The sequence below is a fragment of the Toxorhynchites rutilus genome, chromosome 3, assembly GCF_029784135.1.
Source record: "Toxorhynchites rutilus septentrionalis strain SRP chromosome 3, ASM2978413v1, whole genome shotgun sequence".
NCBI classification, from domain to species: Eukaryota; Metazoa; Arthropoda; class Insecta; order Diptera; family Culicidae; genus Toxorhynchites; species Toxorhynchites rutilus.
The window spans coordinates 140,128,827-140,273,005 of NC_073746.1; the positions used below are offsets into that span (position 1 = coordinate 140,128,827).

A 144,179-nucleotide genomic window follows, 5' to 3' on the forward strand; every position below is an offset into this window, starting at 1 on the left:
AAGCTGAATGGGAGAGAGAACCCAGACCCCTTCGCTCACCGATAAGAGCCGGTCGCATCGATCCCAGCATCATTTCAGAACGCAGATCAACTCGTTGGCGTCATCTCAAGGTGCCATATCGGAAGGATTCTGTGATGTTTGGTGAGAATGCTGAAAATGAGAGACACAGACTCGGAGAGGGCGTGTTTGTGTTTGCAGCTGCCGAGCGGTGGATTATAATAACATGGAAAAACAGAATCACCGCCGACTCCTGCGAATCATTCGTCTTCCAACGTTGGAACCGTAAGCATCGTTTTTGTTCGGAGTTCGTGCTCTGCCGTGGCTGACCGGGATTGTGTTTTCTAATTTAGCGGATATTGCTGCAAGCCTTTCGAAATTCGATTGTATATTTTTCTACAGTGTTTTAGAAACAAATAAGTTTGGGGATAAATTCCGGGGATTGATGCTGAGCGAACATTTTGGCATGAACGACCCTGCCAATTGAGCAAGTAGCAGCAAAAAAACGATAGCGCTCCCGTCCCGTTCGGGATGCAGCGGACCCACCGTTCGAAAATGTACTTTATTTGATCGTGCTCTAGTGCCGATGCCGTGGACGGAAATCTGAATCACTAGTTTACCAAAGTTACTCTCCAAAACGGTCCGAAGGCGCGCGGTTAGTGGGCATTCTAATGCGTGTGTCGAGAAGATATTATTGTTTTGGCAATTTAGCGGCCAATTTGGGAAAATAGCGAAACAAATCGTAACGACTGGCCAGTATAGTGTGGAACGGATTGTGCCTCCAGAAAATGATCGGCCCGGTCCGTACGAATGTGATTTTCGTGGAAGAACGGAAATAAACCCACTCCAAGTTTTATATAAATCTAAGAGTTGAAGGTGGAGCTAATTCCAGCGTAAGAAAGAAGAGAATAAGTCCGAATACCAACTATAAATAAAGATCTACGATATACGAAACAATAATCGTGATTTCAGAAATAGTCAGTGTGTCGAAGTAAGAACTAATATTTTAGGCGCTGAGTGATCTTTTCATTCGTGATATTCATCTTGTATGAATCTTATGCGTAGTTTGTTCAAGTGAAAAAAAACCCCAGTTTTATAGAGAATCATCTATCTAGTTGGGTCAGATAAAACGACAAGGTGAGTTAATTTTGATATTTCCAAATTAATATTTGAAAATAACATATTTTACATCAACATTTCTTCCATTTTGGATAACTTTATGCGGTTTTGATTGATTTTTCAATCCATTTGCGCATCAATGAATCTTTTGAACGTGACTCTTTGTTTCACGTTCAACCTCAAGTGAGTTTGTCATAGTCAATATGAATTAGTCAATCGTTTTGAACGGTTTGGAGAATTGCTGGTTCATAATTCATTGTTCATCATTCATTATCCATAAACACATGTAAAAAAAGATGTAAAAGAAACATTGAAATTGTACATTGGATAGGATTGATGTCGTTACTCAAATCTCGATTAAAATTCCGAATGTTCAAACCCTTGAAAGAATATGAATTATTATTAGAAATACAACAAATTGAATTCATTCTGCTCAGTTGTCGCAATTACTGTTACTTTCAACTTAAAATTAATGATCGGATTTTTTTTAACCTTAATTTTTTCAATTTTTGGAAGTTTTTTTTTGCATTAAATTATAATGATGTGTACACGGTTATTAGTTTTTCGATTCGGAAAATTTAGTTCCTTATTTTGACTGCTGTCAAAATTAAATCCCATCCAAATTGTGAATTGTTTAGTTCCTCAATTATTAATTCTGTCATGGCCATGTATCGCGTTATACGATCAAAATTTATTTCATTTCGCTTAAAGCTTCTACATCACTTAATTTCGAGAATTAGTGATGTCGCTTCATAGTGCAAAATTCTGTAATTCTGATGATGAAATAAATACCTATTTTGGTGATTCCATAAGGAAACTTAACCATACAACCATGGATTTTTTTTGAAAACAAATACAAAATATAATTGCTAGTCAAAGCTTGTCAGAATACGGATAGCTAAATAAATGTAATCAAACTATGTTTTTGTATTTCAAATGTATTTGATTTATCTCTATCTCTTGTTATAATTATTTTCCAAACATTAAATATGATCGTTCGTTTCTTCGATATTTACGTCCATCTTTGGATAAAGGTGCTCGACTTGAAATAAATCACTGGAGGAATCAACTAGAGCGTTCTCCAGATTTTCTGTATACTTGGATCTTCGATTTTTGACGAATTAAATCTGCGTTTTCTCCTTCTCCTGAAACGAAAGCAGGTGTATCTTTTTCGTTTAATTTTTCTGAAATGAAAATTTATTACAAAAACAATGAGTACTTTTAAGATAAATTTATCTAGGATATTTACCATTTTTTCTTCTTTTACGTGTCGACACATTTACCGGCGATTCAGAGGGTTTGACCTGATCTCTAGAGGATTTCTTAGAATCCCGATATGTGGTAGGTTGTATTTCTTGTTCGTGAAAAGTTTCTTCCGCTGATTCCTCCATGCTTTCTGGAATAACCAGTCCCTCAAGGACTGGTGATTTTTCGCCAATAATATCGAAAACTAACATGTCGACATCATTGGTCCTAGTTTCCGGTCCGCCGCTAGCTCCGGTTTTTCTTGCATTGTCTCGTTTTTCCTAATGTTTTGTAGTTTTTTTTTTATCAAAGTGATCATTGAAATATTTTATACATACCATCGACATTTTTCGGACATTTGGCCACCATACGTCTCGAATATATAACGGATCTTTGCCGCCTGGTAGAACTCCAATTGATTTTGCATACTCTCCTATGCTCGACCACGCCTTGTTACGTGTCTCTTTTGTTTGTGAAGCAGAAAAAGACCCAAACAATATATCCTTTTGTTCGCAAATGATATCGAGAACACAGAGCTTCAGTTTTCTTTGATCTTCACGTTTTGTCACTTTTTTCGAGGACATTTTTCGGAAATACTAATAAATTCCGTTCAAAACAATGACACGATTCAAAGTACGTAGAGTAAGAAGGTAGTATCTTCCCTGCTTTGTTCAAGTAGCAAAAAATAGTAATAACCAAATCGAATCCGTATAAATTCGAACATTTATTAATTTTTTTAAATTGTAACACAAGAACTGTCTCAAAATATGTTTCGAAATGATGAAATAGCAATTTACATAATCATTTTGAAATTGAAAATAGTAAAATAATCACACCTGTATTATAAAAACAATGCAAAAACCGATAAACAAATGTGATTATATCGAAACAGTGTTGCTCCCGCAAATTGGTAATATGATGAAAGATTAAGTATGCTGACCCACACTGCTGATTTTTTTCACTTTTATTAAAGCATCCTTCAAGAGTCATCTTCGACATTTTGCTGAAGTAAACAAAAACTCTTCAGTGTGAAATCGATAAAATATCACATAAAACCTCACCTGCAGTGAAAATGCCGCACACTATCGTGTTTATCGTTGGCTCGACTTGCGATTTTGTCACTTTTTATGCTTTTTATAATTTTTTAAATCAATAAATATTGAAAAAACTTCTGAAACTTCGAATAAATTGAGGCTTTTTTATTACTAACTACTTTGTGTGTGTAACACATGGGCTCTCCGTGTGCAATTTCCCATACCTTCTATTCTACGTACTTTGGACACGATTCGACTTTGATAGATAAATGATGCGTTACTAATAAAATAATGATGCGTTACTAATAAAAAAAAGTACTAATATTATTAGTCCGATATAATATTATTATGCAACGCAAAATATTAGCACTTGTAGTTTATACACTTGTAACTTGTAACTTGTAACTAATATTATTAGGCTGATTATGCAACAGGGCCCAGGTCTCTGCAACTGTTAACAGTATACCCTGCCTGGCATCTATCGGAGTCTGCCCTGTAATAAACTCAAAATCTGTAGAAAAGGCCTGCTGTAATCTAAAGAAAACAACGAGTGCTGGACCCGACAATATCCCATCTGTAATTTTGAATATGTGTTCTAACAGCCTCTCGTTACCGCTGAGCATCTTGTTCAGCCGCTCCATCCTTAGTGGCACTTCCGAATGCATGGAAAAAATCATTCATCTTTCCCGTTTTCAAAAAAGGTTGCAGAAAAGATGTTACGAATTATAGAGGAATCGCATGCCTCTGTGCTATCTCCAAGTATTTCGAGGTTATTGAGTTAGACTTCATTGCTTGCAAGAAATATATCGCCGAGGAACAAGCTTCATGCCCAAACGATCAACTTCAACAAATCTTGTTTTGTATACCTCGTTCATAGCTCGTTCACTTGAAAGAAGACAGCAGATCGACGCAATATACACCGATTTCTCTGCTGCATTTGACAAAATCAACCATAACATCGCTCTAGCCAAGCTTCAGCGTCTCGGTTTCAACGGCTCTTTTCTTAGCTGGCTACGTTCTTATTTAACCGACCTTGTCATGTCAGTGAAGATCGGTGATACCATATCTACTCCATTTCATGTAACATTTGGTGTTCGGCAAGGGAGTCATCTCGGTCCATACATATTCCTTCTGTATCTTAACGACATCAATTTATGTTTGAAGTGCTTGAAACTTTCATACGCAGATGACTTCAAATTATTCCTTCCTGTGAATTCCACTGTAAACGCCGAGTTTCTTCAACAACAGTTGGATATTTTCGCCGAATGGTGTGTAAAAAACAGAATGACACTTAATCCATCAAAGTGTTCTGTGATATCGTTTTCCCGCAAGCGCTCTTCAATAATCTTCGATTATAAGCTGCATGGTGTAATGTTGGAACGTGTCAACACCATCAAAGACCTTGGCGTCATGTTGGACTCCAAGCTGACATTTCGTGCCCACATTTCCTACATCACGTCTAAAGCATCCAAATCGCTTGGCTTCATTTTCCGCGTTTCAAAGCAGTTTAAAGATGTGCATTGCATAAAGGCACTCTACTGTGTACGGTCAATTCTTAAGTACGCTTGTGTAGTATGGTCACCATACTACCAAAATAGCATTCAGCGAATTGAATCAATTCAACGGAAATTTGTCCGATTCGCCTTAGGCAAATTGCCGAGGAATGATCCTCACAATCTTCCCAGCTATGAGGACCGTTGTAGACTGATTGGGTTGGACTTATTACGTTCTCGAAGAGATGTTGCCAAGGTTCTATTTACGTCAGATTTGATTTCATCAAACATTGATTGTCCTGAGCTTCTTCGGTTAATAAATTTCAACATTAGCCGACGTTATTTGCGTACCAATAATTTCTTGTTCCTCCCATCATCACGCACTAATTACGGTTATAATGAACCCGTTTCTTTTATGTGTCGTGTGTTTAACCGATGTAGTTCCTGTTTCGATTGTCATCTTTCTCGTTCGTCCCTTAAAGCTCTGTACTCTGTAGTCCTCACATAGATTTAGTTTACAAATAAGTTAGTTTTAAGAGGTATTTGTAGATTAGTTGTAAGTTTCGATTATTAGGGCACTCATGTAAAGCCTGTTGACGTTTTGTGAATAAATGTAAATAACCACTTTCAAATTGTCCAAGCCATTCCATATAAAATCTATCCGATGGTGCAGAGTCACCATAAACTTCCACAAGCATCCGATGCGCTTTAGCTGCACTTTCCTTCCAATGGAAAGGGAACTCAAAACATCCCGCAAATGGTGCTTTTTTGTAACGAAACTCGATATTTTCAATGCAGTAAGTATTGAACTTGTTGTACAAAGTTCAAAGATTTGTTGGCAATATATGGATGATAGATGTCGATACTTCACGGTTCAGAAAAATCAGCTGTCGCCATCGACTATTTACAGTAACTTGAGCCATTTTGTGAAAAGGGCACGATTTAAGTAGCACACCCAATAATTAAGAAAATATTTTTTAGATGATTTTAACCCCTTCACCTACGACATCGAGTCGCATTCGTGGTGCACATGCATATAATAGGACGCTAGAATGCTCAGCAGAGTAGTGGAATTACTCGATGCGTAAGTCATCGAAATCGTAGGCTAAGGGGGTTAATCCCCATTTAGATAATTCAATAGTCGTTCCTATGAATTAACAAACCGGGTAGTAGAAGAAAAGGAAAACGCAGATCCCTTCGTGTCCGGCGTGGCGTTTGCGAACCACTTTCAATCTCGTGAATCGCTGATAAGAACGTTTTCGCTCCGGTCCAGACGCCGAGATTTCTAGTGCGACGACAGGCAGAAAAAAAACTTTAAAAGCCGGTACAGTATACTCATTTTTAGAGTTTTTACAACCGCCGAGCGAATCACCAGCTTTTTCCCCAACACACCGAGCACCGGTTTCGACTTTGACAACAATGTTTTCGGCTGTCTGCAGCGAATAGTTTTTGTGCGTCTAGTCTTAATCAAAACCGAAGATAGCGCCTAGACGCGTTTTTTTATGCTGACCCGTTAGAATGTCGGCGTGTTTGTTTTTTTTCTTTTGTTCCACGGAATACTACGATAAGAAAACTATCAGCGCGTTTCGCATTCGTCTATAAAATTGGTCGATGCGAATATTTTAGCGTAAGGATGGGCAAAGGTACGGGCAAAGCGGGTAAGGTGGCGACAAGTGAGATCGTTCATCTTTGCGGCCCGCAAAATCAGTATATTGAGGGGCGCTATTGCAGCACACAAATAAAAAAAAATATTAACAAAAATAAACAAACAACCGAACTCGTCCCCGGGAGGCGCAGCCAACCAATATCGCTTCTAGACGCTGCCAGCATCTACAGGGCACTCTTATTGAAGTGTTTACCATGTGCTGGTGCCTAACGCATCTGCTACAGCCGAGATTTGACACTACTGTGCATAGTTCTGGAGGAATGGTCATTTTCCTCAATGAGTTTGTTAGAGATAATTTGGAATGAGCCTTTGACATTATACGCAAAATACTGAATGATGAGTCTTAGCTCAAGTCCGACGTGAATTAGAAACCCTTTTGAAATCAAGAGTGTACATTATATTATTCTCTGTTATAGAGTTTTGGCACTTTTCCAAAACGTAGCTTTTTGTAACAGCACTAGTTTTGATAATTCGTTTCTGGCCCTATTTCAATATAGTAATCAAACAAAGATACGTTCCTGTTTTGGTCTTCTATTTAATCTGATTTTTCTGTATCTAATCAGTTCGTGTTCGGCATTGTTGTTAACATTTCCGAGGATCCTCGATTAAAAATTTGTACCGAACAGTATTAGCCAAAGTGTTAAGCGTCACTATAATATAGGAAAAAAATAACACGTGGGCATAAAAAGCGATTTTCAAAAATGTTCACAGTGATTGGTCCTCTAGCGGAACCCTTGGAAATATACAATGTGATATTATTAATGCTTCGTTTCGCGTTCTTGCAATTCATTGCATCGCGATTCATTTGCGACATCGTAGGTAGGGCAGGTGGGGGTATAACGAACGTGTTAAGAAAAGCTTCAATTATATATTCGAAATTAAAACAGACCGAAAAGTAGATTTTTTTTTACGTAGGACTACGTCTTACATTAAGGGTGCCAAATCAGAAAACAGGTCACGTTTTTATGAAATAAAGTTAACGTTAATAACTATTTTTGCTGCGAACGGATTTTAACGATTTGAATACTAATCGAATCAGAAATTTTCAAAGATTTGTTTGATATGTTATACATTACAAGCCCATAGTCTGTATAGGGTTTAAATTGATGAAAATTGGAAGCATTCTCATTGTGTGCTTTACCGAACAGAGCTGTCAATAACGGGTAACTTATGCAACCACTTGAACAGAAACAACGAAGGGGAATAGCGAAAAGAAAATATTTGCGAAGTAAACTCCACCCTTGCATAGTAACTAAACTGTCGCTAGCGTATAAGTATTGCATCTTCTCTGAGGAAAATTCACAGAATCTTTCTGTTCCCGAAACAACAAAGATCGCTCGTTTTATGTTTTATGTTTCTCCTCGAGCTGTGAACGCTAGCGAATATTTCACTTGAAGTGCATCTGGCATTGCAATTAACACAACCATCCGAGCCATGACAAAGCAGGCGAAAAAAGAGAAGAGTGCAAACGATTATAAGTCGCTTCTAGCCATTAGTGTTTGGCTTTGTGTGTGTTGCTTGTTTTCATTGCGCGAGGCTTAGAACTTGTTCATTTTCTGTACATGTATATAGCACACCTTCGATACTTTTAGTTGCCATTCGTATTGCCCTCGTGAACATCGGCTCTGTTCTGATGCAACAAGCTCCTGGCATTGTTGACGGTTTTGACCGAGAGTCGAGAAACGATTTTTCATGAACGGTAATTTTGATGTTGTTTCATTTTTATCGCTGCAACTGTGTGCATCTGTTAGATGCGTATTCGATGCTTGTTGAATGGCGATGCACGGAAGATGCCTCTCGTTAAATACTTAGTGCAATGCGTGCATTGATATAAAGAAACAAATTGCGACATATGACCAATTAGTATATTGTTCTCGCAATGGCAAGAAAGAATCGTGGCGTCTCGAAATGATTCTACAAAACCGCCATTAAACCTTTTTCAAGGTCCCCGGAACTTTTTACTAAAGAGTATCCGCAAATAATATCTGAAATGATAACCAACCAATTAAAAAAAAATTGCGTTGTCCTACGTCTTAAGCGGTCGTTTCTCGGATACAACTTCTCGATTTTTGAATTTTTTTCGATGCGGGTAATTTGGACATATAGTGGCGGGAATATGAACAGGTTTGTGATATACGAAGCGTAGAGGTTTATCGCTCGTGAGAGAAATAATTTTATTCAACCAAGGTCTGAACTCATCACAAATATCCGTTAATTCATGAAAAAATCGAATTAATCCATCTACACCCGAACTAGCGTTGCCACTCGTGTCTTAAAGCGTCAAATGAGCAAATAAAATCATCTGTATCAAAACCTTTGCAATGTTTGTATGTATGAGAGAAGATATCTCTTTCCTTTTAATTTTTCATTTCTTTTGGGATTGTATCAAAAAAAAGTCCATACGATTATCAACAGGGATCGAATTAAGGCCGGCTGAAATGCTAGGCTGTTTCACACTACCACGCTATCCATATAGCTATTGATGCTATTGTATAAATGCGTGGTTACATTACACCTCATTATATAATGAATTTGGAAAGTGTTTTCTAAGAGTAATCAGAAGAATATAAACTGAATATATATTTTTCTCGGTCTAGGCCGTGTATGTGACAAAGTACGAGTAAAGTTTTATTCCGAGCTTATTTTCAATGTGTATCTTGTTTCGCCATTGCCATATCATATATACAGGGTTGCCACATATACAGAATATTCTGTATTTTACAGATTTTTCGCCAAATTTCAGATACAGAATCCGTATATACAGAATTACAGATTTTCAGAAAAAATACAGACTTTACAGATTTTTTTTAAATTCAATTTTAAATATTGAATTTATTACAGCGCATTCATAGATACCGTCATCCGGGGGCAAATTGATCACCGAGGTGAATTGATGAAATGTATTACTGAAAACAAACATACATCTTCAGAGGTATTATGCAATTTATTTTCAAACTTTTTTTATCTGACATGTTCAATAATCATCTGAAGGTTCTTTTTGTTAATGGCTCTCAACGAAACACTTATTAAAGTGCATAAAAATTAATATTTTTCGGAATAGTATTTTTGTTACCATTTTTATCTATTTGAAAGAAACATATTTTCTACACATCCAAACAATATTTATAGACGCTATACATATTAATTCACTTGACTTACTTGATGAGTTGAATAAGTAAACAAATACTTGTAATTACTATTCAATCAAGTGAGAAAAAACTATTTTACAAAAAAAGCACCATGAATGACCAGAACCGAGTCCCATCATACGACATATCGAACGTCTTGGTTTGTCAAAACTAGCTCATTGGTGTCCATTTCAAGGGTTTTTGGCCACATTAGGATAATCCGAATGGTCTCCGGATGAGCTGCAGATCAGTGCTTTAATCGAGTTATGGAAAGGCATGGCCATACCTTTAGGTGGATTGAAACAGGGTTTTGTATCCTCAAACCCTTGAATTATCATTAAAATGACCGCAGGTGAAGAAATGATTGATTTCCTATACATTTTTGTGCATATGACACTAGAAATTCCGCTAAAAAATTTTCAAATCGACGCTTAAATATTTTTTCAACAAAATTTTCCATAACGTTTTGTAACCTTAGCTCCAGTACTGATTTAAAAAATAATTGGGAATAAATCTGACAAAATAATTCGGAAATATTCACATTGATTTATAAATAAAGAAAATTATAAAGATGAACGCAACGCAACGAGGTGGCATTCAGGAGGCGGTTGTTAGCGAAATCTTGAGCGATTTGAAGAGCTTAAACTATTTTTTTACCGCTAATCGTATATTGACTCATATAAACGATCCTATGACTAAACCGATTATGCTATTCCTAAAGTCTGTTCTACCGCTCATCAATAAAGTCAATTGCGCTTATTAATCAGAATTTGATCATGTTGGGTAACTTATGTTTTGCGAGCGACGTTCAACGATTCGCTGATGCTGACCTTGATGTGAAAGATTTTGAAGACTTTCTGAAGATGCCTGAGGATGTTTACGTTGGTATCGAGATGAAGAAACTGACCTTCAATTCGATTTGTTGTGACATCTATATCGATCTTCTGGTTCCCGGAATAAATCGCCACAGAAAACGACTGCAACAGAAACCACCGCTTATAAAATGTGTAGTAGGCTATAAATATTGTGGCGCGGTATTGTATTTCAAAACAAGAATTAACCGGGCAAACGTATCGCCCCAGGCAAACGTAACGCCCCGGGCAGACGTATACCGTCCGACGCTCGCTAGAGCTCGGTCGGACATTGCTAAAGGATCGTATCCTATGTTTCAAACTAACCGGGCAATCAGTGGATCCCAGGTTTGCGTGCGAGACACCGCCGCTTCCGACGGCGGGTCGGCGGTGGACTCGGATTGCGTCATCTTGGCGGCATGGGCCGCCTCGATTCCTTATCCTCGCCAAATGGGGACTTCGTCCCCATTACATTGTCCTCAGAATAAATTTCGAAAAACGAGAACAAGAGAATAAATTTATAATAGAAATGTGAGGCACATGATGTTTTTCCCGCGCCAAATATTTCTAGCCTACTACACTTTTTCTAAGCGGTTGTTTCTGTTGCAGTTGTTTACTGTGGCGATTTATTCCGGTCACCCGATCTTCTATATCGAACTGAAGATGAACTTGATTTGTTACGCCAATTTCCTCAATTCGTTGAAGCAGGTTATAGATAAGGCTTGGATAACGAATTCAGACTACTCAAGACGAATCTTGTGGGGCAAAAATTGAGTGACTCAGATATCACTTGGTCCCAGCTGTCGGATGTCAAAAGACGTGATAAGAATTGTATGTACCCATTCGCTGTGTCATTTTTAGAAATTAGCGTAGGCAATTGACATGCCGTCTTCTTTCCCTTCCGTATTGCTCTTTAAGACCAAGAGAACATTCAGAAATGAGCATGGGTTGTGGAATGTTCCGAAAATTAACAGGTTATTTTAACATGAAAAATATAAAGCATAAATGCCATGAAAATGCGAAAAGTATTGATAAGAAATAAAATAGTACTCACGTATTTACCACCACAGCGCAGTTTTTATCATGAATTTACTATTATTTCGTGGTAAAATTTATCCTGAGGTCAATGTAATAGGAACGAAGTCCTCGTTTAACGAGGACAAGAAACCGATGCGGCACCAAGCCGCTCAGGTCTTTTGTAAGACCCTTTTTAATAACATTCAACAGCGTGTGTTGAGCGAATATTTTCGCATTACAATGCCAACAAAACAAAGTCCGGAAATCTGTTGGCCCCCACAATTACAGACTCTATTTTGAAAGCGAAATGTATCTATGTATCGGTTCCAAAAGGAGCTGCAATGATGAAATTAACGAAAATGTGAAAACCAAGTTCAACAAAATCATGTATAAACATCATACAATTCAGAGGATTAAAAGAAAACCTTTTTATGATTTATTTTGTTACAGTGATACGACTCCAACAACCCATAAATAAGAAAAATAAATTCAAAATGAAAATAAACCTTAATTTTCATGTTTTCCCTTAATTTTCCAATACAGATTTTTTACACAGATATTTTTGCTAAAAATACAGATATGCAGATTTTTTCAAAAAAATTCACAGAATCAAATGTGGTAACCCTGCATATATATTGTACAAATGCTATTTGGGAGTTTTTGCTAATGCGATTTGGGAGTTTTTTTGGGAGTAGTACATTTCCTGTTATTTTTAGCCTCATTTAATGGAATAAATCGAGATGCAACATGTGCTAAAAATTATTTTTTGGTATAGAAATTATATCGGCTATTCAGCAGTATAAACGGACAGACCCTCAACGATTTCCAGTCAGCTTTTAGACAGTTCAACTTCGGCGATTTTATTTCCACTTATAGATGCAGTGCATTCCTTAGGAATAGAATAATCAAACTTTTCACATTCCATCTCGCTCCCACTGGCAGTTGTTCGTTTCATTTAATTATTTCAATAATTTAATTATTTCAATAATTAAAATTTTCCACTCACTTCTCTGTTAACTCACAAACCGAAATAAAACCAACAGCGAACTGAATTTTGATATTAAACCACTCAAAATGGTTAATATCGAAGCCGCTAAGTTTACATCCACACGCAGAATCATGTATGATTTTCGGTTTTTGTTTCCCCTTTCCACCTTGGATCAGTATTCATTGCCATAGGGTGGCTCAAATTTTATAGAAAAACATGTAGAAGGTGTTCTAATTAACGGAAATCTGAAATTCAGAATGCAACTATACAAATCAATCACCTGTCCATATTACCCCCACTGTCCGTATTACCCGCACTTCCCCTACAGTGTCGTCGTCTACAGGATTTTATGTATGAATGAGGTAAATGTAAACAAAGGATTTATTTTTCATGAATTCTATTGTAGTTTATAAGAGAAACGAATACGTTGTGATATTGTAGAACCTACTTAAAAAGAACCCTTGTTTTCTTTTTTTGATAAACAAAACAGAATCGAGCAATTGTACCCTCTCTCAAATTAGCATGCCCGAAGGCTGTTGTAAATTTTCAAACATTGCTGAAAAAACGCCAAAAAATCATTACTTTACATGATTTTTGCTCACAATTTTTCAATCCCTTGTAGAAAACTCAATTTTACATAGGATGTTCATTTGATACGAAGAATTTAGTTTTCATTGATAAATTTCATCCTGAAGATGTGTTCATTTTTCCCGCCGCAGAGAAAGCGTCATTTTAAAAAAGATGTTTCTAAGGATGCTAGTATTTTAAATATTTCAACATATTTTGATCCACAGAACATCATAATTTTGTTTAATACTTACGTAGTTTTACGCGGGTAATAAATTTTATTTAATGGTAAGCTTTGTGATTTGTTTATATTTGTTACACCTATAATGGCTGTCAAACTCAACTTCGATGTTCCGAATTGCATCGCATTCAGTATGTCATCGGCCTTCGCGTGCTCCTCCCTCGTCACCTGAACCTAGTGGCGTAGTGTAGGGCGGAGAGGGGGGGCGGTCCGCCCCGGGTGTCACTCTTAAGGGGTGACACCCACGACCATGATTAGTGTATTCTATTTTTCAAACAAAAAAATCTTCAAGATTTCATGTGAGTTTCATTTAGTGTTGCTAATTTTAGTTTGTTAAATTTTTACGAGTTTGGTGTAGAGTGTAGTATATTTAACTTCGCTTCATCCTTGCCAGAAACAACGAACATGCAATTTTGATATTGCCCAATGACTGAGTATAATCTATTTAGGACACACTGTTAGCAAATTCAGTGTGCAAGTTGTAGAGGAAAGTTTCCAATCAAAATATATCACTCCGAATTGTCTTTTCCTAAGGGAAATCCCAATCTATTATTCACCGAGTGTATAAGTATGAAACCGGTTTTTTTTAAGAAAACACATGTTTATTGTGAGGTGCTCCCATGGCCGAGTGGTTAGCGTCACACATAACATGCCGGAGGTTCGGGTTCGATTCCCGTTCTGGTCGGGAGAATTTATCGTAAAGGAAATTTTCTTCCGACTTACATTGTAGCCATGCGTACTCTAGAGCTTGCCACTCAGAATGCATTTAAGGCGTGTAGGCATAGAAATCTCAACTAAGTACTAATAAAAATGACACAAGTAATACTACGTTAAGACGGCGAAGTTCCTCTAGGAACGTTAGTGCCATTTAAGAAGTAAGAGAAGACATGTTTAATGTGTTAAAACGATTTTTTTTATCAATCTCTGTCAGTTTGTGGATACCACATGACAATAACTGTTACTTTTTAAAGGAAAATCATTCATCAAGCCATTTGTTCCAAATTCTCGTAAGAATTGAAGCGCTGCTCAGCCAAATCTGGTGAGTAAGTCCCATATGAAAGAACTTTCCTAATCAAATAACTCAACCGTTTCCTTGATCGGTTTTATGTGATGGAGCTTTATGATGCAACAAAATCACTTTGCGTTACCGTTTTTGGTTTCAAAGCACGATTCAAATGGATCATTTGTTGTCGGTGGCGTTCAGTATTATCAGTTTCGCTAGGTTTGAATGACTCATAGTAGATCAAATTTATATGTTCCCACCAGTGTTGCCACATGTACATATTTATCTGGAACGGTACAGATTTTTTCTTTGTTTTTGGTACAAATTCTGTACGGTACAGAGTACAGATTTTCGACAAAAAGTACAGATTGGTACAGATTTTTTCCATTTGTGAGAATTCTTACATATAAACAAAGCAACATTGAGGTACATGATGACTTTTAAGCCGCAGTATCGTTCGGTGCTGCTGATCATAGTCTACGGCACTGTAAAATCCCAGAAACTTCTCCAATTTGACTAGCATTAACGCCTAATGATAAAATTATTCCGTAAGGAAATCACAATTTCAGAAAACGAGCATTTGCAGGATTGGTGGACAAAAATTGGATGCCTAAAAAAAATTGATGGTTCGCTCGCCTTTTGGGCGCTTGCCTTGTTTGTAACGTTCTCCCTATGCCTCACTCCTCGGCAACTGTCGTGCGATTTTTTCTGTATATAATCAGAACGAAAGTAAGCTTTGAAATCGGCTCAGCAACGATACGATGATAGCAGGGTTGCCACATATACAGAATATTCTGTATTTTACATATTTTTTGCTAAATTTTAGATACAGAATCTGTATATACAGAATTACAGATTTTCAACAAAAATACAGAATTTACAGATTTTTTTGAAATTCAATTTCAAATATTAAAGTTATTACAGTGCATACATAGATACTGGGTGCGATATATTACGCATTAGGGATCATTGAAACATTGCCCATCGACCACTATTTTATTTTTTCAGACAGTCTCAGCTCAATAGAGGCAATCCGCTCAATGAAAGTTGATAAACGCTCATCTTATTTCCTAACAAGAATAAGACAACTACTGAGTGTTTTGGTCGAAAAATTATTCAAGATTACCTTAGCATGGGTTCCCTCTCATTGCTCGATTCGGGGAATGAGAAAGCGGACTCGCTAGCTAAGGTGGGCGCTTTAGAAGGCACACTTTTTGAAAGGTAAATTGCTTATAATGAATTTTTCCACATTCCTCGTCATTATACACTCGTAAGTTGGCAGCGCATGTGGAGTGGTGATGAGTTCGGTCGTTGGTTTCACACGATTATCCCTAAGGTCTCGACGAGTGCATGGTTCAAGGGATTGAATGTAGGTCGTGATTTCATTCGCGTGATATCTCGGCTTATGTCCAATCACTACAACCTAAACGCGCATCTCTATCGCATTGGGCTCGCAGCAAACAATCTTTGTGATTGTGGCGATGGCTACCACGACATCGAGCATGCTGTCTGGTCGTATATCCGGTTCCATGCTGCTCGCTCTCAGCTCTCTAGAGCACTGAGAGCACAAGGCAGACAATCGGATATCCCCGTCCGGGATATCTTAGGTAGCCGGGATCCTGATCTTCTGCTTCATCTATACCTGTTCCTCAGAAACGCCGATGTCAACGTTTAATGATGTTTCCTTCGTTGTGCCCCCGTTTCATATCCCTCCTATCCGATCGATAAACTTTTACTTAGTCGCGGCAATACATACACACACTCTTTACAGATGCACGGGCCAAAGGTTGTGCAGTCCACTGATCAATCAACAAGAGCCAAAGGTTGTACCGCTCATGACAACTCTACACGAGCTGATGATTGCGCCGGCTAGTGACCATTATATCCTGGATTCCTCGAGGCGAGAAAGACGCACCACGCTAGATATGGGGTACAGACTAGGGGGGCGTTGCTGATTAATGGTCAGCTGCATCCCAATAGGAAGTATCCCGTGTCGGGCACACGTACAGAGCATCGAAGACTGCAACATACCAATTATGAGAACACTTGTAATACTAACCTCGAGCCAACCGCGAGTAATCGGTTACATATTACTAACATAGTTGTAAGACAAAAATTGTCAAAATATTGTACTCCCGGCCCCGTCAGGCTAACGCCACATGTGCCTTGATAAAATATATATTTTGGGATAGATACCTTGATTTATAAAAAAGATTTATAAAACGCAACGAGATGGCTTTCGTTGGAGGCAGTTATTATGCGAAATCTTGAGCGATTTGAAGAACTTAAAGTATTTTTTTCGTTCCAAGTTATGTATGACCATAATCAATTTGCCAATCGTATATTGATTCATTTAAACTACCTTATGACTAAACCGATTATACTGTTCCTATTTTTTTTTCTACCACTCACCAATAATGTCAATCACTCCTTTCAATCAGAAAGCTCTCATTTTTGCGAACTTTATAATGAGAGAAGACTGCTATTATTGATCATGTTGGGTAACTTATGCTTGGAGAGCTACGTGCAACGATTCGTTAATGCTGACTTTGATGTGAAAGATTTAGAAGACTTTCTAAAGAAGCCTGAGGATGTTTGCGTTGGTATCGATGCAGAAGAAGGTGAAAAAGGATTGGATGCAGCTAGGAAGTTGATCTTTACATTGATTTGTCGTGACTTCTGTATTGAACTGGTGAAACATAATTTGATGCTACAATTTCCTCAATTCGTTCAAACAGGTAATAGAAAAGGCATGGGTTACGAATTTAGGCTACTCAAGTCGAATATAAATAATAATTCCATGGGCCAAAAATTGAGCGACTCGGATATAACTTGGCCCCAGCTTATGGATATCAAAAGGCGTGATGGGAAATTTTTGTATCCATTGCTAAGGTCATTTGTAAGAGATTTTTTGCGGCTCCCCAAAGCTTATGCCTTACAAATAAATGAACTGAAAAAAAAGACATTCATTAGCAAGTGTTGAGCGAATATTTTTGCTTTACAGTGCGAACAAAACAAAGTCCGCAAATCGGTTGGTTCTCACAATTATGGACTTTATTTTGAGAGCGAGGAACCATGTATCGGCTCAAGGAGGAGCGTCAAAGATGAAGTTGAAGGAAAATTTGAAGGCAAAGTACAACAAAACCATGTGAAAACATCGCACAATTTAGAGGCGAAAAACTTTCCTATGATTTATTTTGTTGTATTGACACGACTTTAACAGCCCATAAATAAGAAAAATAAGTTCAAAGTGAAAATAAACTTTTATTTTCGTTTTTTTCCTCTTACTTCCCGATACAGATTTTTTATACAGATTTTTTGGCTAAAAATACAGATGTACAGATTTTTTCAGAAATTTTTACAGATTTAAATGTGGCAACCCTGGTTGATAGCTATTTTGAGATTAAAGGATTTGGTCAAACATCGTGGTGGCAGCTCGAACATTTAAAAAAATGCAATCTAGATTCAAAAAAACTATGTATAAGCATCATCAAACACTCGAATGACTTGCAAATGTAAATGTAGTATTTGTAGTAAATAAATGAGTATATTTTTTAATGCTAATAAATTATTTTTCTCTCTACAACGAATATTCTCGATGGTACAGATCGAATACTGCAGAACAGAGTTATAAAAACTATAAAACGCCTACCTAATTTGTAACCCACATAGACGTTGCATACGGCAACCCATTTATCATTAAGTCATTTGTATAATTTGAGCATAATATTTGTAATTTATAAAATAAAACATGGGATCATTCAAAGCAATATAAACTTAATCCCATACACAGAAATACACTCACATTTGACAAGAAATCGAGATAGATTTTTCATCAATAGGCCTCGCACTGAATTAGCCATTAGAAATGTGTTTTACACCGGAATTACGAACTTCAATGCACTTCCATCAAATATCATAGAAGAAACAAATATTATAATATTCAAACAAAATTTGAGAGTGCATATTATCAACAACTAAATATAAGGATAATTTATATTTAGGTTAGGTTAAGATACTTGCATTACTTGTATTACAACTGAATTCACTCCATGAATAGCTGGTCACAGTTTTTGTTAACTTTTCAGCTTGTACATCAAATGAAGAAAAAAAAAGTACAGATGAGAAAGATTTTTGACCCCTCTGGTACAGATTTAAATGTGGCAACACTGGTTCCCACCAAACACAGATCATTGTCTTCCGTCTTTAAAGATTTGGCGATATTTAGGATTTCTTTGGATATAGCCAAGATCTTTGACACTTAGGATTCTCGAACAAAATCCACTTTTCATAGCCAGCCACAAAGAGATGGAGGAAAGGCTTCCTCCCGTAATTGGCCAGCAGCATTTCACATGTGATTTTTCAGTTTTCTCGCTGTTCTTCGTGAAGGAGGTATTCTAGTGTAGAATTTCGAATTCGAATTTCGGGCGTTGTTTCAAGCTACGTAAAAATAAAACAAAGAGTATTTCTACGATCCATTATATCATTATTTGTTCATCTATGTTTTAACAATAGAACAAAAACTAAAAGGAGAAAAAATATTCATAACTAGAATGGTTACAAGCTGATGAAATGAGGGGGTTCAAAAAAAAGTTGTCCCATGGCGTACACGATTCCAGCCCTTCTGGTTATCTGAAACAAAAAAACTCGAACAGATTCTGATTCTGTAAAGATGCCGATGTATTCATATAAATTTGACATGAATCGGTTCAGTAGAACTAGAAATATCGTACACCCAAGATACCCGCCCCCGGGTGTCACCCGGTCACACTACTTTTCCTGAACCAGTGAAATATGCGTTCTCAGAAGGAATAAACACATTATTGAAACTAAAATTATGAATAAAAATTATTTTTCCCAAATCAAGTTAGTACTGCAGGTCGAACTCGATTATATACAGACTCGATTATATGTGATTCGATTATAAATATACAGTTTGAAATAAAAAATATTTTGCTTTTATTTTTCAAATATGACTTATTTTAAAAAACATACCTTTCCACGTTAACTTGAAATTTAAGTGGCTTTTATATTCTATATAAAATATAAAAAACATAAAATTAATAATAACACATTAAAAATTACTAACTTTGAAGTTTTTCGCTTTTCATGTCATTTAAATCCACTGATTTAGATGTTTCACAACTATATCCTGTACTAAATTATCTCATCTTTTAAATTAAAACAACAGAATCGCCTTCTGTAGTGTGCTTTTTAATGTAAAACCATTTTGAGACAACAGAGTCCGAAACAAACAAAAAATTCTATAACTCTGTCGTTGTTGAAATTCGAACATATGTGTAGAAGGATTTTTTTTATCAAATATTATCTTCTAAAGATGTCATACAAAAATTGTGCTTAAAGATAATTTTATTTTGATGAGAATATCTGAAATTTTGTGAACAATTGGTTAAATTAGGGCCTGGACGTACTTCAAGTAATCAAATAACACAAAGAAAAGAATTTCATACAAATTTTACAAATTTAAAACTGCGAACCTTGTTTAAATTTTATCATAACTTTCAAAAAGTGAAAGCGTATCTTCGCAAGTATCGAGTATCGATCTTCGATGACAATTATCAGAACCGGTTTCAGATTTCTTCGTACTCGCAGTTTGCAATGTGGCACACACTAGAACTGGCCACTGTCATCAATTCCATAATTATCGTAAAACTGTCAACCTTTGACACTCAGGAACGATGAACCGGCAGAGAGCAGAGACAAATTGCCGAATACTTCAAGTGAAGTCATTCTGCATACAGCGGTCGTATGTTAATCGGATTCTCTACCCAAAGAACGTATCCACTCAATATTCAGTTGTAAATAGTTAAAGTTTAAATCCCATGTTTAGAGTGTCAATAAACCGACTCTGTGGGGCGATTCGACGAGTTCTTCTCGTCGCCGGTGTTTGAGTGTGTGTGTGTGTATGTGTGTGTGTGTGTGTGTGTGCCGGTCGCCTTTTCAAAGTAATATCTACGCCTATTCAAAATTGACAAATCGAGCCAACCAAGCTCAAAGCTCGGTTGCTCGAACAGTGGAAAAGGGAGGAGGAACCGGTACGACGAAAGAGTGGGAGACTGTTAACTTCACCACACAATATTTGTCTCGTGATCATTTTTATGAATGAATCGACGAGTGTTTACACTTTTTTTTTCAACAGTCCGGTGCAGAATGGCACTGTGAAAAAGCAAATCATCTCGTTCGGAAGGGTTGCGAATCTGGAAATTGTTTAACAAATCTAGTCGCATTTTTTCACTGTGTAATTGACCAATTGAGTTGGTGCAATCTCTGCAATACATTAACAAACATATATGAGTGAATGTTTTTTTTTTTGTTGTTGCCATTTTGTCCCCACCGACCGGTGGGATTCGACTGTGGTGATTATTTTTTTTCGGTGGGAGCACGCGCGCCATCGCATATGTACAGGAAATTAAGCTGTTAAAGGAGCTCAATCCTCTTGATTTCTGGCCAGAGTGTGTGCTTTTCCTCCAGCCAGATGACCGAGTGAGCGAGCGAAGACAGATAATCAAACTGCCTTATCCGGACCACGTGGAGGCGCATGGCAAGTCGTAAAAAGCATTACCTCATACTCTCCTAAAACACTTGGCTGCTAAGAAGAGAAACCTGTTTTTTCAACTTCGTGGTTTTGTCTTTTTTTTTCTCCGCTGTAATTGTTGCTTCAGTGGGTCTCTATCTGTACCACCACAAAATTTACGGTGCTCCAGTAAGAACAAGAAACATTCCAATTGCAATGGCAAACATTTATCAAGAACAAAACGAGCGCCGAATGCAAGCTGGCAAAATGGTAATGATAGCACAATTAAGATCGCATTTTCTGTTCAACATCGAGAATGGAATAGAAATGATTAATGGGCGTAGTTCCGGAATCCGAACTCGACCACAAAGCAAGCAAAACCCACAGACTGTGCTTATTTTCAGCTTCCGTTGGAATGCAAAATAAGGTTCATATTTGAAGCGGTATTTGTGTCCTGTCTGCTTGAATTCGTCCAGCAGCATATGATGACAACGAGCATTGTTTTTGGTGATTAGGTTTCCATTGGAACGATTTATGGATCTCGTGTCCGGTGTCCTAGTAGAACTCTTCTGAACCGCTGTGCAAAATTTGTCCAGCTTGTGTTTGTTTGTAACTATCGGCTTGGTTGTAGATGATCAAATGTTGCATACTCCCACTTGGATCTGGCCAGGGAATAAGAAGAAACAGCAAACCGAGAGTTGCTTAAATTTAATTGAACTTTGTTACTGAATATGGCCGATGGCGGACATTGCGGTGGCCACTGAACGAGGTCGGCATAGTGGCACGTGCGCTAGAGGAATTCTTCCAGTATTTCCACCTACTTTCATACTTCCATCCGTGAGGTCATTTGAAGCGATGATCGCAGTTTTTGCAACAGAATAGAGGTAGAAGGTGCGTCCCAAAGTGAACAGATATTTTTAAAACAGCACATTCTGGTGGCAATATGCATCGATTTCAATCTCGGCTGGAAAGGTAGGGAAAGTGCGGACATAGCTGTCACCTTAAGAAATATGCCCATATCCAACGTCCACATACTGCTTCAATTCACCGTTCTTCGAAGAATATTGTAGTTCATTTACTATAAAAATTCTTTCTAGTATAAAAATTAAAAAAGGACATTTCCAATTTTAAGAAAAAATGTTGAAAAATCGAAATTAAAAGTCGTTAGTTAGTCTGTTCATCTGTTTATCTGTTCACCTCACTTAGAATATATGAACAGTCGTGCAAACTGATGATATCACAGCGTATTTGTGAATGGTTAGTAGCATGACACATTGTGGTTCATTCAACATTGACAGATATCCAAACACTGCTACTGAGAGACCGATTTATGTTTTTGACGTAGGAATATGTCTTTGATTTCTATGTAAAGCAATTCCAAATGACGAAACATGAGTATTTATGATTCGAATGAAAGTTTGTATTCCGTTTGGGTTGGAGGAAATATGAGTTTTCCACAACATTTGCGAATTTTTCGACTTAAGTGTAAATTTTGGGCGTATCGATTTTAGTGAAAGAAATCTTTGATAATTTATATCTCAAAAACTATGAGTCCTACCGAAATAGTGTTCTAGGAAGAGTTAGAGAGTTTTGATGTCCAAGCGTGAAAAAAAATATACACTGAGAACAAAAAATTTGTACTTTTTCTTTATTTACAAAAAAAACTTGAATATGCAATATCAAACATAATTTTTAATTTTTTCATATAAGTAGAATATTGAAAATGTCATGTAGAAAATTTAAAAAATGGGTAAAAGATGGTAAAACTATGGCTATACGAACATTGTTGAACATCGAATTTTTAATAATTTACGAAACTTCGAATTTTTGTATATTAACAATCATTTTTAGCCACAAATTATGAATCCTGAAGAGATTTAAAATAAAAAAAAGCTCTTTATCAATATCTTACCAAATGCAGCTATTCTCGAAATATTTGAAAAAAACATTTCTAATTAATTGTCTTTTTCAATTCAATTTTTTTTAAATTTATATATGTATTTTACATTTTTCTTTTAATTTTTCATATAAAAAAGAAGTTATGTAAAAAATTGAAAAAATGAGTCCAAGATGGTAAATCTATTTTTGACAAACTTTGTTGAACATCTAATTTTTATGAATTTTCGAAACTTGGGATTTTTGTATGTTAATGATCATTTTTAGGCACAAATTATGAATCCTGATGTGATTTAAAACAAAAAAGCTCTTTATCAATCTCCTTTTAAATGCAGCCATTCACGAGATATTTAAAACAATATTTCTAATTTATTATCTTTTTTATAGTAAATAGGCTTTTTTAATATGTTTGTCGTGTTATACCGCCATGTTCATGAAATTTTATTAATTTTACTAGCTGACCCGGCAAACTTCGTCCCGCCCAAAATATGTTTTTTGTTATCAATACCTTCACACATTCACGTTTTTATACTATGAGCAAGTTCATGGGTCTAATCACAGAACTGTTCATTGATTGATCTTCTATTCGACCCCGTTGAATTTACCATTTACTATAAAATTTCCTAGTATTTCTAACAAAGCCCATCATTATAATATCAGAATATCGCCCAAGATTTTTCAACCACTTGCAAATAACATGTTTCCCCGTTACATGGAATAAATGTTTTATACAGAAAATATAATAAAATAAAGACAGCCCTAAATCGGACAATTCCTTCCTCGAGTTCTGCTCTTATCAACACATCCGGCGATCCTTTTTTTGGTATAGATAGAAGGAGATATAGGAGTGCGTTTCATCACATTAAAATTCATTTCCAGTTTCGAATAAAGATCAATTTCGCTAGCGCAAACATCAAATGGGCTAACAGCACTTGTCACTATGTAATTGTAGAACATATGGGAATTTAATTTTCCGAGTTTTCCCTTTTTCCTTCAGAGTTTTCCGAAAATTTTCAATTGTCATGTTTGGTTGGAATATTTTTGGTTGAAATATGTGTAATATTTTTATGGGACACCCTCTTCATTCCAGAGGAGGGAGGGGTGTCATACCATTATAGAAACATTTCTCATACCCAAAAACCCTCACATCCAAAATTGTGCTTGATTAGTTCTCGAGTTATGCAGAAGTTTGTGTTTCGTTTGTATAGCAGCCGCCCTTAGAGAGGAGAGAGGAGTGTATTCACCATAGAAACGTTTCGTGCCTCGTAAAACCTTTACATGCCAAACGTGGCTCCATTTGCTTGATTAGTTTTCGAGTTATGCAGAAATTTGTGTTTCATTTGTATGGCAGCCCCCCATAGAGAGGGGGGTGGAGAGTCCAACCACCATAGAAACATTTATTGCACCCTAAAATTTCAATATACCTAATTTGGTTTCATTTGCTTGAATAATTCTCGTGTAATGCAGAAATTTGTGTTTCATTTGTATGGCAGCCCCCCCCCCCATAGAGAGGGGGGTGGAGAGTCTAACCATCATAGAAACATTTATTGTACCCTAAAACCTCCACATACTAAACTTGGTTTCATTTGCTTGATATGTTGATGTGTGTTTCATTTGTGTGGCAACCCCCCTTAGAGAGGGGGTGGAGAGTCCAACCACCATAGAAACATTTATTGCACCCTAAAATTTCAATATACCTAATTTGGTTTTATTTGCTTGAATAATTCCGGTGTAATGCAGAAATTTGTGTTTCATTTGTATGGTAGCCCCCACTAAGAAAGGGGGGAGGAGTCTTTAACCACCGTAAAAAAAACATTTATTGCGCCCTAAAACCTCCACATGCCAAATTCGGTTTCATTTGCTTGATTAATTCTCGAGTAATGTAGAAATTTATGTTTCATTTGCATTGTACATAGTACATAGTACAAAACGTAGCGATAATGTTTTTCAACGTAACTCCTCGATTCGGGACCAGAAGACCCTTATGAATCGATTGAGACACATCCGAGGTCCCTTAGTTGAAACTTCAGCCCGTGAGATGGTTTTTCGTACAAGGTCAATTCAAAAAGTTTATTAAGAAAAGTAACAAAACAATTTCTAATATAGTTATTGGAGTCGTCCAGCAAAAGTAATCAATTATCATCGGGTGGAGAAATATAATCGTCAAGTTCTTTCTCATACGAAGCAAGATACATTGCTTCATTCTCATCGAATTTACTTTGCAATTCTTTCAACGACGCATCACTTTGCACACCGGTAACAATTATTTAGAACAAAATTACGACTGAAAAGTATCTTAAATTAAATAAAATGAATTAAATCACGTATTTGTGATGTCGAAATCAAAAACACGAGTAACACGAAAACCGCAAAGTGGTAAGAAATATTTCGTCTTCAAGCAACCGAATAATACACCATGGAAATGTCGATACATTCACCCAAAGTAACAAAAACGAGCATGATTGAAACGTATTTGGTGCTCAAACTAGTTCACTAGTGTGACAACATACCACTTTTTTCCCGGACGATCACATATGTAGGAAATTTAAGGAAAGGAAATGATTCCTCTTTTTTTTCGATTATAACACACACAGTGAAAATAGTAAAACAAGTAAACATTTTAGCGAATAAAATAGGTATGTTTTGTAGATTTCACACCTTGCTTGTGTTGTGGGGGAAGAGCAACAAACATGTTTGCCTATAAGCCGGGCTTTGGCCTCCATGGTAAGATGGTCAAACCGTTCACGAACGGTACGGAGTAACTAGTTCGCCAAAAAAATTAACGAACGGTTTTTTGAGAAAAAAAAGATTGATCGCCATACGAAACGATTCCGAACGAACTGTTTGAGAACGAATGATGTGCAGCTGAACTGAATACATGTGGAAAGCAGATTGCGCTAGACGGAACGGATGAATATAACGAAAACGCTTCGAAAAAACAAAAATAGTTAGTTCGTTAGTTTATTGTATTATTGAGGCTTTAAACCTAGAAGATCATTCACCTCTAACCAAAATAAATAACTATTTGGTTCTTCATAAGCAAAATACAAGAATCCCTTTGCGGAAATAATCGGCCGGTTTATCGGCTAACCACGAATCGATCCAATTTTTGACTTCATAAAAATTGTAGATGTGCTGGTTAACCAGGCCATGTTGCATCGATCAAAAAAGGTAGTAATCGGACGGAGCAATGTCTGGAGAATACGGTGGGTGGGATAGGATCTCCCATTTCAGCGTTTCCAAGTATGTTTTGACCGGTTTCGCGACATGCGGCCGAGCATTGTCGTGCTGCAAAATAACTTTATCGTGTCTTTGCTCATATTGTGGCCGTTTTTCCTTCAGTGCACGGTTCAATCGCATCAATTGTCGTCGGTAGAGGTCCCCCGTAATGGTTTCATTCGGTTTTAGCAGCTCATAGAACACCACTCGCAGCTGGTCCCACCAAATAGCAGCTGTCGATGTTGATGCATGGCCGGGGTATCCATACTTTGCCCGACGTTTAGGATTGTCGTAATGGACCCACTTTTTATCGCCAGTAAAGATTGGATGCAAAAAACCATTTCTTTTATGCCGTTGGAGCAGTTGTTCGCACGTGAAAAAACGGCGTTCGACGTCTCGTGGCTTCAATCCATACGGCACACAATGTCCTATCTTTCGGATCATTCCCATTGCGATGGGGTATGGTTTGCTGTGCTAATCCAAGTGTATCTGAAAATTCTTGTTACGTTTGTGGCGGATATTGATCGACTAAACCCTTCAATTCTTCCAAGTCAAAATTACCACTTTTAAACCGAACAAACCACGTCTGACACGTTCGCTCAGTTGGAGCATGGTCACCATAAACTTCCACCAAAATACGATGACTTTTTGCAGATTTTTTATTCATGTTGAAGTAATGAAATAGTACTCCCCACAATAACACTCTCGTTGGGACGAAATTCGACATATTCGAAGTGGCAAAAAACTATGTTGTTTACGCTTTAACTTTTTGACACATACTGAATAAGTCACGACATTGATTTGTCACATTCAAAACTGTACCAAAGGGGTCAAAAATCTTACTCATCTGTACTTTTTTTCCAAAAATCTGTACCATCGAAAATATTCGTTGTAGAGAAAAACATAATTTATTAGCATTAAAAAAATACTCATATACATACACTACAAATACTACATTTACATTTGAAGTCATTCATATGTTTTATGATGCTTAGTTCATAGTTTTTTTGAATCTAGATGTTTGACCAAATCCTTTGATCTCAAAATAGCGTTCATGGTATCGTTGCTGAGCCGATTTCAAAGCTTATTTCTGTTCTGATTATATTCAGAAAAAAATCGCTCGACAGTTGCAGAGGAGTGAGGCATAGAAAGAGCGTTACAAACAAGGCATCGAAGCGCCGAAAGGGCGAGCGAACCGTCAATTCTTTTTAGGCATCCAATTTTTGTCCACCAACCCTGCACATGCTCGTTTTCTGAAATTGTGATTTCGTACAAAGTAATTGTTTCCTTCATGCTACAGAATTAATTCTCCATTGTAGAATCCTGGAAACGCTTCTAATACAACGTTAATGCTGGTCAAATTGGAAAAGTTTCTGAAATTCAACATTGCCGTAGACTTGAGTGTCGAATCATCAAAATCGAATCTTTTTCTCATTTGTTTGATCAGTTCCACGAAAAAAAACTGCGACAAATATCCTTTGAAATGATTTGCCTTTCGCTGTCCATTGTTCTGATGATTTCTTCTGCTGCTATTCCAACCTAAAATTTTTGTCGCTTTTCAAATGGTCTTCATATTTAATAGCATTGGACATTTGAACAACGTAAGATTCTTCGCAGATATTAGTGAGAATGATCAAATAAAAATCTTTCAGCTCTTCATGTAGCATTGTGAATTCTGGTTTTTCAGCCTGGAACAAACGATTCATTATGTTGACCTGGGCAAAACAAACTTCGCACCGTCCGACGCGAATCCTTTCAGACGATCATTGTAAGGAATTTCGTCCTTATGAAACTCATCAATCATTGCATTATAAATGCTTTTAAGATCAGTAGCACCAAGCGATACTGCGGCGTAAAAGTCGTCATTTACCTTAATGTTGCTTTGTTGAAATGTAAGAAATTTCACAAATGGAAAAAATCTGTACCAATCTGTACTCTGTACCGTACAGAATCTGTGCCAAAAAAACGAATAAATCTGTACCATCCCAGTTAAATCTGTACGTGTGGCAACACTGCGCGCAATGACAGTAGCTTTCCATCGAATGTCTGGAAATTTGATTCACTGGAACAATAATCAAGTTACGCCATCTTTTATAGAACCGAAGAAACTTACCGGTATACCTAATAATAGAATCATTAATATAAACAGCAATTTTAGTTGCAGATACAGCATATCTTTTAACAAGAACAACAAATATTTGAAAGATCACTCATCGTAGTACAATAGAACAGCACAACAAATACTTTTTTTTCTTTATACTCAAAGTACGGTACAAATTGATAAAAAAAACCAGACAATATAAAATGATCGAAAATCGATACATTTGATCAGCTTGGTAGAACATTGACCGAAGGTTTCTACAGATGAGAATTTTGATCTATGACATTTTGTTTCCGGAAAATGATTTTTCATAATCCGCCGCCAAATGTCAGCTGCCAGTTTTGTTCGGTGCACGCGTCTTAGGGTGGGTTTAGACTAGTGATACATTCATGTGAAGAAATATGATGAGATTTATAGAAATCGCATCAACCGTTTACACTAGCGTGAACTTCTATAATGAATGTATTCATATTTTCGGTGAATTTATTCACCTAAAGTAGAACTGCATCCAACTTTAGTGATTTCTCACCAGTGAGAAATTCACAAGCGTTTACATATGCTGAATTTATTCAAGTTATATATACCTCGAATAAGTGTATTATATTTATTCTCACCCGTTTACACCTATTTTCACGTGAATAAATCCATCTATAGCTATAGATCTCCCTAATGTAAACCCGCCATTAGAATGTATCACACATACCCGAATTTTCACAACTCATACTGAAGATCATCCCGAAACGGCTTATCAACGCTATAGCGGCTGTTGTTGCTGTTGGATTCCATCGGCAATAATCCCTTGACAGTCCAACAGCATCCTCGGCATCGTGTTACGTTGCAAGTGCACCGAGATTATGATGGCAATTGTTCACCGAGCTGTCAGTTCAATACTTCCTATTTTATTTGTTTATCTCGAGTGTAGGTACTAGCGATGGGATACTGATGATCCCCGGTTCGGATTTTACAAGCAAAAAAAGAGGGCCAAGATAGCGTGTCCATCGTAAAAGCCGAATCACGGACATCAAAACTGAAATAACGCACCAAAAACAACCACCAACAGCAGCAACAACAACATGGGCAGAATAGGAGAGAGCGTAAATCCACCGATGGCGCCATCAAGAGTTTCGCTGAACGGTCGCGATTGCAAGGTACATAAAATGAAATACGAGGGAAAATATGACTGAAAGTTTAAATACCACCGAAAGTCAATCAAACGGAGCGCCACCAGAACAGATGTACACAAATAAAGAATTAGTTTTGGCTGCGCCACGAGTCTTCTCCCGTGGCGTGGTGTGAAATTGGAATGACGCGATCAAATGAAATATTGTGTGGCGCCCTATGATGCGAACTGAAATATCACTGAACTTTGCGTGACTCCTGTTCGGAACCGTCGTGTCGGATTACCCGTGGATGTTGTTCGAGAGATTTTGTTCTTCTCCATTAGTGTCACTACATTCCGAAGCGACGTCTCGCCACATTGGCGGATTATGGCTTACAGATTTTTTTTTGTCTTTGGATAGTTTGAATTTACACAATTTTAAGCTAAGTATTGTCCGCCCGATGGTGCAAGCCATGTTCCGGGGAATTTTTTTTCCAATGGTCGTTGTTGGTTTTCAATAACAATTAGGTGACAATGGAAATACTGGAAAAAATGGTTCTTGTCACAGTAAAGCATGATCTTTTTCGACACAGTGTAGGCAACCATGATGAATAAGACCATGACCACAGATCACAGTTTATCGTTTATAGTCACGTCCAGTGTTGCCACATGTACAAGCACATTTGTCTGGGGAAAGGTCTAGTTTTTTGGATTTTTTCGGTACAGATTACAGATTTTTGTCCGAAAGTAGACATGGGTGCAGATTTCTCGGATTGGTAAACTTATAACACGTGGTGTTGAACAATCAGGTGAGGGAGAGATTTGATTTCGGTGATTAGACCCACAAGACGGTATCAATGTTAAATCTCAGAAACTTTCCCAATCGAACAATATATATAGAAATATATATAGAGATATCGTTTTTTTCAATATTTGATTAGTTAATTCTATGTGCTCTAACTAAAAGTGTTACTATCTGCCTGAGATAGCGAAAATAATCAACTACACTGCGTTTTATCCATAAAGCGATGATAGTTCTAGAATAACGAAATATAATGTGAAAACATTATATAAATAATTATAAAAGCACATTTTTGTAATAAATATACATCTCACAGGGTTTTATTTTAAACTTCAATATTTTGTACATCCTTCACTTTTTTCAAGATTTTAATCAATTGATTTTGCATTGAATTAATAAGATTTTCTTGGGACTCCTTCGTCGATGTTTGCCCATTTTTGCCATTTTATGGCTTGTTTCAGTTGAGAGACATTCTAAAATAGACATCCCTTACGATAAACGTTGTGAGACAGAATTCCCCAGAGGTTCTCAATCGGTGAGATAGCAGGTCAGAACAACGATATTGTGATCGGATAACCATTGCTTAGTGTGATTGGATGCGTGGATTGAAGCATTGTATTGCTGAAAAATAAAATTTTCACCAACAAGCTCTTCTGCAGCCAATGAACTCTTACATCCAACCAGCAAACTCACTCTCCTGCAAAATCTGATCTTGCAGTTACGGGAAACTGTAGTTCGTCCTTTATTTCATAAAAACTCATGTTCTGTCTAGTTTTTTTTCGAAGAATTTCTCTACGTTCCCGTTTTCAGATGACAGCTTTTCGGCCGTAGCGACGTTTTATGCCAAAACTTTCATGAAGCTGCACAAAATGTTCAATAACAGACAGTGAACGATTTATTTTCTTAGCGATTTTCCTGTTGCTGAGGTGCATTTCACGATAAGTCATAATTTTCGCAATTTCTTTTCCAGCTGCAAAAAAAACAAAAGCAAACATTAACTTACGTAAAATAGCAACTAGTATTAATTAAAATTATATTTATATTAAAATTATATTAATATAAATTAATTCTAGTGAATATTTTGGGTGTTTACTAATGTATTGTAAGTGTGTTTGATTGTTTTAACGATCTATAAAATTAATCGAATATGATCGATAAAAAAGAACGAATTTGGGCGGAAGTTTGTATAATGTTTCTTGATTCAATGCACTTCTTTAACGTAACTGACATCTTTGATCTCCCAAACGTTGCATTTAAAGAGAAAAGAGAGGGTGGAAAATACGGGCTTGTTATTTCAACAACGATAAGCCAGATAACTTATACCGTCCTATTTATAATCGGATTATTTCATCACTGTCATTCAATCGAGGACTATTCACTTCATTCTGATTTTGAAACGCTTTGTAAATTTTCCATCTGCCATGCAAGGCGATAAAACTTTCAAGTCGCCGCATGGTTCATGAGCCATGCTTGTGGTAACGATATCGAGAAATTCATATTCCGGAATCCCATAGGTTTAAAACTTGAGCGAATTTCACGAATCGACTTGGAATCATTCATGGGAACGTACCTTTGCGCAAAAGGTTTGTTCAACCGAAGGGTAAACAACCGTGGTGGAACAGAGATTTGGGGAATCTTCGAAATCGACTTAGGAAGGCACGAAAGCGGTATTTCCAACTGAGAGGCGATGATCAAAAGACTGTTGTGCGGGAATTAGAGCGCCAATTCAACTCTTTGAACCAAGCATGCTTTAGATCTTACATAAGCCGTGTGCAGAGTGACGTCAGGACCAAACCACAACAGCTTTGGAGACACATCAAACTACATTTATCGTCCAATGGAATTCCTCAGAACGTTTTCTACAAAGGCAGTACATCGTCATCATCAGTTGACTCAGCTAACTTATTCTCGTCCTTCTTTCGAAGTGTGTTAAGTAATAACTCACCACCTTTGTCTGAACGGTACTTGAGTAATCTGCAGTCATATGACCTGAACTTGCGGCTTATTTCATTCACCGAAGAGGACGTCTACAGGAAGCTGAGCTGTCTCGAAGCCTCGAAGGGAGCCGGACCGGATAAGTTGCAACCTTCTTTCATCAAGGCATGCAGCTCCTCGTTGGCTTTGCCGTCTACTCTGCTTTTCAACCGTTCGCTGAGAGAAGGGCAGTTTCCCGCATTATGGAAAACTGTATCAATAATCCCTATTCATAAATCAGGTGACGTCCACGATGTGCAAAATTACAGAGGAATATCGATTCTGAGCTGCATGCCGAAAGTTTTTGAAAGTATGCTGCTGGATCTCATATACCCATCTGTCCGCCACATCATCGCAAACGAACAACATGGGTTTGTCAAAAAACGGTCTACTACATCGAATCTCATGAGCTACGTTTCTCTGCTGATTGACAAAATTGAGAAAAGGCAGCAGGTTGACGCTATTTACGTGGACTTTTCGAAAGCTTTCGACCGTTCCTCACGTCCTTGCTGTGGAAAAACTGAAGCGATACGGGTTTCCACTTTGGCTAACCAATTGGATTAATTCGTATCTGACTGATCGTAGTGCACACGTACGGATTGGCTCGTCAGTTTCATCGCCCTTTTCTGTCACCTCTGGCGTGCCGCAGGGCAGTCACTTGGGTCCTCTGCTCTTCGTACTCTTTATTCACGATATTTGCGCTGTTCTCAAATCGCCTAAGTTGATGTATGCAGACGATCTGAAATTGTTTCGTGTAGTAACATCAAGTATGAACTGCTGTGCTCTTCAAATGGATGTAGATACTCTGCTGGGATGGTGCTCAATAAATGGCATGGAGGTGAATATTAAGAAAGGTCATGCGCTAACATTTTCGCGACTTTGCTCACCAATCACATTTGAATATACGATGGGGTCGACCGAAGTGGAAAGAGTTGCAGCCGTCAAAGACCTGGGTATCGTGCTCGACAACAAGCTAAAATTTACGCAGCATATTCCAACGGTCACCGCTAAGGCTTTCACCGTTCTTGGGTTCATTAGACGCCACACTCAGGCATTTAGAGATGTCTATTGCCTCAAATCATTGTATGTGTCGCTCGTATGCAGTATATTGGAATACGGTGTTACTGTTTGGGCCCCATACCACGCTGTTCACATCGCTCGTCTGGAACGTGTGCAGAAAAGTTTTATCCGATATGCTCTTCGTCATCTCCCCTGGCGCAACGACCAACATCTGACCACATATGAAGAACGCTGCGCACTGATTCACTTACCGACACTGCAAAAACGACGAGAATTTCTCCAGAGACTGCTGATTTTCGACCTTCTTAACAACAATCTTGACTGTGCTGAAGTTTTGGGCAAGCTTCGAATCAACGCTCCAGGTAGAACAACCAGACAATTTGTTTTCTTCCGGCAAGCAGCACACCGTACTCTATACGGACAGAATAATCCCTTGTATGTTTTTTGCCAACGGTTCAATGAAGTGTATCATTTGTTTGAATTCGATATGTCCAGAAATGTGTTTGTTATGAGGATTCAATAATTGAATTTTAGTCTGTCCGACAATTTCGTGGCGAAGACTGAATAAATAAATAAATAAATAAATAAAATAAATTTGTTAAAAATTTCAACCAAATAATACCTGTGCATAAAGCTTAGATCTGTTTTCTGCATCAAAGGCTCTAAGCGTCCGAAATATGATTCAGAACGGTAGTTTACAACCTATTCTCATGTCTACCAAGTTTTTGTGCATAATTTTATCAAAATCGGTCGAGCCGTTTTGGAGGAGTTCGGTAACAAACACCGTGACACGAGATGTTTACATATATAAAGATATTACCTTTCTTTCGATTTCTTGCAGTAACGACTTTTCTCATTGAAATATCATTTCTGCTTTTATAATTATTTGCAGCCGAAAATAACGCTTTACCATTGTAACACTAATACAAAACAAGAACGAATCGGTTGCTGCCTAAACTAGTCAGTAGAATGCACGCATGCCATCTGCATGCAGGTAACAAAATTTTCCACAGGGTAACAAAATTTTCAGCACACGGGTTGATTTCAAAATGTTAATATTTTAATGAAAATTTTAATATCATGTCATTTGACTGCGGTCGGAATTAATTTCCCTCGAAAGAGATCCTCTTATCTTTCCACGCTGATGATATTTTGTTTATATCGTTAGGGGAACTGGGAGGAATGTGGTCACCCTATGGAACATGCCCATTTCCTGTGTCCACATACCACTAAAAATCCCGTTCTTCGAAGAATATTGTAGCTCAACTTATTGTAGTTAAAGATAGTAAGCGGTTTTTAATATGAAAATTGCAGATAGTACATTTTTCATTATTAGAAAACAAGTTGAAAAATCGAACATTTTTTTAGTGAGGAGGCAAAGTGGTCACTCGCACATATCACGCTAGAAGGGATAGATTTATGCATGTTTTCTTGGCTTGGTTTCAATCAGGTACATGTATGAAATGAGCTAGGCCTATTCACCTAGAGTCGTAATTGAAATTTTCTCATACGTACAAAACTTTATAAATTTTTAGATTTAATTGAATAACACATACAAAAATTTCAGTTTTATTTTCATTGTTATGTTTGATCAATCTCACCCCGGTGATCAATTTGCCCCCGGTAACGGTAGTAATAAAATTATTATAAGAAAAATTTTTCGTTGAACAATTTTTAAAAATTGGCAAAAAAGAATGTAAATCTATTGAATAAAATACAAAATTAATTTTCATTCTCAATTTTTGTATTAAAGGTTTGTTCATAACATATGAAAAGTCTTTACCATTTTGGAACACGAAACCTGAATTGCCTTCAGTCCACGCAGTTAATCCGTTTTTATATCTTCAATGCTGCCAAAACGGTTCCCATGAAGTGGTAATTTGAGTTTCGGAAATAAAAAAAAATGCGTTGGATGAACGTGGGAATATGAATTTGATCGTTTGAGCATGTCTTCAGCCACTTGATTGCGATGAAATTTTCGAAGAAAATTAAGCCCTTTTGGTACTAGTCGTACTGTGCCTTTTCTCTCTTGCCCAAGACATCAATCAAAATATGACGAACGGTCTCGTGAGAGGTATTTAATTCACGGTCTAGTTCTCTCAAACAATTTTCGAGCACCATTCCTTTCATTTTGTCGATGTTTTCAACAGTTGAAGAGGGTGGTGGTCGTCCTTGACGTGGCAAATCGTTCATCTCTTCTCGGCCGCCTTTGAATGCCTTATACCAGATATTCCCAAACTAGTTTGGCAAGATTTCCTTTTCCAGAACGAAGTGATATCTCAGACCCCTATAGTAAAATTTCTTTAAATTTTTTTTCTGTAGTTTTTTTTCTCATGCCTACCAATTTAACCCAATTACTTAACAATTTAAAAACATGAGTAAACTTGACATAATTTTCTCAATAAAGTTCAACGAAATGAATAGAGATAAAGTTACAAATACTTAAGTAAATAAAGAATAGAAAATCAGTGGATGATCCTTTCTGAATTTCGACTTTTCTACCAATCTACCAATCGATCTAAATCCGATTCAATATTGGTGAGTTGAAGTCTTAAATCACCGCTTTCGTTGATTTGTAAACGGTTTATTTGTCTTACCGAAATGTTCGTAACCACGCTGAATCCTTTTTCGATAAGGTATGATGATGGAAAACGGCAAGATATTTTCCAGCAATGTTCCACAAAGCAGGATGCTGTGTTTTAAAGTTGCGTTGCATCCATAATTGCTGATACCCTTGGTTGGACTTCTTGTTAAGTTCCTCATCTGTGCTGAAGGTAATCGACTCATCCTGCAAGATCATATTAGCTTCTTCCAAGAATGTGATATTGTACGGATTTATTATTCATTGGAGAATTTGTAAATTTGCGAGATCCTCAAACCTCTCAGTAAAATACTTGTATAATGCGTCCAGATGTGTGAGTTATGATAATAGAATATCGTCTTGTGCATTTGTAATAATTTTGACAAATGCGCATATTTAAAAAATATTACATTATAAAAAATATTACGCATATTTCAACCAAAAATATTCCAACCAAACATGGCAATTGAAAATTTTCGGAAAACTCTGAAGGAAAAAGGGAAAATTCGTAAAATTAAATTCCCATATGTTCTACAATTACATAGTAACAAGTGCTGTAGTTTGATGTTTGCGCTAGCGAAATTGATGTTTCTTCGAAACTGGAAATGGATAATGTGATGAAACGCACTCCTATATCTTCTTCTATCTATACAAAAAAAAGGATCGCCGGATGTGTTGATAAGAGCAGAACTCGAGGAAGGAATTGTCGAGGGCTGATTTTATTCTATCATATTTTCTGTATAAAACATTTATTCCATGTAACGGAGAAACATGTTATTTGCAAGTGGTTGAAAAATCTTGAACGAGAATTATGTCTGAAAATAATCTGATATTATAATGATGAGTTTTGTTAGAAATACTAGGAATTTTATAGTAAAAGGTGAATTCAACGGTGTCGAATAGAAGATCAATCAATGAACAGTTCTGCGATTGGACCCATGAACTTGCTCATAGTAAGAAAACGTGAATGTTTGAAGGTATTGATTACAAAAAACAAATTTTGGGCGGGACGAAGTTTGCCGGGTCAGCTAGTTCCCTATAAGATTAGAGAGATCAATTTTCTTGAACAAAATAGAGTAAAATACAATCCCGAATGCTGGTATCATAAGATGAAAACAGAGTCAACATCCCACTCTGTTTATAGGTCAGTGACATGGCTTATTTGGATGAAGTTGAACCATACCCGGGTGCTCCACTAAACATTCTTCAATTTGTTCGATCACATTACAACCGAGAGGTACTCCATGTTTCCAGCGCATCGGACTGCACGAAAGCATAATTTTCCCAGCCCCAGCCCAGCTCTCATCACGGGCAGGACAGGTTTACGGCTTTCCTTCCTGTTGTTACCTTTTTGCTAAATATGCCCTGAAATGTCAACAAGTTGTCATGAGAAAATCGCAGAAATGTCCAATCATCCTCGTCAAATTTATGGCTGTCTGCATTCAGAGCAAAACCGTTTCCACACTCGACCTCTCCCACGGGTTTTTGCACAGCCCCACTCTCAATCTCTCGCGCGATCCAAAATCATTTCGTAGTTTGTATACACAACACACATTCCGCGCTGCTCGTTGCTCAGCGCCAGTCAGCCACCGGCCGATGACTGCTGATTGACTGAGTGAACTGCACTGAACCGAAACGCATTTATTTCCCATCATATGCAATTTGATTAACCCCGCACCCGGAGTCCGCCGGTCCGCCACTTGAGATGTTGTTGTGTCCAGCGAGGGATACCTCCGAGTCCGGTGGCGCTTAACAAGTTGTTTTCGATGTAGTCTTATTCTCGGCCTCTTCACGGTGCTTCTCTCGTTGGGTTTTATTTTTGTCTTGTGCTTCCTTTGGATCATTTTGAACCTTTAATAACTACCTTGCTGGCCTGAGAGTTCGCCGCCGCCGCCGATCGGTCGTTCGATGGAGCCGGGATACGCTCTGCCGCCTGCATGCAAACATCTCCGCCGTTGAGTGGTGTTGGACCATGTTGGGAATGGAAACGTTTCTGTGGTAGGGTGGAAACGCCTAAGAAGCGATCCTCATGATGCGAAATTTGACACTGTTAGGTGAATGCAGCCAATGCGATCATCCCAAAAATGAGAGTGAAGTCATCCGCACCATGTGGCGCTTGAAGGGAATCCACCAGTAACGCTTGGTTCCCCGCTCCGGCGTTTTCTCTCTCTTTTTCTTAATTTTGTAGTACACTTACGGTACCACAAACCGATGCTGCCATTCAGCCGATCCGTTGTTGGGGAAGATCGTTTTCTCAAGCATGGAGTAGTGGTTTTATTGTTGTTTTCGGTGATCTTGTTATAACTAGCAGAGGCTGACTGGCTGGCGTCGTACTCACATTTGGACTGCTCTTCTACTGGCTGCGCATACGAGATAACCGTGGAGGTGCCCGTCGCCACTGGCCACCGCACTGATTGCGTGTCGCCGCCGTCGTCATCACTGTCATTGGCACCGTTAAGAGTCTGCGCGCGTTGGTTTGGATGCGCTGACTTTTACCCATCGACTCCGTGCGATCAGCCCACTGTGCCCACCATCCGATCATTCGCAGAGAGAGAGAGGCTGCTGCTGCTGGATCTGTGACGGTTGGGATGCGGTCGCAATAAAACCGGGAGTGCGCTGGAGAATCGTGGCGCTACATTGACGCAGCGTGACTTGCCGTGGCGACGCTCTTTCATACACCCCGCAAATACATATATGCACGTGGGGTTTACACTCCAGCGTGTATTCATGAGTATGATATCAGAAACTATATATTTTTTTTCTTTTTCGATACAATTAGTTTATAAGTTAATAATGTAAATGAATGCGGAGTCGTTACAGAGCACAGGGTTCGCCTGATGAAGCAGTCAAATCAGCCGATAATGACGACGCTGACGGTTCTGCCCAACGGGATGATTTGATGATTCGATCGGAGATGAGTGATGTTTTGGATTTTACGCATCACCATTTGAAGACGCCGAGTTCAAATCTAGAGAATTGGAAGACAAATGCAATAGGTTACCTTTTTGGATTGTTTTGAGGAAAATATGAAGTGATGTAAATTTTATTCTAGCGCATTTGTTCGAGTTTGACAAATGTTTTATTTCGTAACAAATGTTTTACTTCGTTGTCTGTCGATCTGAATTCGTTGAAGATCAGGATCAATTCCCGTTGGAAATAATCAATTTATCGAGCTTGATACTGTGTTTTCATTGTATTCGACCAGCATATTGTGAATTCTGTTCTAATTCATCAACTGTAATATGAAGCAGATTTTTGACGTAGGACTACGTCTTTCATTTCTATACCGGGGTGTAAAATCAATGTTTCGAAACCGAAAGCGTTACGCCGGAGACCGAGATTTCGAGCGTTAATAGCTCCTGAACAACTGAACGAAATGGTATGATAAACACTTCATTCGAAAGATAAAATGTCTACGCGTTATATACTTGTTACTTTTTGATCCAAAAACTTGTTTCAATAGCCTTAAAATTGTTCTCGAAACAGGCTATTGAAATCACCAATCGGTATATAAGCGAGCGCCGTTCGGAAATCCACTCAAATTTGAACAGAGTTGCGCTCTCTCAACACACAGAATAATACAAAATCTGCATGAGTATGCTACCTGACTTCATAGTCGTTAACTTTCAAGGTAACGGCTTTGGGTTTGGGTAGATATATTTATTTCCAGTTAGATAAGTAGTGTAAGTTGGGATAATGTAAATAATTTGGGGAGGGTATCTTATAAGTTAGATTTAGGTAAAAAAGGTAACAAAAAACTAGAAAAGTTTAGGCATGATTTTACAATAGGAATATGAAACAATCGAATAATGTGTATTATACAAATCATTACAAAACTTGACATTGCAACTTAAAGATGAAGAACCCTAGGTTGATCACTTGATATGTAGTACTTTATTATAATGTAAATCAAATTAAGAAATAAAAAGAATTTAAGTGAAAAAAAAAGAAATCCACTCAGTTCTAATTGAACAGCGATTAGAGCATGTTGTCGCTTTTGTGGTGAAGCTCTTCGTTTATCATGAAAGCGCGGATGAACGGTGTCACCAAGAGCCTGTTTGTGCACCTTAGGCCAGAAGGGAATCCATCAGGAGGAGAGTGATGCCACAAACGGTTCCCCGGGAAGACATCGCTACACACTCACATACATGCGCATAATTCTTTCCGTTTGGATGCCATTCAGCATCGAGAAAGTTCCAGAAAGATCTAATCATTTCATGAAAATAATCTGCCAGTTCCTCTGGGAATTTAAAAATACATTCATGTCAAAGAGTTTATTTTAATGTTTTCTAACCATGTAACACAGCGATCAAATTCATTTGACTTTGTAATTTTTCAACCAAGTGTAATTTGCAGGAAAGCTTCTGAAGATTATTCTTCCCCATCAGTAGGATATTTCCGTATCCAATATTGTATGCGCACGCAATCGATTATTGCTCAGTCGCCGAAAGTTTCGAGCTCAGAGAGTTCATTCCCCTCTAGTTTGCCTTCCAAATTGCCATCGTAAACCACACCTTCTCTCGATTCAATCACACACAAAAATCATACTTAAGCGATATTCTGGTGGTGAGACGCATTCATTTTTCGTGAGAACATCGACAGGACAACATCGTTGCCTAACGTGCTGGAGGAGACACATACACGCGCAGAATTCTTTCCGTTTGGATGCCATTCAGCATCGAGAAAGTTCCGGAAAGATCTACTCTGGTGGTGAGACGCATTCATTTTTCGTGAGGACATCGACAAGACATCATCGTTGCCTAACGTGCTGGAGGAGGTGGACGGCGAAGGATCGACACATACACGCGCAGAATTCTTTCCGTTTGGATGCCATTCAGCATCGAGAAAGTTCCAGAAAGATCTAATCATTTCTGGAAAATAATCTGCCAGTTCCTCTGGGAATATAAAAATACATTCATGTGAAAGAGTTTATTTTAATGTTTTCTATCCATGTAACACTGTGACCAAATATTTTTCAATCAAGTGCTATTAACAGGTGGTTATCGAGTTAGTATTAACCACTGGTGGGCTTCCAGTATCGAGGAAAATGTGGAAATATCTAATCGTTGCTGGAAAATAATCTGCCAGTTCCCCTTGGAATTGAAAATTACATACAAGCGAAAGAGTTTATTTCAATGTTTTCTATCCATAAAATATCCATATAATACATTTGGTTTTGTGATTTGTCAATCAAGTGCAGTTAGCAGGAAAGCTTCTGAAGATTATTCTTCAGAACAAGGTTTTTCGTATCCTATATTGGATGCATAAAACCTTGTGCCTCCAACGTAACGCTCTCGTTTTCGAAGTCCTCCAAATATTCATTTATAAATTCATTCAGAATGGATTTTGATTGAACTTCAAACAAATAATCTCTAAATCAACGATAGTGCTACGTCACCCTTGCGGTTATACCATAGATATAACCCACTTCCTGTTTTTTCTAAAGGCAAAAAAAAAGTTGGCTACTATACAGATGATATAGATTACATATCCGATGAGTTCCTTGATCTTACGAATCACTGCATGAAATATATTTTGACTAATTTTTATTTATATAATATACTTAATTTGATACTAATAATGTTGCATAATTTTGTAATACAAGTGATCAATAAAATCGAATTCAATAGAATTGGTTTCGTTCCATATTATGTTGGCTGTGAATGGTTTTGTTTTCAACTCATCGAGATTCTCAATTGGGACGTGTGTAAGTGGCCTTCGAATTCACAGAACTTTCTATTTGGTCAGCGCCTTACGAAGCACTTCACCTGAAGGATTACGAAACAGACATCAACTTCTTATTTACATTACGGACCAGTCGCTCCCAGCTGTTACTAAAAAGTGGTATGCTGGTGGATTGAATGACTTTCCTGTTTCGGAGCTAATGAACTCTATTTTGTCCAGCAATTCTTCTACATGAGTCAACTTATTGCTAGCACCTACCAAATTGATTTCGGGATCACGTCGAGTAAATGAATTGGTCGATGTTAAGTCAGAGGGGACCAAATTGCAAATTTAAGAAAAAACGAGTTATTGATTGCATTGAATTAAGAATTTCATCAGCTACACCCCACATTTATCAGGTTTTGAACATCATGCATGCTGCAGGAATAACGGATCAAAATTGTTATGATTCATCAACGAAAACTTCTCATAGTTTGGCTCTATATCATTTGCCGACAGACTGAACCAAACTTCAATCAGTTGTATATTGAATTTAAACCATTTTCAAGCACCAAAATCAAACCAACAAAACTTATCCTTGAAACTACTAGGTATCTTGTTGAAATATACTTGAACCCGTAGAAGGTACACATTTTGATTATATTGAAAATGAACTTGGTTCACTCTGACTGAACGGATCGGTGAAAATGCTGGGCTTCAGTGTGAGTGATCGCAAAGTGTACTATTTCAGTGTGTGGTTTAGGCTGTAGCGATGACAATGAAATCTAATTTGACGATTCTATTGAGGAGTTCTGTCTAAGATGATTGAAAATGGGAAGTAAAGTTTACATTTAAAAACTGGACTTTTTCGGAGATGATAAAAAAACTAAGACAGATAATTGAATTTGATAAATTTCCCATGGAAGGTAATTATATTAGCTTACTTGCAAAAAAATCTACACCCTTGCGAGCGGCCTTCCGGCAGTTAACCGGAACATTCGCCATGGCGGACGAAAAAATGCGTGTAGACATGTTTTTGAGTTCTTTCTTCGTTTTATTTATCAATTCGTTCTCAGTTCTCGCGAGAAAATTGTTGGAGTGGATCTTACGCCTCCCGGATGTAGCCATTTTTCCCTCGATCTTTCTCTTCCGCATCCATTGGAGTTTCTTGTCGCTCAGGGTCGTCGGCCGTCCGGAACCGGTCTTTCTTTCGATGCTCTGATTGTTGTCCAAGATGCTGTAGATGCCGGAACGGGTGTATCCGGGGTCCACAAAGTGCAGCACGATGTCCGTTTCGACGTTTGAACGCGCACACTTCTGAACGGAGTAACTTCACTGTTTTTGCCATCACGGTTCGAGTTCGACTGATAGAGCTGTCAAATTTTTTCTGCTGACTCATGGGTTACTATGATTGATGCTGCATGGCCAGTTTCGTCAGTACGTGTGAAGGTAAATCCATGAAAAATCGGAAATTTTTGTCCATTTAATGCAAACGTTAAATTGACTTTTCATCAACAGTCGCAATTCGATGGAGACCTTCTTTTTATACCTGACGAGTAGCAATTACAATGTGATTTTTCGGTCCTGCTGTCTTTCGTTTGGTTCATGTGGAATTCGTTTTCCGATCTGCTGAATCTTTCCCACGGACCTCAAACGTGAACAATACACAAAATTACCATATTTTGCAATTTATTTTCCTATTTCATTGCTCGTATTGTAAACACTATTGCAGCAATATTTTTTGCAGTTATGTATCATCTTGGTCTCAGGTTATATATTTGTTCCACCAGCATCATTATTACACATTTCTTAACCACCTCAATCTACTTTGGGCAGCGCAGAAAAACAACAATGTGTGCGTGTGAAACAAAAAATCTCTCGCATTCTTCTCCAGACGGGATTCCATACGGGATTACTCAACAATTAGTGAAGCAAACGAAACCAAAGTTGGCATGCGAAGGTTTTAGGGTGCATCAAATGTTTCTATGGTGTATATATATATATATATATATATATATATATATATATATATATATATATATATATATATATAATATAATAAAATAAAATAAATAAAAATGGATCGCAGAATGTGTTGATAAGAGCAAAACTCGAGAAAGGAATTGTCCGATTGACGGGTTGACGATAATGACGAATTTTGGTAGAAGTACTAGGAATTTTATGGTAAAAGATAATTTTAAAAGGGTAGATTAAAAGATCAATCAATGAACGGTTTTGCGATTGGACCCATTAACGTGCGCTTAATAAGACGAAGATTGCCGGGTCAGCTAGTAGCATATAAAACAAATTGTAAAGAATTTCTGATTCGATCGATTGATATGCAAATTATCAAAATCAGCTCGCAGCAAAAATAGTTATCAACGGTTCGTTACTTCGAAAACTTAGGGAAGCCCAAAACATTAAAAGACGATGAGTTGGAGCCATTGATCAAGAAAAATCCGCTCCAAACACAAGAAGAGATTGCTGTAGCATTAGGAGTTATCCACTAGTCATGCTCAAAGAACGAGGAATTCTTGGATTCCTTATGATTGAAGCCAAGTCGTTTTTTTGTCTGTAAACTACTACCTCAGTAGCAAAAAGGAAGGGACTTCTTCGTCGCATCGTGATGGAAAATGGATTCACTACAGACTTACAAAAAAAAAAGTAATGGGAGTTACCCGGTTATGCTTCTACGTCGTCAGCTCTACCTAATACTCACGTTGCGGAGGTTGTGCTATGTAATTGGTAGGACCATGTCGGTGTTTTTCATTACGAGCTGTTGAACCCGAACAAAAGCATCACTGGAGAACGGTTTCGAATTTAATTGATGCGATCGAACCGGACGAAAATGACTGCAATACGAAAAAGCGATTGTACACTATGACAACGCTTGGTCTCACGTTGTCAAACCCGTAACTTTCGTTACCGTAATTTATTTCAATTTATTCGTGGTTCATCGATCTGAACTGAAGTTGCCTCCAGTCGGTCGATGGAGATCGGAGATGGCTATCCATTGAGGTCGACGATGTAGGCCTAGTTCTTCCTTCGGAGAAAACGGCGTGGTCATTTGCAGTATCGTGTCGTAGGTGCGTTCGACTGTTCATGCTTGAATGTCTTTTATGAGAGATCCTCAACACGATCGACAGCGAGGCCACCTTCACCACCGTACCTCCTTTGCTTGATTAATTCTCGAGTAATGCAGAAATTTGTGTTTCATTTGTATGGCAGCCCCCACATATTTGTGTGATCTTTTTAAAAGAATGGGCCATAATCATACTCGGGAAAATACGCTATGATATGCTTGATTGCACTGATATTTCTGAGTTGATCCGCAACGATATAGCGCTGCAATTTTTTTCTTCTTAAAGGAATACAATAGAAGAGGATAGAATAGATGAGTCACGAGAGTTTCACGTTTGTAATTCAAACATTGATCTTTCTTCAAAAAAAAAATGCGTCATTTCCGGCGACATAAACATCAAACTCACTTTCATTCAAATCGTTTCATTCGTTCTATTTTATTGATCACAGTCGATTAATTTTATAGATCGTCAAAACATGAAAAAACACTGACGATACGTTAGTGATTTTTTATTTAACAACTAAAGTATTAACTAGAAATAATTTATATGGCAGAACAACGTTTGCTGGGTCAGCTAGTATTTTAATAAATTTCCACAGAATTAAAAACGAAATTGAATACAATATCTATATTAAGCATTGCAAAATTGAGCGTACACATTTAATTTCCCCAAACAAACTATCCTTTTAGGTAAGATCATTGCAATTTAGCGTACTTTTATTCGACCTAACCTCTGCCTGGACAGCGTCCTTTTTTGTTTTTTGTTGATGTTTGAAAAAGTTTTGATCAGAATGACAAGTAAGAGGAAAGAGACGAATATTACGCGTAGGATGGTAATGAGTATGTGTTGTCGAGGAAAATCACTGCAGGAAAAAGCAGCTGCTGTCGGAAGAACCCACTTCACAGTACAATAAAACATAAACGAGAGGAAATACGAAGGAACCATGAAAAACCTTCCGGGTTGAGGACGCAAAAAGATACTGTCTCCTAGTGATGAATGGGTAATTGTACGAACATTGTGAAAGAACCCTAAAATAAACATCAAAATATTGACTACCGAAGAGGCCGGCACTATCGGAAGATCTGTCAGCGCAGACACCGTCCGGATCGTCCAAAATAACGACCGAACCGTTCGTTATTTTGCACTCAATTTTGCGATTAATTGTACACTTTTTCATAGATGTGGTTAAATTTGCTGATACGTTCGGTGGTTTCAACCCAATTTATCCACGATCATCCACAGCTTTAATCAATTATATTGCGATATTTCTCACTCCACAATACGCTATGTTTACAACCAATCCGAAACAAGTCGGGTCTGTTTACAGTGGGCCGTCAAGGCGATTGTTTACCGAAATGCACACACTCGTGTGTACAAAACACTGCAGTTTGGAGCCATTATCGGAATCCCGTGCTAAATTGATTATTTTTTGGACGTGCTTCTAATTGACTGTCCAAAATATGCATTCTGTTGACTAACGGAGTCAACGAAAGTTAGAGGCAACGGGGTTGTTGCGGAAATGTTGCTAAATTCCGGTAGAATGAAAATAAACAACACGATCGCGTTTATTTTGAACGTCCTGTAGCGGAGAGTGAACTTTCCTGCACGTGGGGAAGGATCTCAGGAATTTACGCAGATTTACTAACTATCGTTGTTAATTGACAGGTTTATATTTTATAGTAATGCGATTTCCAATCCATGCTTATCTTAACTTATCCATTTGCTCACGATTCGCGATTTCGCGAATTCTTACTCTGTTCAACCACAACAACAATAATTGTAACAAATCGATCAAGTTCGAAGCATATTGCATCGAAATCTGAATTATTATCCGACTCGTTCCGCTTCTGCGCTAAAGTGGTCAGCAGTGATCCGTATTACGGAAGGTTTCAAGAATAGAAATGACTCAGATAAACGTGTCTGGCCGAGTGGATGCGAAAGATAGTCCCGCGACCCACCGCTGATGTATAATATCAATATTTTATTTATTACAATTTCCCGGATTAGTTTTGACCAACGGCAATCAGTCGTCATTTTCATATCTGTCTCGCGGCAGCCGTGTCGTGAGTCCCGCGGAAACGGACAACTCCGGGCCAACTCTCCCCTTACATGATGGCAATTTACGCTGTTGTGTCTTCCATTTGTTGTACAGACATACACACACGCTGCAGCCTGGCCCGGTGGTGATTTATAACCAATTTGAATATTTCAAATCACGACCGACCCGCCGGGACGCTGGCGTCGGAAGGAGTGAGAATATACTGTACCTAACTAATAGTAATCAGCAGCAAGTGTAAAAAACCAGTTAGAACAACAACAAAACGGCGATAAGTCATTGCTGCTGGCGGCGGAGGTTGTCCCAGTTTTGACCCCTTCTTCCTGCTTTGTTGGGGCCTGCAGAATGATAGAAATTTTTCTTTCATTGGATAATCACGTCACAAATAAATCCCATCAAACGGAGCTGTGGTATCCGCAGCGAGGTGCACACTGGGAGTATGGAGGGCTATTCGGATCTTTTTCGATGAGAATCCTTTCTTTATCCTCAATAACGTTAGAAATGGAAATGTTTTTTTGGAGCTGACGAACAGATAAAGAACTTGAACCGTTAAGCATCCTAGTGCGATAAAAGTCTAAATAAAAGAATTGAAAGCCACACACACGAATATAAAATAATTTTTATTAATTGAAAGATGCTAACTACTACCATGTTAATTCCAAATACTATAAGCCGCATCATTTACTCAATGATTATATTACAATTTTCGACGGACAAGTGGCACTATCTTTCGCTGTTTCTTGTGAAAACTTATATGGTTTGATGAAGGTTCATTGTATTGTAACATTTAAGCGTTTGGGTAAGAACGGCTAAAATTTTGACTTAAAGTAAATTATAGTGCACTATTTACATCGGTCGAGTGGTTACAGCGATGATTTAGAACAAGAAAAGTTCGTTCAATTTTGGCACTCACTTCTAAAACTCAAACGCCTCTCATCGATGGATTGGTGAACAGCTCGGAATGGTACATTTAAACCGTGTCTCGTGAAATCAAAACGTTCAACGAGCGTCAGAAAAAAATAAGTTATTCATAAGGTGGATGACCCGTCAATTTGGTGCATGGTGGGTTGTTAATCTAGATGTATGACAACCATCGTTGTCTCAATGAAAAGTGATACAACTACCTATTTGTTTTCCCCTTTTCAAACAAATATTTTAGCAAATCAATGGTGATTGGTTGGTTTCGCTTATTTCAATAAAGAAAAACAAATGGTTTTACACTATTCCGTAACGTTGGCACGTACCCATGAACAATTAGTTTTGAAATACTTCGAGTGTACTTGCCGCTTTGTTGGAGTTGGTTCACTTTGAAGCAGTACTTGATCAAAGATCCATGTTTTGGCAGACATCAGCAGCATTATTCTCCTTTTTATTCCGAAGCTTTGTTATTGTGTTTTTTTAATAATTTATTTGCAGCTATCAATTATTTATCAATTTATTTGCACCAAACTGTTCGATTATATAGGATGACGCGGCAAACTTCGTCCCGCCCAAAATATGTTTTTTGTTATTAATACCTTCAAACATTCACGTTTTCTTACTAATCGCAATTCATGAGTCCAATCGCAGAACTGTTCATTGATTGATCTTCTAATCGACCCCGTTGAATTTACCTTTTACTATAAAATACCTGGTATTTCTAACAAAACTCTTCATTATATTATCAGATTATTTTCAGACACAATTCTCGTTTAAGATTTTTCAACCACTTGCAAATAACATGTTTCTCCGTTACATGGAATAAATGTTTGATACAGAAAATATGATAGAATAAAGACAGACCCCTCCCCTCTTCTCCCCTTAGAGAGGGGGGAGGAGTGTCTATTCACCATAGAAACGTTTCGTGCCCCCTAAAATCTTCACATGCCAAATTTGGCTCCATTTGCTTGATTAGTTTTCGAGTTATGCAGAAATTTCTTTTTCATTTGTATGACAGACCACCCTAAGAGAGGGGGGGGAGTATCTAACCACCATAGAATCATTTATTGCATCCTAAAACCTCCACATGCCAAATTTGGTTTCGTTTGCTTGATTAATTCTCGAGTAATGCAGAAATTTGTGTTTCATTTGTATGGCACCTCCCCCTTAGAGAGGGGGGAGGAGTGTCTAACCACCATAGAAACATTAATTACACCCTAAAACCTTCATATGCCTAATTTGATTTCATTTGCTTGATTAATTCTCGTGTAATGCAGAAATTTGTGTTTCATTTATATGGCAGCCCCCCTTTAGAGAGAGGGGAGGGGTCTCTAATTATCATAAGAACCTTTCCCGACCCCAAAAACCCCTATATACCAATTTTCATGTCGATTGGTTCAGTAGCTTCCGAGTCCATAAGAATCAGACAGACAGAATGACAGAAAGACAGAAAGACAGAAAGACAGGCAGGCATCACTCCATTTATATATATATACATATATATATATATATATATATATATATATATATATATATATATATATATATATATATATATATATATATATATATATATATATATATATATATATATAATTAGTTTTGAAAAGAATGCGTTTCAAGGTAAACGTAGTTTTTCAAAATAAGAATATATAAAAATAACAAATAACAAAATAACAAGATAAAAAGATCATTTTCTTACTTCTAAAAAGGTTTTGATGGCTAAGCAAAGTGCGGAGTAAAGCATGCCCAACTAGCCCTTGACGAATATTACAGTTATGTGTTGGTTTCTCGTGTTAATCAAAACTTAAGCACCTCTAGTTGCAAGCGAAAATAGTGTCTTCCGGGCTATGGAGAGGCTCCTGATTCTTTAGATTCGAGCTCCCAACAGTTACATTGGTTGGAAAACCCATTTGGATGAAAATATGTTTCACTGGAAAACTTAATCTTGCAAAGACTCGAAGGATTTCCGTGCAATCTCGTGCAAAAATTATGGAGTTTTAATTGAAATGTTTTATATACGAAAAATGTGCAATTGGAGCGAATATAATTCTTGTTACGGCGACCATGCTCTGTCGGAAACACCACGTGGAGATTGTTCTGGAGGCATAAAAAAATCGATGTTGAAAATAAAGGACACTCGATGTTGAAAATAAAGGACTGAAAATGTTCAAACCGAATGAAGTTCTCTCATAGCGATCTAATGTAGATTACAACAAATCAGATTACTGATCATTATAAGGAAAACGATTGTTATTCATGTTGATGTCATTGACAGCTGGTAAATACTTTTCAGGGGGAATTAACACACTTTCCAAATAAAAAAAAATATGAATGGAAATTGAACGAAAATTGTGCTGATAATAATTTTATATCATAATAATGAGCTAGAGTGTAAATATCGGAAAATATATAGACAAATACTTATGTAAGAGTTAGGACTATGTGTTTCGAGTGATCAAATAACATGAAGTGAAGGATTTCATTCAAATTTTAACAATTTGAAACGTAGGTTTAGTAAACCCGGAACAGATCTAACTGAGATAGTAGCAAAAATTAAATCGCATAACTTGTCATAATATAAGTCGCAAACAAATTGAGATCGAATTATTTATCCATATGAATTAAGAATTAAGTCTCAATTCGGTGTGCCAAATAGGATCGGGCGATCTTCATAAAAAGATCGATCTTATCGAATCGATTTTGAAAAATTAAAAGCTTTTTTTCGATTTAGTTGCTTATTCTATATTTTTGTTTTATCCCATTTATTTATTTATTAGGCTGATTAGCATTTTAGCTGTAACAGAGCCGGGTTTTAATCGTGTACATGTACATATGTTTATGTTTCAATAAATTGTAAATTACACAGTAGTTACTAGTAGCCATTTAGGCGTTAAGTTTTCACACAAGGATGGTCAATTGAGGGCCCTGAGTTTGAACTCACGATCGATCGCTTGGTAAGCGAACGCGTAACCAAGTGGCTACGAAGACCCCCTGCTTATTCTATATGAATGCTGTCGTTTCTTTGAACAAGGAATACAAATTTCATATTTCTATCCAAATATCAAAAGCATTTTGTTTTGATTCTCAGCATGTGGCCCACAGGGCATTCATCTTGTGCCATCAGGTAATCGTTTTATTTGATAAATTAATCGAAAAAGTATTATTAGAAATTCATCAACCGTCCAGAACTCAGCTGACAATGATCCCATAAAAACCAATCGTGTCATTTAGTCGAAGCTGATTCTTGATTTTGGCGCCAGATCTAGAAAACAATTTTTCGCCTGTAATTGATGTCAACATCAGTTTCAGTGGTCCTATGCGCAACCATTTACAGTTCATCCCCTCTGTAGCTGCCGCTAGTTCTGTCTCTATCAGCATTTGTACAGAAGTAAATAGTAGAGGAAGCAATCCAAATGTTGACATTATGTTTAAAAAAAGTAGCCTTTGGTGAAATAAAAAATCGATGTATACTGAAAAACAAATCTACAAAAAGATCCAAAAGATCGAAAGCAAAAAATCGATTTTCTCGATTTTCTCGAGTACAAAAGATCGAAACAAAAAATCGGAAATCGGAACGAAAAGATCGATCTTCTAAGAATCGATCTGAGATCGCCCAATCCTAGTGTCAAACATCGGTTTTATGATGTACGCTATCGTAAAATCGATAAATACGACATCATATGTGCATATCAGGGTGGTGCAGTGTGTGAGTCGCATAAACATATAAATTGAATCAATGTTTCACTGCGAAAAATTGTTAAACATGCTGTGGAAAATCGTTAAACAGTAAATCATATTAGATTGTAATTGAGACCATATACATCATATTAGGAATTTGATATATCAAAATTCGCGATGTCATTTAGCAGTGTCGACGTCTGGTGATGATATTTAGGGATGATTTAGGGACGCAAATTATTCTCTACCAAATCAGCAGGCCCGAAAGCTGCTTTAATTGGTAAAATTTGAATGAAAATTTTTACATTATGTTATTTGACTACATAAAATATGTAGCATTTTACCTTACTCTACCATTTCTATATAATTTCAAGGCATTTCCACTCAAATACAATAGAAAACTGGAAATGAAGCATCCGATTACATCTTTTTCGTATTATATGTACGAGTTTAACAGCTCTAGAATAATATCCCCGATAGCCGTGTGAGATAGCTGTTGCTTATCATCCAAACAACCGGAGTTCGAATCCCATCGGAGCAGTTTCCTCAACCATCACCACCACAAAATTTTAAACATTTTTACCCCCTCCCACTAAAAGTTAATTGAACAATTCCTATTTCTAGAAACATAAATGTTATCATATAGGTTTTCAAATGGCGGTTAGTGAGGTTATAAAAATAATTATAACCTCACAAACATTTTTCGCCATTGGTTTTTTGTTTGCACGTAGTAAATCGTATCGTCATACGTATAATAATCGTAATCGATGCATGCGTATGTCTTATATTCATTCAAACTACCGTTCTGAATCATATTTCGGACAACCTCATATTTTGGACACTTTGTTCTTATATCTTGAAATGCTTGATGTACTGATGAAATAACTATAAAATTAATATCACAATTGCTTCTTTAGAGTAATCCCTTGGTTTCACTATCATTTCATATGAGAACTACATTTGAATTATAACATAATCGGCAAAAATCTTTCAACACTACTCACTATCGTTTGTGTTTGACGTTTGCTTAGCGAGAGCACGTAGAATTTACCCGTTCATAAATATTTAAATTTCTCCCGTGTTTCATCAGTTCTCATCATCGTTAACAGTTTACTGTGATTGCTTGGCAAGTGTTTCGCAGTTGACTATAAAATATAATCTAGTGTAATGTAATTTTTGTTCAAAAAATTACAAAATAAAGTGTCCGAAATTTGAATTCAATCTGTCCGAAATTTGATTTAGTGTCCGAAGTTTGATTTTTATTCGCTTCATTTGAAAAGCATTTTATTCGATGATTTTTTTATGTTTTCAATCAAATAGGTCCAAAGTAGATAGCTTAAAAGCATATTGAACTAATTTATTAAAAATATCAATCAAATAATACCTGTGCATGAAGTTTAGACCTGTTTTCTGCATCATATGCCTTAAGTGTCCGAAATATGATTCAGAACGGTAATTCGCAATCAATTTTCATGTATTCTAGAGTGCCAATGGATGTATGGGAAAAAAGTGACCTTCGAATTTTCAAAGGGAACTTGATTAAAAGCGTTGAATCCCACGAAAAACTACCCTATGCAAAATATCAGCTCAATCGGACTTCGTTTACTAGTGTCGCACAGCCGTTAAAGTTTGAGTTTTTTGAAAACCGAAAAACCACTAGTGGAGTGGGAATGTCGGAGTGCGTTGATGTTTTCATTGAGAATTACAAAAAAAGTTCAATACTGTCAAAGAAGTAGCCGAAATACTTGAAGCAATTCAAACTTGACACATATTATCGGTATTCGACCGCGGGCCAGACACGATAGTTTTTTACGGCAAAATTTTGAAAAACGATTGGTTGCTACACCCAAAATTAATTTTTAGCACATGTTTTGACATCCTGATTTATCACATTAAATGAGCTTAACAATAACAGAAAATGTTCTACTCTCCCATACTGATACAGCATTTGTATGATATACTAGCTGATCCAGCAAACGTTGTTCTACCATATGAATTATTTCTAGTTAATGTATCGTAAGTGTTTTTTAATGTTTTGACGATCTATAACATTAATCGAATGGGATCAATAAAATAGAACGAATGAAACGATTTGAATGACAGTGTGTTTGATGTTTATGTCGCAGGAAATGACGGTGCGCATTTTTTTTGAAGAAAGATCAATGTTTGAATTACAAACGTGAAACGCTCGTGACTCATCTATTCTATCCTCTTCTATTGTGTTCCTTTAAGAAGAAAAAAATTGCAGCGCTATATCGTTGCGGATCAACTCTGAAATATCAGTGCAATCAAGCATATCATAGCATATCTTCCCGAGTATGATTATGGCCCATTCAGATCACACGAATATGTAGGGATGGGATCTATCACATACTGATGAATGGAGTGCTATAGACAATGACCGCTGACGAGAATGAACAAACCATTCATTGTCTTAATTCAATGTATGTAAAAAAATGTGAAAGGTGAAATGCTGAAGATATGTAAAGAATTGTTACTCGATGTTAGTTGAATACTTAAAAGGTATAGTTCTGACCCTAACTGAAATATTTTTCTAAACAACCTCGGATTTCCGTCAAAAATTTATCCATGATATGAAATTATTATCAGACACAACTTTCATTCAAGACTTTTCCCCAATTGCAGAAAATGTGTTACTTTGTCACATACAATACATATTTGATTCGGAAGAGCGTGTTTGTTAAACTCGAAAATCAATTATCATTTTCGCTTCAAAAAAATGGAACACGAAGCTGGAACGGATCTGGAATTGCCGATGAAATTACACTATTGATTTCCTCTGGCCAATTTTTTTTCAACTAATCAAACCAAAAATAGGTATATGAGGCAATCCTCGCTTTTACCTTTCAGTCGAATACATCCTACAATGTATGGGATCAAATACGTGTAATGTTGTAATAAAGCTCATCAAAGACATCATTTTTTGTTTGAACACATGTTCTGTTATGTCATGGAAATGCATAGCGTTTCGGTCTGGCAATAGCAAAGGCTGTGTCGGCGTTGCTCATGATAGCATAATGCTGCGATTCGTAGGAATCACAGCCGTTCGCTCTCTACCTTCGAGTTAACGTTGATAATTAACTGTTGCGACAGCCCACGACTTCATAGAATGACGTCCTGACTACATCGAGTCGTGATACAATACACATAAAAATCCATTGAGCTCTAGCCACTCTCTGGTCTCCTGGTCTCCTTGTCTCGAACCGCATGTTCATAAGTATTGTCTGTTCAGAACGGCCGGGGAATTTTTCGTTAAAATATTTCTTTCTTTGGATTATTATTTCTCCTTTCGAATCACAATTTCTCGTGTCGTTCTGCAGTCGCCTACCATGATTCCAGCAATGTCCTCAACAGCATGCGCATTCGATCAATAACGTGATTATCATTTTGCAATCCTTGCATGTGTGATTTGAAGAATTTTCAAAAGTCCATTGTACTCATTTAAAACAAATTTTAGCTCGCCGGCGATGCATCTGGCTTTAGGTGAATTGGATAAGAGTTCGAAGAAGCGGATGTAGTGCCATCTGTCATTTAACAACGTATATAAATTCGTTTTGTTTGAAAAACAAATGACGATTAAATTATTTGGATATTTTTCGTACATAAATACCAAAATCGCGATTAAAAATTGGGGATCGTGGTAAAAATTTCGGGTTGTTTGTCTTTTGATGCCAAGTTTAAGAAAAAAAAAATCAAAAATAAAACCACCATCATCGGAATTAAATGTAAAGTAATTGGTACCCTAGCTGTATCATATATAAAGGGTGTGTCACATCAAATTGCATCACGGAAAAAACGCTGTAGAAATTTAATTTTTAGGAATTATATCTTCAGCTTTCGCTTATAATCAGATAAGAGTGTATAGATCACGTTGGCCATGCTTCACTGTCAATTTTTCGTAAAATTGGAAAAATGTCGTCGAACGAAAAAGAACGTCGTGAATTAATCCTACGCATTCATTTCGAGAATCCGGAGTTGTCACATCGGGACATCGGTAAGATGCTAGGAATCGTCCAATCCACGGTCAGCAGAGTACTAAAACGATACTTCGAGAACCTAACCATGGACCGGAAGGTGAAGAACGGCAAAAATGGATGCTCCGTCAGTGGAAAAGATCACAAGCGCGTAGTTAAGCAGTTTAGACGTGATCCGAGAAGTTCGGTCCGGGATGTCGCCAATAAGCTGAATTTGTCAAGTTCATTCGTCCAGCGGACCAAGCAGCGGGAGGACCGCGACGAAAGGCAAAACATGGTGGGGAAGACGCGAGCCCGGAAGCTGTACACAGAAATGCTGACGAAGCCGTGTGCAATTTTGGAAAGAACTGCTTGCATTAGCTTGCATCCTACGGGATTAATCACATTCTTCAATGGATTTGTAATAAAATTCAAACGACTGATTGTAAAATGATGATTGAGTTTAATAGTAGTTTTTCAAACGCAAATCGCTGTGATATGCGGAAGCTCCCACTATCCCCACTTGAACAGCTTTGGGTGCGGGCGAGATTCTGATTGAATCTAATTGACTCTTGTGCACGTTTCACGCGGTCAGGGATTACCGCTTTCCCCTTCTCTTCTTTTGTCCCGCACGGGTTGTCTGCTGGTTATCGTTGGATTTTTATCATATCAACACAGTCTGGCTCAATTACTTTATTAACACTTCGTTGGTATAGGCGGGGATATGGTCTCGCCGAGCAAAGGGGTCAAATGCAAATGAATTTATGCACTGTTTATAGCTGGTTTCGCTGGTGGTGGGAAATCGTAAACTTCACGCCGTTGGAAATCTCATGAGTGCATCTCCTAAGGGCGGCATTATTAGCCGACCGATTCTCTGTTGGAATTCCTAGCAAATCTGAGAATAATTTGTCATGCACAGATTTGTTTGTACTATGATGTGATTAAGAGAAAATACTGTTCTATATTGTGGGATAAAATGCATATTTCTCTTTTCTTAAAAGTAGTTCAAAGGTAGGGGTTTATCCACCAACAACAGAAGACCCTTCCATCTTCCGCTTAAATATGATTGGGAAGAAAGGTTCCATTTATGTTACATTCTAAAATAGTCTATGAAAGCATTTCTTATGTCTTCCTCATTACCCACGACGAAAACAAATTTGCGCACAATTCACGCTTGTTTGCCTGTGCATGTTTTGATCGTTTCGAACCCCTCCAATAATGGGATTTGCGCCCTGGGACTGCTTCAACACGAACATCGATACAGATTAATGTCGGCTTATATCTACCCTGGCGATGATGAGTGATCAATAAATCTATTCATTGTGGATTATATATATTTACAAACTGGGATCGACACGCTCGTCTGGTTCGGGCTGTGAAGTACCGATCGTGTGGAGGAATATGGGGTTACGTAGACCTTTCGCAGAGTTTCTACGGAAATATCGGTGTTATATCTAGGAACGATCAGTAATTTGCTTTCACCGCTGATTACCTCAATGAGGTGATACCCAAATCACACCCAGCGTACGACAACTCTTTCTCCCGTCTCCGGATTGATGTAAAATTTGTCAGATTTGCAAGATTTGAGACACTCCTTCATCTGACCACACGCCGTCGAAGCGATTTATGAAGACGTATATTACATCGGAGGTGATGCTGTAAGATGATGATGATGATGATGCTGTTTGTTTGCGTTTTGCACGGTTTCAAGCGCACTTGTGCATGAGCGCACATTAGAGGGTGTCCTAAAAAGGCACCGCTTTCAGCGCAACGTGTGGCAATCGGCCAACGCTAGGCCGCTAGCCAACCGGCTAGCAAGCTTCCGCTCAATTTGCACTTGCTGCGTGCTGGAGAATAATACGTGTTGACAAATTATCCAAAGGAACACAAACAATAGTCCCTGCGATGTTTCGTTTTGATGTAGAACTTGAACAAGGTTGGCCAACTTTGCTGATGAAACATTCAAAACAATTTATCAGCTATTTTAGCTCTCGCGAGCATCACCATCATCACGCAATCTACGCTTACACCTTCGTATGAACTCAACTCTTCTATGGTGATGGTGTCAATTTATGTTCTCATCGCCGGCTGAACTGCGGTTGATTAATCTTTCCTGGGCCCACGTCGGAGTGGAGCGACAATCAAGGGTCGTCGTGATTGGTGTTTCTCTAATTTGCTCACATACACAACCGCGAAAACCCCCTGGCGGCTGCGACTGGTGGCTGGAAAGTCGAAGGTGGGCAGACGCATCTAAACCGAAACGACATAAAGTCGATTTGTTTTTATAAGGTGTCAAAAGCGTTTGCTGGCGGTGGGTGGGCGTCGATCTCTTCTTTACCGTCTGGTTCGAAGAACCTGGCGAATGAATGGGATGGAAATCAGTTCGCGCCATAGGAGAAAAAAGGAAGTTCCGCTTTGGAGGAGCTAGGACAGACGCAGGCCTGCCGTGACATTAATCATCTGCCAGTTTGTGGCTTTGATATGGAAATATGGAAACTCTGACGGTGAGGCTAATTGACTGATTCAGAGACGATGTGCATTGTTCCCGGGATTGACGGGGTCGTTGGTTCGGGTAATTAGCGACAGTCAATTCTCATGAGTCTGGTGAACTAAACAGACGAGAATTGATTCGATTGACGGATTTTGTACCACCTCTATAAGGTTTCTGAGATAGATTAATTTTTAAATATTGCTTTTGTCTGATTTGTTCGATATGTTTTGATACAGCCATTCCATGACAAACCGATACTGATAGTGGTTCTTAGATTTTCGTTTAAATTGGAGGTTTTGTTCCTTACCGTAGAATGTCAGACCCGTATTTTTTAAAATTTTCCATCAGGGTGCCAATTTCCATTTTAGGATGGTTCATAAAATCTATTTATCTCCCGTTTTGTTTTTCTAAAAAATGACCTTTTACAAAAATTCATAACTTTAGAACTACTGGACTGATTGAGACGATCGACATATCAAATCAAAGCCAATGAGCATTGGAAAAATATAATACTTGCGAAAAAAAAATTGAATTTGCTTCTTGTAATTATTGATTTTATTTGTTTTTTATATTAGGTGTACCGCTAAGTTTCTTCGGTTTTACGACAGATGGCGTAGCTTGATTATTATTGCAGTGAATCAAATTTCCAGACATTCGTCGGAAAGCTACTGTCATTGCGCGTCTTTTTCAGTATATCTCAAAAAGTTGAAGCGTAAACAACATAGTTTTTTGCCACTTCGAGTATGTCGAATTTCGTACCAACGAGAGTGTTTTTGCGGGGAGTGTTACTTCATTACTTCAGTATGAAGAAAAAAGCTACGGAAAGTCATCGCGTGGAAGTTTATAGTGACCATACTCCAACTGAGCGAACCTGTCAGACGTGGTTTACACGGTTTAAAAGTGGTAATTTTGACTCGGAAGACGAAGAACATTCCGGACCGCCAAAAAAGATTGTAGATGAAGAATTGGAAGCTTTACTCGATTTAGATCCGTCACAAATGCAACAAGATATTGCAGATATATATGTTCTTTATGAACAGCTCTTCAGCTCAGTTGTCAGTGTCGACGTCTGGCAACTTTCAATTTGGATCCCAAAGTCGATAGTGTGATCTATATCAGATTAGAAGACACGAAGCCATTTTTAAAATGTTAAAATTTGAATGAATTTTTCACATAATGTTATTAAATTACTTGAAACACGTATTCCTGACTCTTATTTAACCATTTGCTTATACATTTCCGACATTTTTACTGAGAGTTTTCATTATAATATAAAGTTGTTTTCAAAAACAATTTTCTTATGATATTTTTTTACTGCCTACAAACAAAGTGTTTTTCATTTAAATACAATATTAAGTTGATGCACAGAAGTCAATTTTCACTCATAATTTTGATTTTAAAAACGTTTTTATTCTCCCTGAAAGCCAATTATTATCTTTGGTGCCCCCTAAACTAGTAAACAAAGCTCAATGCCGTCAACGCGAATATAATAGTTGAAAAGACGGGGAACAAATGAAACTGAACTAATGTCATAACACGAAGAGTGAGAGGCACTCAGTTCATTTGAGTGTTACAGCTCACACACTCTCTGCCATTCTACAGCTCTTTTCCCTCTTGCATCATTATCAATATGAGTTGAAGAGCTGTTTGTTTTTTTTTGCGAGCCGTTCCGTGTCAACTCACTTCGAAGAGTCGATTCTTCAGAACAGCTCATGAGCGGGTGGCACATCTCTCCAATAGACAGCTATTAATTGATATCGTTGGATTGGGTAGTGTACGTATGGGATTTATATTTTTGAAATTTAGTGGGGAAAGATAAGCTGCAAACTGTATGTGAAAATATATTAATCGGCCGACAAAAGTATATGTAATAATTTGATGCGCACAAAGTTAGTGTAATAATATAGTCCTTGACAGTGTTTTGTTTGGTTAAGTCGTTCGTGAGTTATAGTGTCGCAAATATGGAGCAAAATAAAGAGAAAATCCGACATATTTTACAGTACTACTATGACAAAGGTAAAAATGCATCTCAAGCTGCCAATAAAATTTGTGCAGTTTATGGACCCGATACAGTTTCCATTTCCACCGCACAACGATGATTTCAACGTTTTCGTTCTGGTGTAGAGGTCGTCGAAGATGCGCCACGCTCCGGAAGGCCTGTCGTCGAAAATTGCGACAAAATCGCTGAATTAGCCGAGAAAGACCGGCATAGTAGCAGCCGTAGCATCGGCCAAGAGCTGGGGATAAGTCATCAAACCGTTATTAACCATTTGAAGAAGCTTGGATTCACAAAGAAGCTCGATGTATGGGTGCCACACACGTTGACGCAAAAAAACATCTTTGACCGTATCGACGCATGTGAATCGCTGCTGAATCGCAACAAAATCGACCCGTATCTGAAGTGGATGGTGACTGGCGATGAAAAGTGGGTCACTTACAACAACGTGAAGCGCAAACGGTCGTGGTCGAAGCCCGCTGAAGCGGCTCAGACGGTGGCCAAGCCCTCACTAACGGCCAGGAAGGTTCTGCTGTGTGTTTGGTGGGATTGTCAAGGATTGATCTATTATGAGCTGCTTCCCTATGGCCAAACGCTTAATTCGGACCTGTACGGCCAACAACTGGACCGCTTGAAGGTAGCACTCATGAAGAAGAGGCCATCTTTGATAAACAGAGACCGCATTGTCTTCCATCAGGACAACGCCAGGCCACACACTTCTTTGGTGACGCCCCAGAAGCTCCGGGAGCTCGGATGGGAGGTTCTTTTGCATCCGCCGTATAGTCCGGACCATGCACCAAGTGACTACCACCTGTTTTTGTCCATGGCGAACGAGCTAGGTAGTCAGAAGTTGGCCACAAAAGAGGCCTGTGAAAATTGGCTATTCGAATTTTTTGCCAATTATGAAGCGAGCTTCTATAACAGGGTATTATGAAGTTGGTATCTCGTTGGGAACAAGTCATCGAACAAAACGGCGCATATTTGACTTAAAACAGATGATTGTAACTAATTTTACGAACAAATGAAAATTCAAAAAAAATACCGCAGAACTTTTTTGACAGCCTAATATTACGATATTGCTAACATCATAATATAATACTAACAGGAAAATCAAAATGTGTTGTTATTATAAACATTTATTTATCGTATGGGTATATAAACAAAATCTCTAAGTATCTGGCTTTAGCTCAGTAGGTACGTATTAATTATTTATTTGTATTAATTTACAAATTTCTTCTTCTTGCCTGTTCTTCTTAGTTTTTCGTGTCCCATGGTGCTTCTTAAAAAATTCTTAATTAACTTCAATTTTGAGAAGGATCTTTCGGCTTTCGCAACGGATACCGGTAAAGTCAAATACATAAAACAAGCAGTGCAAATGTTTGGGTAGCTAGATGCAAGCATGTTATTTTGGATTATGATGTAATCTGCTAACTGTTTAACACTGCTCATCGCCCTTAACTCCTTACTAAATGATGACTTCAGCGATAGTAACTGAGGAGCAAACAGGTACGACATATTATCGTTAAATTTATTAGTAAATTCATTCGCTTATTCTGTGAGTACAGCATCTTCAGTTGTTACGATGAAATTCGGTTGTAACACTTCATATGTTTCCAATACAAATTTCATACCTGTGAATCTGTTCTTCAATTGCGAAGATAGTACATCAATCATGGTGTAAAAGATGTTTACCTTAAATCTAGATTTGGGATTTAAAAGGCGTTCGTCTGCAGCCAACTCATCAAAGTGTCGTTTAACGGTCTTGACTCGATTCGAGCTGTATGCAGTTGAAATTCCCCATTTGTTACAAATACTATCTGTTTCAGCCACAAAAACATCATAACTATTTCGTAATGACAGAATGGAATCCAAAGCATTTTCTAAAGCGTTTCTTACCGATCTTGATTTTCAGTTTGTAGCGTCTTGGAGGCGATATTAATTTTTTCTAACAGTTTGCACTGTATAATTAATAACAACACAAATTCAAACTTTTCCATTTTCTTCTTGAGATTTGTTGCTTCCGTTCTCTCCTTCATTGTACGAGCAGTTAAAATTAGTTTTGATAACGATTTCAACACATCATTGTATCTTACTTTCAAAGCATATACTGCATCACATCTGCCTGACCACCTAGTAGTATTTAACCTTTTCAACGTTGTCTGTTCTTCATTATCTTCATGTTGTAGCTCATTCCATCTTAAAGTACTGTGTGCAGAGAACACATAAATGCTCTCTACATCTTCGAAGAACTGTTTTATTTCACGATTTGCTGTTACTGCGTCTTTTAATATCAAATTTAAGTTATGAGCTGCACAATGAATGAAATATGTGTGTGGCGCGTTTTATCTTAATTTTTTCTGAAGACCGTTATAAGCTCCGCTCATAACGGCTGCACCATCATAGCCCTGACCTCTGCATTTTTTAATATCAAGTCCTTTCTTTCGAATCGAGTCAAGAACTTGAGAACATAGACCCCCAGCAGATTGATCCCTTACTTCTGTGAATCCAGTGAATACTTCGCAGATGTCTATTCGGATGGGCTTATTTTTATTATCGTTATGATCATCATACACAACCTTCACATAACGATACACTTCACTTAGCTGATCGATTTTTGCTATATCTTGACTCGTGTCTAATATAATGGCGAAGTATGGAGCATTCTGTAGTTCTTCTAGAATGTTCTGCAGCACTGTATTCCCCAACAATGAAATAAATTCGATTTGAATAGAAGGACTGAGATATCTCACACTATTTTGAGGCAACGTGATAACCTCAGCCAACACGGCATCATACTTTGCCAGAATACTAATCACTGATAAAAAGTTCCCTTTATTATAGCTGGATAAATCCTCTGATGTGCCTTGAAATGGAACATTGCATGTGGCTAATAGAAGGGTTACATCTAGTATCCTATGTAACACTTTTCTCCAAAAACTTCGCTCATGCTTGATGCTTTCTTCCATGGTGTCTAATATTGTACGATTACGTAGCCAGTCTTCGTAAACCATGCAGGAAGCTACGTGATGTTGTGATGATTCATCTGTAGCAATGCTCTGACTTAAATGCATCCAACCGGTTACCCCGACCGAACCCCATACTTTCTGGTATCCAGTAATATTGGTTTGCGGAAACAACCAACAAGGCGTACAAAAAACGCAATCCCGTTCAGTTGAATAATTCAACCAGAATCGTTGGAGTTTTGATCTAGATTTTGTTGCAAATGTATAACATGCGGTGGAAAATGATCTTCCACCTTTATTTTTGGGAAATGGCCCATTTGGTTGTACAGCTCCAGAGTGAATTACTTTATGCTTGTCTTCAGAATTGGTGACAGCTGGAAACACTGAAATCGCCGTAGTATTGGACACTGAAAGCAAGTAGATTCTATACTTAAATAGTAGAACCAGAGTCTGGGATGGCAGGATATAATAATTTAATATAGTTTTTCATATTGCTTTCAGAAAAGCGTACTCTTTGAAATGAAAAAGTTCATCGATACTAATTAAAAAAATAAGTAATCACATTCACTTTATATGGAATTAGTAGATGTTTAATTGTTTACCTTCAGTAATGACGTTTGAAAGAACTGGAGACTGCTTCTCTGAAGGTATTACATACTTCAGTTTCCGTAATGGCCATGGCGATGGAGATTTTCAACTCGAGACTTTTCGGAGTTGATGGTCTGCTCAGTGAGTGAGCTACAAAACAGGTTTTCTACAAAAAATCGCTTTTTTAATTTTTTTGTCGTGCCTGATATGATCAAATTTTACAATATTTAATTAAAGAGATTTGAGATTTTCCGTTTACTCCAACAAAATCCAAGCTATCATTAAAGATGCAGAGCGTTTTAAAGTAATGTACTTTCTTTCAAAAAATTGTCAAAACACGTCAGTATGCCAGTCTTCGAAAAGTCATAAAAATCAGGTTTTATGATATTGCGCCCAAATTTGGGATTTAAGCACAATATTATACCGAGAAATGAAAAATATTACGAAACAGCTGAGGCTATTTTCATTTTTTGTCTGATGGTCAGATGAGATTCCCCCTTGTGCAATGTTGCGAAAAACCATTTTTTCCCTTTATTTCAAAAATGACTTGTTTCAAAAAATAATAACTTTTAAACTACTGGACTGATTCGGACGATCAAAATATCAAATAGAATGCCAATGAGCTTGAATTTCAGATTCGGGTTCTAGTCACATAGATCTGGTGTAGTCGAATAGGAATATTGAACGAAGACTGAAAAAAATGTTAACTTTGAAAAATCATAATCGAAAACGAAAAAAAAACCACCATGTTTGAATATGTTATGTGAAGAAAACCTCAGCTTTTAATGAAAAATATAGAAAAATGCCCTAATAACGCCCTTGGTCCCGAAACCATGTTAATTATTAAAATACAAAAACATTCAATAATAACGAAAACGAAATCCATTTTTTTCGCAAGTCATTATTTTTCCAAAGAATACTAGCTCATTCGCTTTAATTTAATATGTCGGACATATGAATCGATTAAATAATTCAAATGTTATGAATTCTTGAAAAAACATTTTTTTTGGAAAAAAGTGGAAAAATTTATTTTTTGAACCATTCATTATGGGCACCCTAATAAAAAAAATGCGGATTTCATATTTTGCAATAAGGAACAATACAACAAACTATATCAGTTTGGAATGGAACGACTGAATAGTGAAAATTTATAGACAAGATTTTTCAATTTTTAACATAAACCATAAAATCGACTATTTTCCGGCTTAGGAGTGTCAATATAAATAGACGATTTTGTAATTAATACAATTATACAACTATTAAAATTGATTAAACCAATCAATCTACTCACCTGCATTACACTATCTAGAACATATATATAAAATTCCCAAAATATGATGATCACAAGAAAATACGATAAATTGAATATTGCGAATGTAAATGACAAATGGAGATACAATGTTCACATCTCCTCCATGCAAGCTTCCCGCTTTCAGCAAAACAATAATCTTCGCCAGATTTACAAGATCACACAGTCATAAACATTCCCCCTCCCTTAAAACTCATATTCATCATGATTATGTTCGTCCCATTGCTCTGTTTGGTGCACACAAAGAAGGCCACTCTCCGCGCCAGCAAAAAGTGGCCCAAAATGTTTCCCGCGAGCAGCCACCAAACTGAGCCGGGGGGAGGAGAACAAATACATGAACCAGTTCAAAAGACAACCGAAAGCAACAATTTTGATGTGGCGCCCAATGGCGCGAGTCGGTGGCGTCTTACCGATGTCTCAATATTTTACCTTTATGGGTCTGCGCTGAGCTGAGCTGACTGTATCGCCCGGCTTGGCATTGGCCGATAGTGGCGTAGCCGCCGGAACGGTAGGAAGAAACAAAAAGCGACCCGTTTATGCTCCACGAAGGGGCCTTCAGGAGTTATTTTGTTTCGCTTTGTTGGGTTTTTGTTTTCCTTTTTTTGCGTGCCGACGATGTAGGGAAGCACATAACACGTTGTATTCGAATCAATTTGAATGTGGTCCAGAGGCTGTGGAGCGGAGAAACAAATATCACATAAGTGTCCCCGTACACATGAGTAATTTTTGTCACGCAACAGTTTTTCACCCATTTGCTATTGATTATTGGAGCTAGTGGAGGTGTACAGACGAGGAAATGCGGCTGTAAAGAGATATAGACTGGTAACTTTGGCGAGACAGATCAGCATTTCCTCTTAATCTAACACGTTCTAACGAATATGTAAAGAGTGATTTTCATGGATGTGTAGAAATCACTTTTTGTTTTGGGCCCATGATATTTGTTTCGTTGATTTGTCATTTCATCATGAATATACTGACACCTGAATAACGACTGTAAACTATGAAGATTTCACGAAAATCATTCGACATTTATTTATTTATTTATTTTTATTTATTTATTTCCTTTGTCTTCGAAAAAAATCGTACAGACTGTTATTAATTTAAATTTCTTATCTTATTTTTGAAAACGTCATTGCTTATATTATAGTCAAAATAGTTGGAAACATCGTTGAATGCTCGTAAACTCGCACTGAGTGCGTTGATGTGCCCGTAGTTCGTCCTGTGGAGGGGGATATTGATCGCATTATGATTGCGAAGCAAACGAGATGGAGCGTTCAAGTTAACTTGCTGAAGCAGAGCGGAACAATCAGTTCAATCAGTTCATCTGTTGCAATTTCAATCGTCTGGACGAAAGGCTTTCAAGGTCAATCAGGAGACACCGTGATCCGTAGGGAGGTAGGTTAGCTGGGTCCAGCCATCGCAACTGTCGAAGGGCGAAGCGAATAAAGTGCTTTTAGATTCGCTCAATTTTGACGATCTGGGCCATGTGATAAGGCACCCAAACTGGAGTTGCATATTCTAAAATGCTGCGGACAAGAGCACAAAATAATGATTTCAATGCGTAAACGTCAGTGATGAACGATGCGTGTCGACGAATAAATCCTAGGACAGATTACGCCTTGGAAACTATGGTTGTGACATGTTCGTTGAACCGCAATTTGGAATCAAGGATTACTCCAAGATCGCGGATGGCATTTACACGTTCAAGAATTATCGTTCGGATCTTATAGGCGTGTCCCAGACTAGCGTGACCCCGAGTAAACGAGATCACCTTACATTTGCTAATGTTCAAGCACATTTCATTCTCTTCACACCATTTGAGTAGCTAGTCGATATCATCTTGCATGGCAATACGATCCAGATCTGATGCAATGACCCTGAAGATTTTCGGGTCATCAGTAAAGAATAATTTATCTGTTGACAATCGATGGTCTAGGTCGTTGACGAAAAGAATGAAAATTAGAGGTCCAAGCCCGCTTCCTTGTGGAACTCTGGAAGGGGTATCAAAAATAGTAGAGCAATCTGCACCAATCTGAACATAACCTTTGCGGTCCGATAAGTAGGATTTCAGCCAACCGGTTATCCAATTCGGGAATCCTATGTGCTTCAGTTTAGCTATGGCAAAAGTGTGAGGTACCGTGTCAAAAGCCTTTGAGAAGTCCACATAGACTGAATCTACCTGGCGCCAATTCTCCATCGCATGGAATAATTTGTTCACGTAGCACATCGGATTTGTAGTTGTCGACCGTCGTTCAACGAAACCATGCTGATTTTCGGACACAATCGGTTTAGCGGCATTGTATAGGTAGTTATGAACAAATGTTTCAAGCGCTTTGCCTAAGCAGCAGAGTATGGAAATACCTCGGTAGTTCACTACACGTTCCAGGCTGCCGGCTATGCGGATGGGTACTATTCTGGTAGTTCTTCACATGGTTGGGAAGACACCATCAGAGATAGAACGATTAAAAATCAGTGTTATTGGCACCATCAACTCACGCCTACAGGCCTTAATGATAGATGGAGGTAACCCGTCTACTCCAGCACCTTTGGAAGCATCAAGTTTATTGAGCGCTTGGAGGACCTCTGTTGTCGAAAATTGTCTGACAGGGAGATGAACATCGAATAAAGGCACGTGTTGAAAATTCTCTAAGAGTGGTATTTGTGTAGACGTGCGAAACACACGTTTAAAGAATTTGGCAAATAAGTTTGCTGCTTCGCATGATGTGCTGGCTGTAGATCCGCAAACTCGACGTTGGATGGTATTCGGTTTTTGTTTTTTTTGTGTTCTGATGAAACTCCAAAATGACCTCGGATCTTGCTTCAGTTTGGTCTGTAGTCTATCAACGTATGCTTTGTGAGTTGAAGCTAGGAGTACATTGTAGTTGCTTTCGTTACGACGCATATTGCGCCTGTTTTCCTGTCGTTGAAAAAAATGTTGCGGGCTTTTCGAAGTCTATTTCGTGATTGTAGATCCCAATCCCAGTTAACGGACGAGATTTTTTACTTTAGAAGCTGGACGTCGCATCGTTTGAAGTCGAAATCCAGGACGTCGGCATCAGAGCTAGTGAGCATTGGTGCGTTATACTGTGTGTCAAGTCGTAAAATAAATGGCTCACGGTGGACATCTAATTTGAGAAGCGGGATTGGGGGTACTACTACTTCAACGAGATCTGTTATATTCACGAACGCAAGGTCAAGGATTCTTCCATTGGAATTCATTACCGAATTTACTTGTGTCAACCCATTAGTGGAAATTGTTTCAGTAAGCGCTATTTCTTGCTCTATTGATGAGCTAGAGGGGAGATAGCCATTAATATCTTCATCGAAATACCACCTTAGATTAGGAAGATTATAGTCGCCTAGAATCATAACGATGTCGTCATCGGACATCACGTCACAGATTCTTTGAACAGCATCGCAATTCTTGAGAATTGGCTCGAACTAATACTGCGATCACATCTGAAGATGAAGTAGTCCTACGATAACTCGGAATCGGTGATATCTGAACGTAGTCAAGTCTTTGTCAGCACGAGAACTTCATAATCACAACTAGACAGTAGTAATCTTAACTCGGTTGTTTTCGTCCGCAGACCTCTGACGTTTTGGTAGTATAGGGTATACGGTCGATGGATTTACGATCGAGATTTGCGACACATGCTGGATCACAGAGCAATGCAGAGGGGTTGTTCGTCGGCAAAATGAGGCTAGGGATAGATTGAGGCTGGATCGGTAAAGGCTCATTTTCATTTGAAAATAAATACTCGCAATAACTATTACAGGTTCTCCATTGTCACATTTGCGACGTTTCGCAGATAACGAGCCCAATTGATTGAACTGAGGTATCGAGCCCAGCGTCTGGGGTGGTTAGTTTGCATTTGAAGATTTAATCATGCCGATTTTATCCATCACCGCCATGTTTTTTGTCTATCCGACATGTTTTTTGTCTATTTTACGGTCGATGTAATGGGAGTGACGTTGAGCTTTTCGTTAGAAAAACGTCGATCACTGGGACTAACAGTTATAAAATGAGGAAATATACAAAAAAACAATTTTTTTTCGGTTGTTTACGAAATGTGACTAATTTCTAGTCGAATTTCTGACTATGTTCTTTACATACAATAAATATTTTTGGGAACGAGGACCGACACTGATGTTGTGCAAATGCTCTTGATGCGAGCTGAATGGAAAGCGTAGCAAAAACAATTCGGGGATCAACGTGTTCAGCACCCTTTCCTTTATTTTTTTTTTCCAAAAATGATGTCGTCCACAATGGAAAAGTGAGCAGTGACAGCTAAATGATCACTAATATTTTATTCAACGTTCAAATGCATTTACATTGAGCTTTAACAAATAGCATGTTTTATCAACAAATTTCATAGAAGAATTGGCTTAGGAAGTTGTTTTTCCAAATATCCCAAATAGCATGTTTTCACTTTATAAGGGTGTGCACTTTACCAAGCGTGTGTTCAAGGTATGTTTTCAATTTTCCTGCCGAAGGAAATTGATACAATCGAATGCGTATGAGATCGAATTAGAAAGTTTAAAAAACTTAAATTTTAAATTAAACAATGTGTAGCAATAAACATAAAACGCATACCGTCGATGGGAGTGAGATTGAGGGTAATGTAAATATGCCTCCTTCTAAACGGTCCACAGCTTTCAAAAATATTTGCAATATTTGTCAAGATATTACTAAGGCGTCGTGCACTAATTACGTAACGCTAAAAATCCGGATTTTGGACCCCCTCCCCCCCCCTACGTAACGCAATTTCCTATCTCTAATACACAGAAAGCAACGCAAAAAAAAAATCTAATGTACCATCTAATGGAATAAAAAATGATAATTATAAAATAAACAAACCATTCAGTGAGCGTTTTATATTAGCCAAGAAACAATCATGTCAATGGCACCAATTTACCCATTCAAAATGATGGCATTGATACTGTAATCAATCCACGATGAAGTTATTGATTATTTTTACTTGGAATTTTGCATTCACTTTATTTGTCGCCGCATGTTTTGACATACAAGTAGAGAAGTTTATTTTTTATTTTAATTGATTGTAGATTTAACGATGGATCGATTCTTGTCATTCAGTATTCGATTAAATGAGCTAATATTTGTTCTGTAATAATAACGAACAGACAGTGATAATTTTAAAAAAATGAGTAAAATGAATTTCATTCATTATGAAGAATGAATGAATAAAACAATTATTTTTTCCGCTCAAAATTACATGTTCGTCGAATATTCGTTGGATAGCAGATTTGTTTGAAAATTTATGTCTGTCGCTTATAACTTCTAGTCCTGAAGAAGTATTTTTATAGAATCAACACTATTACTGTGGGTTTGCTTTGGCACTATGAATTTTTAAGATGAATTCTCGAATAAAAAATTCCGAGCGGCATAACAAACTCACCATAGCGATGGTCATTTTTATCATCTTTGTACATCTCGGCAATGATGATCCAAACTCTTATCCAAACCACAAGTATTAACCCAGAATGTTCTGGTGGTCCTGAAAAGACCAATAACTACGTTATTTGGTGGAAGTAGCTAGATATGGTTGTGCACCCGTGGCCGAGTGGTTAGCGTCTCACATTATCATGCCGGGTGTTCGGGTTCGATTTCCGTTCTGGCCGAGGGATTTTTCGTCAAAAGAAATTACCTTCGGCATGCACTGTGGTCACGCGTGTTCAAGAGCTTGCCCCTCGGAATACATTCAAGGCGTGTTATTTGGCTTACGAAATCTCAACTAAGTATTAATAAATGACGCTAGAGAATGCATACGTTGAGACGGCAAAAGTTCAAAAGTTCCACAGGGAACGTTAACGCCATTTAAGAAGAGTAGCTAGATATGGTTGGTTCATTCTAACCTTGCGAGATTCTTTGAGCTTGAGCTTCAGCTTGAGCTTGGGTAGACTGTACAATTCGTAGTTGCTCTCCGTGATTGACCTGAACCAACCAAATTGCACAAAGAACACACAGAATGACGCTTGGGACTAGCAAATCATTCTCGTTGTGCAATTTCTAACCTTGCGAGATTCCTTGAGACCAAAAATTTTAAACAACTTTAAATTGCACAGCGGAGTGACATACTTTATTCAACACACACCATCAACTCTCTCTGGCCCAGCAAAAAATGTGTCGTGCGAGAAAAATATATGGTTTTTACACAATTTTGAGATGCTGAACATGAATCTGGCATCTATGTTTTATTTGGGGCTATCATGTGCTTTATGTGTGATCCATTTTATTTTTATTTTATGTCACACTCCCCCCGTAGTATTTTTTACATGCTTTTATATAATTTTATGAGCTTTGATCAGAAGCAATTCCACTGTGCGTCCTCCCTATTGAAAAAAAGATCACGTAGTTTATGACCACCTCTCGAATTAATCAAATTTTTACAATAACTTCTCACTTTTTCAAAATAAATGTTTACTATTGGATATGTGGGGATAAGAAAACGATTGACTATATTATGATTAGTAGTTTGTAGGCTATTTTTACGAGTGAAATGTTTTTGGGCATATTTAATTATTTTATCTCTCATTTGCGTTCATTCTTTCTATAGGTAATTTTGCGGCTTGAATAATTCTATAACCATGACGTAAAATTCTGTGCATAACTGCAGTCATATAGTATCAAGAGTATAGATGAACGTAACGTTTTGCTATGTCGATACAGTAATCGTTGATTTTTGCTGGATCTATCTGTTCGGAGCATGAAATTTCTATTAGAATATTTCGGAGTCGTTTTCAATTTTAAATCCACGCCAGTTATTTCAGAACTTGTTTCGGGATTCGAAAAAAAACCTACGGGCGATATTGCCATCATTGCTGTTGCTGGAACCTCCAGGCTTTGGTTTGCAAAAATGAGACCCATTCTAGCTTTTTTGAAGCTCTCCTACATGTGAAAAATCCATTGATTGGTATTGCTGAGATACCGACTTGTTCTTAACTGATTTTTTTTTGTGGCATGATATGTGTTTCGAACCCAGATTTTCGCCAGTGCATCCAAAGGAACGTATCCAACTATGTTAAACTCAGATATTGTAACTTTACAAGCATAGTGGCGTTGCGCAGAAGTTCTATTAGTTAAAGAATTGGCGAATTTTCCATCAATCATTGTGAGGCATAATAAGAATGAAACAATGCCTTTACTGCCGTTCATCATTTTCTCCAAGGGCTTTAACTCATTGATTTCATTTTCTTTTTCATAATTTTTCAATGATAAATTTTGTGATGTTTAGCTCAAATTTATATTCGTTATCGCTTTTCTCACTTAAACGACAATTCAGCCATTCCATGCTAAACCGATATAGTGGTTCTCAGATTTTCATGAAAAGTGGTAATTTTGTTCTTTATCGTAGACTCGTATTTTTTATTTTTTTTATCTAATGTTTTGTGATAAAGAACAAACTTACCACTTTTCACGAAAATCTAAGAAACACTATATCGGTTTGGCATGGAATGGCTGTATATGTATAAAGTTTTCAGAAAACTTTTCCGTAGACGCCAAAAAAATCCAAGCTATCATAGAAGCTGCAGAACGTTTCAAAGTGATATGCATTCTTTCAAAAAAAATGTTAAAATTCATCAGTATGCCAATCTTTGAAAAAAAAAATAAGATTCCATGATATTGCGCTCAAATTTGGGATTTAAGCACTTGAATATTATAGCAAGAAGAGAAAAATATTACGGAACAGCTGAGGCAATTTTCATTTTTTTTTTTGCCTGATGGCGAGCGATTCCCCGCTATGCGCTCGAAGCAAAGGCAGAGCTTACGTTGCAGTATTTTACTTTTCCCCTTCTCCTGCACTGCGTTCGCATTTCGAGCGAGCAATTAACGCACAATGGATTTGCAGAGCAGGCTTTACAATGCTAGTGGTACATAAGAACTAGGCCACGGGGCTGTATGAATTGCTCATTATGGAGGGCGCGGGAAGGTGAGCACCGAAATGTCCGAACAAATGTATGGCAAAATGGGAATGCTTTTAACTTAACTCAAACTATTCGCTGTCTAGCAGTGTATAGCATATCGAACAAATCTTAGAACATTCGATTGGTATACGAATAATGAAAATCCGTTTTGAGCAGGCATAATTATTAATGTTAATATTTTTTCTCAAAAACGTAACCTGTTTTCTGATTTGGTATTAATCTCTTTGTTCGCAACTAATTATTTGAAGTATGCATATTTCGATTTTGCATTATTGCGTATATGAAGTATTGAAATTTCAAAAATTTCAAAAATTCATATCTCCATTTTGTTGAGTTTACCACGGCATCACTACAGTTTGTTAAATTGGAAAGGCTTTTCAAGAAAAATATACAACAAATATCGAAGGGAGGGTGTTTTGAGATATAAAAGTTTCAAATACAGGTCGGACTCGATTATATACAGACTCGATTATATATAGACTCGACTATATGTGATTCGATTATATATACATTTTTAATATAAATTTTTAGGATAAAATTAATAATAACACATTAAAAATTATTAACTTTTAAGTTGTTCACTTCCAAAATGTTATTAAAATCCACTTATTTAGTTGTTCCACTACTAAATTTTCTCATCTTTCAAATGAAAGCATCAGAATCGTCTTCCGTAGCGTACTTTTGAATGTAGAGCCAGTTTGAGGCAACAGAGTCGAAAAAAAAAAGTTATATAACTCTGTCATTGTTGAAATTCGAACATATGCGTAGGAGGATTTTTTTCATCAAATATGATCGTCTATCACCTCCTAGAGAATCTGGATAAATTTATTTTTTTCATGTGAGAAAGGTTTTCTGTTTTCTGTTTCTGACTTTAAGGGATGTTTTCTGACTCTAAGGGATGTTTTCTGACTCTAAGGGATTGAATCAAAAATCAAATTCCTCTTTAATTTTCAAAAAAAAACGAAAAATACGGGATTCGATTATATACAGTGAAAAGAAATCAAAAACTGTATATAATCGAGTCCGCGCTGTATTAAATTAAATTTTTTAATATGATTTTTTAACAGTAAATTTTAAATGTTAGTTTTCCCAAATGGTTCATTCATTTTTCAACAACTTTGTCACATATTATATTTCAATCAGACATCTGGATTTCGATTTACAATTTTTTGAAAGAAAGATAAATGGTCGACGTCCATGAACGGTTTGCTACACCTATAATTTCGGACTTTTAAACCTGTAAAAACACCGAAGGGGGGAGTACATAGAATCAGGGTTAAAAAAAATATGTCAAATACAGCGGTTGTCCGTTAACTGGGCGAATTACGCTCGATAACTGGGTTGACTTTTCAAACGTCAAAAACACCGAGGGGAACGTCAATGGAAAAACTATTAATGGAAACATATGGAAGAGCAAAATAAAAACTACACTGAGAGAAATAATTAGTAAATATAATGATTTTATAACTGCAACCAAGCGAATGTTTCGAATGTTAGGAATAAAGTGAAGTGGGTATTTTGGTTATTGTTTAAGGTATATTTGAAAATGTATTTTCCGTTTTTTAAGTGCACGAATAATGATTATTACGCTGTTGCCAGCTGGATGCGTAGATGCTGTCTGAAAATCGGTACCCTGCTTGTGGTATCGGTTCTGAAGCAACGGTTCTGAACGAATTCCAATGAATATTTTGAAACTTTAGGACAATACGTTACATTTAGAGTTAGCGTTACATAGGGTTTTTTTGAAAATTCGAAAAATTGCCAAAATTCAATGAAAAATCGTTGCTTAGAAGCTCATAAAAAATCGAAAAAATGAGATATCAAAAAGCGGCTGTGGAACGCCTTAGATAATTCATTTTTACATGCTGAAAAAAAATTCAGCCAAGTTGGTCGAGTGGATCCTGAGATATCGATACCACCAGCTGAAAAACATGGTTTCGAAAAAAACGCGTTCAAAAATTCTTACAGCAATACTATATCCCTAGAGGTGACCTCATACTTTTGGTTATAACAACGAAATCGAATATCGAAAAATTATTTCAGGACAACATTTCTGAGGGCATAAGCTTCTTAGAAATGCAAAAAAAAAGAAAATCGATTTTTTCGACCTTCAAGTTGCCAAGTTGAATAAATAAGATTAGTGTTAAAATATTTGAGTTCTACAATGAGTGGTATAGTATTGATAATCGGCGGTGGAGATACAACGTCAGATAGCGTTCAGACTATAGCGAATGTATGAAGGTTGAACAAATTTTCATGCATTAAATTTGCGCAGAAAATAATGGCTTTGTGGCATATTGTAAGACGTATATAAAGCGGGATCAAATCACAATGGTATACTATATCGATCAAAGTATGCATCGTGTATATCTAAAACCGTATAAAATGCGAAAATCCTGATTTTATTTATCATGACAGATTAAGTCGTAATTCGTTATACCAGGCATGGTTTTTATAACATACACTATCGTTAAATCAGTTTAATCGACATCATATATGTATATCAGATCGATGCAGTTCGTGAGTCATATAAACTAATATTTTAAATCAATGTAGTACTGCAAAAATCGTGCTACATCTAGTTGAAAATTGCTTAACAGTAAATCAAATTAGATCGTAATGGAGGATATATCACATCATATTATGAATTTGATACATCAATATGCTTCTTCTTCTTCTTTAATGCCACTAACGTTTCTAGAAGAACTTCGTCGTTTCAACGTTGTATAAATTTCTATATCTATATACTCAATGACCTATCTTATGCACGAGACCGTCTTGCAGGCTTACGAGACTGCCCCTCTTACGCAGGCTTCTACACCTTGCTTCCAACATCCGTGACCACATTGCATGTACCCATCATGCTCTCGTTCGTACGGAACCACCAACGCACTGATGGGTAAAAACTTTTGGAACGACCTGATACATCATTTATATCCCATGAATATTCTCATACATTCAAATGACGATTCGTGAGGTTACAACTATAGTTGACGTAAATATTTTTCGCCATTTGTTTTTCTTTAAATCGTATATTAGTATGATAATAGTCGAATAAAATGCATACATTCATCGTTTATTTATCCAAACTAATTCGCAAGCATTTGCCTAGTATGTATATGCCAGTTGGGTGTGTCATCTCCCGAAATATTGGATAAAGGATGATGTATATGCGCTGGTTATACGATTTAATGTTTACTGAATTCTTCAATAAGTCTTCAGTTGGTCCTCTTCTTCTATTGCATAAATACTGAGTCAGTGAAATTTATCCAACTCTTGTGCTATTCAAACACTCCAGACGGCACCGGCAACAAAATACCAGCGCTGATATGCATTATCAACTCGCCAATCATTTTGCAGCAAAATGATTCGAGCGTGGAAGTGAATCCATCTGCGAATTGTGCCAGCATAAACAAATGACCAAGTCCGAAATTCTGAAAGCCGGATCGATGTTGAGCCGATGTCAAGAAAAGTCTTGAAATGAAATTTAAGCAAAAAATTAGAATAACTTGATTTTTTTTTTCATAAAACCGGAGGAATGTCCACGAGGACAACAGAGGGTGTGGTATAAGGAATGTCCACGCTTGTCCACGGAGGGGGAGGGGAGTGTCCAAAATCATGCTTTTTCTGTCCACGTGGTATGTGGACAGCCCCTAAGTACTAATTATTTCTTTCAGTGTATTGATGATAATAGATCTGGATGCATTGGAGTACCCCTCACCAATGTTGTTGTTTACATTATATTTGACGTTTAAATGAAAAGCAGCCCAGTCAAATAACACCCAGTTAGCGAACGAGTGCTGTATCATGAAATTGCATGAAAAGTCGAGATCTGATGTAATCTAGAATTTTTTTCGTCAAAAATCGACTCTGTGTGACTTCGGAATATGAGGCAGTACATTTGTTATAGGATGCCAATGAAAATGGTCATCTCGAATTTTCGAACGGGACTTTTTACAAAATGTTGATCCCCGTTAAAAATACCCTTTGCAAAAATTCCGCTCAATCGAACATTATTCACCATGGTCGCAAAGACGTCAAAGTTTGGGTTTTTTGGAAACCGAAAAACCACCCAAGGGAAGGAGGAACTTCAAATTGTTAAAAAAAAGCCAAATGTCTTAAAATTGGATTAAACGTCAAGATTCATGAGATAAAATTTCATTTAAGCTAGACGCGTCGTAGTGCGCTGGTAACATATGTATCATAAAGATTCATGTTTTCGTACTTCCCGATTTCGGTCGAATATGAACGAGTTACAAACTGGAAATTACAACACAATCTTCACCTGCCATATATTTTCGTACACCAATTTGCAACGGAACAACATTGTATTAACGATGCTTATCAACAGATGCTAAAACTCAAAATTCCAAGCGAATTCCGAGGCGTTGAAAGCTAATGATCTATTTACATTCCACAAGTCGCAATGTACACTGAAGCTCAGTCTTAGTCATGTCAAAACAAATAGCTTCAGCTCATATCTTGGCACACGTTCACACGCGCATTGTTCCGTGTACTATTCTTGTTTATGACGCTCTCGCTAAAAATAGCACCTCCAAACTGTACGATTAATAATATTTCGAAGATCACCAGATGCTTTCCCGCTTTGTTTACACGATTATCTTAATGCTGGCGCTAGAAAGCAGCGTTCTCTAGGTCAAGATCACCACAGCGCGCAGCAGTATCAAATCTCTGTCTGGATAATCCCATTGTTGCAACTAGTTATTTTTATTAGGATTCTGGACATGGGTTCGTGCAAGCATTCCAATCTTTTTTTCACACAGATAAATCAATACCTGCACCCAAAAATCGACCGACCGGATGTAACAAAAAATGTCACAGCTTCTGAGCTTCCGAGAAATGAATTAGTTCCAAACATAAACAGCAAGCGTTAGCCGGAAGCATCACACCGAACAATTACATTCCGCAAAGGATTTAGCAGCTTTTGGGTTGTTGCTTTTGGTCCATACTTTCTCTAGGAAACCCAAAGCGTCGGGGTAGGTGTGAACGTGATCTACATTTTCTGAAGGCAGGTATCAAGAAACTCTGAACATATTCACACGGAAGGAAGGAAAAGGAAAAAGCGCATGAACAGAAACAGCAATTGTGTTCCGAGCATTCATTATGAGATTTGTTCAATTTCATTCATCAGCACGTAGGTTTTTTTTGAGCCTTAGCTACTACGGAATGTTTTTATGGGCGTTTTCTTTTGCCGAAATTGTGTGCTCTTGGTAGCATTCGCAACGGAAATGGAAATACGTGTTGCTCTGCTTGTAATGAGGTTCAGCAGGTTGAGCTTGCGCCGTAGAAGACTTCCGAGAATTGTACCTCTAAGCGGTGCCGAATGGAACAGATGGTAGGCACGGTGACATTGACATATTTTGATTCTTTGTGTAATTGAATTCACTACGCCCTCCTCACCTGTATGTATTTCAGAGCAAATTGATATAATCCCAAAAACTGGTCTTGTTTTCTCAATTCGCTGAACTAATTCAAATTCAGCAAATGGGAAATCCCGCTCGCAAACAGTAATTTAGCGGTGATTTATATCCGCCACAACGCTGTCGATCCAAATTCGTAATTCGAGGAAGATTCTACCGTAGCCATAACTGTCATTGTGAGTTTTAGGGTTTGATGGCCCGCCACAGAGATAATTGAATTAATTCCTCCCGCAAATTACTGTGAAAAGGAAAATCCCGCGCGAAACAATGCAAAATATCACGCTAGCAAAACTGAAGAGGTGACACGCTGCGGCTCTATAAATGCAACCCTCGAAACTATGCAGAGCCATCCATGGTGACATTACGCAATCCGCGCGTATGCGTGTGTGAGTGTGTGGACATTGACCGCGGGATCTGCCTACCCATGGTTTGCCTACAGTGGTGTCGCTAGCCTGCGCTGGATTGGCCTTGAGTGCTTTCCGGTCAAGTGCGGTGGAGGTTCTGATAGAGAACCTCGCGAGTCGCAGCTCTGTTTCGCTATTCACACCTGCATTCGCCAACGGGCGGCAGCTTATAAACACGCGAGATTATATCATCACCATTCCATGCCGCTCTGCGTTAGTATGTAGGTATGGTCGACGATCAACTCATAACAAACGATCTCTCGAGAATGAATCACGAGTGTCATTTTCTGTGTTTACAAACATTTCATAACACAAAACAGTGGAACGAAACGAGATGGGAATGGGTAAACTTCATTGAGAACATCATTGTACTTCGTTTAACGAATCCTGTTTTTTTTCTAGTCTACGGATAGCTTTCGCCCATTGGTGAGTCCCACTCATTAGGGGAAAAGGGGGGAATTTGGACCGCCTAAGCAAATCGCCTAATATTTCCAAACCAATACGGTCTAAATAAAAAATGTCACATTGTATACTGAGCTACACTTGTTTTCTCTCAATAAATAATGTTTAATCATTATATGAAGCTTCAATCTACCAAATATATCATAAAATAAAAGAGATGATTTTTGGACATTAAAATTTGATGCGGGGTGATTTGGACCGTCTGTGGGGTGATTAGGTCCAGTGTGTGTTTCATCGAAAAAAACATACTTATGTTTATGTAAAGTATTTTGGGATAATGTTACAATCAGTAACAATGTTTTGGGATCGATACCAGGTGTCTTGGCTAGATTCCAGACCAGAAATGTTGGATTGACACCATCTCGAATTCTGCCTGAATCTTTTCACTGTTGGTCGAGCATTTTCAAACACTTTTGATGCTTGGTCAAAGAAAATCCGTTCTCGATGGCCTGCGCTGCTCTTTCAAGCTCCTCCTTCTTCCAACGTTGTATGTCCATCCTCTTCTTGTAATTTAGGGGGATCTGGAATCAATTAGACCAAAGAAAAGTCTCAAACCTGTAGGACCAATTCACCCCACAGAAACGTGTCCATGTCACCCCACACAACACGCAAAAATTAAAATGCAGTTAATTTCATTTATTGTTATCAAACTTACAGTTTCGCTACATCAAATTGTTCCTCTTCTGTAGGCGAACAGAACTTTACTGCACAATACACGAAAAGTTTGTTTAATCAGCGGGAAAAACCTTAAAACCACGATCGGAAAACTCACATTTTTTGACGCTCAAAGTACTTGCTGTGTTTATGCTACCGTTTCCCTCTACTTGTGAAGTTTTACCAAAGTTTTTTTACTTTAGGTACATACGGTTCAATAATAGAAGGAAATGACATTATAGAAAATCCAAGTTGAGCCGTAACTTTTGAGATAAAGGGGTGGTCCAAATCACCCCATATGACCAAATCACCCCGTGTTACCATATATGCATTAACATGAACAATTGAAGAAATCTGTGAACTGAACGCCTAGGCCTATAGCAAATAATGTGTTTAATATGTGAAAAAGCATTACCGTTCTAGTTTTGAACGGTAATGCTTTTTTGCGTATGAATGAAGTTATATGATAATCACTTCATTCGAAAGATAAAAGGTGTACGAGTGATATTTGTTATTTATTGTTACAATATAAAAGCAATATAAGTATTGCGCTCGCCCTGGCCAACCTCAGTTTCTATTTCGCTATTGTCTCTAACGCACTTGTCGGTGATGATGTAGTTCTGATGAAATTCTCAAAGTGGTCGATATCGACCTCTTGGGGTCGATGTAGGTTTCCCAGGGGTCAACATAAACGAAAACTGATTTTGGGGGTCGACGAAATCTAAAATGGAATGGAATCATTTCTTTCTGGATAAAGGGTCTTTTGCTTAAAATAGTTTGAGATTCCCTGATATAGATGATGGTTTGAATTAAAGGGTGTGTCACATCAAATTGCATCACGGAAAAAACGCTGTAGAAATTCGCCCAGTAGACCGATACTTTTGAAAATTTTAGACAGTAAAATAAATACTATTAAACAACTTTTGGCATTTTCTTTTTATTCATACTTCGAGCCCAAGTCCGTATGCTCGCACCTTCCTCTTTACCCCGTTCATAAGGTTCTGTACAACGACAATTTGTAGTTTTTTTTTTAACAGAAATCCATTTTCTCTTGAAGTCTGCCTCCGATTTGACAACTTTTGGGTTCTTCCGGAGGGCCTGCTTCATAATCGCCCAATATTTCTCTATTGGGCGAAGCTCCGGCGCGTTGGCGGGTTCATTTCCTTTGGCACGAAGGTGACCCCGTTGGCTTCGTACCACTCCAATACGTCCTTTGAATAGTGGCACGAAGCGAGATCCGGCCAGAAGACGGTCGGGCCCTCGTGCTGCTTCAATAGTGGTAGTAAGCGCTTCTGTAGGCACTCCTTAAGGTAAACCTGCCCGTTTACCGTGCCGGTCATCTCGTAGGGGGCGCTCCGCTTTCCGCAAGAGCAGATCGCTTGCCACACCATGTACTTTTTGGCAAACTTGGATAGTTTCTGCTTGCGAATCTCCTCCGGAACGCTGAATTTGTCCTCTGCGGAGAAGAACAACAGGCCCGGCAGCTGACGAAAGTCCACGTTGACGTAGGTTTCGTCGTCCATTACCAGGCAATGCGGCTTCGTCAGCATTTCGTTGTACAGCTTCCGGGCTCGCGTCTTCCCCACCATGTTTTGCCTTTCGTTGCGGTTAGGAGCCTTCTGAACCTTGTATACGCAGGCCCTCCCGCTGCTTGGTCCGCTGGACGAATGAACTTGACAAATTCAGCTTATTGGCGACATCCCGGACCGAACTTCTCGGATCACGTCTAAACTGCTTAACTACGCGCTTGTGATCTTTTTCACTGACGGAGCATCCATTTTTGCCGTTCTTCACCTTCCGGTCGATGGTTAGGTTCTCGAAGTATCGTTTAAGTACTCTGCTGACCGTGGATTGGACGATTCCCAGCATCTTACCGATGTCCCGATGTGACAACTCCGGATTCTCGAAATGAGTGCGCAGGATTAATTCACGACGCTCTTTTTCGTTCGACGACATTTTTCCAAATTTACGAAAAATTGACAGTGAAGCATGGCCAACGTGATATATAAACTCTTATCTGATTATAAGCGAAAGCTGAAGATATAATTCCTAAAAATTAAATTTCTACAGCGTTTTTCCCGTGATGAAATTTGATGTGACACACCCTTTATAAAGGATTTATCATTATTTTTCAGTTCATTCATTCCTCTCAGGCTACCGTGTCCTTCGCGTAAAGCACTGATGCCAAACTGACCAACACATTACTAGAATCATTGACTGTTTTTTGATTCATTGGCAATATGCGCCGCTCCAAACATTCTCGAACGTGAACACCAGTTGTCATTGTATCAGTGGTCACAGATGGCTTTGAAAGCATTCTGCACTCTCATATTGCTTGTCACAGCCTTGTCGAACTTTTCCTTAAAACTAGACTTATCGACACCGTCAATAATAGCTAATTGATAATATTGATTTGACAAATGTCACCCATCTTAAGGTAAATTATGTTGGTTTGCCCAGTAGAAAATATGATCATGGATTGTTCCCTTTTTTGAATGCTCTAATTTAGCGCACCTGTGTCAAATCAAGTATTCAAATGTTCCAACAAAATGTAAATAAAATTGTCTTTTTTATGATTTACAGTAGTTTAATTGAATATGTTCACACCCCCTCAGTGAATGAGGAGGAGTGTCTATTCACCATGGAAACGTTTCGTGTGCCCTAAAACATTCGCATGACAACTCTGGCTTCATATGCTTGATCAGTTTTCGAATTATGCTGAAATGTGTCTTTAATTTGTATGGCAGCTCCCCCTTAGTGAGGAGGGTGGAGAGTCTAACCAACATAAAAACATTTATTGCACCCTAAAACCTCCATATGCCTAATTTGGTTTCATTTGCTTGATTAATTCTCGAGTAGTGCAGAAATTTGTGTTTCATTTATATGGCAGCCCCTCTTAGGGAGGGGGGTGGAGAGTCTAACTACCATAGAAACATTTATTGCACTCTAAAACCTCAATATGCCTAATTTGGCTTCATTTGCTTGATTAATTCTCGAGTAATGCAGAAATTTGTGTTTTACTTGAAATTTGTGTTGTACCCTTAGAGAGGGGGGAGGTGTCTCAAACTATCACGAAAACCTTTCCCGGCCACAAAAACCCCTACATACCAATTTTCATGTTGATCGGTTCAGTAGTTTCCGAGTCCATAAGACTAGAGACTAGCTTCGTCCCGCCCAAAATTTATTCAGGAGGGGGAGTTTCTATTCACCATAGAAACGTTTTGTGCTCCCTTAAAACCCTTCACATACCAAATTTGGCTCCATTTGCTTGACTAGTTTTCGAGTTATGCGGAAATTTGTGTTTCATTTGTTTGGCAACCAGGGAGTAAAAAGTGCCCCTAAACCAAATCACCAGCGTTATGGAAAATATTGTATAGGATATTAAATAAGAAATTTTTGGCGGTTTATTTGAACCTTTATGTGGTTTAACATAGCATCTATAGTGAAAAACGTACTTTTTCGTTTATTTCACGTCATCCTCGAAAGCTTCGAGATAAAAATTCGAAAAAAAATACTGAATGTGCATCTTACTACGGTGTATCAAGAAAAATTATCAAAAAAAAAATTTCATCAAAAATTTAAGTACTAAACAAAATATTTAAATTTTGAATTTTTTTTTTGGGATTTAGATATTCAGTACTACTCTAATTCATATTCAAATGTGTTCCTACGGCTTTTCTAGATATGTGTGATTTTTTTCAGTGCTGCGAGGCACAAAAGAATTTTTTTTTATATTTTCAAAGAGTCTGGCTGGGAAAGGGAGTAAAAAGTCCGCTAAACCAAATCACCAGCTGTATGGCAAATATTGTAAAGGGTACTGAATAAAACATTCTGGCAGAAGTACCATAAAATTTAGGCCTTATATGGTTCATCATAAGATCTATGATGAAAAATGCACCATTTCGTTTTTTTTCACGCCATTCTCAATAGCTTTGAGACAAAAATATGAAAAAATACTGAAAGTACATCTTACTAAGGTGTATCGATAAATATCTTCAAAATATTTTTGAATAAAAAGATTTAACAATAATAAAAATTTAATTACGCAGTACAAAAAAAAAGATATACTTTCTGGCATTTCGAAATTTTGATAAAAATATAAATAACTTTGAGATCCACTTCTGCTCTAATTTGTATTTAAATGCGTTCGTATGTGTCTTTTTTTCTACATGTGGCGTAATTTTTCCTGAATTTTTAAGGACATTACGATACACAAAAATATTTTTTTTTATCGTCTGCATTATTATTTTTATTTTTTTATTTTATTGAAATCGATTATATTTTGTATTCGTGGTTTTGGTTTTCAATTTTAGTCTTACATAAAATAAAAAAAAATTAAAATAATTGGGATTTTTTTAAGCGTTCTTCTCATTAGTCCGAATGATCTTTCCAAAAGGACTTTTTTTTCTCACAGAGCTTTATCGTACCGCTGACTCCTATGAATTTGGTAAACCATCTAAATCCAATGTAAAGATAATCTCATATAATTGAAGATACGAGAAAAAAAACTATGTGCAGCGCAATGCTCTATATATACCGTCAAAATTAAGCCATATGGAAAACAAAATTTGAAAAATATTAGAGCAGTAATGAATGAGTCTCTAAATTCAAAATAAGTTAAAAATGCCCAAAGGCCAACAATTTTTTTTCGCGCAATCCTCCTAAAAATTCAAGAAAAAATTATGCTACATGTGAAAAAAAACAACACATACGAACGCATTGAAATAAAAATTAGAGTAAAAATAAAGTAATATTATTTTTCAAAATTACGATATGCCTGAAAATATATATAATTTTTTTTGTACCGCGAAAAACACTCTAACAATTCTGAAAAAAATCACATATACCTAAAATCAACGTAGGAAGAAATTTTAATACAAACTAGAGTAGTACTGAATCTCAAAATAAAAAAAAATAAAAATAAAAATTAAAAATTACTATCATTTTTTTTAAGTATTTGATTTTTTGATGAAAAATTGTTTGAAAATATTGATCGATACACCTTAGTAAGATGTACTTTCAGTATTTTTTTTATATTTTTGTCTCAAAGCTATTGAGAATGGCGTGAAAAAAACGAAAAGGTCAATTTTTCACCATAGATCGTAAGGACTCAAATATATGCTACTGCTGCCAAAATGTTTTATTTAGTACCCTATTCAATATTTTCCATACAGCTGGTGATTTGGTTTAGGGGACTTTTTACTCTCTTACCCAGCCAGACTCTTTGGAAATATAAAAAAAAATTTGTACCGCGCAACACTGAAAAAAATCTGTAAAAAATCACACATATCTAGAAAAGCCGTAGGAACACATTTAAATTTGAATTAGAGTAGTACTGAATCTCTAAATCCCAAAAAATTTTTTTTCAAAATTTCGATATTTTTTTAGTACTTAAATTTCTGATGAAATTTTTTTTGATAATTTTTCATGATACACCGTAGTGAGATGCACATTCAGCATTTTTTTTCAAATTTTTATCCCGAAGGTTTTGAGGATGGCGTGAAATAAACGAAAAAGTACGTTTTTCACTATGTGGTGGTTAAAGATCTTAACATCAATGATATGTGGTTTCAACAAGATGGTGCCACTTACCACAAAGCGCACGTTAGAATGAATATATATTTAAAAGCAAGTTTGGTGAACGTGTTATTTTCGTTCTCGCGAGAACAATACACGAGTTTGTGCCGTTACTGCCAATGCAAGTAGCGCAGTGACTTGACATAGCCTCATAAAAATTCAAAGGCGTCGAACCGCATGAACGAGGCGGTCAATCAACAGGTCCATTTCTCAAAATAACACGTTCACCAAACTTGCTTTGAAACCACATATCATTGATGTTAAGATCTTCCAAGTCTGGCCAAAAATAGTCTTCTAACATGTCGCGACAGCGCTCTCCATTGACGGTTACATGACGGTCATTCTCAAGAAATACGGCCCAATCACTCCTCCGGCGTGAAAATCACACCAAATAATATGTTTTGCGGGTGCAATGGTGTTTTGTTTAAGCACATGTGGGTTCGCATCTGACCGAGTGGGATGTGGGTTTGCTTGTTGACAAAGCCATTTAGCTAAATGAGCCTCATCGCTGAAGATGATTTTTTGATGAAAATCATCATCTTCTTCAAGATTCACCTGAGCCCAATCGAAGAAGTTTCGGCGCTTCATATGGTCAAGTGGCTTGTAAGGATGAAGCTCAAGCCCAATTATTGAGAGCGCCGTGCAATTGACTGATTTGGGTCATTTCGGCTGGATTCAGTTGCGGCTGCGATATTAGGTTCTCGTAGACTACCGTCGAAAACAAGCTCCAATCCCTCAGGATGTCATCCCCAAAAATGTTGCCTATTTATCATTACAACATCAACAATTTGGAAGAAAGTGAAGGCAGTGTTGTAAGGCGAGGTTATCATACAAGTTCGTGTTCCACGCACACCCATACTCATAAAATATGCGCGGAATGCGATTTTCCTCTCCAACGGCGGCTTCGGTGATGATGATGCCTATTGTCTGGGCATGTCAGTCAACCAACCATTTGTCTGGCACCACCGGCTGATGCGAGGGAGATAAACGACAGATTTACATGTGCACTCGGATTAATATATATATTTGCTCAAATACTCATATTTCCATTGTTTGGCGTGGGGCTGCAATTAAAATTCCACGGGCGATAATTGTGATAAATTGCGATAATGTAGAGTACCTCGGTCTGTCAGTTTCTAATACCCTCATCCATCTGTTGTACCGCGGGTGGGGGGAAAAGCTATATGAATTAGTTACGACTTCGATGACGACCTGTGGAACCCCTTAAGAGCTCGATTCAGCTGATACACATCGCTGGTAATGTGTGTCGGGTGAGGTGCCAACGTTAATGAGCCATTGGATGCTGTCATGTGCAATAAAAGTTGTCACAATTGCGGAAAGAGACTAACGACTCAGTGCACTTGATCTACGTTGAATCGAACGCACCGTAAATCATACGAACATTTCGCGGATAAGTATCTGTTGACGCCCGCTGTTTGCGACATTTAAATTACGAAACAATGTATAATAAAATGGGCACATAAAATTCTTTCGTTTGTGTTTTTTCCTCCCCGGTTTCCTGTATGATTTTGTGGCCTCAAATATAAACTCTTCACAATCTCGGAACGTTATTGATGGCATTTCTTCACCGGACAGACAGACCGTTATGAATGGCGACAAATTGATATTTATCCGCAGCGGATGTTGGCGCGTATCGGCGTGGTGAAACGGCAAGGGCGCTAATCCGTTTTGCATTTTCGTCTCAACCCGGTTTACTACGGCCCTATCGTACGGGAAAGTAATGAATGGACAGGCCTACGGTCCAACATAAGCACTATTCTTGCGGGTATAGTGTTACCCACTGACTGGCGTGCTTTTCATCGTAAATCAACTATAAGAACGGCGCTGTTAACGCCACCAATCCACAGTGACATAGCGCCCGACTTCGTACATAGTACCACTAGCAGGTCAAATCCGGTGAGCTTTGAGCTGGTTCGCGCCTTTATTGGGCACGAGGGATGTTCAAAACTGAAATTATCTGGTTATGTAGACGAATGTTTTTAAACTTCAAAAGTACATCAATGTTGTCTCGTAATTGTTATTTCGTAAGTTCACTGAAAAAAAATTGCATAACATAATCTATCTCTATATAATGATAGCAAAAAAAACATTTTTAATTTCCATTTCATCAATTCTGATTGATATTGTTTGATGATTTGTTGTTAGTGATATTTTGTAGATTTGAACAACATTTTTCCTTTAAAATATCGATACGATGCATGATTCACCGAAATTAAAAGTTTTCATTTAATTTTAACACTAAAACTACGAACAGTTGTTATATACCTATTTCTACCAAACCGGTCATTTTGACCGGAGGATGTTTAGTTGTCAAAATATAGAAATTTTAAAAAGTTCTACGGAAAATAAAATACATTTAATTCTAATATTGCAAATACATGATACATACATCTATTTGCATAATATATAGTATTAAAATTTGTATTTTTATTTAGATACTAGCTGACCCGGCAAACTTCGTCCCGCCCAAAATTTGTTTTTTGTTATCAATACCTTCAAACATTCACGTTTTCTTACTATGAGCAAGTTCATGGGTCCAATAGCAAAACTGTTCATTGATCGATCTTCTGATCGACCCCGTTGAATTTACCATTTACTGGAATATTTCTAGTATTTCTAACAAAACTCATCATCATAATATCAGATTATTTTCAGACACAATTCTCGTTCAGGATTTTTCAACCACTTGCAAATAACATGTTTCCCCGTTGCATGGAATAAATGTTTTACACAGAAAATATGATAGACCAAAGACAGTCCTAAATCGGACAATTTCTCCCTCGAGTTCTGCTCTTATCAACACATCCGGCGATCCTTTTTTTTGTATAGATGGAAGAAGATATAGAAGTGCGTTTCATCACATTAAATTTCATTTCCAGTTTCGAACAAAGATTAATTTCGCTAGCGCAAACATCAAAGGGACTAACAGCACTTGTCACCATGTAATTGTAGAACATATGGGAATTCAATTTTCCGAATTTTCCCTTTTTCCTTCAGAGTTTTCCGAGAATTTTAAATTGTCATGTTTTTTTAACACACTGATAGATATTTTTCATTATATTCTCCTACACTTAAGTATATTCGTTGAACTAAATGTTGGTTTTTCTCATATTTATTCCTTTTATTATGGTCCACTGCTTCGTTTTTTCTTCTTTTGTTTTCTGGCATGGGAGTTTCATATAACACATGGACACTGACAGATTTTAGGTAATTTGATTTCTCCATAACTACATTGTGTCAGCCAGACCACTATCGACCGAATCGTGTCTACACTCACCTGCGGGGGCTGTTGGGGGAGGACCGATAAGCAACAGTCGGTCATCTGCTTCACGGCAGGAATCTCCCTAATTCTTCACTACTGGTGTCAAACCACCATAAAAACATTTATTGCACCCTAAAACCTCCACATGCCAAATTTGGTTCCATTTGCTTGATTAATTCTCGAGTAATGCAGAAATTTGTGTTTAATTTGTATGGCAGCCTCCCCCTTAGAGAGGGGGGGGGGGGTGGCCCTCCCCGGCCCCAAAAATCCTTACATACCAATTTTCATGATGATCGGTTCAGTAGTTTTTTTTTTTTTTTTTTTTTTTTTATAGAGGTGAGGAACGCTCTACCAGCCTTATCTGGGAAGGGTTAACCCAGACGTCGAGTGGGGATCGCACCCACAAAAACCAAGCCCTCTACTCGTTGCCTTATTCCCCCTGGGACCACATCTAGGCGACTACTTCAGGGGGCGGCTGTGCTCATGCACTCTTCGAGTTTTCAACGCTGACTAGCGTTGTCCTTCCCTTTTTCTCAACATTTTTTCTCTCTATTCGCTTTTCATTCCACTGCGCTTATGTCCTCTTCGCAGGCATCCATTTACCCGTCGAGACGTGTACCGATTAGGAATTGCCCTCCAACTTGACGCGCAACCCGTCACAGTCACCCTCGCGGGATTTCTCACCTGTCGAGACGTGCACCGATTAGGAAGCGCCCTCCAACTTGACGCGCGCCCCGTCACAGTCACCCTCGCAGGATTTCTCTTCCCAGCGGAGCGCCGATTAGGTAGTGCCCTCCAACATGACGCGCACTCCGTCACGGCGGCTCTCGGGGGGGGGGGGGGGGGACTATCCGGTACTACAGCCGTCTCGATTATTCATCTCTTATGGTCAGGCGTTATCCGCATGCTGGTCGGTCCTCCACTTCCGCTGTAGCTCGGACATGATATGTACGATTGCACTGTTTACTGCGTTCCAGGTGCCCTCGTCACGACACATTTCCTCCACGATGTTCCCAGCATGAAGGGTAGGCAGCCCCTTCGCGCACTGTGGTGAATCTGGGACATTCGAATACGATGTGTTCCGGTGTTTCCTCCACATTTCCACACTCCGGACAAAGAGGCGATCTTGCGTGTCCGAACCGGTGCAGATACTGCCTGAAGCAGCCATGACCAGACAAAAACTGCGTTAGATGGAAATTTACCTCTCCGTGTTTCCTGTTCACCCAGCCCATTAGTGTCGGTATGAGCCTGTGCGTCCACCTGCCGTTTTGCGCGGCACTCCACTCTTGCTGCCACCTAGCCATCGACTCCGCCCTTATTAGCTTCCGGATTCCTCTGGTTCCCCTCCTCCTATAGCACTCGCTGTCCTCCGCCAAGATGGGGACCAACCTGGCTATGACGTAGACTGCTTCTGTTGACACGGTTCTGTACGCACTCGCGACTCGCATCGCCATGAGCCGGTACGTACTATTCAGCCTCTCCGTGTTCCGCTGAGTTTCTAACGCCGCGATCCAGGCTGGACCACCGTAACGTAGTGTCGATGAGGAGACACTAGCCAAGAGGTGCCTCTTGCTGCTGCTTGGGCCAAAGTTGTTGGGCATGATTCGTGTCAGTGCATTGATTGCCTTCGTTGCTTTTTTACAAGCGTAGTCGACGTGACTGTTGAAGTTCAGTCGATCGTCGATCTGCACCCCCAGGTATTTTAGGTCTCGCTTCGAGGCTATCGAGTGCTCTCCAATTGTGATTTCTGCACGTTGCACCGCCCTGCGGTTGCTGACAATCAGCATTTCCGTCTTGTGGTGGGCTATCTGCAGTTTCACACTTTGCATCCACCTTCCGATCATGTCTATCGACTCGGTCGCGAGCATTTCGACCCGTTCCAAAGATTCCCCTGTCGCGAGAATAACGATGTCATCCGCGAAGCCAATGATCTCCACACCTCTGGGCAGATTCAGTTTTAGTACACCATCGTACATACTGTTCCAGAGCGATGGGCCCAAGATAGAGCCCTGCGGAACTCCCGCCGTAGTTTTAATCTGCGCCTGGCCCGTGTTTGTCTCGTACACCAGCACACGGTTCTCGAAGTAGCTTCTCAGTATTCTACACAGGTAGTCTGGGACTTTCATCGTGTGGAGCGCAGTCGCGATGGCCTCCCAGCTGGCACTATTGAACGCGTTCTTAACGTCGATCGTTATCACTGCGCAGTATCGATTTCCTCTGAGCTTCTGTTTGGATGCTCTGTTGGCTCTTTCGACCACTATGCGAATGGCATCTACCGTGGATCTCCCTTTCCGAAATCCGAATTGATTATCGGACAGTCCACGAACTCCCTCCGTGCATTCCGTCAGCCTATTAAGGATGATTCTCTCCAAAAGTTTCCCAAGAGTGTCCAACAGGCATATGGGTCTATACGATGCTGGACCACCCGGCGTCTTTCCTGGCTTGGGCAGTAGTACTAGCTGTTGTACCTTCCATCGATCCGGAAAGTAGCATTCGTCTAGACACTTCTGCATGGCTGTCCTGAACATATCAGGGAATGCTAGGACTGCCACTTTCAAAGCTACGTTGGGGATTCCATCTGGGCCAGGCGCTTTCTTCGATTTTTAGGCGTTTGATAGCTGCAACTAGCTCATCGTTCGTCACATCTCTGCGTTCGATGCTATCCTCATCCTCTCCATATGGCGTGGGTGGCCAGGTCGTTGGGTCGTGCTGCGGAAATAACCCTTCCACGATAATTTTTAATTTTTCGGGACACATTTCGGAAGGTGTCGTTGGGCCCCTGAGCTTCGCCATCACCATTCGGTAAGCATTGCCCCATGGATTGACGTCCACGTCCCGACATAACTCCCTGAAGCAATTAGATTTGCTCCGCTTAATCGCCCGTTTAAGAGTGGATCTAGCCTCTCTGAATTCCACTCTCCGCTCTTCTCTGGTGTCTATGCTTGACCGTTGGAAACGTCTTCTGGCGCTAAGGCAGTTGGCCCGAAGCACGCCAAGTGCCTCGCTCCACCAATAGGCTGGAGGTCGCTTATACCTGGGTTCCCTTTTTCTTGGCATTGTTATATCACATGCTGTTGCTAGCGTTTCCGTCAGTTCATCCGCGTTCATGTTCAAGACGTCGCTTTCCACGCGTAGTGCTTCGATGAAAAGGTTTTTGTCTTCCACCTGCGCGGGCATGTCTTATTTATCCGTACTGCCACGGAGTTTCGTTGGCCAATGGTATAACGGATGGCTTGATGATCACTGTGGGTGTATCCTTCACATACCCTCCACCTCATTTTCGTCATTAACGAAGGACTGCAGAAAGTCAAGTCGATGATGAACTCTCGACCCTCTCGGCGGAAGGTACTAGTGGTGTCCTCGTTGCACAGGGTAACATCCAACTTGGCTAGAGCTTCTAGTAAACTAGTCCCTCTCGCGTTGGTGCATCTGCTTCCCCACTCTACTGCCCAAGCATTGAAATCCCCTCCTATAACGACTGGTTTTCGTTCGGCGAGCTCCTCGGTGAGGACATCCAGCATATAGTGGAACTGGTCCATCGTCCATCTGGGAGGTGCGTAGCAACTACAGATAAAAATTCCGTTGATCTTTGTGATCACGAAACCCTCGCGAGACCTCGAAACTACCTCCTGAATGGGATATCGGCCCATGACCTGGATGGCGGCCATTCCTACTTTATCCGTCACCCAATTACTGTTACCGGGGGGAACGCGATACGGCTCCGCGATAATTGCGACATCACATTTTGTTTCTGTCGTTGACTGCCACAACAGTTGCTGTGCGATGTCACAATGGTTGAGATTAATTTGGGTTATCTCCATCACTGCTGGCTTGCCCTCGCCTGTTTGTACACAGGGCAATTAAAGCCTCCCGTCATATGGTCATTACTGTCCTCTTTTTCGCAGAGCATACACCTTGGTTTTCCCTTGCAGTCGCTGGCAAAGTGTCCCTCTATTCCGCATTTCCTGCACAGTTTGGATCTATCTGGCCCCAAGCAGCCTTTCGCCAGGTGGCCGAAGTTTAAACACTTGAAACATCGCTCCAGTTGCTTGGGAACAGGCGGAATGATTCTAAAACGACCCACAGCCCAGCAGACGTTTATACTCTCTAACTTCAGTAACTTGTTCGCTGCGTCCGTTGAGAGACGAATCGTTGCGGTCTGCGTCCCGCGATACGCCTTTCGTAGTCGGATTTTCATCGGAACTTTGCCCAGGATGTTTTCCTCCTCCAACTTCTGACGTAGGTCTATCTCGGTGGTGAACAGACTGAGGTTCCTGCATTCTATCGATGCCTCGGAGGATAAGGCCCTTACGTTCGCTCCATCGCCGAGAACCCTTTCTACAAGATCCTTGAATGCTGAGCTCCTGATTTCTGGGTCTCTCTTCAGCTCGAACAGCATTTCGCCGTTCTGGGTGCGCCTGGACTTCACCACGCTCTCCTCCAGTTTCTTGAGGCCAGGGTCCTCTCGCATTTTTTTAAAGAGATCAGCGTATGATACGTTGCCCTTCGCTTCGACGATGAGTGCATCGCCTTTGTCTCTCGCCCGCCGAGGATTAGGCTTCTTGTCTTTTGGCCCCTGCCACTTTTCATTCTCTTTCTTATTTTTTTCCACTATTTTCACTTTTCTCTCCCTCTCTTTTTCTTCGTTCCTTTGTTTTTTCTTGTTTCTTTTCGTAACCGTGCTCCAGTCGTTTCTCTTGCTATCGGTGCTGATCTGGTCATCGCTGTCACCCAGCTCTTCGCTGTCGCCCTGGGCGCCACTATCGTCTTGATCATCGTTGTCGTGATCGTCCTTGCGTTTTTGAGCATTTCTTCTTCTGCTGGTGAATCCTTTTTTCTTTTTTCCGAACGGTTTCGACGAATCTTTGGCGTCACCTGTCCAGCTGCAGCTCTTTGCAACGCTTCTGCGAGTGCCTTCTCGGCGGTTTTCGTCCTTTCGACGAGTCCATCGTGCTCCTTCAAAGCTCGTCCCAAGAGAGATCTTATACCCGACATCCTGGTCTTGATCTCCTTATGCACGTTTGTCCTGCACGAAGGTGTCGAGTTCTTTGACCCTCAACATGATCGTGCTCAGGATGCTATCTCCAGTCAGCCCTCCTTCCTGGGTTAAACTACCGCTGGACTTTGGCAGGAACAGGGGATTGATCCCCCGACTTTGCTGGGTCTCAGGTATTCCTCCATTACTGCCGCTAGGGCCTGGTGTTTCCACTTGTTTGAGTATTGGCGATCGAGCATCGAACGTACCCGAAGACTTGCCAAGTTGTTACCGGGACGGGGGCAACCGTACTATTAACCCACACGCCATTTCAGGTAGGTGTCACCCTTCCTTACTCAGGGAGCAGAATAGCACGACTGTCGGCTTTTAGCATCGCATGTTATCCGTTTTCGTGTCTTGTCCGTTTTCCATGTCATACCAGTATGTCGTAATCAGGATCTTACTGGCGTCGATCCTGATGTGCTCGGCACTCCTCTCGTTGCTCCTGTACACGGTATTTCCCCCGTGCATTCTCCATAGGCTTTACCGCGCCCTTACTCGCGTTGTCACCCGATTTGTCGCCTTCTACGACAGGGACAGGGACGTAGACCCGAAGTGCTATTCTAGGCCGGCAGCTCCACAGCTCAATCGGTTCAGTAGTTTCCGAGTCTATAAGAATCAGACTGACAGACAGACAGACAGACAGACATACAGGCAGACAGACAGACAGACTGAAACCAATTTTTATATGTATAGATAGAAGAAACACTCGACTAAAAAGTTATAGGAACAGAATGCGAAGTCGAAATTCTTAGGTGACTTTTGATATGCTGTAACTTCGTGAAAAATCAACGGATGAAGATGAGACGTACATCATTTAAAACTTGTATTTTCATGTTTTGGAATATGTTACGAACCAATTTTTATTTGTGTGTATGTAGATGTATTGGACAAAAATATCGGGAAGAAATAAACAATCGAATTCTTCCTGTTTTTTCAAACTTTTTGTGGACTAACACAATTTCTTGTTAATCAACTCAATATCAAATCCAATTAATCTTATCAAACAGATTTCATTTGATTGCTAGAACGTTCCTGTAGGACCTTTCCAAACAGAGATATTTCTGGTTCAATAAAAAATTACCCCTTCGTCTTTGATGATGAATGATTCAATAAATAATGATCGCACCGCAAATGCAAAGATAGTTGTGAAAGCTCCAATAATTTCTGTATAAAGTTAATTTGTTGCTTTGATGAAAAATAAATTGAATTTTTTGCGTTGATTCGAAAAAAGAGTCAAGAACACGTTTTTATAGTGTTTTAGAAAATCTTCTGTAATTTTACAAATATTGCAGTAGATTTTAATGCTAGTAGGTAAATTTTTAGTAAAGTGTAAATCCTAAGCTACTGCGAGCGTTTCATATTGATACATTCAACCGTTTTTTTCTAGCCGATCGATCAAAGTTTAGAGTAAATTAGAGGAACACTTAATCGCACACTGTACCAAAATTACAAAATGTTATGCGCGTACTTTCGAATGCAGAACTTCCACCGCATATTTCAGTAAATGAGTGGACAGACAAATCACCACCAGGTTGAACGACTCGTTGAACTTATTATATATTTTGTAAAGCAAATTGTTCCATGATGTCGTTTTTATTATACACTTCATTCGTTGAGGGAATATCAGTTTTCTTCAAAACATAACCATATTAACACTTTTGGAAATATAGATATTTATAATTTACATAGCAGATGTCTCAAAAAAGATTTGGCATCCTTTCTATAGTGCTTTGTGAAACATTTCAAACTCGTTTCAAAATATTTCTGCAACGCCACTGACATTCGAGCAGAGTAACGAACCGAGCTGTTTTCCTCGATTTCTATAATTCCAGATTTTACTCGGTGTGATAGTGATAGTGATTGTATCGAATCTTCGATTCGATTTCTATAATAGGGCCCATCAACAGTGACAAACAATATCAAACATCGAACATGAAAAAAATCGACTAAAAGATTTAAGGTAACCTAACCATATATCGACAGGTTCGAAGAACAGACCGATTAAATATTCTAGGCATCCAATAACTGAATATTTGTTTGTCGTGTATTGTGTCGAATATATTTGATTAGTACACATCTGTCAAAAATAGTCAAATATTTGCCTTCGCTCAAACAGTCTATGAGCATTCTATGAAACAAGACCTCTATGAGGGACGCATTATGAAGCTTCCTTTGAATGGTAACACATTCTACAACAAAACGGAGCATATTTGACCTAAATCTTACAATCCCATGCATATTAAATGAAGTTCTGAATTTCTCGCAAAAATAATGGATTTCTTTCTCCACAATATTATATTTGGTAGCACTAGGATAAAACCATTTCCACTTATTATTAGATTTCCCTCTCTAAACCTCTTTTAAGCTCTACATAAACCATTCTACAGAAACTGAAAGTTTAGAGTAAATTAGAGGAACACTTCATCGCACACTGTACCAAAATTACAAAATGTTATGCGCGTACTTTCGAAATGAACGATTTGTAACTTTCGGTTTAATGCGTTTGTAGGTATGAAGATTGCATGAAGTTATGATACTCAAACATATATTTACGTATTTTCATATATACACACACTCTACACCCTCCAATTATTGCTTTCAAAATGCTGGTTATTTCTATCCTTCCTGGAGTGCATTCAGCATTTTGTGCAGATAATTCCATCAGCAGAAATTTAAGCAACAAGCTGACGGTAATCCTCAGATGACGACAGTATCAAAATTCTTCATGGTCTACATAAATTGATCCTCTTTACTATTACTCCCTGACGAATGCAAACAAACAATTTTTCTTCTGATTGATTATCTGAAATATGTACAGGTCAAATTTCAGAATTTAATTTTAAAAACACCCTGATCGATATCGAAAACGTCTTCTCTTGAATATGTTACGCACTCTAAAACTATAGATATGTTCGAACGTCTCGACATTCTTGGGGTAAAGTTTTACAGTTATTATAAAATTCTGAAAATTTGTGAAATTTTGTGATTTAGAAGCATTAACTGTTCCGGAAATTTTGATTGGCTGGCACCGTAAGGGCAGATTGAAGTAGTTTCTAAGCAGTTTTGGTGTTAGAGACATTAAATATCACGACCGGTCATTTTGACCGGTCGGTATAAATAGGTATATCAGAAAAATGGGAAGTAAGAGTTGATAATTTATAATATTGATCAATACATGAATTTGAAAAAAGTCATAACATGATTAAAAAATATAAAAATATAATTCAATACAAAATTTTGCGAACAAATTATATAACCGGTCATTTTGACCGGTTGGTAGTTCTAGTGCTAAATTTGAAATGAACCATGCAAAAATATAAGAGAAAACTATTTGGATAGCACCATTATATTGAGAAAGTTTTCGAAGAGAGGGTCGAGCTGGGGGATTGACTCTACCTAAAAAAGCTAAATTGGGAGCCTCATATTGCGTTTTATGGATGAAGCACAGGGAAAAAAATAACTGACCATCCCTGCCAGGCCATCATGGCATAGTCGTACTGTAAGCGCGAGAGTAGGTCTCACAGCCCCCGTTAAGTATCTCTGTGGCGGAATCTGCGTTTGACTTTTTTCCTCTACTGTCGCCAAATTGTGTGGGAGAGTCATCACTTCACGATTACGACGTTACCCACGTGTGCCGCCGGTTTGCTTTACTCTTGGTCGCCCGAAGTAGACTGGATGCTGCTTTTGGACTGCTCTTCGAGTGCCTGAAACGAACGACGACGATGATGATGATGACGCAGCGCTCCTCCGTCGTACCACATTAGCCGGAAGGAGTCACGATACCACATTAATAGAGTCGTCCGACGAAGTGTGAATGATCAGGTTGGGGATTCGTAGAACACGTCGAACTTTGTTTCTTCCCCTTCCGTCAGAACTCTAGGGTGTGATTATCGACGGACAGGTTATAAGAGCTGCACGCAGAGCTTGAGTGGAACATTCGAGGACCCAGGGCATTCTAGCCGATTCGCCTCGCATCGTTAAATGGTAAATTACAGTGATCGGACTACCTCATTACAGCACTTGATCACGATCCTCTAAGTAATCGTCTGACTGGTGACTGCAGAGCGAATAAAACATACGCCTATGAGTTTCTGCTGCAGCTTTTTATTTACGTTTCCTTTTCAGCTTGCGGTCGCCGAAAAGCGCGGTTTTTATTTGTTTATAAGCAAGTAAGCGTTAAATCACCTTTAGTGCGGGGAGGAACCACGTTTTCCGCTTTTCGAACGTCTCCGCCACAATTCAGCCATTCATAAACTGGGATCTGGTGGATTGTGATCAAGCAACTGGCATTAATAGGGGCAATGGAAGCAAGAAAGAGTCAATATGAAGCGCTTTTCACCGGAATCTATGATGATGACTATCGCGAGAATATAATAAATTATGATTTCCCACAAATCATACCAACAAATAGAAGGGTGGTGTTCAAGATACGAACGAATTTTCGACTCAGGACTATGAATCTATTGCCGGAGAGAATGAACATGATAGAAATTAAAGATTGAACTCTCCATTACAAATACTTGGTTGGGGAAAAAGAAATCCATTATTTTTTGGGTAGATGGCTGTAGTGATGAATATCTCCTATAATATCATTTGAACAATTTCAAGAGTATGCTCAATGTCAAGGAGACATTTTACACTAAAAAACTCTTTTGCTGTTTTTTTTTTGTTCCATTCAGTGGCGAGTTTCAGGATGTTAACAATGGAAGTTAACGACGAGAATTTTCGGTACATTTTATAGTTTTTCTTTGATGAAGGCTAAAACGCAAGCCAGGGCGCTGAAATTGTGAATTATGTTTTTTTTCCCCTGTTGGATGTGAACCACTGCGTCCATTATTCTGAACTATTGTGGTATATCCCATTTTTTTTTGTACTCCGCTTCAAGCTTACCTACTGCTTATTGATGAAGAAGTAGACTGAGAGCTATAGCAAGATAGGTGCCAATCAGGAATACTCTGTTTGATAAATTTTATAATCCTGATTGGCGACGCAGACCAAATTTCCTTGGGCTCCAGAATAGCCTTATCAAGGTATTTAAGTCTGCGTCTAGTTAGAGCTCCACAATTACAGAGCAAATGTTCCGAGGTTTCGCTTTCGGTACTACAAAAACGACAAATATCATCTTGCACTAAACCTATGTTTTTGAGATGGTATTTGCTCGGACAGTGTCCTGTTATAAGGCCTGTGATTGTGCCTAAGTCTTTTTTTATCAGCAATTGTTGAGTAATTTTAATACTCGGCGTGATAATTTTTTTTGACTGGTTAAGTTGTACCGCCAACCAGTTGGCTAACACTTCCCGGTCTTCCCAGTTCTTCAGCTCACCTTTCAACACACAGTCAGATATTCCACAGAATGCTTCTGGACCAGTGAAAGGTGAGCTTGAGCCGTTCCTGGCAAGTTCATCTGCTCGCTCGTTTCCCTCTATTCCACAATGGCCAGGAATCCAGTACAGTTGTACCGAACTTATCCGACTTAGTTGCCGTAAGAGGAGAATGTATTCCCAGACAATTTTTGAGGAGCATTTAAAAGCATTTAGAGCTTTAAGTGCCGCTTGACTGTCTGAGAATATGCAGATGTTAGCATGTCTATATTTTCTTTTAAGGCAGACATTTGAGCATTCTATTATCGCAGCTATTTCTGCTTGAAAAACTGTTGGCCAGTTTCCCATAGCTACAGAGATTTTTGTTCTGAGACCATACACTCCAGCACCTGTTCTGATTCCCATTTTTGACCCATCAGTGTAGAACATGATTGAACCATTACGAACACTGGAACCGCCTTCATTCCATATTGAACGAGAAGGCTCGATTACACTGTATGGAATGTCGTAGTTAGTCCTAGGTTCCATCCAATCACTGTTCATCTCTGAGGATGGTCCTACGGGTAAGAGATTCAGGATGCTTAAGTGACCAATTTTGTCTCCGTCTAGTATTTTTTTCCATTGTTTAAGCTTTAGAGCGCTTTTCTTAGCCTCTAGCTGAACATGTTGGTTCAGAGGTAGCAAGTGAAGGATAGCCTCCAGTGCCTTCGAGGGTGTGCTTCGCATTGCTCCAGTAATTGCAATGCATGCTAGTCGTTGGAGTTTGTTTAGCTTTTTTGTAGCTACAGTCTCCTTGGTCTTTGGCCACCAGACTAATGAGGCATATGTTATTCTAGGCCGCACAATGGCAGTGTAGACCCACATTACCATTTTTGGTTTAAGACCCCATGTTCTTCCTATCATTTTAGAACATGCCCATAGGGCTGTATTGGCCTTACTGATTATTGCATCTAAGTGCGCATTCCAGTTGAGTTTAGCATCTAGGATAACACCTAGATATTTCACTGAAGCGCTGCATTTTATTTCCACTCCCCCAAGATATAAAGACTGCAGATGCTGTTTTTTCTTTTTGGTGAATGGAATAATTGTTGTTTTTGAGGGATTTATGCTCAGACCTTCTGTGGTACACCAAGTTTGTGTAAGGTTTAAGGCCATCTGCATTCTGCTCGATATCACGTCGTCGAACTTGCCTCATATCATTATGACTAGATCATCGGCGAAGCCCACAATTTCAAAACCTTTTGCCTCTAAACTTGTCAGGAGGTCGTCAACTACTAGTGACCAAATGAGAGGTGATAGAACGCCTCCTTGTGGGCAACCCTTTGTTGCAATCACATAATTAGACGACCCGCCCAGCTCCGAGGTGATTTTTCTGTGTGTGAGCATGCCATGGATCCATTCGACTATACAATTATCGAAGTGTCATAGTCTCATTGCCTGTGACATTGATAGATAAGAAGCATTATCAAAAGCACCTTCGATGTCAAGAAACGCACATAATGCGGTTTCTTTTGACAAGAGAGGTTTTTCAATTTTTGTCACAAGCATGTGTAGTGATGTTATTGTGGATTTGCCTGATTGGTAGGCAAACTGGTATTTGGATAGTGGGTGTTTGGACATGAATACAGACTTTATGTATTCATATAATACTTTTTCCATAGTTTTCAACAGTATTGATGATAAACTAATTGGTCTGAAAGCCTTTGGAAGTGATTTGTCGCGTTTTCCGGCTTTTGGAATGAAAACTACTTTCACAAGTCTCCATATCGAAGGAATGTGCTCTAGTATCAGACTTGCCTTAAAGATCTCGATTAGAGACGGAATTAGTTTTGATTCTCCATTTTGAATCAGGGCTGGAAAAATCCCATCTGCACCTGCAGATTTGTAAGGTAGAAAGGATCTCACCGCGTTTACTACTCTGGCCCTCGTGAAGACTAACCCAGCAACTATGTTAGCGACATCCTTTGCACTTTCGGGTCCTATGAGACGCCTTCGAGAGCATATTGTGTCGCCATTATAGCCAGGATTTGTGTCCGAGTGGACAGATGTAGATCCCGGAAAGTGAGTCTTCATCAGTAAGTCTAGTACTTCTGAGGGGGTTTTTGTGAACGAACCGTCGTCCTTTTTAAGCGATCCAAGCCCGTTCGAGTGGTCTTTTGCCAAAGTCTTGTTGAGTCTAGCAACGATTGGGGTATTTTCAATGCTTTCGCAGTTATATACCCAGGATTATCGTTTAGATCGTCTCAGTTCTCTACTGTACTCAGTTAGGGCTCTCTTATATTGAGACCAGTCCGAGGTAATTTTTGCTCTGTTGAACAGTTTGCGCGCCGTTTTGCGAAGCCGTTCGAGCCTTTTATTCCACCAAGGAACGTTTCTTGTCGAAGAAACTTTTCTCAGTGGGCAATTATTGTTGTAGGCAGAGACTATCGTTTCATTTAGTTCTTTTGTAGCTGATTCAAGCTGCTGAATCGACCTTATTTTCGAGTTTAGAGTTTTAGACTCGAGTTCAAGTGCATACCGATCCCAATTGTTTTTTTGGGATCTCGGTATTCTCTATGAACTTCCATGCCACCATTCCATTCAAAAATAATGTGTCTATGATCAGACAAAGACGCCTCATCGGAAACGTGCCAGTTATGGATATTTTCTTCAATAGCCGGGCTGTACAGCGTTAGATCTAAGACTTCTTGTCTGATAGCGTGAATGAAGGTTGGTTCAATCCCTTTGTTAGCAATATCTATGTTGTTTGACGAGAGAAATTCTAAAAGACACTCACCTCGGTAGTTGATATCCGTACTTGCCCACATGGTGTGATGAGCGTTGGCATCACATCCGATAATGAAGTCCTAGTTAATTTCCCTGCAGTAGTTTACAAACGCCGCTACCTCTCGTGGAGGAACCTCAGGAACATCGCCTGGAAAGTAAGCCGACGCAATTACGATGTCGGCCCTTCCTTTGGCGGTAGGAACTTCCACTCTGATCGCGACGATGTCCCTTTGAATGAACTCTGTAATAGGAAAGCATTTAATGTTTGCATTTACTAAGACAGCAGCTCTTGGGGAGTCATGCTTGTCATCATAGAACAACTTACATGAACCTGTTTGAATACCTAGTATTCTTCCTTTGTGAACCCAAGGCTCTTGTATAAGAGCTAGATCCACAGCGTCTTTTGTAAACCTCCTGGATAGCACGCTCGACGCTGCTTTGGCGTGGTGGAGGTTTATTTGCAGAACTTTAGTGGAACTGGTGGTTCATTTGGGAGGATCGGAGTACCATCTGTTTTTTTGAAAATCAGGTCATGTTTTTTGCTTGTTCCAGCTTCCGTATTCGTTTTGGATCTGGGATGTGTTTGAAGAAACTCACCTTTTTTACTTGGCACAATCGAGGTTCCTAACCTGTTTGCGATAACCGTTGAGTTTGTACCGCTTGGGCCGGGAATACTCAGGATGCCAAGCTTCTTGTTTTTCGGAGAAGCTTCACGAGGGCGCTTTTGTTTGCCAGAAACCCTTCTGACGACTTCTTGAGCATTTTGTGGTTCCACTATTTTGGAGTCACTAGTCTCTGAAGACTTCAGGTTTCCTGGGTTTTTGGAATTTTTAGGTTCCCCGTTTTTTGGCCCCAGATCTCCTTTGAATACACCGGAGCTTTTATGGATTATGACTTGGCGCTGCTTTGGATTTGTTTTCCTCAGCTTAGTTTCGCCAAATCGGAAGTTTATGTTGAAGTTTGTGCTAGTTAGTTGACGCATCGAAGCTTCGTCGACTGTTAGCGTCCAGTCCGCGTGAATTTCGTTGGGATTGGATCTCTTTAGTATTCGCCATTTATCGGTGGAGAGATTTTCATTTTGACTCTCAATGAGGCTTTTGAGTCTCTCGTCGCTGAATGTTGCGCTTTGTGGGAAAAAGGCATGGAGAATTTCTGGACGCGGAATATTTTTGGCGTCTAGAGCAACCAGTTTGATGTTGTCGTCTAGGATTATCCCGGGAACCACAGGAGATTCCAGTTTCGACAGAAGTTATTGTGGAGTCTTTGTTTTGAAGAGTGTTTTGGGCATCTTTTTTTTGCTCATTCAACCCCGCTCTTTTACGGGGGCAGAGATTTTGTTTAGTTTTTTTAAGAATCGGTTTTTCGTCACTACTAGGTAGTTCCGATCCTCGGGGGCGTTTTGCTGGTCCAGAGATGTGCTGACTCAGTGCTTGCTGCCGAGCTTCCTTTGCAGGGATCCCAGCTGCGACCAAGTTCTCCAGCCTCCTTCTCTGACCCTTGGTGAGGTTTTTTTTCCACGAAGAGTGGACCTCAGCTGAATCTAGCATTTTCGAATCATACTAAATACTTTATTCAACGATGTGATAGTTACGAAGCTTGGTTGCGAGGATTTAATGCATCCACCATTTTCATACACCAAGTGAGTACCACCTTTTCCTCGTATTGCAAAACTTCCTGAGTGATAAGAAATTGGGATCAAGAGAAGATTGTAAAAATCGATTACTACAGTTTTTCTCCAATAAAGGTGCCGTACACTGTTTGTACGGAGGTTGAATATTTGACACTTTTTGACAGATAAAGTTTGGTTTGAAATTTGTACAAACACTGGGCCCTATTATAGAAATCGAATCGAGGATTCGATACAATCACTATCACTATCACACCGAGTAAAATCTGGAATTATAGAAATCGAGGAAAACAGCTCGATTCGTTACTCTGCTCGAATTTCAGTGGCGGTGCTGAAATATTATGAAACGAGTTTGAAATGATTCACAAAAAATTATAGAAAGAATGCTAAATCTTTTTTTGAGACATCTGCTATGAAAATTGTAAATATCTATATTTCCAAAAGTGTTAATATGGTTATGTTTTGGAGAAAACTGATATTGCCTCAACGAATGAAGTATGTAATAAAAACGACATCATGGAACAATTTGTTTTCAAAATATATAATAAATTAAACGAGTCGTTCAACCTGGTGGTGATTTGTCTGTCCACTCATTTTCAGCCATATTAACACTTTTGGGAATATAGATATTTATAATTTTCATAGCAGATGTCTCAAAAAAAGATTTGGCATCCTTTCTATAGTGCTTTGTGAAACATTCAAACTCGTTTCATAATATTTCTGCAACGCCACTGCAATTCGAGCAGAGTAACGAATCGAGCTGTTTTCCTCGATTTCTATAATTCCAGATTTTATACGGTGTGATAGTGATAGTGATTGTATCGAATCTTCGATTCGATTTCTATAATAGGGCCCATCAACAGTGACAAACAATATTAAACATCGAACATGGAAAAAAATCGACTGAAAGATTTAAGGTAACCTAACCATATATCGACAGGTTCGAAGAACAGACCGATTAAATATTCTAGACATCCAATAACTGAATATTTGTTTGTCGTGTATTGTGTCGAATATATTTGATCAGTACACGCTGGTCAAATTTTATCTGTCAAAAATAGTCAAATATTTGGCTTCGCTCAAACAGTCTATGAGCATTCTAAGAAACAAGACCTCTATGAGGGACGCATTATGAAGCTTCCTTTGGAATGGTAACACATTCTACAACAAAACGGAGCATATTCGACCCAAATCTTACAAGCCCATGCATATTAAATAAAGTTCTGAATTTCTCGCAAAAATAATGGATTTCTTTCTCCACAATATTATATTTGGTAGCACTAGGGTAAAACCATTTCCACTTATTATTAGATATCCCTCTCTTAACCTCTTTTAAGCTCTACATAAACCATTCTACAGAAACTGTTGATTCAAATTTGGATAGACTTTTAAATTTTTAGTTATAGGTGAAATGTGAAATGAAACCGTAAGAAATAGACACCGTGAGATAAATAAGCCAAACCTTTTTTTTTTTTATTAATTCGTTTATTTTTACAGGCTCAGTTACTTAAGTTTAAAGGAGCCGAATTCTTAAATATATTTTTAAAACTATATATATATATAAACAATTTTCTTACATCTATGGTTAGTAAGGTGGAAAACCGATTACTCGCGGTGTACTCGAGTTTAGAAGGGTGACATATTTTTAGGAGAAGGATGGGATATAAGGAAATTGTAACAATGTTGACGAGCACTCAATTCTTAAATCTATTCGTATATCTATAGTTTATTTACATTTCAACTTATTCTACTATTTATAGCAAGGGGACGAATTACCCGCAAAGGAAGGAAAGGAGGGTATAAGGATGTAGGGACAATCACACACGAAGATCTATAGCTTTAAGGAAAACATATATATGGTACATGTAATCAAGGTCTAACCGAGCCAACACATCTCTCACCGGCACATTGGGCTGTCTTCCTCGGGCCCGAAGGGAGTTTTCTAAATTCGATCTGGCGACCAGATACACCTCGCACGACCAAACAACGTGCTCGATGTCGCGATAACCTTGGCCACAAACACAGAGATTGCTGCTGGCAAGATTGAAACGGAAGAGTAGTGCATCTAACGAACAGTGATTGGACATGAGTCGGGAGAAGGTGCGAATAAAGTCCCGACTCAAATCCAGACTTTTGAACCACGGTTTGAGGCTTACCTTTGGGATAATCGAGTGAAACCACCGGCCCAATTCATCTTCATTCCACTTGAGTTGCCAGTTAGCGATGGTATTTTTGCGAACTAAAGAATAAAATTCATTGAAGGCGATTTGACGCTGATATATATCGCCTTCAATTGCTCCTACCTTTGCCAATGAGTCAGCCCTCTCATTACCCGGAATTGAGCAATGTGAAGGGACCCAGACAAAGGTAATGACATAACAGCGTCTGAATAAAGCACTCAAAATTTCTCGTATTCTCTCAAGGAAATACGGCGAGTGCTTTTCCGGCCTCACTGAACGGATAGCTTCGACAGAGCTAAGACTATCCGTTACAATGTAATAGTGTTCAACAGGTCGTGAGGCGACGCTGTCCAGCGCCCAGTATATCGCTGCCAATTCAGCAATATATACCGAGCAAGGATTCTGAAGACTTTGTGAGGTGCTAAAAAATACGTTGAACACTCCAAATCCTGTGGACTCATTCATAGAGGACCCATCAGTAAAGTACATATTATCACAATTGACACGCCCATACTTTGCATTGAAGATTGTAGGAACGAACCCCAATCTAAGATAATCTGGATTTTCATGGATTTTCTCCTTCATGAACAGATCGAAATGTACAGAGGAATTGATGTAGTCAGGAAAACAAACACGGTTGTTAATCCAAACCTTGTCACAACAATTTCAAAGTACTAAGGGATTATCCTTATACTATGTAGACACTTTAAGAGGGGGAGGGGGGATAATAACACGCCCTGAATGCATCCTGTCGGAAGGAATGTCGGGAGCATGGATATTGTTAATAAGGTTCGCAAAAAATCGTTCTCAAGATCGAGTAGGGGAAGGGAAAAACTACTGCTTCTGGTTCGTAGTAAACACGGGAGTTTGGATACCGGCTTGGGTAAACATTAGGGTGCCAATGAATGTATGGGAAAAAATCAACCTTAAAATTTCAAAAAATTAGAAACTTGGCCACAACTTCAGTTGTTGGCATCAAATTTTTTTTTCGAAAACCCCGATCTCCCAAGGGGAAGATTTTTCGATTTTCAAAAAACTCAAACTTTGACCACATTGCGCCACTTCCCCTTAAGTACGATTGAGCTGAAATTTTGCATAGGGTGTTTTTTCGAGATGGCGAACATTTTGTATAGGGTAACTTTTTGAAATTTTAGGGTCGATTTTTTCCCATACATTCATTGGCACCCAAATCTGCACCTAGTGCGAACACGGAGATGCAGTGTGTCTCAAAAAAAAAAGCGAAAATTATTCGTCAAGGTTTAAAAACATTTCTCTTATGGAAAACTATTTCATTTATTCAAGCATGTATTTAAGATAGTTCAGATAAAATTACATACCTTCATAACATAGTACTCTGACATTAAAGCCCAAGTCTTGACGATGGAGCCTTGATAGGTTTGGGACCATATAGAGTTATGACATGATGCCCCATTTTGTTGGAAAACAATATTCAATATCAACGAAATTGTCTTGCATCCACGGAAGCACTTGATTCTTCAAAATGTCCAGTGGACTTCAGTGATCGCTTTTACTCCTGCTTTTATTAAAATAGGAGGCAACAGCTCTAAATATACATATCCGTTCGAGATTTGGATACCAGATCAACAAACAAAAAAAAAACAGGTTTCTCATCTAAGAACACGATGATCGGTTTCTTCTTTTGCAACTAAGACAGCAATCGTTTCGAGCACCCAAGCCTCAGTGATTTGATCCATTCCGTTATCAAATGGCGCTTCACCCTAGTCCTGAACGATGCTTTTAAGTCATCTTTGACCAATCGATGCATGAAGTTTTTTGAGATATATCGCTTCACTTTTTCTTTGATAGATTTTTTTTAATGAGAATTTAAACAATTTTCCAAAAAAAAGTATAGACAAATTTAGGAATATCCTAATCATATCCTCACACTCACAAAGTTTCAATCAATTCTGAGAGGTTGCTGTCAAAGCCGGGACGGGTTGGCGCATATTCTTTCAGATGCTTTCTCTTTGGCTAGGTCATTTCTTCTTCTCGTTTCTAAATGGCTCTGATCCCAGCAAACATTAAATCGTATAACTTGTTGATCATATTAAAAGATAGAAAAAAGTTTTGTTCTACAAAGTTGTTTGAAATAACTGGTGCTACAACATTGTCAAACTATGTTTATCTCTATTTATAGAGATAAGAAAGTTAGATATTTTATTTCATCGACAATTTTGGTCACCCTATTTTTGATAACATAAAAATGAGCGCTTTCTATTTATGTTACATTAGGGTAAACATGAAAAAACGAGTTTTTTTCACTCTAACTTTTATATATTCAGAATTCTACATCAAAACTGTCTTCGTACGACTTTTAGAGCTAATCAATACCAACATTTTGCGGTGCAGAATTTGTCAATATCTTAATCCTGCTCAAAGTTATTGATGGGGTTTCATCCAAAAACTCATGATTTCAATTTTAATTTACTCAAACACGAAAAAAACATAGTTTAAAAAATCACATATTATATAGAGTGAAATTTGTTCTTTCAAATTCTGTCAACAAACATGGAATGTCATCACTCCCCAGTAAGAAGTCCGAAATTTCCCAAGTTGGATTGAAACTTCGAACCGAACGTGCTGAAAATAGACCGAAGCAAGTACCTCCTGGTTTACACGGTTCTTCTACTAACTAGGGGTCTTCAGCACGTTCCGGAACAACACCCAATACGTCTGTTCCTTTTTCGCGGTCAAAGCAACAGTCACAACCTGGCTTGTTTGCGCTTTCTGACCTGGTGGACAACATTTTGAATGCTTTGAATATTAATGACTCTCTTAAAAGCATAGTATTATGTTTGCTTCCGGTAGTGAGAACATTCTTGAAAGAAAAATGTGCCTTTTTAGCAGCGTTCATTTCCCTCGATGCCTGATTCAGTGCAAGAGGTCAAGGATTTGACCACTGTAATACAGTGGAATTGCAGAAGCATCATCCCTAAACTAGATCAATTTAAATTTTTAGTTCATAACTCTAACTGTGATGTATTTTCCCTCTGTGAAACATGGCTTTCTTCAGCCGACGAGCTGAATTTCCACGATTTCAACATAATTCGCCTCGATCGAAATGACTCGTTTGGTGGCGTACTATTGGGGATTAAAAAATGTCACTCCTTCTATAGAGTCACTCTCCCATCGATGACAGGCATTGAAGTTGTTGCTTGCCAGACACAAATCAATGGCAAAGACCTCTGCATTGCTTCGATATATATCCCTCCCAGAACTACGGTAGGCCGCCATCAGTTCTTTGATACTATCGAGGCAATGCCGGAGCCGCGGTTAATCTTAGGTGATTTCAACTCCCATGGAACAGCATGGGGATCACTCTACGATGACAACCGTGCCACTTTGATTTATGATCTGTGCGACAACTTCAAATTGACAGTTTTGAATACTGGGGAAGCAACCAGAATAGCCAATCCTCCTGCACGGGCAAGCTTGCTAGACATATCTATATGCTCTTCTTCGTTATCCCTGGATTGCATGTGGAAGGTAATCCAAGATCCCCACGGTAGTGATCACCTACCAATAATTTTATCGATCGCAAATGAATCAAGCTCTCGTGAGTCAGTCAATATTTCGTATGACCTCACGAAGAATATTGACTGGAGAACATTTGCGGAAATAATATCTGAAGCAATTGTTTCAATGCATGAACTTCCTCCACTCGAAGAGTATAACTTTATATCGAGTTTGATTTACGAAAGCGCACTTCAAGCTCAAAAGAAACGTGTACCGGCTACCACTTTCCGACGTCGTCCTCCATCACTTTGGTGGGACAAGGAATGTTCAAAGGTCTACCTTGAAAAATCATCCGCTTTCAAAAAATTCAGGAAAACTGGATTAGTGGAATGGTTTCTAAAGTACCAAGCTCTTGAAGCCAAACTAAAAGGTTTGATTAAAGCAAAAAAGCGTGGATATTGGCGAAAGTTCGTCAATGGTTTGTCAAGGGAGACCGCTATGAGCACTCTTTGGAATACGGCTAGGAGAATGCGTGGCTGGAACCATACAAATGAAAGTGAGGAATACTCTGACCGTTGGATTTTTAACTTTGCAAGGAAGGTTTGCCCCGACACCGTTCCTGCACAAAACGTTGTACGCGACATTCCATTTCAAAGCGATTATGAGAATTTTTCGATGGTGGAATTCTCAATTGCCCTTCTCTCATGTAACAATTCAGCTCCGGGGTCGGACAAGATTAAATTCAACTTGTTGAAGAATCTTCCCGACTTGGCAAAACAGTGTTTGCTGAACTTGTTCAACAAGTTTCTGGAGCTGAATATTGTCCCGCATGACTGGAGACAAGTGAGAGTGATAGCCATACGAAAACCCAACAAGCCGGCTTGCGATCACAACTCGTATAGGCCGATTGCAATGTTATCCTGTATTCGTAAATTGTTAGAGAAAATGATTCTACTTCGTTTGGACAAGTGGGTCGACACGAACAATTTGCTGTCAAATACGCAGTTTGTCTTCCGCCAAGGTAAAGGGACAAATGATTGTCTCGCGCTGCTATCTTCTGAAATCCAAATCGCATTTGCTCGCAAAGAACAAATGGCTTCCGTTTTTCTCGATATCAAAGGGGCATTTGATTCAGTTTCCATGGAAATTCTTTCAGAGAAGCTTCATAATCGTGGACTTTCACCAATTCTCAACAATTTCCTGTACAATTTACTGTCAGAAAAGCACATGATCTTCTCTCATGGCAGCTCGAAATCTTCTCTTTACAGTTTTATGGGCCTACCACAAGGCTCCTGCCTAAGCCCCCTCTTGTACAGTTTTTACGTCAATGATATGGATGATTGTCTAACTAGAGACTGCACGCTGAGACAACTTGCAGACGATGGAGTTATTTCCATCACGGGTACTAATCCCGTCGTTCTGCAAAAGTCGTTGCAAGATACCCTGAACAATCTGTTCACGTGGGCCCTCAAGCTGGGCATCGAATTCTCTACGGAGAAAACTGAAATGGTCGTTTTTTCTAGGAAGCACGAACCCGCCCAACTCCAGCTTTACCTATCCGGCAAAACGATCCAACACTCTATGTTTTTCAAATACCTGGGTGTATATTTTGATTCTAAATGTACCTGGGGGAGACACATTGCGTATTTGAAACAGAAATGCCAGCAAAGAATCAATTTTCTCCAAACAATTACCGGAACATGGTGGGGTGCCCATCCAGGACACCTCATTCAGTTGTACAAAACAACGATATTATCAGTGTTAGAATATGGCAGTTTTTGCTTCCGATCAGCTGCCAGGATTCATATTCTCAAGCTGGAGAGAATACAATATCGTTGCTTGCGTATAGCCATGGGGTGTTTGCATTCGACACATACGATGAGTCTCGAAGTTTTGGCAGGAGTACCCCCGCTTACTCTTCGGTTCACAGAACGCTCATCTTATTTCCTAACAAGAATAAGACAACTATTGAGTGTTTTGGTCGAAAAATTATTCAAGATTACCTTAGCATGGGTTCCCTCTCATTGCTCGATTTCGGGGAATGAGAAAGCGGACTCGCTAGCTAAGGTGGGCGCTTTAGAAGGCACACTTTTTGAAAGGCAAATTGCCTATAATGAATTTTTTCACATTCCTCGTCAGGACACACTCGTTAGTTGGCAGCGCATGTGGAGTGAAGATGAGTTCGGTCGTTGGTTACACACGATTATCCCTAAGGTCTCGACGAGTGCATGGTTCAAGGGATTGAATGTAGGTCGTGATTTCATTCACGTGATATCTCGGTTTATGTCCAATCACTACAACATAAACGCGCATCTCTATCGCATTGGGCTCGCAGCAAACAATCTTTGTGATTGTGGCGATGGCTACCACGACATCGAGCATGTTGTCTGGTCGTGTATCCGGTTCCATGCTGCTCGCTCTCAGCTCTCTAGAGCACTGAGAGCACAAGGCAGACAATCGGATATCCCCGTCCGGGATATCTTAGGTAGCCGGGATCCTGATCTTCTGCTTCATCTATACCTGTTCCTCAGAAACGCCGATGTCAACGTTTAATGATGTTTCCTTCGTTGTGCCCCCGTTTCATATCCCTCCTATCCGATCGATAAACTTTTACTTAGTCGCAGCAATACATACACACACTTTTTACAGATGCACGGGCCGAAGGTTGTGCAGTCCACTGATCATTCAACAAGAGCCAAAGGTTGTACCGCTTATGACAACGCTACACGAGCTGATGATTGCGCCGGCTAGTGACCATTCTATCCTGGATTCCTCGAGTCGAGAAAGACGCACCACGCTAGATATGGGGTACAGACTAGGGGGGCGTTGCTGATTAATGGTCAGCTGCATCCCAATAGGAAGTATCCCGTGTCGGGCACACGTACAGAGCATCGAAGACTGCAACATACCAATTATGAGAACACTTGTAATACTAACCTCGAGCCAACCGCGAGTAATCGGTTACATATTACTAACATAGTTGTAAGACAAAAATTGTCAAAATATTGGACTCCCGGCCCCGTCAGGCTAACGCCACATGTGCCTTAATAAAATATATATTTCGGGAAAAAAAAAACAAACATATCAATAATATCAATAACTTTGAGTAAAGTTGAGATATTGACAAGTTCTGCATCGCAAAATGTTTGTATCAGTATGTTATAAAAGTCTTTCGAAGACAGTTTGTATGTAGAATTTGAAATATAAAAGTTAGAGTAAAAACAGTTTTTTTAATGTTGACCCTAACGCAATTTGGAAAAAAAATCGCTATATCGGTTATTTCAAGAGATAGAAAAAAATGTTGTTCTACAAAGGTGTCTCAAATAATTGGAACTACAACATTGTCGAACTATGCTTACCTCTATCTATAGAGATAAGAAAGTTATATTTTTTATTTCATCGAAAATGTTGGTTACCCTATTTTTCACAACATGAAACTGAGCGCTCTATCATATGTAACAAGTTTGTTGAAGATAATTTTCGTCTAGAGAACAACTGTGGAGCTCTAAATGTTAATTTCCACTTAAATGCATCTCCTGGACCATTGCAAACATTGAATCGTATAACTCAGATATTCTAAGTCGTATATAAAGTGAGATCGAATTAAAATTGTATATAATGTCGATCAAAGTATACATCGTGTACATCTGAAATCGCATAAAACCCAGTAGATTTCATTCATCACGACATATTAAGTCGTAATTCTGTATAACAAGCAAATCTAACTAACCGACATCACTTCTACACATCATGCGGATGCAGTTCGTGTGTCGAATGAATGTTTAACCTCAATGAATGCGAAAATTCGTATTACATGCTGTGGAAATTATTCAACAATATTAGATCGTAAGTGAGGATATACTATATCATGATGAGAGTTTGACACATCAAGATCTACGATGATGTATGTACAGTGTCGACGTCTGGTGGTGATATCCATTTAATCTCTACCAGATCAGCAGGCTCGAAGGCGGCTTTAAATTGTTGAAATTTAAATGAAAAGTTTTACTTCATGTTATTGGATTTCCATTATATATAAATTTCATTACATTTCCACTAAAATACAACCAGTATGCCAACAGGAATGATGTATCCGATTGTATCTCTCTTCTATCATATGTACTAGTTTGAACCGCTTGAGAATTATATTTCAAATAGCTATGATAGAAAGCTGATAATTCAAACAATAAGAGTTGGAATCCCATCGGAACAACTTTCTTAACCTACTACTACTACTAGTGCAACACGTTGAGCCTCACTGCGCTTCTCATTCAGCCCGCATTATGAGCGTTTACACTTAATCAGTTTCGATCCCAACTCAAAAAGATATTTATTGACTAGGTAGTCACGGTTTTTAACACATTATTTTATAACTGTCAGTTCCAGTGATCAACGCTTTCTAACGGAATGCTCTAAGTCAGTCCTGAGGGACCGACGCGGGGGTCAACGTGTTGAAATATTTACATATATATATCTCCCATTAAAAGCTAATTGAACGATTTCTAGTTCTACAAACATAAATGTTCTCGTATAGGGGAACCGCGGGTAATACGGTCAGTGGGGGTAATATGGACAGGTGGTTGATTTGTATAGTTACATTTTGAATTTCAGATTTCTGTTAATGAGAACACCTTCTACATGTTATTCTATAATATTCAGGCCACCATATGGCAATGAATACTGATCAAAAGTGGAAAAGGAAAACAAAAACCGAAAATTATGCACGATTCCGCGTGTGGATGTAATTTTAGCTGCTTCGATATTAAGCATTCTGAGTGGTTTAATATCAAAATTCAATTCGCTGATGGTTATATTTCGGTTTGTGAGTTAACAGAAAAGCGAAATTAGGTATGTACGTGTGGAAAATGTAAATTATTGAAATAATTATACTGGTAGGGTAAAACGGACAATTGTCAATTAGAGTGAGATGGACTGTGAAAAGTCTGTTTAATCTATACCTAAGGAATGCGATAAACCTTTACGCTTCATATATTACAAAACTGTCCATATTACTCGCATCGAAAAAATGTTGTACTTTTCGGTCTGTTTTAGTTTTAGTTTTTTTAGGCGCATCGTGTACCACCCAAAATGTGGAGTATATTAAGTTGTATATACGGTAGCTATACGTTTTTATGTTAGCTGGGTTATTTTCTTCAAGTTTGCTCTGGTTACCATAAAGTTTTTCCTATCCTAAATTACCAATATATTTTTCATTGTACCAATTTTTTACCTTATCTTGAGTGGATGTATTCAACACCACATTTAATGCTGCAAATTGAAAATTATTGATTTACTCTCAATTCCGCTAATAATCGCATCCTGTTTTTCCCCGTCCAATTGCAGATCGATCCAACAATGAAGCTGCTAATACTGCTGTCGTTTCTGCTGGTTTACTCATCCGGCCACCGGATACAGCTGTCCGATTCGATTCTGGACATCATCAACACGCGCCACGTGGAGCAGGTGCTGGCGGAGCGACGGATGAACGCTTCGCGGGACGAGAAGCGATACTTGGTGCAGAACGAGCTGATGGATGAGGACGCGACGGAGGACAGCACCGGTGATCTTTACCAAACGCCCGAGGTGGCGATCGATTTCGATTTCAATGGGCGGCTCCAATCCGGCTCGGCGTCGCCAGTGTTCAACGAGAGCGGCTTTCAGTATCAGCCGACGGGATCCTCCCCCAATGCGGATATTTTGGCGGACCTGCGGGCATACAAGGGGGATAAGTTGCTGAAATCGAGTAAAAATGCGCTGGTGGTAACGAGAAAAGAGTACCTCAAGAAGGACTGGTGCAAAACGGAGCCACTGGTGCAGCGGATCCGGGAGGAGGGATGCCTCAGCCGGACGATCATCAATCGCTTTTGCTACGGGCAGTGTAATTCGTTCTACATTCCAAAATCACCGAAGCGTAGGCGGCACAGTGGTGGCGCTGCAGGCGGTTCGGGCACACCGGGACGGGGCGGTCACGGAGGTCACCACGGTGGTAGACGTGAGGTGGATCTTGATTTCGAAGACGAAGATCTCACCGGGCCAGCGTTCCGCTCGTGCGCCTTCTGCAAGCCTAAAAAGTTCACCTGGATCACGGTGACGCTTCGCTGCCCTTCGTTGGTGCCCCAGTTGCGGCGGAAGCGCATCCAACGCATCAAACAGTGCAAATGCATTGCGGAGCCATTGAATTAAAGTCGTTGTTTTTTTTTGTTGGTGCTGCTTGCCGAAGATGGGACGTGAAAGCGGAATGCGTATGCGTTTTTGGATGTTCGTGTGGGGTGAATGTCGCGCGAGAATGACTGGGCGCTGTTTATTTTTTTTTAAATTCTTGTCTGCTAGTGACTGCGAACATGTAAACCATGGAGAATAGTAGGACTTAATCTGTTTCGAAGTTTTGTTTTCTTCATTTAATTTAATTTTTAGTCAATAGACAAGTATTTTGTACAAGTCTCTTGTGGCATGGTGTTTGCGATAGAATGTGTGCGCATGTTTGCATCTGTGCCGTATTTTTAAATTCAATTTGATTATGAGCTACAGAAACAGCATAATCATCAATGGACATGGTGTAAGAATGCATATAACATTTTCCCACAAGTTGCTGTCACTGATTTGTGATTTCTAATAATGAGTGTATCCGAGAAGGTACACTCGAAATCATGAATACAAATAAATAGAGAATATTATTACTTCATTCTGGTTTCCCACAGCGCTGATCTCTAGACTTGGACTGGCTGCTCGTCCCACATGAAGACGCCCCTGACGTGGTGCTTCAAAGTGCAAATTAATGTTAATTTACGCTTCCTATCACGACTTACTATGCGTGAACCACCCAACAGAGCGGTTTTAAGCAACTCCGGGTTCACTTCTATTGTGGCCGGGTATTAAAGAGTTGGTTTGGTCCAGTGACGATTTTGCTGTGGCCTTATTTACTGCCTCCGCACCGATGATCGTCTCTACACATTACACGTTCCGACGACATGAAATGCGTCTAATGGGATTCTAACGCGTTCAACTAGTCATTGCCTAGACCGGTGCCCCGTAAGTCGTTTGATCTGTTGGGAAATTGACACATCTGACACGCAGTAAAATCATTTCTTAAATTTGGCTAATCACCTGGATTTGTAAACTGACATTCAGTGGAGGCAGATTTTAAGTACCGAATCGTTTGACACTTAGCCTGGTTGGGATTTGAACACTGGATTCATCTTGCTGATTTCATTTGTCTCAGGCAGTAATCATTTCCGGAGTTCTTCTATTGAATTTAATTTTGCAGGATACCGAAATCAGTCAATATTCAGTGTGTGCGATTTTTAAACTCGAATCTCGAAACAAAACTCAAACTCGAAATCAGGAACGCACAGTTTTTTTTCGAACATATTTTCTTAATTTGTGAATGGCTGTACTTCTTTTATGTTTTTACATACCGTCAACCCATTCTCTGGTAAATTAATATTCTATCATTTTATTTAAGAAGTCAAAGCAACGGTATGAAACGTTTTCCCTGATATTCAGAAGCTAACGGCTTGCAATACCCTACTGCCTTCAAACACAACACCCTACTGAATTACAATACTCCACTGAATTTCAAAGAAAATCTTTCGGATTTATTGCCGATTTTTGTGCTAACTCAGTCACGATCTGATGGATAAAGCCTTTTCTTTGGAACTGAGGAAAACACAACTTATTCGGTATCTATTTTCAGAGATCTTTACCACGGAATGCAAGCAACATTTATCCTGAGCTCACATTGCAGTGCTAGGACTTGGGCGTTGGAGTAATCTACCCGGAAAATGAATTTGTTGACTTGAAGAATTAATTTTATTTCAAAATGTTGGTGGTTTTGAAAAGAAAGAAAAGTCGATGACAACACGGTGTTGATGTTATCGGATCAGAACATTGGTGCTGTCGATTGTGTTGCTGGATGATAGCTGTTTCACTGACGTTGGTGTTGCTGGATTCGATTTGCGTCGGATTCTGATGACTTTTTTCCACAATTTCTCAATTCCTTCTAACTTCCTTTTTGGTTTCTTCTTTTACTTCTTCTTCTTCGTTGCTCCATGGAGGCTTTGTATTTAAACTTCCATTCGACGGATTTGAGGTAATGTTGTCTTGAATTTTAGGAACGTTAAACTTTCTCAGTTCATTCGAGAAGAACAAATTAGAGAACTTAACCTAAACTCTTTTCTCCTGACCTTGAGCGAGGTCATTTGGACGCCATCGCCGACTTATTGCCAGTTGGATGACAGTTTAATGGTGAAGGATGTTTTGGACTATGTAGATATTGTGTATCCATAATTAGCTTAGTGTGGTTGTTTAGCTCATTCTCTATCAACAAATTTCCCTATCGAGCACATTACAGTACCTTAAAATGATGCTTATTCAACAAAATTAATACAAAAGCGCGGATTTTATCATGGGGTGCAGGCGGTTATAAATTTGAATGGCAAGCAGGCAGGCAATGGCAATGCAGTGTTAATTTATCAATCCTTGAAAAATGAGCAAGTTTTTTACATTGAAATAATTTAGAGATTTCGAAACTCGTCATGGCTACTAAATGGATTTTTTTAGTGATGCACATTAAACAAAAATGTTTGGAAGACTGACTATTGTTTTGAAAAAAAAATCCATCAGTGTTTAAATAGTGTCAAAATAGAGTTTTTCTTGTGGTTTAGAAGAACAACTACAAATTTTAAATATATTGCAGCATGCACTCATGTTGTCAGGTATTTGTTCTCAGTCTTATGTATCCAAAATACCTGCAAATTTTCTAATTTAGATGTTCTGTGTCTTTTTTCCCGATTCATCGTAACAATCACTTCATCGTCAAATATTGGAACGTTTTTGCAAGCGAACAAAAATTTTATCATATGGAAGGTTGGATTTGTTATTGGTTTACTTACAAAAATATTGTTTTGAAACAAATTAAAAAGTTGTTTTTTCATCTCCGAATATACACCCATATACATCGAAGTAAGTAAAACATTCCAAAACAGGAAAATTGTTGCTTCAAGATGGTGTATGTTCCATTTCTAATTGAGGGGCTCAAAATGAAAGGGATGTAGGTGACATCATCGATTTCTCTACATCGACTCTCTCTCTCTTTTATTCATAACTCAAATTGGAACATTTTTGCAGTTGAGTTATTAACTAAAGAAAAAAATGATGAAGACAAATCGATCAAGTCACTTACACCCCTTTCTTTTTGAGCCCCTCAATTGGTATTTTTTTTACAAAGTTATATTCTATATATCCACTAAAATAATCTGTGCTCTTTGGTCCTCTAATTTTATCTTGTCGAGTGAAAAAGTAATTACTGTTCAGATTAATACTGACTGAATGTTCAAAACTCACCAAGAATCATCCGAAATATAGCAATTTACCTCAAATCAGTTGCCATTACTATTTATCCATTGGATCGTGTTAATTGGCTTTGATGCCCATACAGCTCGTTCACATTATTTTAGAGAGACGTTATAATTATTTTGTAGCAGACAATTTTCTCAGTTCATTCGGCTCCAACTTTTGGAAAATTAAACTCTCATCTCCTGACCTTGACAACAGAAAATCCGAACCGAATCGGTTGTGCGGTGGCGAAGGTGGCAATAGCCAGCAAAAAAAAAACAGCTTCAGCATTTAACCGAAGAACACAGCTCTCACTAAAGTCAAATAACTCCTTCACATACAGTTTGGAACACGCTGCAATTTTAACCCGGAACAAAAAAACACAAATTCACGAAAATTGAATGATCAACCGGAGAAAGCCACCAATAATCCCAAAACCCTTCTAAATTCACACAAGCTCTCCCCCGGTGAATATAATAAAAATAAAAAAACTTTTTTATTATTTTTCATCGAACTTTTCTAGAATGACTCTTCAGTAAAATTTTTGATGGCCCTGAAAAGGGCCTTGGTTTTATGGTAGCAGCTGATTCATAATTGGTTCATGATTCATATACCATATGTCGAAATTCGTGTCCTTATACACACATACTGCAGCCAAAGGGGTTTCTCTATTTGTATCACAATCACGCATGGAATCAAACATGCTTGCGTGTGGTATCATACACAAGCGCTCTCCACCAGACGGCGTGTAAATCGATACGGTGCCTCAACCGAGCAAAACTGCATCATTGTGTGTGTGCAGGAGCGATAAGACGAGAACGTTTGTTCGGTGCAAACATGTCTCTGGAAGCTTGCAAGTTCAAGCTTCCAGAGACATGTTTGCACCGAACAAACGTTCTCGTCTTATCGATCCTGCACACACACAATGATGCAGTTTTGCTCGGTTCAGTTCACAGTTGAAACTCTCCCGCTTGGTAAACAGTGGTAAAATATATTGTGACAGGAACGAAGTATAAAAACGGGAAAGGAATAAACACAGAAAACATTTGCTATCAAAAAGACAGAAAGAAGGACACTTGGCGGGAAAGATGGACACTAACTGAAAATTCAAGTTTATGTACTCGATAACTTTTGGAGGTCTTCAAATATGCCTTAAAAGTAATCTAGCAAAAAGGGTAGACTAAAATCACCCAGAAGGTCTTGTATTTTTTCTCATTTTTTCATGTCTAAAATAGTTTTCGGCATTCGGAATGACAAATTCGGATTACGTTTTAAAAACCGGTTTGCTGATTTGTCAATGATATTGCACTTACAAACGTAGTTAATGGGCATCTGTTAATAAAAGAAGGAGGAGATATTGTTTTCAAATCAAAATGTTTGCCTTTTGACGTGGAGTCTTACCCGACTTGAATAGTATTTTATTTTCGTCAATATTTCTGGAGTAAAAATGAGAAAACATCACCGCTGTTCTGATAAGCTGAAAGAGAAGTGATGGTAAAACATTCACGTAACGCAAAATACCCCAAAAAATGACTCGAAGACATTTAAAACCTTATCTTCTGCAGACGAAAATTTACATTGAGCTGCTCTTTGTATATTCCATATTTTGTTTTTATTTACAATTTCAACGGAAAGCCAGCTAGGTGTACACAGTAAGTGTCAAAGGTATTGATACACTGTATTTCATGTTTGTACGTTATTAAAATTTAGGTTAAAAGCGTAATTTATCAAGCGTGTCCGTCTTTTCAACCGTGTCCATCTTTCCCGACTTTCCCCTAGTACAGACAAACCTTTTTTTGTGTGAGGGAATAGAGACCGCACAAAAAATCGCATAAAAAGTTTCCCCAAGAAAATAACTCAAATCCACACCGTTTACCGTTCGATTTCTTTTTGTTTTCCTGCTTTGCGATGAGACAGTCTGCTTTTTCGGTTGCACGTGGCTGTGTTGTGTTTTTGGTTGCATGCAGTGTTGCCACATTTAAATCTGTACCAGAGGGGTCAAAAATCTTTCTTATCTGTACTTTTTTTTTCCAAAAATCTGTACCAAAAATCTGTACCATCGAAAATATTCGTTATAGAGAAAAAAATAATTTATTAGCATCAAAAAAAAACACTCATTTACTTACTTTAAATACTACATTTACATTTGCAAGCCATTCGTGTATTTGATGATGCTTATACATAGTTTTTTTGAATCTAGATTGCATACTATCATTTTTAAAAATTTTTCGAGCTGCCACCACGATGTTTGACCAAATCCTTTGATCTCAAAATAGGGTTCATCGTATCGTTGCTGAGCCGATTTCAAAGCTTATTTTTGTTCTGATTGTATTCGGAGAAAAAAAACGCTCGACAGTAGCCGAGGAGTGAGGTATAGTGAGAACGTTATAAACAAGGCATCGAAGCGCCGAAAACGCGAGCGAACCGTCGATTCCAATTCTTGTCCACTTCCAATTTTTGTCCACCAACCTTGCACATGCTCCTTTTCCTTTGTAATTTTCTTACATAGTAATTTCATCTTAAGGCTACAGAATTAATTCTCCACATCTTGTAATTCTGGAAACGCTTCTAATACAGCGTTAATGCTGGTCAAATTGGAAAAGATTCTGGGATTTAACATTGCCGTAGACTAGAACGTCGAATCATCAAAAGCGAATCTTTTTCTCATTTGTTTGAACAGCTCCACGAAAAAAACAAATATCCTCTGAAATGATCTGCCTTTCGCTGTCCATTGTTTTGATAATTTCTTCTGCTGCTATTAAAACCTAAAATTCTTATCGCTTTTAAAATGAACTTCATATTTAATAGCATTGGACATTGAAACAACGTAAGATTCTTCGCAGATATTAGTGAGAATGATTAAATAAAAATCTTCTTAGAGCATTTTGTTGGAAGGATGGGAATGATTTGAGAAGTGGATAATTTAGACGCAAATATGATTTTCCGGACTGAAATGTATATAATATATCGAAAAAAAAAAAACTAAATGGGCGACAACTTCGTCAAATATGCTTCTTTTCATATACCGCACAAAAAAAATCGTACAAAACAAATCACACAAAAAATCGCTCAAAAAAAGGTTTGCCTGTACTTCGAAAAAGAAAAAGATTGATTTATGATTTGTACGGAAAATGATTCAAATGTTCTATTAGATGGCGAAAAATTGCACAGCTAGGCAATTTAGCTTAGATCTGCTCATCAGAACAAGCTATATAAATCGAGTTAGCCTTTGACCTGTAGTACACGACATGCCGTGGTTTGAAAAAGTCGGGCTGGCCCTGAACCGACCCAATGGCTCGTACAAGCTTGGCTCATGTGGCGGCGCTCACTACCGGGGGAATACATTTGATCATGCTATTAGATTTCTTTGATTAATTCCCATACGCCCTCGGTGGCGTTAATGAACCTGTGCGTGAGTGTTTGTGTTTGCGTTTTGACCGTTGAGCTGTGGATGTTAAGCGTTGAGCTTTTTTTTCTTCGATTATTTATTTGTCGATCTCTTTGCGCCACTTCAGTGCCGATCAGTCTTCCGAAAAACACTTACACATGTCCACGCGATGTGAAAATTCCATGATTTTGTTTGAATTCGAACATGATTTTCGCTAGTGTTGAATGTCTATCCCAAACACGAACAATGATACACGAACATAAACATGTGAAAACAAACACGATGTTTACAATTCAAGAACATCATGTACAAACATATCACCCGATGTCGCAGTATTCATTGCTTTCATTTAGTTTCTTTTTATACACGGAAAGAAATTATTCATCCCAAAACATTTCTTCGTAGAATACTTTTTCACAGAAACGAACTTGAAATTTAGTTCGCATTACAAAAATTGCACGAACAAAGAGGCTATGAGTTCATGCACATTTTGCAAGTCTGATTGAATAATCCTTGGTTTCGTGCAATGAAAACATTCTCTGAATAGAAAGAAGCTTTCTATGAGATTTTTTTTGCGTGCGTGTTGGCAATTGAAGTCTGGGGAACCGACTGCACAGCGGGCGACGTCGTACAAATGCTGGCCAAATAAATAAATACCCAAAAATAAGTTTTAGATGCAACCTTCAGCGGCACACATCAGAACCAGCAGAGAAATTTCAGCGGCTAAAACACAGCATTAATTTCTCGATATTATCACAAACTGAATGAAGGAAAAAAACTAAAAGCTACACTTACACTACACAACATATGCTATGTGTGTATTGCATTCACCATTTCATCGATTGCATCATCATTTCTTCTCCTCTTCTTCACTCGTTTCATAGTTCGGGTTGCGTTCGTCGCGAACAAGCAGTATTGGCCATTTGTAAATATTCCAAGATACAGCCAAAATTGTTGCTCCCGTAGTCGAGTGGTTAGCGTCACGCCTAACATGTCACTGCTGAATAATTCTGGTACTTTATATTCGATTAAAATTAACTAAACATTTTTCGTCAAAGAAATTTCCTCCGACTTGCACTGTGATCACGCGTATTCTAGAGCTTGCCACTCAGAATGCATTCAAGGCGTGTTATTTGGCATAGAAATCTCAACTAAGTACTGATAAAAATGACGCAAGTAATACTACGTTGAGACGGCGAAGTTCCTCTAGGAACGTTAGTGCCATTGAAGAAGAAGAAGAAACATTTCCGCCATGCTCTATTCAATTTTAGTACTTGTTTTTTTTTCATCTCATTTATTTATTTATTAGGCTCATTAGCATTTTAGTTGTAACAGAGCCGGGTTTTAATCGTGTACATGTACATATGTTTATGTTTCTATAAATTGTAAATTACACAGGAGTTACTAGTAGCCATTTAGGCGTTTAGTTTTTTCTGTTCCATTACATTATGACGATATATATAGTCAGATGAAATAAAGATGAAATAAATAAATAAATAAATTATGGTAAATTACACAGTAGTAGCCATTTCGGCGTAAGGGTATTCTTTCTGTTCATCCATTGTTCAGCAGACCGGATAGCGGAGACAGTTGATATTGATCATTGTTGAGTTATTTATAGAACAGCAGCCCGATGTTTCTTGCAGAGCAGAGCAGTTGTATGGATGAATCGATCTTATTTCGACCGTGGATCGATTTCCATCGCTGATGATGGTTGCGTGGACGTAGTTATTCTATAACAACACAAAGATGGTCAATTGAGGGCCCTGAGTTTGAACTCACGATCGATCGCTTGGTAAGCGAACGTGTAACCAAGTGGCTACGAAGACCCCCTTTAGTACTTGTTCAAATAGCTAATAATAGCGAATGTTACATGAATTCTATATATAAATTGATGCGTGCACTAAATAATGATATCAATTGTGAAGAACTCTGATATCAATCGACGTTTATTCTGTTCACAACAGATAAAGAGGTTTATTTTATTTGCCCAATATTTTAGACGAAGCACCCATTGTCATGATAGGAAAGCATATTTTCCACGTCAACATACCAACACACCACGCGTTGAGTGGTGATGGTGTAGTGTCCGATTCGCTTCTTCTATTCTACTCACTGCCGGTGCTTGAGGTGAAAATACAAGAGAAACTGTACACCATGTTCGAACATCATGTGAAACATTAGGATTAAATATCGTATGTCCAAACATACTACGAATACAAACATGTCACATTTTCAAACATAGGTACGAAAAAATCATGTTTGTATTCAAACACAAAACTGCGAACAGCAGCGTGGACATGTTTATCCCGGACGCAGTGTTTTTTGTGAAACATGGAAGACTGGTGCCGATCATCGATATCAGGGAGGCGACTCCACCTCTTCCTGCCTATCAGACTCAACATCTCATGAGCCGGGCCAACTTCTTTTACTTCCATTCCGATGGAAGACGTAGCCAAAGATTTTTCGCCTCAGAAAATCCCAACGACGCCAGCTGGGATCGAACCCAGGCCGATCGGCGTTGAGCATTGAACGTTGAATGTTTAGCGTTTAGCGTTTAGCGTCTAGCGTTGAGCGTTGAGAGTTGACCGTTAACTAGTGACCGTTGACCGTTGACCGTTTCCTTTTCCGTTTGTGCATTTCCTCTTTTTCCATCACTATGTCGCTCTACCACGAGATTCGGCCGATCGGACTGTGAAGAGCGTTGAGCGTTTAACGTTGAACGTTGAGCATTTTGCTTTCAACAATCCGAAGCGTTGAGCGTTTAGCGTTAAGCATTTAGTGTTTAGCGTTGAGTGTTAAGCGTTGAGCGTTGAGCGTTTAGTGTTTAGCGCTGAGCGTTGAATGTTTGGCGTTTAGCGTCTAGCGTCGAGCGTTGAGGGTTGACCGTTAACTAGTGACCGTTGACAGCTGGCCGTTTCCGTTTCCGTTTGTGCATGTCCTCTTTTACTATCACTATTGTGTGGTATACGTCATTAAGGGAGTGTGAAACGAGCTTACTCATTTAATAGAAGTGTGAACCGAACTGAACTCGACGTACTTGGCACATACGGTGAACCAGAGTGAGTGACACCACTATATAATACAAGGGGTACCACAACTACTTGTATCTCACAGTATGCGATGCTCTGGTTAATATGTTTAACCATGACTCGGCCTCTTTCCTCTACCGGCGTTCGGACCGAATGGACCAGCTCTAACGTTGGGGGATTTTCCCTTCAGAGCGTGAAGTTCACAACTATATCGCTCTACCACGATATTCGTCTCTAACACTTTCTTCATCTAACTTCACTCCACTCCACTTCCATTTTAGAAGAACATGTTAAAATGAAAAATTATTAAAAATTGTTATTTGTTCAGTGCAAAATATCTCTACAGCCACTATTTACTTTATTCATTCCTGCGCCAACAAAAAAATGACAGTTGGTTCATCATCATTTTTAGTTTTAGTTGGTCCTAATTTCATCGACAGAAATATCAGTTCGTTCCCGATGTCATTGAATGATGGATGACGTTGATATCATCTTGCATTGTATTCTGGTGAAATTCTTGAATGTCTTAAAACCTATGTTTTCAATACTCGAAAGTTTCGACTGCACGTGAAGTTGCACAAAAACGGAAACGAGCTCGAAATAAATCAGGAAAATATTTACACGAACACGCGAAATTGGATTCTACAGTTGCTACACAATGTTTGTCATGTAAGGCTGATAAAACTTTTTTTGCTGTGTAATTCGTCTAGCTTCATTTAAAACGCCACATTCACCCGTTCCGCCGCTGACGTTTCGGAATTATTCATACATTTCCATAATCTTTTTTCCCACACCACCCTCACCCATCCGTTACAATGACGCAAAATTGACCAGATAATTGAAAGTGTCCATCGTGTTCACCACAATGTCTGCGAGGAACTCCTGCCGCTAATCACGCAACCAACACTTCAGGAAGCGATCCCAGATTAAGCCGCTTATTGATGACACTTCTTGGCTGAAGTTTGACTCATCACCTACCCGCGCCCATCACCAGTGCCAATGTTTTGGCGCGGCAGGAACAAAAAAAAAATATTCAAAACTTGGCGCGTGTCTGAAAGCGATAATTGTATGCCGTGTTTTGATTATGGAAATCGGTTCATAACCTGTCAGAGAGTTGCGGCGATTCGATGTTTGCTAGCGGCGCATATTTTGAATGACTCACTTGCGCAGATTTCCACATCCCTTGCGGACTGTAGACAAACTGTAGTCTCCGGTGGGTACCGCGGTTTACTTTGGAAACTGAAATTCGAGATAGAAATAACCGATGCTCAATAATTCATAGAACCCAATCGTATTTAGTAATTTATTTTATCATAGCTTACGAAGCTTTATTTTCGTATACATGCTGATGGTCAATCTGGGGACGGTGCGCGGGTAAAATTGGGTTACGCTGGACCGGATTCCTCCAAGCGAGCGACCTCAAGCGGGAGTGAATCATCGTGGAATCACATCTGTTTGGATATATTATAGTAACTATAATATATTCGCAGACAGTTTGAGCGTTCTTCCTTCGTCTCTAACACTCGGCTGGTTAATCCGTGAATGAAATGCAAACGATCGATTATCCCAATGTGACATTCGATGGCTTTAATCCGACAAGTATGTTATTGATTTTCGGGTGACAGGCGAAGGAGCGTCTAGCATGGCAGCTTCCGAGTCGTGAATCAGCGCGAATGGTGTAATCCAAAATGTACGGATCTGTCGTCGTGTGAAGAAATCAATCAACGATTACAGAAAAGAAAGATTCATAGTGTTCGCGAGAGATTGAAAGTTTATATTTTGTTTTTGTATTCTTTCCAAAATTTCAAAGAAGAATCTCATTATAACCCACGACCATGTAAACACACGCACTATCGCACACCAGGCCACATTAAGGAGAAAATACAATGTAGAAAATAGAACAGAATTTGATATATAAGAAATTACACAAGTAATCGTAACCACCTTTGATGGAAAGTAACACAGTATTTCTAAATGTACGCAGAGCCTGCAAGTGAAACCATGTCTATTAGTGTTATTCACATAAGAGTCTATTTTTGTACGATGACAGGAAAGGTATATTCTCTGACTAACAAATGGGACACGACATTATTAGGAAACCATGATGGTACGAATGTAAGCTGAGATTAACGAAAAAAAAACAAACACAAAAACTTGGTGGCCATTAGAATAACCAATTAAAATTGATGTAGCTGTTAAGATTTCGCTAGTTCTAAGAGACTTGAACGATGCTTTAAATTAATTCATTGATTCTGAACGGAAAACGTAGGATAGACGGTGCAGATCGGCTTCCGGTATTGTTTCACAGCTAAATTTAATTGTTATTTATTTTAACAAACAGCTCTAAAACCAATGTTCCTATTAAAATGTAAAAGTAAGTCAATAAAAAATAGATTCTACGGTTTGTAATTTATTTGTAGTGTTCTATTTAACGAAAAAACAAACACACACAAACAACCACTGAAGCATTACACGTATTTCTTGGGGTGAATTATTAAAAACGATACAGGCTATTTAAGACAACCAATGCGAATAGAACAGGTGTGATCTATTAATAGTGAAAAATGTGACAATACGAAAGAAAAAAACGTAGAAAAACATAGCTTGTAATGGTTCTTGCTCTATCTGTGCTGTAGTAGAGAAAGAAACCAAATGCTAATGCAAAAAAAAGAAGATACAATAAAACAAATAAAAGCTCTCGCTGTAGTGAGAAAGTTAAAACAAATTGTGTTTTGATTGTTTATTTATCCATTCCCTGACATGGGCTAATTTAGTGTTCTTCTGAGTCGTTTTCATGAATATTTCACATGACTCTCGCATCATCCCGAAGTATTATAATTCGCTTTTTATTTTGATTTGTTGTGCAACGTAAAAACTTCACGACATTCACTAAGACGCGACGCGAGACAAGACAAACACTTACTGTTTTTACTATTAAACGGTTTAAAAAATTACCTTAAGTGTCGACCGTTAAGTTGAACAAACATAATATAATTCGAGTTCGTCGCTTCTGATTCAAAAGACTATCCGGTAGCTATTATAAGTGGAACGAGGGTAATATGCGTGTGCCATTGGCACGGCACGTACCATGGCACGACAAAATTCTGTACCATTTGGTACGGCACAGAGCTGTGCCATGGTACACTTGGCACGGTTGGCACACAGTTGGCACAGCTGGCACAAATGGCACAAATGGTACAAATGGTACAAATGGCACAAATGGCACAAATGGCACAAATGGCACAAATGGCACAAATGGCACAAATGGCACAAACGGCACAAATGGCACAAATGGCACAAATGGCCCAAATGCTACAAATGACACAAATGGCACATTTGGTACAATTACTACGAATGGTATGTTTCAGTGCACAGATTAAAATCCCTATTTCTACTAAATGGTTCTGTTGCTTGCCCTGTTTGTATGTTTTGTTTGCAGGGGATCGATTCTGTGCTGGGTTTTCAAAAGAAAAATAATTATTGTTTCCCGTTTATTTCTCTGATTACTAGCGTACCGACAGACTGTTTTGGCCCCGCAAGAAAAACATCCGAATCGCGCTAGGCACAAATCCAAAATCTTAATATAATTAAACCATAAGAAATTAAATCTAATCCAAAATAATAAGAAATATCACAAAAATAATTTATTATTACAATTTTTAATATAAATATAAATCTCCCTAAAAATAATAAACACTGAACCATTCAATAATTTTTTTTATATAATAATATCTAAACTAGAACGAACTAAACAATATAAATTTTACCCCCTTCTTGTCAACACAACTTTATCTCTGCTATCATTATAAAACTGCGTATTCCATTGTCTTGAGAACCCAAAAAATGGTGAACTGCAATTTTCTCGAAATTCCATCAATATGGGTATCAAATGAAAGGGCTTGACCAGTAGAACACAGTTATTCATGAAGAATGCAAATCCAAAATGGCCGTCACCAGAAAATGGCGCCATATATATTTTTTGCTATCACACGAAAGGGCTTGCCTAGTAGAACACAGTTATTTATGAAAAAACGCAAATACAAAATTGCCGCCACCACAGAATAGCGCCATATATTTTTTTCAAAACTCCATCAATAAGAGTATCAAATGAAAGGACTTGACTAGTAGAACACAGTTATTTATGATAAATGCAAATTCAAAATGGCTGCCACCTCAATATGTCACCATAAATATATTTTTTAAACCCCCATTAATATGGGTATCAAATGAAACTGCTTGGCTAGTAGAACACAGTTATTTTTAGAAAATTCAAATCCAAAATGGCCGCCACCACAAATGGCGCCATATATATTTTTTTCGAAACCCCATCAGTATGGCTATCAAATGAAAGGGCTTGATTAATAGAACACAGTTATTCATAGAGAATGCAAATCCAAAATGGCTGCCATCACAAAATAGCATCATATATATTTTTTTTTTCTAAAGCCCATCAATATGGGTATCAAAAGAAAGGGCTCGACTAGTAGAACACAGTTATTTATGAAAAAAATGCACATAAAAAATGCCCGCCACCACAACATGGCGCACAAATATTTTTTTCAAAACCCCATCAATATGAGTATCAAATGAAAGGGCTTGACTAGCAGTTATTTATGATAAATGCAAATTAAAAATGACCGCCACCACAAAATGGCGCCATGTATATTTTTTTCGAACCCCCATCAATATGGCTATCAAATGAAAGGGCTTGATTAATAGAACACAGTTATTTATAGAAAATGCAAATCTAAAAAGGCCGCCATCACAAAATAGCGCCATATATATTTTTTTCAAAACCCCATCAATATGGGTATCAAATGAAAGGGCTTGATTAGTAGAACACAGTTATTTATGAAAAAATGCAAATAAAAAATGGCCGCCACCACAAAATGGTGTAATCATTCACCATTTTGTGGTGGCGGCCATTTTTTAGACAGTAATTTGATTGATAAATGATTAGTAAATGTTCGGCTAAAAAGATTATAAGGTTGACGTCTAGATGGCGCCTCTTGCAAAAATCTACTTGACTATCACAAAGCATCATCTTTCAATGGATACGCTGCGAACGCCCGAGCGGTCTTAGGCTTTTTCTTTCAATTTATTAACGGAAAACACGAACGTTCTTCACTGTGTCTAGATACTCACAGCTTTATTTTCTATCTTAGAAATTATATACAAGTTTTTCTTGCATCTATTACCTCTTTCGAATATAATAAACAGAACGAACTTACGATAAGCTCCCCACTATCGTGACACCAAAACATAAACAAAACCCTATCGTAAAACTAGACCTATGATTCACACGATCCACAAACAAGGATCGTCAAGAGAGATGTATTTATTTATTCGGGATCTACCCGAGCCTATCATAAAATGTATTCTATAATTCACACGATCCGCACAAAGGATTGTGCGATAAAGATATGTTTATTTTTCCTCGATCGGTCCCTATCACAAACATGGGTAAACAAATCCGTCTCTTGTTATGAGGTCGCTGCATCTCCCCCTACTCAATGAGTTTTAGGGGAAACTAGATGAGTTTTCCCTAAAATTGGTTCGAAAGGTTAGATTTCATATCTACCTGCTAATAGTGTTATCAACCTTCTTTTTTTATAAATATATTGCAATAGTTTTTTTTTATATATGAATGTGTATAACTGTGTAAAAATATATTCTTGTTTATTATAATATTTGTATACTTCATCTACAGTTTTCGTGTATATGTTATTATTATTATTTTTTAAATTTTGTCTACTTTTGTAATTACCTAGTTTCTTGTGCATCTTCTTGTAAATTTATTTTTGTTATTAACTGTAAATATAATTATTCATTATTTATGAAACGGTATTATTTATTTAATTATATTTATTTTTGTATACATTTGCGTGAACTCATATATAAATCATATATATATTCTTTTTTCCAAATCTTCGTTGTTAGTGTCCATTCGCTGACTGGTTGGTCATCTTCCGCTGTGACTTATCATTTGGTTGGTCTCTGGTACTAGGTATGGGTTGCCGCTTGCCTCCTCTTCACGTCGCGTTGTCTCGTCCATCCACTTTTCATCAATGTTGCGTATTTCTGGGTCCCATTCCTGAACAACCTTTGGGACGGTCCATAAGTCCACCACACCTTCCATCGTTGAAATGAAATTCAACGTTTACCTGGTTCAAGTGTTTGCAATTTCAGCAACCTTGGCTTTTCATTCATTTGGTGTCATCTCTTTTGAATCACCTTTCGTCATTATTTTAGTACAATCTTTAATTGAATCAGAGTTATTTCCTTTATCATTATCAATCTCCCGCCATATATAATCAGTTTTGAGATTGCTGTAATTTTTTTCGTCAACGTTGAATGGCTCTGCCCAATTATGGAATCCAGTTTCATCACAATTTCTACAGCTTCTTCTTCAGTTTTCTTAGTTACAGATTTGCTGATCTGATTCACTTTTTGCACGACTCTCGAATCGCTTCCTGTTTTCGCTCCGTCGTCCCACAGCACCCAACACCATTGACCTTCCGCATGACTCGTCGTCCTCTTCTTGTGACCATTCAGCTGGGATGCCGAATCGTTCTTCTTCCCTTCAGCGCTATGCTGAGTTTTGTCCTTGCCTCGCCTGGCCACGTCTCGCTCCTCGTCGGAAATCCATTCCCATGGTTCCAGTCTGATCATCTTACGATATATAATTATACAATTTTCTTGTTCATACATTGTTTTTTTTTAACTTTGTCAATTTTATTTTTTTTTCGTATTTCTAACTTTTAAGCAAATTGTCAATAAAATTTAATACAGTTTTCAAAAGTGTTTAGCATATACAAATTTCACTTTCATAATACTAACAATTTATCGATTACTTGCATCTCATTCATTAACTCATTGTTTTTTTCGTAATTTCTCTCTTTATCTTTTTTTTCATATCCAGTTATTAAACTCTATTGAACATATATTTTTTTTAATTTTTTTAAATTCTTAACCTTCTTACCATTCCTCTGTTGACAGACAGGTATCTCTCTTCCTCTTCTTCACGGATGTAGAATGTCACTTCAGTCCCGGTTTTGAAAATAAACTGTGGATGCGGTCTCTCTCCCCTCTTTTTGTAGGTCCTAGGTGGGATCTGTGAAAATACTTAGATTGTTCTATTTAGTATAGGCAGGAAAAAATAAAATAAATTTTACACCAAAATATAGTAGATAACTTGTTATTGTAGATATTGTAGATAGCATATTACCTATTTTTCTTTATATATGAGAGGTTTACCTCTTTACTTTTATATTTTCGCTTATATTACTCCTTTTTCATAATGGCACATTGTAAATACATTTCTTTTTCATCATTTGATATATTCGTTTACATTCCGGGGGCGCCTCCCTTGTCCATTCATTCTGTATTTTCTTATTCATTTCATACAATATACACAATAATGGTGTATTACGTTATTTTATATATATTTTTTTTGTCATTCGATTTTTTTACGCCTTCCTGTTTCGAACCATGTTGTTCAGAATATATTATTTTCATATATCATTTCATATTATTTTCATCAATACAAATTGATATTTCTTAATTTTCTTTGTTTCGCTTCGTAGATTTACCTCTTCTTTTTATTTTATTTCATATATTACTTAATTCTCTTTTTCATCTTTATCTGTTCTATTGAAGATTGAAGATTCACTTTTGTCATTTTCTTTTCAATTCACACGCATAAAATAATCGATAATTACTTTTTCCATATATTAATAATGTATTCCTTCTTTTGTAACTCTCATTCATCTCATTCAAACAATTGTAATATTGCAAAATTTTCGTGCTTTTCGTTGTTCACTAGCGAACTGTTTGATATCGTTATTATTATTTTTAGAATGTTCCCCAATGATGGTCGTGGTCACGTACTTAGTATTTTTCTTAACTTCCAGATTTCATCTTTCAAAATGTTCATTTCTGTTTCTAAGTGTTTGATTAATGTGTTCAGTTCATGATTCCTTTTCATCCATTTATCCAGTTGCATATTCCCTTCCTTGATTCTCCTTTTCTCTTGATTAAAGACGAGCTCATTTTCCTGGAGCATTGTCCTCAATTTCAGGACCTCTTTAGACGTTTCCCTGTTTGTTTCTTCTAAACGGGAGTTTTTTTTCGCTAGCTGTAATTTTACACACTCCGAATCTCGCAGTTTTGTTTCGTATTGCTCAAAAGTGGTTTTCCATTTGTAAATGTTTTCCCTGTCTGCCTTCTTCGACTCGGTGTGCTGCTTTTTCAGGCGCTCTATTTTCTTCTCTAGCAATTGTTTTTAGTTCTTGATATTTAAATGTGAATTTTCCAGATTTTTGAACCTTTTTTCCAGTCGACCGATCTCTTGAAAACTATTGTCAACTTTTACTTTCAAATTATTTTTCTCGCGAATTTCTCGCTCCAAGGTTGTTTCCAATTTATGATTTAATTGTTTCAGCTCTTCAAAATTATTTAGCTTATTCAATAATTGACATTTCTCCTCTTGAAGATTATGTATATCCACCTTCATCTGGTGCTTCTCATTTTCAAGCTCTAAAATTCTTCGTTCAAATACGATGAATTTAGATTCCAGTTTACTATTAAGTTCGTTGCAAATTTCAACCGAGCTTATGAGATTATTCAATCTGCCACCAGTTTGTTCTGCTAAAGCAAGTTTGCTTTTCCATTCGACAACATCTTTTGAAATGTTATTTTTGATACTAAAAAGTCTTTCAATTTTCGTGTGAACCGGTTGTATGATGATGCGAAATCCATTTTGAATACTTAAACAGTAAAATGATTCAAAATTATCATGTGATAAATGCCTCCAATCATATATTTTCCTTCTTCTAAAATCTTGAAGATTTTAATCTATTTTCACAAAAAAAAAACATTACTGAGACAATTTCACAGAATTAAAATTTCTGTTCATCTTTATTGACTTTTCCCAAATATCAAGTGAGATGATCAATTGATGTTTTTTTTATTCGATTTCAAACTTAATTTCTACCATAATTTGTACCAAAAATCTTTCATGACACTTTCCATCTTCATATTAAAATACTCTCATTCACAGATGAACAATTCAGCAAAATTACGTTTCTCTGCATTGAAACATTTATACATTAAGGAAAGTTTAATGAAACTCCTTATTTAAATTTGGATATTATTTAAGAAAATCACCTGGCATTGTTTTTCCGGTTTCGTATTAAAAGTATCAGTAGGGAATAAAAACATTCACTAGTTATTTATGCCCTTACTTGTTATTCACTGTTCCTTCCTTCAACAATTTTTACTTCCCTTGTACTATTTATTTTCTTCCGTGTCACATGGAGACACAATGATGAAGTCAATATTTCCAAGTGGGTGCAAAGTGAAACTATATTCATAAGGGTGTATTGAAAGAATTACTTGATTTTCTTTATAAAGCGTAAAGCGCTTTATTCTATTATATAGAACATAAAAAAAACATAGAACATAAAAAAAAACTAAAATGAAAAAACAGCGTAATCTCGGCTCGAGAAGAGTTATACGAGCATAATATAATAAGGATATTCGGAGAGTGAAAAAATCGAATACTTACCATATTGTGAATATTCCGGAGAACCACATAGTGCTTTAAAAAACGTAAAGCTCTTTCAATTTTCCACGTGGTTCAATTTCTTATTCCCGCTACATGATTTCCTTTTTAATAATCACTTCTTTGCGGCGTACTATTTTGCCATGTACTTATTATTTAGTTTATTTCACATGACTTGACAAGGACAAAAAAAATTCTCCACACACTTTCCGTCGTAATACACTTCGCTCAGAACTTGCACTCTTATACACTATGTTAAGTCACTTATTTCACTTAATAATTAATAACTAACGCGTATCCCACCGCTGTCACCACATGCGAACGCCCGAGCGGTCTTAGGCTTTTTCTTTCAATTTATTAACGGAAAACACGACCGTTCTTCACTGTGTCTAGATACTCACTGCTTTATTTTCTATCTTAGAAATTATGTACAAGTTTTTCTTGCATCTATTACCTCTTTCGAACATAATGAACAGAACGAACTTACGATAAGCTCCCCGCTATCGTAACACCAAAACATAAACAAAACCCTATCGTAAAACTAGACCTATGATTCACACGATCCACAAACAAGGATCGTCAAGAGAGATGTATTTATTTATTCGGGATCTACCCGAGTCTATCATAAAATGTATTCTATGATTCACACGATCCGCACAAAGGATTGTGCGATAAAGATATGTTTATTTTTCCTCGATCGGTCCCTATCACAAACATGGGTAAACAAATCCGTCTCTTGTTATGAGGTCGCTGCAACGCGTCAAAATTTGACAGCAACCGGTCGATTGGTTCGTGAGTTACATCATTGAGAATGAAGCAAGTTTTGTTATTGTGAAAAAAATGGAAAAATCCTAAATTGCATTAATTGGGCTTCGAATTGCTTCCGCATCCACCGTACTCTACAAATCTGGCCCCCAGCCACTATTTTCTGTTCGCAACCCTGGAAAGAATACTCACTGGCAAGAAATTTAAGACCGATGATGAAGTGATTACCGAAACTGAAGCCTATTTTGATGAAAACCCGAAAGAGTATCGAAAAGTTGCAAGCTCGCTCTAAACGCTGTATCGCCCTCGAAGGCAATTATGTTGAATAATAAAATTGAATTTATCAAAAAAAAAAAAAGAATAGTTTTACTATGTTATCTTATAAACTTTTCAGCCAAACTGTTAATGTGGAAAACCGATTACTCGCGGTGGACTCGAGTTTAGAAGGGTGACATATTTTTTGAGAAAAAGGTGGGATATAAGAGAATTGTTACAATGTTGAGAACACACTCAATTCTTAAATCTATTCGTATATCTATTGTATATTTACATTTCAACTTATTTTACTGTTTATAGCAAAGGGGCCAATTGATCGCAATGGAAGAGAAGGAGGGTATAAGGATATAGGGACAATTACACACGAAGATCGATAGTTATAAGGAATACATATACAGGGTAACTGCGATATAATGTACATTTCACTTTCAAAATTGTACGTGGTATCGAATTGTACGTTATATCGAAGCATAATAAAGAACTTATAAACGTAGCTTGTATTATTTTATTGTGTTGCTGTTGTTTTAAAAACTCGTTAATTGGAGAGCTTGTGAAGATTCGGGATGTTAGACAACTGTATTCAGCATCTTTGGAAGACAATAAAACAGTTTATAAGCCCTCACACTCTTTTCGGGTTACTTTCGCCGGTTCTGTTCTCCCAAACTACGTGTTTTTTTGTGCACCTGTACCGTGGGTTTACCATTGCACCAATTGCAAAAAAAAACTTGGACATTCTTTCACCCATTGTGGCAACAAGTTTCGTTGTGGAAGATACGATTGTGTAACATTTACCCGAAACCCACTCACCCGAATGACAGTTACCCGAAAGGCATTCACCCGAATTCCACTCACCCGAATGTAACAAATACCCGAAAGCAACAGCTACCCGAATGTAACATCTACCCGAATTGACAGTTACCCGAATGCAACAATTATCCGAATGTAACATTTACCCGATTGTAACGTTTACCCGAATGCGACAGTTACCCTAATGTAACAATTACCCGAATGTAACATCTACCCGAAAGCGACACTTACCCAAAAGAAGGATATATTCAAATAATACACAAATTTTACTATATTTGTATATTTAATTCTGATCAGTGTTATATAAAGATCATATTCATCTCATATTTTCATTTCCATTCAAAAAGTATTTTTCGTGGGAAGTACAATTCAACATCTTATTCGAATTTACTCATCATAATTTCTCAGTTTACTTCGTAACTTCCTAACAACAGATTCGACAAAACTAATAAACTGATTTGTCGGAATTTATCCTTCTTCATTCGGGTAAACATCCCATTCTGGTAAATGTCGCATTCGGGTAAACGTTGCATTCGGGTAAAAGTTCATTTGGGTAAATGTCCATTTGGGTATATGTTGCATTCGGGTATTTGTTACATTCGGGGGAATGTCATTCGGGTATGCGTTACACTCGGGTATATGTGCTTCGGGTAAACGTGTTTCGGGTGAATGGAATTCGGGTGGATGGGACACAACAGGAAGATACACCTCGCACGAATAAACAACGACCACAAACGAGGAAACAAGGCAAAATAAACATAATTACTTATATTAACCAAAATAACGCTGTTTAACCGCTCTACAATTTGTTTTTAGACACCCAACTCCTATCTTTTGAAATTGTCTCTATAATATGTTTCCAAACATATCCTGGCGATTTCTAGTGAAGGATAATTAACCTTAGAATTTGAAGTATCTCAAAAACAAACAAAGAAGAAAAAGAAATTAAAAAAAACAATTTTTTTGAAGAGAAAAATATTATACAAAATGTATTAGGAAGGGACCCCTGTCTGGAAGGTCGAAAAAGAATGAGTTTTCGTGATTTTTTTTCCAGATGTTAGGAACAAAGTCAAGTGTTCGGGTATTTTGGTTATTGTTAAAGTTATATTTGTAGATGTATTTATCATTTTTCGAGTTTACGAATGATGATTATTACGCTGTTGACAGCTGGATACCTTACTGGTGGTTTCGGTTCTGAAACAACGGGGTGTCGCAGAACGATGAATATTTTGGAACTTTAGGACAATACCTAAAGCATTACATAGGGGTTCTTTTAAATTCCGAAAATTGCCAAAATGGCGACCATTTTTGCTAAAAATGAGTTATTTTTCATGATAAATCGCAGTTTATAAATCCATAAAAAATCGAAAGAATGAGATATTAAAGCGGCTATGTAAGGATTTAGATAATTAATTTTCACATGCTGATAGAAAAAGCTCAGTCAAATCGGTCGAGTAGATCTTGAGATATCGATACCACCAGCTGAAAAAACATGATTTCGAGAAAAACTCGTTCAAAAATTCGCACAGTAATACTTAATATATCCCTTGAGGTGACCACATACTTTCGGTTGTAAAGGCTGATTTAGACGATGCCAGTCAGCGCTCTAGTTGAAGTATCCAGTGAACAGAGAACAGACACTCTGTTCAAGTTACTTGTACCAGTATCGAACAAGTAATTGGCCTCTAACTTAAACAGAGTGTCTGTTCTCTATTCACTGGATACTTCAACTAGAGCGCTGACTGGCATCGTCTAAATCAGCCTTAACTTTCCAACGAAATCAAATATCGAACAATTCTTTCAGGACAACATTTCTGAGGACATGAGCTTCCCAAAAATGCAAAAAAAAAACATTTTTTCGAGGGTCACCACTTAAAGTATGGATGTCCACTGTGCCATGTCCCGTGCCATGGCACGCCATTTCTGTGCCATTTTTGTTTGGCACGGCACGGCCCCTGTACCAAATCGCACGCACTCTAAATGATTGCGATGTCAGAGACATCCGCGAGTGAGAAATTTGGTCGCGTCCACAGCTCAATCCGATACGAAGACATGTGATGACACAAAACAAAGAAGAACAAGCGATATTCATTGCTTTGAACACAGAACGATACTGAAAGTTTGCTTACCTTCCTTGCTTGAGACTTTAAACTCCTTCAGTTCATTCGTCTCTAACCTAGCAAACGGTGTTGTCCAGTAGGTGTCCGGTGTCCTCACGAAGAATGAAAGTCTGCCTCAGCGAGATCCACTATTTATACTCTAGGCAAATATTCCCCTTCGTTCTTCTTCTTTTCCTTCGTTCACGGAGACTTTACATCTTACGATTTCTCCTTCGTTGCTCGTCGATAAGTTGCTCCTTATTGACAGCTTTGTTCGGGAAAGCACACAAATGGACAGAACAAATGTATGAGGAAATGGGAATGCTTCCAAAAAAGTCCTTTCATTTTGAGCCCCTCAATTGCAATCGCAAAAATTAGAGACCGTTTGCAAATCTGGCAACTCACTCTAGAAGTCCATGAGGTAAAACATCAACATCATGCATCCATATGAAATGTCACGATATTGATGCCCGAAAATCTGAAAATCCGGATTTCTGCGTTGTCGGCCATGTTCGGCTGTCATTATGCTCTCAAATGTCATCATATTGTCAATAAAACTATGGGATTGTAATGTATATCATATCAAACAAATCTTCGTTTGGTACGTAAATCGCCAAAATCCGTTCGCGGCAAAAATAGTTATAGCGTTAGATTTATTTCATAAAAACGTGATCTGTTTTCTGATTTGGCACCCTTAATGAGAGACGTAGTTCTATGTCAAAAATGTTACTTTTTATTTTTTAATGTCAATTACTCTAACTCTAACTTCGGAGTTTATTTCAATTCAATTTATTGATTTATTTACATTCTTATTTCAACACTTTTGTCAACACATTGTTAACCGACGACAAGTTAAGTTTTAATTATATTGGACTCTTTCATTGCCGAATATTTCGAAAGTTTTCCGTGCTGTATTATTAAGAAAATACTTTTCATACATTGTTCATAAACATATGTCATATGTATTTTTAAGGTCACTTAATTTGAATATTACGTGATATATTGATAAAAATCTACAAATATTAGTGCACCCGTAGCCGAGTGGTTAGCGTCTCAAATTATCATGCCGGGTGTTCGGGTTCGATACCCGTTTTGGCCGGGGGATTTTTCGTCAAAGAAATTTCTTTCGACATGCACTGTAGGCACGCGTATTCTAGAGCTTGCCCCTCGGAATACATTCAAGGCGTTTTATTTGGCTTAAGAAATCTCAACTAAGAGTTAATAAATGACGCTAGTTAATGCATACGTTGAGACGGCAAAAGTTCCACAGGGAACGTTAACGCCATTCAAGAAGACAAAATTGATGTTAATTTTGTATAGCAGTGACAGTTTTTCCATATGGCTTTATAGTTAAGAAACACTGGCGTTTTTGTTTTTTGGATGTTTTGCGCCTCAACAAAAGTCCCGGGATTTTTCAACAGATGGCGCCACTGAAAAATGGACAAGGTTCATTTGGAGGGGTACATCTGTCACTAGCTTATGTGGGAAGTTTCATGACATTTCGTTTATTTGTTCACAAGTTACAGTTGTTTAAAGCGGACCTTTCACGGTCAATTTTATTGACAATATGATGACATTTGAGAGCATAATGACAGCCGAACATGGCCGACAACGCAGAAATCCGGATTTTTAGATTTTCGGGCATCAATATCGTGACATTTCATATGGATGCATGATGTTGATGTTTTACCTCATGGACTTCTAGAGTGAGTTGCCAGATTTGCAAACGGTCTTTAATTTTTGCGATTGCAATTGAGGGGCTCAAAATGAAAGGACTGTAAGTGACAACATCGATTTCTCTTCATCGACTCTCTCTTTTGGTCATAACTTAGCTGCCAACACATTCCCAGCTGAATCTGACAATGTGGAAGATAGGTCAGAACCTCATCTATCGGATTCTAAAGCAAACTCAAACTGGAACGTTTTTGCAGTTGACCTATTAACTAAAAAAAAAGTTGATGAAGAGAAATCGATCAAATCACTTACACCCCTTTCCTTCTAAGCCCCTCAATTATAATTTATAAACTTCTGAAATTGTAGGAATCATAAATGAAAGCTTTTGGTTTGGAAAACAGATACAGTAATTTAATTTACATTGCGACATGCCGAGGAACCACTCAGAGTCGCATTGGAGGCGATTATGACCTGTAATTGGACATTGATGATGAGAGTGGTACAGATTCGACGTCTGGTGGCGAATTTCAATGTGGGGCCATAATTTAGGCCCCGAACTCGATGTTTACAAAAATGTCCAATTAGAGGTAAACATTTCGAATTGAACGTGTCGCATTACAGGTCTGTCCAATTAGAAAAATGTTGCATTAAATGTAAACTACTATACTTTAAATAGCAAAATACGGTACTTTTCACGAAATAAATCAAAACCTCAAAGTAAACTGACAATGTGATGGTGAGAAAGTGAATGAAAATTAATAAGGGGCTGTCCACATACCACGTAGACAACTTTAGGGGGGGGGGGGGGGGGGGGGGGGGTGTTACGAAAATGTCCACGCTTGTCCACGGTGAGGGGGGAGGGGGTTTTGGTAATGTCCACGTTAAGACACGACACGTTAAGTATTGACGTAGAACTACGTCTTTCATTAAGGGTGCCAAATCAGAAAATAGGTCACGTTTTGATGAAATGAAGTTAACGTTAATAACTATTTTTGCCGCGAACGGATTTTGGCGATTTACATACTAAACGATTCGGAAATTCCCTATGATTTGTTTAATATGCTATACATCAGAATCCTCTGGTTTGTAAGTGTTTAAAATTCATGAAAACTTTAAGCGTTTCCATTTTTCCATACATTTGTTCTGTCCATTTGTGTGCTTTCCCGAACAGAGCTTTCAATAACGAGCAACTTATCGACGACCAACGGAGGGGAAATCGTAGGATTTAAAGTCTCCGTGAACAAACGAAAAGTAGAAGAATGAAGGGGAACACTTGCCTAGAGTATAAACAGTGGATCTCGCTGAGGTAAACTTTCATTCGGCATCGGGCTGTTGAGTAATCCAGTTCACTTTGCTGTCGCTGCACTTCGATCTAAGATTGGACCCCACCAGTGGTAATCCAGCTTGGATATCGTCGTTTGGTTTTTCTGTTCGTTTTTCGCGTTATTCGTATCGTGTGTTTTTCTTTCCGCGTCATAAATTGGACGCTTCGCGTAGTGTGTGATGAGCAAGAAGAAGATGAAGGCAGACTCGAGCCCTGCAAAAAAACGAACGCATTGCCAGGGGCGATAAAATTTCGAGGCAAGCGTCATCTAATTATGCACGCGTTATTGGTGCAGTGAAAAGCGCTCGCACTGAACCGAGCCATCGCAAGTGTGACACCGCATCGAACAACAGCGAAGAAGGCGACTTCGGCGAGTCGGTCGAAAATGTAAATGCCGTTACCCAGGCAGCGACCAAAATCAAGCTCTGGTGGTGAAGGCGGTCGCTCTTGACAAACTCATCAACGAATTCGCATCGATGGGTGTTACAGCAGAGTACAAGCTGTGTGACATAATTCAGTCTTTTTCCAAGCAGTTAACATTGTTTGTTTTCCGTCATCATAAGGGCTTCGTTGGTGCCTTTGAGAACGCATCAATGCATTAAACTGATGTTATGGCGAAGCAGGCGTTAAGATTGTGCGCCAAAAAAATATTTGGGGAACACCAAGCATCTTGAATATCTTACTGAAATGTTATAAGTTATTTGGGTTCGCGTGCCAGTCGCAAAACTGCCTTCAACTAGGATTGCATTTGCGCTAATATGGATGATAATGAAGCATTGCTACTGTTTTAGAGGTTGTTGATATTAACAAAAAGAGTTTATTTCGCTTGTTAAGTCACCAAGAAAGTAAATGTTGTTCTGAAATTTTGTATGTGATTAGGTTTCACTTGCCAGTAGCAAAACTTCCTCCACTAAGGGTGAAAGCTGCGCTTCTCTCGAGCATGAGAAAGTAATGCAACTTTTTTCGAGGCCAGTAATATTAACAGAAGTGTTTCATTTGAAAATAGCGCGAGAAGTGTTTATATTCCTAGTAGTTTCAAGCCACCAATGTATGGTTCTGTATGCATGCTATGGCGAACACTTGTTTGGCGCTTGATTTACGAACGATGCCTAGAGGTGCGATTGCTTTGAGGCAATACCAAATAACATGTAGCATGCTATTTGATACTTGCAAGTGTTGTCATTGTTGTTGTTTCCATGTGGTGCCAAAGATATATTGATATGGTGCTGGTGCAACATGTATATAATCGACTGTAGCCGAGTCTATGTCAATTGCGAAAAGGCCACCGGAATAGCGTTCGAGGTGAATTTTCAATGCATTGATATGAAATAAATTGCGACATACGATCAGCTAGTGTATTGTTTTGCGAGGGCAAGAATGAATCATCAATCAATTATCGTCAACTGATTCAACATGAAAAAACCATTTCAAAGATTATTCTACTAAGCAGTTGTTTCTAAAACTTCACAGCATTATAGAATAATATCCGAAGGAACACAAGCGACTCATATAAAATAACAGCGTAGTTCTACGTCAACAATGCGGTCGTACCTTGGACACAACCTCCTATAATTTTTTTTTAAAGTAAAACATTCATGTTAATAGTCAAAATTGAACGAGATCTGTTTTGTAATTACACAATTTTTTGAACTTCACGCCCGCCCTGAGTACTAAGTATTCATCAATGAAAATACTGAACTGATTGAGAGTGCTGCACGGTCAAACATCCATATTTTTTCATATGACTGAACCTTTTTCCTGAAATGTATATTCTGAAGGTAACGCACTTGAACTAGGATCCATCAATTTATTCCAATCGGTAATAGAGGGAAATCCGTCAGGATAAAGACACCCAATAATACAAAGAATGTTGGATTTTTTGACGTAGGACTACGTCTTTCATTTCTATACCGGGGTGTAAAATCAAAGTTTCGAAAACGAAAGCGTTACGCCGGAGACCGAGATTTTGAGCGTTAATAGCTCCTAAACAACTGAACGAAATGGTATCATAAACACTTCATTCGAAAGATAAAATGTCTACGCGTTCTATACTTGTTACTTTTTGATCCAAAAACTTGTTTCAATAGTCTTAAAATTGCTTTCAAAACAGGCTATTGAAATCACCAATCGGTATATAAGCGAGCGCCGCTCGGAAATCCACTCAGTTCTAATTGAACAGCGATTGGAGCATGTTGTCGCTGTTGTGGTGAAGCTCTTCGTTTATCATGAAAGCGCGGATGAACGGTGTCTCCAAGAGCCTCTTTGTGCACCCTAGGCCAGAAGGGAATCCATCAGGAGGAGAGTGATGTCACAAACGGTTCCCCGGGAAGACATCGCTACACACACATACACGCGCAGAATTCTTTCCGTTCGGATGCCATTCAGCATCGAGAAAGTTCAGGAAAGATCTAATCATTGCTGGAAAATAATCTGCCAGTTCCTCTGGGAATTTAAAAATATATTCATGTGAAAGAGTTTATTTGAATGTTTTCTATCCATGTAACACTGTGACCAAATATTTTTCAATCAAGTACTATTAACAGGTGGTTATCGAGTTAGTATTAACCACTGGTGGGCTTTCAGTATCGAGGAAAATGTGGAAATATCTAATCGTTACTGAAAATAATCTGCCAGTTCCTCTGGGAATTTAAAAATATATTCATGTGAAAGAGTTTATTTGAATGTTTTCTATCCATGCAACACTGTGACCAAATACATTTGGTTTTGTGATTTTTCAATCAATCGCAATTAACAGGATAGCTTCTGAAGATTATTCTTCCCCATCAGTAGGATATTTCCGTATCCAATATTGTATGCACCCGCAATCGATTATTGATCAGTCGCCGAAAGTTCCGAGCTCAGAGAGTTCATTCCCCTCTAGTTTTCCTTCCAAATTGCCATCGTAAACCACACCTTCTCTCGATTCAATCACACACAAAAAGCATACTTAAGCGATATTCTGGTGGTGAGACACATTCATTTTTCGTGAGGACATCGACAAGACAACATCGTTGCCTAACGTGCTGGAGGAGGTGGACGGCGAAGGATCGACATATACACGCGCAGAATTCTTTCCGTTTGGATGCCATTCAGCACCGAGAAAGTTCCGGAAAGATCTAATCATTGCTGGAAAATAATCTGCTAGTTCCTCTGGGAATTTAAAAGTACATTCATGTGAAAGAGTTTATTTGAATGTTTTCTATCCATGTAACACTGTGACCAAATATGTTTCAATCAAGTGCTATTAACAGGTGGTTATCGATTTAGTATTAACCACTGGTGGGCTTCCAGTATCGAGGGAAATGTGGAAATATCTAATCGTTGCTGGAAAATGATCTGCCAGTTCCCCTTGGAATTGAAAATTACATTCAAGCGAAAGAGTTTATTTTAATGTTTTCTATCCATAAAATATCCATATAATACATTTGGGTTTGTGATTT

The 144,179-nt window shown here is 38.3% G+C and overlaps 2 protein-coding genes across 2 annotated transcripts; one reads left to right on the forward strand and one right to left on the reverse strand.

Annotated features, from left to right (window-relative positions):
* Positions 1 to 235: 235 nt before the first annotated feature.
* Positions 236 to 118,667, forward strand: LOC129778547 (uncharacterized). Its single transcript, XM_055785514.1, has 2 exons — positions 236 to 1,134; positions 113,820 to 118,667. The coding sequence occupies exon 2, from the start codon at positions 113,832 to 113,834 to the stop codon at positions 114,657 to 114,659; it is 828 nt and encodes a 275-aa protein (XP_055641489.1). The 5' UTR covers positions 236 to 1,134; positions 113,820 to 113,831; the 3' UTR covers positions 114,660 to 118,667.
* Positions 118,668 to 129,431: 10,764 nt separating this feature from the next.
* Positions 129,432 to 134,178, reverse strand: LOC129778650 (uncharacterized). The gene is made up of 3 exons (XM_055785691.1): positions 133,798 to 134,178; positions 131,212 to 131,343; positions 129,432 to 130,901 (listed from the first exon to the last, which is right to left on the reverse strand). Exons 1-3 carry the CDS (start codon positions 133,798 to 133,800, stop codon positions 130,473 to 130,475), a joined length of 564 nt encoding a protein of 187 aa, XP_055641666.1. The 5' UTR covers positions 133,801 to 134,178; the 3' UTR covers positions 129,432 to 130,472.
* Positions 134,179 to 144,179: the final 10,001 nt, after the last annotated feature.

Excerpts from the sequence above, each read along its gene's own strand:
- LOC129778547 (XM_055785514.1), top strand. The coding sequence starts at position 113,832 with ATGAAGCTGCTAATACTGCTGTCGTTTCTGCTGGTTTACTCATCCGGC.
- LOC129778650 (XM_055785691.1), bottom strand. Across the intron at positions 130,902-131,211 it reads TGTCTGTCAACAGAGGAATG|ATGATCAGACTGGAACCATG; the intron begins GTAAGAAGGTTA and ends ATATATCGTAAG.